The following is a 144,179-nucleotide window of genomic DNA, read 5'->3' as shown; positions in this document are numbered from 1 at the left end:
CACAAACATGAATTGTTATTATTGTTATCCTATCTCCCGTCTCTCAAATCAGGCCACGAATATTCAGCCACCTTCCCCCCGTGGGCTGTCAATAAAGGAGCCAAGAGCCTGCAAATCTGTCTGTTTATATACATCACATCAAGAGCAAATATTAATGCTCAATTTCCTAGCAGTGGGCCATCCTATAATGCATTTATCCTCTGCAAATAGCAATGTCACGCTAACTCTGGGGAAAGGCGTCAGCTGAAATGTTATGAATAACTTTATCAAATTACACAGTCAGAGCAAGAGGGGAATAATAAGGCTGGTGCTGTGGTGCTTGGCAGCCCTAAAGGCCCCAGCCAGGTTAAGGCACCCAGCCAGACACCATGCCTGGAACTAAATGAAGCTGTTAGGAAATGCTACAGGTCGTTCAGAGGCGCACACTACGCTCCCTAAGGGCCCACCATCTGCTGACACATGAAATACCAAGACAAAAGAAAAACAAAACAAGTTCTTTAACACGTTTTAAGAGAAGTTAGACTTTTTGGTCCATTTCACCTTTTTCCCATAGAATTAATTTTTAACAATTGGGTAAAAGTATTTATATACATTTTTTTGTTCTTCAGTAAGCCAATTCTATCTTGCTTTTAAATAGTTTTTATGGAGTTTTTCTTAAAAAAGGAATAATAATGCTTGTAACGTTTCAGTCCTCCTCTAATCCACCTCTGCTTGACGTCAATTCCCTCCTCTGCCACTGTATGGCCTAAAACTATGGAAGAAAGTTAAAGTTAAGTTAAACTTTTAAATTAAGGTAAGGGATAAGGTTTGAGTGTCCCCATACTTTTGACCATGTTGTACAGCTAAAGATATTCATTTAAATAGTAAATGAGTAACAAGAAATAAATGCTTTCACTGAAAAAGACAACTAAAAACTAATAATAATAATAATAAAATACTGATAATAATTATAATAATAATAAAAATAGAATGATATGTTACAAATACATTATACATTTTTATAACCGATTACATTTGTTAACTAGTGTATTACACTAATAGCTCAGATGCAAAGTAAAGGGGCAAAAAAGTCAAGAAGTAATAACAATAAGTGTTAATAAGTTATATTTCTCACAGGTGGTTCTGACCTTTTCTTTTGATAACCCCACATTTCATGTTATGTGAAACCATAAAGATGTCCACAGACCAGACTTAATAAAGTACTGTACTGATTTTTTTTCTCTCTCAAATGGAAAAACTGCACTAAGTCATTATGTCTCAGCAAAATAGTTCCCTCATTTTTTTCTTCACACTAATTCAATTATAAATCCAATATCTTTTCTCCCTATGCCAAATGTCAAGCTGTGCCTGAGTTATTCCTGACTACGTGCAGAATCAGTTGGTTTTGGCCAGAAAGATGTGAACTGAGGCATGCTGGGATACGGCTGGCCCAGCTGTGTTTCTGCATGCCGATTGATAAAGAGATTAGCCGCCCACTACGTCTGACCTAAAACAAGGTCATCCAGGGCAGATACTGTACATAAACCATCTATCTATCATGTTCATCTGCGGTTCTTCTTGCCGGCAGCAGACATGCTATAACATCCTTCACTATGAGGAGAGAACATGCAACTTATTCCACGCCAGTAGCTAACTGTTTGGGATTACTCTCCTGGAATGAGTGTTGACAAAGATAATATTTAGAGTGGAAAATCAAAAGAAGTTTTTAGAAAGTGTTTCCGAGCATGCTGGCCGTGTATGAAAGGAAGGCTTTGTTTTGAAGCAGGTCCAAAAGGCAGTTAAATAGGCTTGAAAGGGGAGTGGTCAGTCAGCTCAGTTGTCAAAGACCACTTTAATTTCCTCTGAGGCATCGCCAGACAATTGAGCAGCACTGCTCATCATACCATCTCATTTATCATCACAGATATTTGCAGCACATTAGTGGATTTCAGTCATTGTCTGGGTTATTTCACACTAATCTCTATAATAACATTTATGTCACAAAGGAAGTGATGTGATGCTGAGAATTTGACTTAAGTGACTTTGGGCCTTTGCAACTTGGTTTTTTCTTTATTTGACATTACAAAGAGAATGAATGAACAGATCACATGTGCACGTTTTTTATTTTATTCATATAAATCTAAGACTAAATCAACATTTAAAATGTTCATATAGATTTTACAAATATATGTTTAAAGCAAATGTAGGTGGAAGCTTCTCTGTTTGAACCAACTGTCTTCAGTAAACCAAACGTCACCTTAGATTTTATATCTCTGTCTTCTCTGTTGACCAGCAGACTGAAACTCAAGAGTTTTGTGCAGCTACTTGGATAAAATAGTTTTACTGATGAAGCCACAGCAATGCTCAGACATGAACCTATATCCTTAAACCATCTCAAAAGCCACTGTGTGTCTCTGTGCTGGTCAAGCTGCTGCTACCAGGCTTTTCCTGATATAAATGCTGTGTAGCATTCACTAACAAACAAATCAGTGGACATGTTGTGGCTAATTTACCTTATTAATAATGTTCATGTTATGATGACCCATACAATAATCACTCAGCTCATAGGAAGAGAGGGGCGGGGGGGGGGGGTGGTAACAGTTTAATAAATGTTAACACTACATTACTGGTTTCAAAGATGTTCATTATTTTCTTGGATTACATGACATTTTTATTAGCTAAGCTCTTACTGACACTTTGGGACTTCTTTTCACTTTTTGGAGCATTTTCATCACAATAATAAAGGTGGATGATGTCTGAGCAATGATTACAAATTAGCAACACATGACCCCTGAAATTTAAATATATCGATCGACTGATGTTACTTATGTCGTATTTATGTATGAATACATTCATTTCAGTTCTTTGATGTTTGAATAATTTAAACCAAACACTAACTGCTTCAAACTCACTGCCGTTCATTCATCTCCACTGCCAATGCTGCAGCTAGCCGACAGTGCGGAATAGCATGAGGATTGCCAGATCATCCTGTGAGGTGTTCCCCATATCTTGCTCTCTCACTTATCATTAAAGTAGACCACTTTTTGCAGAAAACACACAAACCTGGCAACTTTTATTTGTTTTTGGAAGGTGAAAATCAGCAACCTGAAACACACCCCTTGCAATATGGCAGTATATTTAAGCCGTCAGCGCTCTGTTCAGTCTTTTGCTCTGAGGCTGCTGCACTGCACAACTTAAAACCAGTAGTAATAATCTGCTGTAACTGCTACTACTCCTGCTACCTCTGTTGTTTTCATTGCATTTCATAAGCCCCACCTCCACCCCTGCATCCACCTGTAGGCTCTGATTCTAAGTTCCCATGGGAGGAAAGTTGATATTGGTACTCCCCACTCCCTGAGCTTGGTGTGTTCTTGCAAGGAGTGACAAGGTCAGAACCCACACACAAAATATAAACTCTTTACATATTCTGCATTTAAAATTATAATCAGTTCCACATCAGTTAGCTAATTAAACATCAAATATCTGCAAAAAGCAGTTCATCGCTGTAGGTCAGGGCAATGTTTTCTTTCTCCAAGTAACATTCATTTCATTAAAGTGTCTGATAAACTACTGACCTTGTGCCTGTTTCACCAAAATTGCAACATACAAGCAGCAATTTGCAACAGTAAAGATCATTTCCTCTCATTCAGAGTTATTCAGAGTCTTTTCACCCTCAGGTCTTTTTACGTCATAATGGAAATTCACTCTTATTTCTGTCACTTAGGAGCAAATTGCATTGACTTACATTAGTCCTTCCACTAACCAAAAGTCAAGTTTTAACCCTCAAATTTAATGGTTTAACTTGTTTTTTGTCCCCAAATGGGAGGCAAGTTCCCATAATATGACCATATGAACAGATTTTTACCCCCACAGTGTTTAAAACCAATCATCAGGATACGCTCCAAAGGAAGACAACAGTTCCAGTTTGAGCTGTGTCATATGGGATAAATCCATGCCCACAACTTGAATTATGAATTATAAAAAAAATGACTATGAATTGACCAGATCAGTGTCATGAAATAATAAAATACTGTTTCATTTCTTATGTTATGTATGATTTACAATTTTGTATTATGTTTGGTAGATCTGCTACATTAAATTTTTATGTCTCCGTAGCTCTTTTGTTAATTTGTGTCTCTCTATCCTATTTAATTATGCAGTTTTATTATTTTTGAAATTTATAGGAAAATAATATCCTTATCCACTCTCAAATGTCACAACTGTAATGTGGCCAATAACATCTGATCAATTCTAAGATCTTTTAATGCCACAAAATAAGTGCAACACTGATCCTGACCTCTTGACCTTTACGCTCAGCCAATAGGGTGCTGACTCTGTTAATTATTTGTGTACATATGTGAGGAACAGAAAAGATAAATGAAGGAGTCATATAAAGACTTCCTTCCCTTCCCCATTGTTTAAGACTCTGTCACCCTGATTGTGTCCTGCTCCTCATTGTTATTCATGAGCTGTCTTGCCGTGTGTGAGGATGCTTTATTGCTACTCTGCCATTCTGGCTGCAATGACTCTGTGATGAGGCTGTGTAGCCTGTAGTCAAGTTCAAAGTGTAATTTGCCTGAGTGTTATTTCAATGGACTGAAATGGCTTCTCATCACAGGCCTTTTCCCTCCCAATAATGCCAGGCCGGCGAGCTGGGCGCTGCTAGGCATGTGCATATACCTCGCAGAATCATGATGAGACGGCTGTTTAACACACATGATTAAACACACACACACACAAAAGGTTCATACAGTGTGGCACAAGCACAAATGAGGTCCCAGTGTCGTGTTGATGTGTCATATTTGTGCTGGCAGCCCGCAGTCGATGTACACAGCGATAACACTGCTCACATGAAACTCCATTCATACAAATTTTACTGGAGACATTTATCAATCAAGTGTGGATTTTTGTTGTGGTTCGTCCACTTTGACCTCTCCTGTTCACCTCTACAACTTGTACAGATTTCAGCCAGAATAAAGACCACTGCGAACCTTTTGGACCAGCTGATGAGCTTTAAGGGTTCAGTATTCTTGAAGCAAACCTGCCTTAACAAAGTTTTTCACCAACTTAGGATTGCACTGCTATAACATTGTCAGATTCGCAATGGACAAATACAAAAGATCAAATTTGATGCAGCAGTGATCTCTTTTTTTATTCCATGCATTCTTCTTCCTTGTCAAAACCCTTACCCACAATGCAACTCGACCCCCAACAGTTCGGTCAGAGATCTGGGTGTGTTATGCTGTTAAAAGCTAATGTAGCTTGGAGCTGTTAGCCTCAAGCAGAGATGAGGAGTGGGCTACAGAAGTCTGGTAACCTCACTTCCTTCTATCTCCACACCCCCGGATCTTTTTCCTTTTCAAAGTTGTAGTCTTCAGTTCCCTCTGGAGCCACGAAAGGCAGACTTTGATGCATGAAATCAGTGGGGTTTCCCTTTAAGACAGAAGTGTTTCTACCTGTTCACAGTGTCCTCACTCGAAGGCGGAGCAAAAAGCCAGATGTCACAGCCTCCGCCTGGCTGCATCCCCCTGCCTGGAAGTTTTTGAAATTTTTTGTGAACATTTTCAGACACTCTCTCCTCAAAAGCCTTCATGGTGTTGCACTTGGTTGTATATATGTAAAATAACAGAAGTAAGTGAAGAATGAAAAAAGGGAGGGTTAGACAATCCAACAAGAAAGTTATTTGAAACATACTAAGGCCATTAGTGCACACCTTCACTAGTTGCAATGAAGCAATTTTGGAGGCATGTCCCTCTCAAAATTTGAAACACAGTGGTCCAAGATCACTTTGATGGTGCCTGGCTCACTGTTGATGACACTGACTCAGAGTTATGAAGCAGGATGAGCTGCTGGTTCTGGAAATATCTTTAAATTACCATTTGAAATGTTCCTTTTAATGATATCCTAAATTGTTCAACTGCATCTCTGAGAAATCATGTATTTTTCAGTTTGATATGGCAGATGGCTCTAAATACTATACCCATCAGTGTTTAGCGGCCGTTGCTATGGAGAAGAAACTAGTGGGAAATCAATCAGAGCTCAAATTCTGAACTATTAATCGCTGCAGTTCAGAACATTGTGAAAATAACATGAAAGTATTTTTTACCTTGAACTTTTTGGGCAATTCATTCCTTTAATAATAGTTGATACATGAGTGAAATGGTTTAGGGAGGTCACTGTTAGCTGCAGGTCCACACACACGCAAACAGAGCAGACCAACAGATGACCTTTCACCTTTGTTATGTTGCTAAAGCAGCAGCACCATGACCAGTAGAGGAGTAACAGTATTTCTTCCATGACCATCCAATCTGTCTTAGTCTAAATAATAGTGAAATCAGACAGAGAGATGTCAGGAAAAAAGAAAATGCAGCGAGGCTGAAAGTCAAAAGAAAGAAAAGGGAAAGCATGTCTATGAAATCGCATAATTGCGCCGCAGGGAATTTTAATCAATTAGAACTGCAGAGCTAATTAAAGGCGGCATTGTGTTTACTGACTCAGAGCGGCGAGCTCAGAGGGAACAAACGCACACACACACACACACACACACACACACACACACACTTCCCATTGATTCAAATGACCCAGCCACATACTGAACCATGTACTTGTATGTCATGGGTTCAACTCTGACAGCATTTTATCATTTCATCTTTCTGCCCCTATCTTTCCATTAAAAATTACACCCAACACATAACGTTTTAAAATGCTTGAAAGTACACATCAGGCAGGCAAGAGCATGTAAGCACACACACACACACACACACACATACACACACATGCATGGCCATGAGCTCCCGGATTCATTGATGAGCACAAAGCCCAGTCACGCTTTATCTGTCAGTGTTGAGCTAAGAGAGTTGACCCTCTCGAGCAGCCGGGCGCTGAATGTCTAATGGTGTCTGACAGTGTCCAAATGGACTCCCATACAGTTCAGAGAAGGTCATTTACATCATTTAGTGCTACTGATGAGATGAATAATAAATGAATTACTGCCCTGATGGAAGGAAAAAAAAAAAAAAAGAACGCGTTGATTGAGACAGGAAGCTCTGCCGTTGGCCGTGAATTAAGGTGATGCAAACAGGTGCTGTGTTTACTGCACACACTCACTGAGGGGCCTCTCTCCAGCTGTAACATTTTCCTGACATCCTCCAGAGTGAAGGTAATTTCATTACCAAGCATCCAAACTCTACATGCTTGACTAGCTGAGGGGAGAAAGGAAATCAATAGACACCATTACCATGGTTCTCAGTTGAGGCGTAATGGATATGCACACGGCCAGTTGATGTGCATGTGTGTGTGTGTGTGTGTTGCAGTGTAAAACAAACCTCATTTACTGTTGACTAATGAAGATTTAAGAACATACTGTTTGTCTTTTTCTGAGCAGCTGTCAGGGGTTGATTACATCCTCACATCAAAGTCCTCGCAGTAGTATAACACCGGCGTCTTACGTTTCGCACTTGTCTCCTCTTCCCGGGCCCCCGGCTGAAAGATGGGGCCCGACCGTGACCCTGTAACCCTGCAGGTTGACGGGACAGAGAAGGAGGAGGAGGTGTTGAAGGAGGAAGCGGAGGAGTCAGATGGGTCACTGGAGTGGATCGCGCCACGTCAGGCCACCAGACTCCTCCATCTGCTATCAGAACTGTGCCTGTCTGCTCGGTAATTAAAATTAATTACCAAAAATTAACTGCAGGCCTGCTTTCACTCTGTCACAGCCTCCTCACACACATGCAAAGATATAACAGCAAATCAGCACACACAAAACATCCAAACACTGTGTTTTTCGCAGATCTCAGAAAGTTCTCCAGTTCTGACAACGCGCTTGATAGACATCATGTCTGCTCTCTCAGTTGTTATCCACATAGCTCATCATCACAAGCGTATGGTACCCGTCGCTGTTTTGTTTAACAGGCTTATCTGGCTCCTGCTAAGGCGCCGACAATTTGTCTTTTTAAATTTGAGACAACATCACTTTGCATCTCTCATTTCAGAGACAGTGGGAGGCTGTCTTTGCCTCTCCTGGTGCTAGCAACCATCATTGTGTCCCACTGTGATGTATGGATTAAAAAAAATCATTCTGACAGTCAGCAGCACAACCGAGACAGCAAATATTCTCATATATCCATTCATCACATGCTGGCCTTTGTGTAAAAATAAAAAACAATCCTCATAAATAGATGAGTAAGTTAGCTGTGTTCATAGAGGCTTTGGTGAAATTATTTTACCTCAGTAGCAACATAATAAAAAGAAAATACTTTTTTACAACCCTGAATCAGAGGACATACTGACGGACACTCAAACAAATCTCAAACAAATTAACATTGGTAGTGACATTGGTAGTGGCTCCAGCTTAAAAGATAGGTTCACAATTTTTCAAGTCTGTCTTAAAGCAACAGTCAAGAGTCCAAATGAACACTGAAACAGGTTTTTTCTTGCCATAATCATTCCTCCTGTTCATACTGACCATTAGAAGATCCCTTCATAATGCATTTACAGTGTAAGTGATGGGGGACAAAATCCACAGTCCTCCTTCTGTGCAAAAGTGTATTAAAAAGTTTATCCGAAACTAATATGAAGCTTCAGCGTCCAAATGAGTCAAATCAAGTGGATATCTTTCAACGTTACAGTCTTTTTAGTGCCAAAGTCCCTCTTTATGTTACTATACTTCCACCGCAGCTCAACAGGGAAACACTGTCTGAGGAAACACAAAGAGGGAATTTGATGCTAAAAAGACTGTAAATGTGTCAGATAGCTACTTGATATGACTAACTCAAACTGCTGAAGCCTCATATAAACTTCACATCAACTTTTAAATGCATTTTTTTACACACATTTTTTACACAATGAGTATGTGGACACACTGTGGATTTTGGCTCCCATAAAAGCCAATATGAACTAGATGAATGATTAAAGTGAGGAAAACCTCTTTCACTGTTCATATGGACACTTGACTGTTGTTTTAAGACAGACTTGAAATTGTGAACCTATCCTTTAATATTTATTGCACAAATATTAGAGTGGTATTTATCTTATCTAAATAAGCGTTTCCCAATATGTCAAGCTATTTCTTCAGTAAACTACAGTGGGAAACACAATTTCACAATAAAGGAGACTTTCAGGCTTTTAGCAGAGCTCAGCTCATGCTGTGTTGTGAGAATACAGTTCGAGGTTACACACCTGCAACTCGGGAAAACGATGACTTCTGGGACAAAAGTAAACATATAGATTCAAACTTTACACATCAGGATGTAAGTTACATGTGTACCTTCACATTTACAGTTCACTGTTCAACTTACATAACAGTATCCAGTGCACATAATCAGTATGTGGCACATTATGCAATAAATTAATTTAACTGCTAATTAGTTCATACTGCTACATGCTGCTATTAACTGGATGACTTGTAGCAAACTAATTCAAGCAATAAAACCACAGTGAGAAAACAATTTGCATTTATTAACCACAAGCTCATACTGTATATCATCACTTTATCACTTACAGTGACAATCACTAATCATTCTGATCACTGGCAAAAATTATTACAGTTATTTATTATAGGTATCTATAGTGCAGATCATTGACAGTGTTACAAAGTGTTTTACATTAAAGAAAATTAAAGTTGGAGGGGGGAATATAAAAGTATTACAAAAATGTAATATTGTTTAAGTGTGTGAGGGACAAAGCCTGTGGTGAAAGATGAATTTATAAAAGTTAAAATGTACTGCAGAGCCATTTTCCAGACTTCTTTATGAAATTTATTGGGAGAAATAGAATAGCTCTAGTCGAGTTTCATCTTGGCAAATGCTTTTCAGTATGAATCAACAGAGATGACATCAAATAAATCCACTTTGACAGCAATCTGTGCGGTGACCTCTGTGTCTTGTGTTGCCGCAGTGATTCAGATGTTGGCAGAGCTGTCTAAGAAAAGGTGAAACATTCGTCACATTCCTTAGAAGTAGGAACTAAGCGGAGCATGTGTTGGAGAGACAGTGCCACTGACCTGCCGCATGTCAAAAAATATTCGGCTGTCTGGTTAATTGAAGTGTAGCTATTTTGTAATTCAAGAGCATGATTTATTAATTCATGCCCACAATTTATTTATTTTTTCTTCCTGACAAGTGGGCTTCATTTATTATTTGCATTATTCTTTGTATTATTGTTGTCGTTGTTGTTTTTCCCACATGCCTTATTGAACAGAATGTGCTGCCTGTATTGATGTGGCCGTTCCTTGGGAAGACACCTGGCTAAATACAATGTAAATTCAGAAATCTATCTCCTTTTAGCTGCATGTCCCTGAGCTGTTCACCAGGACTCAAGGCTGCTGACAGCTTCGCCCTGCAGTCTAAATCAATACAACAGGTTCTTTGAGCATCACACACACATACATGCACCTGCAGTTAAGGGATAACCTTGAGACAGATCCCACAATGGTGCAGCGGGTGCGTAACTCAACCAATCAGAGCCTTTTGCTGGATCATCCAGTGAATAGCAGTTAATGAATACTGTTTCAATTATCTGACTACGTGACCAATAAAAAATAAAAGTATTTTTCTTTCTTTGTTTACCATATGATGGTGAAAGATCAGATTTTTTGAGTGGCAGTGCAAATGCCAGATTGCGAGCAGCCCCTTCTCTTTAAATCAGCGTACAGCCTGTGCATTGCACAGAGGGAACAGAAGCCTAGCTAGCAAGCTGCTTTTAATGTAGGTTAAGATAAAAAAAAAAAGTAGTAACATGTATGTGACTGCTAATTCAGCCCTTTCCCCAACAACAGCAGCATGTGACTTAACACTTGATTCTCCAACGACGACATCCACCCCTCCACGCCAAAGCACAGGTACAGTACCTGCAGCCATGCACTCAGAAAAGCAAATTTAAATATTTTAAATGCCCTAGAATAAATATGAACCATACTTTACCATAGTGAGTCATTTGTTCCAGGCTCTGCTCGGTCCAGCACTGAGGCATACAAGCCCCATCAGACTTGCCCACTATGGATAAACCTGCAACCCAGCCCAAATGTGGTTCATTCCCATTCACCACTATAGCAGGCAAAGCTAGTGGTGATTGTTTTTCTGCCCAGTGGTATGAAAGATTCCCATGGCTAGAGTACAGCACTTCAAGGGACACTGTGTTTTATAAGGCATGTCGCCATTTCCCCGAAGCAACCACAGAGGGCCAATTCATAAAAACTGGCTTCAAAGACTGGAAACATCTTTTCCAATTTTGTGTCAAACACAAGTTTGCAGTGCAAACGCTACAGCGCTGGGCCGAACCGAAGGATACAAGCAAAGCCATCAGCCGCTCTGGAAGATTCAGGACATGAAGTGTTTACTTCATGTTCTGCATCTTCCACAGTGATGGAAAAGTGTGTGCTGGAAGGCTGTGTTAATGCCAGCACCTGAAAAGAAAAAGATCACAGCAGACAGGAGCCTTTCCATCATTAGCTGAGGTGCTCGATGCATGCCCCAGTGACATAGTGACAAAATGAATCATCGCCTACAGGCCGTCGTCACCCTACCCATAACAAGCTGTACAGTTGAAAGACTCTTTTCAACTGTCATTTGGATAAAAACTAGCATCAGGGCATTAATGATGATATACAGACTGAGCTCTTTGTCCCCGTTCTCCTTTGAAAGAAAACTGACTGAATCGTTGGATTATAATGAAATCATTTCAGTGTTCAACACCAAACCCTGTCATCTCCTGCTGTAATCATCAGAAGTAAACTTACTTACAGTTTCAGACTGTAGTAGCCTATTGCCTATTTCATTACTGTTTATTTCATTATTGCTTATTGGGTATAGCTTTTGTTGGGTGCACAAGTGGAATTTATGGTGATGTTGCTGTGTGTGTGTGTGTCTGTGTGTGTGTGTGTGTGTGTGTGTGTGTGTGTGTGCGTGTGTGTGTGGTTTATGTGACAGGCTATGTTAAAGTGTCATTTTTAATGTTAGTGAGCATGTTGGTGCCGATGTACCTCTATCCATACGTTTGATTAATGAAGCTGTTGCGTCTGTTAGCTGTGTGTGTGTGCGCCCACGTGTGTGTGTGAATATGTGGCTGCCGTGCCAGGCTATGTGATGCTGTTAATGTTCATCTTGGTGCTTGTAACATTACCTCTGATGGTGTATAAGGCTTGTATGATTAAACTGTGGTGCATTCAGGCAAATATAGTTGTAATGTAATATTTTGGTTAACATATGCATTTCAGAACCTATTAAAGGTGCAGTGTGTAGAAATTGGTGGCATCTAGTGGAACGGACTTGGCAGAAATGGAATATAATATTCATAAGTATGTTTTAATTAGTGTATAATCACCTGAAAATAAGAATCATTGTGTTTTTGTTACCTTAGAATGAGCCCTTTATATCCACATAGGGATCAGGTCCTCTTCCATGGAGGCCGCCATGTTGCACAGCCATGTTTTTGCAGTAGCCCAGAACGGACAAACCAAACACTGGGTCTACAGAGGGCCTTTCACGTTTTTCACGAGTTTCGCGGCCACAGTAGGTTCTCCTACACGCTTGGAAGGAGAGGGTGAGGGGACGGATATTCAGTTGGTTGCAATCTGCAAACTCACTGCTAGATTCCACTAAATCCTACACACTGTTCCTTTAAGTATGATTGGTCTTGGACAGACTAGGCACACCTGATTTTCTCTGTGCCCACCCACACTGTGATTTCTGCCTACGCTACTGTGGTGCAGAAGAATGGATGGAAAGTCTGAGGAAAAGAGTGTGTGTGCGCGTGTGTGTGTGTGTGTGTGTGTGGGTGGGTGGGTGTGCGATCGACAGAGAGTTTAGGAAAGACAAGAGGGAGACAGAGAAAGAATTGGCTTTCCCTCCTGTCTGACTGCTCTCCAGACTACAGAGTTCTTTATAGAACAGCTGGTCGATTCTGGCTATGGAGAATGCTGCAGATACTAATGAAGTAAAGATCTGACTCCACAGTCCTCCTGCTAGTTCTTGAGACATTTCACAAAAAAGCAAAAATGTCAACCTCATGGTGGCACTAGAGGAAAAGTCAGGGGATCACCAAAGTCAGTAGGATTCATCCTCTGGGGACCATAAACATCTGTACCAAATTTCACAGTAATTCCTTAAATAGTTGTTGAGATATTTCAGTCTTGACCAAAGTGGTGGACTTCTCTTGGACAGAAAGAATGACGTTACCATCATTAGAGCTGAAAAAGCAGAACACAGATAACATAGAAACATATGAGTTTTGTGGATAATTTAATGATAATATAGATTCCTGTTATGTACGTCAGCTTTAATTGCTTCAATTTCGATTCTGAGGAATCATGTTCTGATATTTTTTTGTCATTTCGATATGGAAGATGGCTCTAAATAATGGTGAATCAGAGTCGCAAATCAGATGTAGCAAACTCAAATTCAGACCTTCATTGCTGCAGTTAAGAACAAAACACTGCACCATTACTGAATTCATCTTACACTGACCCAGAAAGTAAACTGATTTAAACTCTTGAATGTTTTCTTCTTTTCTTAAAGATCCCTCATGTTTTGACATATACTATAAAAATCCTCTTCTTTGAATAATAATTTGTGTCTGATATGGTTTTCCCACAAAAAATGTTCAATTACCATGTTCCAATCCTTAAAATGACATCTACTCTCCTCCCCTCCACCCTCAACAAAAATCCAGAATCTATGAATATGCAAATATTGTTCATTTAAAACGTTTCATCACTGGACAAGATGTCCCTTTACTAAAAAGTCCATTTTCAGTGTATGTGCACTAGAGGCTTCGAGTTTCCACATCATACTTTTATATGTTTCATACTGAACCATGAGTAAACTAGTCATGCTTACAGGACCACATCTTTAACTCAGATTTTCAGTGAGCCCAGAGAAACTTGCCCTCTTCAACAGATGAATATGAAAACAGTCTTCTAGTGTCAGACTGCACATACATCATTCTGCACAGTGAAGCTCAAACATCCAAATGAGGGAACAAGAAGAAAAACATATTTTTGACTGGAGAGGGACTTTCTTATTGATATTTTCTGGTACATTTGCTCCTCTTTTGCACAGATGATTCAACAAGGATGGTTTAATGTCCATTCAAGCATTGAAGTGCTCTAACTGTCAGTCAACTAACATTTCCAATGTATGAAATGAACAGGACTTCCAGAACACTACATGTAGTTGGCAGAAATACAGTAACTCCTCCCATCCTGCTTCAGCTTATGAATACAGTCCATATCCCAGATTTCAGAGCTTCCTGCCCACATACAGACAGTATAATTGACACTTTTCAACTGTGTTATCATGGCAACAAGAAATGGAGAATAAGAAAACAAAAAAAACTGGGTATATTCATGGTAATAGATTGCGCTCAAGCAAGTTTAAGTGTCTGCAATTTGATTTCATAAGATACTGAAATGAATGGAAACCAAGAAATGCCTGGAAAGAAAGAGAAACACATTCAGCACTCTGAAACTTACTTATATGCCTTGGAAAATACAGTATGTACAGCAGTAATGTAAAGAATATGTGCAAAAACACACTGGTTTTGTCTTCAGAAAAGCCAGAAGTGATTTTCAGTGAAATGTTTTCCTAATGGGATTAAAAATCTGAATAAAAATGAACAAACTGTAAATGAGCAAAAACTTGTTTTGAACTTATTAACTGTGCTTTGCAAAAGAATATGATATCTCTGATTCTCAGAAACACCCCTAATAGATGAGAGAGGAGAAACAGAAGAGAGATTTTCTTCATGCTGAAAATGAGGGTCATGGTTGCCCATGAAGAGAGAGAGTCTTAATTGTTTCCTTGGAGACGGCCAGAAACTGCCCATGAGTTCTGGCTCTGACATCCACGCTTTTCTCATTAACAGAGTACCTGACATTCTGAGCAGGAAAAAGAGAAAACAACACTCTCCAGTGACTCTCTCTCACCTCTAAAACTGCTCCACAGTCAGACTGACAGACAGCTTTGTCATTATCCGTTTGTAATTCTTTGTTGGTCGATCGAGTCAACAGTATTAATCTCTTCACAGTAACATGGTCCTGTTTATGTCTGAGAGCTGTGTGGATGCCCAATTCTTCTCAGAAATCAGCCAACCCTTGTGTGTCTGTGGGCACTGTATGTAACCTCTGACAAAAGGATACAGGCATCACTCTCGGCTTCAGTACCAATAGATTTCACCTGTTAGGTAAGACAAACAGCAGTGCTGCTACCCAATTGGTTGCAATGTGAAGAAAAGCATCTATGCTTACAGTTAGCTGATGTTTCTATATTCAGATAATCAATCTGCAAGTGTAATATGACTCAGGTTGTTGTAGGAAGGCCTCAGTTTGCGTCATATGAAGTGCTAGTCAGATTGTCTAAGAACATCTGAACCCCCCTTTATGAAAACAGAATCAGAGGTGGTTGTGTTCACATTTTTTTTTTAACTTTCCAAAACAGGCAATCCAACATTCACACCCACTTTAGGCAGTGATTGACCAGGTGAGCATAGGTGTGATAGTGTGAGTCGATGGTTAACTGTGATAATGCTAATGCTAATTTTTGCTAGCGAAAAACAGGCTTAAACTATTAAAACAAAATGTACTTACTCAAAAAACTGAACATCAGATTCCAAACTGAAAACACACTGAAATAGCGACGGCTACAGCTATGCCTTTACTCTGTGAATCACCACGGTTATGTTATCTAACCAACATTGCCATGGTAGCAACTTGTCAAACACAAGGTAGCCACGCCCTACAGCATTCCTTCCTTTATCATCTATTTTACTCTAAATGAGGCCATAATTTACAAAACGAACATCATGCTGTATTGAAGAACACTTGAAATTAGCGATTGAGATCAGAAACACATTAGGAAACTGTTTACTGAGGTAATAAATCAAGTGAGAAGTAGGGTCATTTTCTCATAGACTTCCATACAATCGGATTTCTTTTTGGAGCCGGTGGAGTCACCACCTGCTGGCCATTAGAGAAAATGCAGGTTTAAGTCACTTACACATTTGCTTCACTTTTCAGACCCGGAGCTACTCACTTGGAAATGAACCAACTATGGAGGTCTGTAGAGCACCACCAGATGCATGCATACTGCCGTGATGCACCCTTGAGAAATTTAGCATGCATCACAACCGAATACCAACCTCAAGTGGAACACTGAAAACTGTCCAGCTAAATCCCAGCAAACACCATTAAATGTTTAAAGTACACCATTAATGAAATACAGAGCAACTGCAGTGAAGAAATAATTGTCCATTTCTGTTGTATGTTGTATCAGCAACACAAGCCTAAGTTTAATATTGACATCTCAAACACATATTACAGGATTGGGTAATATGAATGATAGGTTATTCACTGTATCTTCAAAGACTCATACCAAATAATGCAAATAATGCACCTAAATCCACTCTTAGAACTTATTACTCAGTCCTCGAGAAAGTCCACTTCATGATTAAAGAACATAACTACTCTGGAGGGTTCTTGTGCTCCGCAAGATACCATTGGTCTGTTTATAATGTTGGAGTACTCCTCAGTCAGTAAAGAACTAGAGGTAATAATACAATAAATTAAGGAGATGATAGCCTGAAATCTGTACCCTGAACATTCTTTTGTACAACTGCCGTCATTTTTCATGCAACACCATGAATGCCTTTGTAGAAAGACTGTCTGAAAGTTTGCACCCTATTTGTAAGATTCATCACATAGACACTACAAAGACATGAAAAAGACACAGAATTCTTGTAGTGTTTGGGGACACAGTGAGATGTAGCCAGGACGAGGCTCTAACATGTTGTACAAACTAGTTTGCTTCAAGCATACTGAAGCCTTGAATGTATTATGTCCATATAATAGCAGAAAACATTTAAAATGTTCATGTTGCTGAATCACCATCTTCAGGTGAAATGCCATAAAATTAGAATTACATCAAATCCAAAATGCAGTTGACCTGAACAGACCCAAACAAAAAGAGAGCGCTGACACGGGCAGCTGCTTCACCAATTAACAAGCAGCCATGGTGTCAAAAGAGCAGCAGTATCAATCATTTTTCTCCCATCATGATTGTGACAGTGTCTCAGATACACTTGGGTTTTATATATATTGACACACCAAGTGGAAAACAGGACTCTACCTTGACCACATTTGGACCAGCATGACTTGTGTTTCGGCTCTTGGTTACTAGGAATTGTGAGGACCCATGATTAGCTCTGTGTGCCAAGCTAATGTGGGTAATTGTTCAAACCAATTCAAAGAAAAAATTAAATTAAATTAAAAATTAGGATTGCGTACCAAATATGGTGCACATGAGATGAACTCCTTGGGAGGAGTAGTGAAGAATAAGCAAAATCCAAACCACTGGATTGGAGTTTTGACTGTAGATGCTACCTCGCTAATTATTATTGTTGGGAGTAGTACTGCTATTTATCCCTGTGGGGTGACCACACCCACCAGTGCAGTAGAAAATCTGATCATAGGATAATAGGCGTGGCCTCTAATGAACACAGGCAACTCATGTTTCAGGAGTTTTGAGTCAAAACACGAAGTGCTTGTAAAAAAAAAGGCCACATGGTGGCACTATTGAATCCAGAACTTAACACTTTTTCATTTGCCAAATTTCATTAAAATTTGTTTTTGTAATATAGTTATAACTAGCAATCACTCAAACAAATAAATAAATTAACCAAAAACATAACTTCACTGATGAAGGTAACTTTAGTCTGTACATGAACATTTGTAACAGCACAATGCATGTTACTGCGTGTTGTTTTGTACTTTTTCTTCCGATGAGAACATATATTTATAAGTGCTCTCTGCACTTTCAGGTCAACAATTTTTCTTCTTCCATCATTGAAGATAAAACCATGCAACACTCAACCTCAATATTCCAACACGAGATCACCTGCGCCTCTCCACTTTCCTCCGCCAGTTTCCACGTGTCCATGGCAACATTTCAGTTTAGTATTGATTTTACCATTAGAACACTTTGCAGATCTTGTTATGCCTTATTATTGCCGGAGCGAAATGTCCTTCTCCAGCCAGTGGACTGTGCTTTCGGTTTAGAGACTCTCTGGCTCCATTAAGAGCAGGCCTCAGCCTAATTGGGCCCCAATGAAACACTCTAATGGTGCCATTAGGGCAGGTAGATTAGTCACACATGCAGGCACACTCACATGCACATGCACTGAGTTACACATTCATTCTGTGAGTGCAGTCAAAAAGAGAACGAAAAGGAAAATGTGAAATTAGAGGAAGTCCTCATGTGTTGTTCCCTCAAGTTATTACTTTGTTCACTAAAATTACAGACTCTCCCACAAAAATCTTAATCTTAATCATGCCCTCAAATTACTAAATTGTGCTAAAATTACTGAATTCATTCTCTCAAATTAATATAGTATCTTATATAGTATTTCTCCTTGTCCCCATGACACTCAGATTTAGTGCAATTTCATTTAGATTTTGAACTACAAGAAGAGGATAAACCATGTTTTGTTGTAAAAGGCAATATTGTGTATCTTTAATATCCCTTAAACATATGTACTCAAACAAGTATTTTGAGAGTAAAAATTACAAGATAGAGGTAGTAGAAAAAGTATACTGAGCAGACAAATTAGTTATTTGAGGTCACATATACATAAGTAAATTTTTGCATTACATTTCCCTTTAGTAGTCTGTAGTATTTCATGACACTGTTTTTAGCCACGCCGGCACTATGGCTCTATGTGTGGCAATGTCAGTCTGTTTGTCTGCAACTTTGATCCAGATTGAAATATCTCAACAGGATCCACAGGATGACTGTAATAACTTTGGTGGCATGTTGATATTAGCATGTAGCTCAAAGCACCACTATTGCATTATATAGTTACTTTACCAAAGCTCACTGCTCAGCAGCACAACACAAGACGAAAGAGCAATAATCAGTGCAGGCATGAAATGAACGAACAAATCTGGTACGTACAACCTCCAGTAAGTAGCCATATACTCACACTCTAAAGTTTGACACTTTGGTTGATACAGTAGTTAGACTACTTTAGTGCCTGTTAACAACTGTTTTGCATGTTGGTTGAAATGTCTTTATTGTCTCCAGCTCATTTCTTATTTTGTCATGATAAAACATACAAATTGGTAGATTTTTCTTTATTTCTGGTAAAAACAATACCCATGTAGAATCAACACAATTATCACAGTAAGTAAATGAAAAAACAATTGATTTCATAAGTTATCAAGTTCATGTAGCATACAGCCTGGTATTTTGCAAAGAAAATGCATAATTGTACTTACTACCACTTGATACGCACACATCTGGTTAGCATTGTAGTGTTCTGAGAGTTACAAAACACCTAGAACTGGAAAACTCAAAATGCTTGAAATACTCGATACATTTAGAGGTCCAGACTTGAGTATACTGAGACAAATCAAACACTGGGACTTCTCAGCACTAGCAACAATGAAACAATCTGCTATTTTTCACACAAGTCTACCTTTCTGTTTCCCTCAGAGGCCTTCTGCTTATCTTGCTGACTTTTAATGGCTCACAGCTGCTACAGTCCAGTGTGATGTGAAAGAAACAGCCATTAGTATTAAATAGGCTGTTAAATTATTTGTTATCTGTTTACACAAATTATCTAGTCAAAGGAGTTTTATCAAAGCATTATCAAAACATTTTATCAAAGTTTTTGGGGCCGACATCATCAGACTATTTAATAATTCCCATCATACACAAAGCCGCCTTTTTGCGGGATGAATGAAAACTTACAGTCCCAAAAGTGTCTTCTCCTCAACCAATAAACCAAGTTCAGCAGCTGAAAGCTTTGGTTTTGCTTTCCAGACATGTGTAACACACGTCAAAACAGCCCGGCAACAGATCTTATTTAGTGGCACTTAATGCAAATCAGATGAATTGCAGCTGAGCTCATTTACATCTGAGTATGTGGTGACTACCCTGTAAAATTGAAACACTTAGGTGACGCAATTTTCATTGTGTGTCAGGACATCGTGAGGAAGGCATGTGTGACACACAGTGCTGCTTTGTATCTATTATGCCTATATTTATTGAAGAATTGTTTTAATTTTTTTTAAGAATTGTTATTGTTCTTGGAATTGGGTTTCCAATCATCCAACTCACTACATATTCATTTGTCCATGTTTGGACAAATCCAACCACAGAATTCTTATCTGTAATGAGAACTTCCCTCAGTCATTGATAATGTTCTCGTATTTGTTTGGATAACATGAAATGTGTTCCACAGGTAGGAGGAAACGTAAGTCGAGTGGGAAATCAACTAAATGACAGTAAGAATGTCAGACTTGATCCCTCTCCAGCTCTCGTCTCTGACACAGCTCCTTCGTTTTTTTTCCCTCCCCTGTCAATAATGCAGCTGGGTCTCTGTTCCCCATAGGCTCCATTTAGAGGCCTTATTTTGATTTCTTCCCATGAAATATCACTCCATCTTTAAAGGCCCAGGGGTGGCGTTCCCGCTCTGACCTTTCCCTGTCAGTCAATAAAATGAACCCTTCTTTCATCAGGAGAACCCACAGGAAAAATTAAGGCATCATTCACTGCAGCACATTTGCTCTAAGACCACTGATTCTGAATGGCTCTATCCCTGGCATGTTGTTGTTATTGGTTTACTGCAGTACATAAAAATGCATTTTATACTTAAGATACAAAGACATTCAGTTTGACTTCTGCATGTTTGTCTGTTTGTCAAACATGCAGAACTCAGCTTTTCTCAGGGTTCTCATGGCAGATTTTGAATTGAATTTATGCATTGAAAATACACAAACAGGTGTAATGTGATGAAGTGTAGGTGGGAAATACAGTTTTGGGGTGCTGGTACTCCTGAAATATTTCCATTTTAAGATACTCTTCTTGTCCTCCATTACATTTCAGAGGGAAATACACATCTCTTGCTGGTAGCTAAGAGGTTGACATGTCTGTGCCCAGGGGCCTTTTGTCTCATAAACCATCCATGGTTAAATAACATTGTGAATGCCGGACTTTGACTGTAATGGAGTGCTGTCCATTGTGGTGTACCTGAATTCAGACCTTATGTTCTGCATAATCTGAAAGCCACATTTGAAAAAACATCCAGGTTTCCAGGCTACAAACTGTAACACTTTATTGTGCAGCCCCACATTTGATTGATTTTTCTCACTTCCTGCAGACTCAGCATTGATTTTATGTGTGTGAGCTGTGAGTCCACATCATCACTGACAACAGCTCAACTCTGAGCTGGAACTGCTGTTTACAATTCCACCCACATATGTTTGATAATGTTGCATAATGCAGTGATGTAAGCACGCTGAACGCACACATTATCCTGCTCTCAGCTGACAGCCAGCTGCTGCTGCTGACTGATGGACCGTCCACATGAGGGGGAGCAGTGAGTGATAAAGAGCTTGACAGAGTTTAATTAATGGTGTCTATCCAAGGTCAGAGTCATCATGTCACTGAGCTGTGGCCTCAGAATTGATTGATATCAGTCTTCTCTCACACAGTCACATGTCCAGTCAGGTGACACACATTGATCTGCTGCCTGCTCCAATACTCCAGCTACAACATCCATCCATTCATCCATCCACTTTATTGCACATTCTACCATTCATCCATCCATCCATCTATTCTTTTATCCATCTGTTGATCCATCCATCCATTCACTCTTTTACCCATCCTACCATTCATTCTTTTACCCACTTATCCATCCATTCTTTTCCCATTCTATCATCCATCCATCTATTCTTTTACCCATTTGTCCACCCATCCATCCATTCATTCTTTTACCCATTTGTCCACCCATCCATCCATTCATTCTTTTACCCATTCTACCAATCATCCATTCATTCTTTTACCCAATCATTCATCCATCCATGTTTACCCATTCTATCATTCATTCATCCATCTATTATTTTACCCAATCCATTATTCATCCATCCAGTTTTACGCATTCTGCCATTCATCCCTTCATCCCTTCATCCCTTCATCCATCCATTGTTTTATCCATTCTATCATTCATCCAGTCATTGTTTTATCCATTCTTTCATTCGTCCATCCATTGTTTTACCCATTCTGTCATTCACCCATCCATCCTTCCATACATATATATACATAAGCTAAAATATTAAAAAAATAAAAAATAATAAATAAGATTAAAAAAACAAAAATAATAAATCAATCAATAAATAATAATAAATAAAATGTGTATCTTAAAATCTTCATTAAACTGTGAAAGTGAGCTTTTAAAAGACCAGCATATAGGATTTAGTGGCATCTAGTGATGAGGTTGCAAATTGCAACACACTGAATACCCCTCCCCTACCCGTCCCCTTCCAAGTGTGTAGGAGAACCTATGGTGGCCACAAAACTTACAAAAAAATGCAGAAGGCCCTCTCTAGAGCCAGTGTTTGGTTTGTCCATTCTGGGCCACTGTAGAAACATGGCGGTGCAACATGGCGACCCCCATTGAAGGGGACCTGCTCCCCATGTAGCTATAAAGGGCTTATTCTAAGGTAATAAAAACCTGATTCTTATTTTTGTTATACACTAATTAAAACATACTTATGAATATTTTATTCCATTTCTGCCAAGTCCGTTCCACTAAGTGCCACTAAATTCTACAAATTGGACCTTTAAAGGAGACTTCAGTATATTTGCTGTCCTGATTTTTACAGACAGGTCCGTGCAGAGTCCAGAGGCTCTGACAGCAAAGGTATGATTACCTTTGCTACTAAATCTGGACCTTGGATCGAACGATCAGGAGAAAAGAACCTCTGCATGCTGATTGCCTGTTTCATGTCACTACACTTCATCACTCTGCAGTGACACTCTGACACCACATGGCTCCAGCTTACCGTCAGGGTAGTGACCCCTGAAACTGTCTTCCATTAATCACAATTAGACACCATATAAGAAGCCATAGTGGATGAGAAATGAATGTCACTGGGGGTCAGTCTGGCGAGCAGGAACATGCATCGAAGCTGCTGCCGTTTCTATCTAAACTGAAGCAATAACTTCTATCTGTATGCAAACAGATCAATGGTGCAATATGGTTGACCACTAGGGCTCAGACCTACAGGAACAGCTCTGAATTATGGGGCAATTTTGGGCTAGTGGCCACAGTCTGTATTCCAGGATCATGTGACGCACACGCTGTCTCAAAAAGACTTCTTCCTACACACAATAATCCCAAAAGGAACAGCTTTAAAACTGTGAATATATTTTTCTCAGACACCCAAAATGGCTCTTTTTATCAGAATTTGAGACACAAGTTCAATAGAGATACACAACTTTTTTGATAATTTACTTTGAGGAATATAATCACGTTTTTGTACGAAACCTTTTTTTCCTTTAACAAAAGAAGTTGTCAAATGTTCAACATTGTCTAAACATCAGCAAACATAACTTTACTTAAGAAGAATAAAAACAATAAAATTGGCAAAATGACTCATTACATATATGATGAAATAAAACGTAAACAAGACTACAAATCAGACCAGACATTTGATGTCAGCATTTGGTACCAGATCAAACAATTGAGATAGCATTTGATTATGTGAGGGGCTGCTGCATCTGTTGCATCATGATACTTATGCAAAATTCACAACATTTTTTTGATGCACAAAAAAATGTCTGATATGACTATTAGTTATTCATATCAGCAATAAGTCGTACCATGAAGCAAGAAGTAGCACACTGAATTAAAAATAAAACAAGCACAGTTTAAGAAGATTCTCTTAAGGAGTATCTGCCTTCTCTCCAATCTTCCAATACTCCCTGACCACTCCAATTTTTTTGACAGCTTGACAACTTTCACAAGCCCATCTGAGATTCCTTAGCCTTTCCCTGTATACATACATCACTTTGTCTTTACATGATTCTTTTTAACAGCTAATAATAAACGAATAATCTTTTGCATGTTTTGCAGATTGTACGTTATTTTAAACAAACTAACTGCAGAAACCTCGGCCTCAGTGGGAGTTTAATCTCCATAAAAACACTGAATTCTTAGCTGCATTAAGCACAGCTGGCCTAAAGGTTATACTAAATGCAATAAACTGGTATTAGGAGTGTGTGACCTGCTTAGTGCAGCATGAGATGGAGTCACACAGAGAAACAGTCAGTACTGCAGCAGTCACAAGCAAGACTCAGTTCTTCACAGAGCAAGTCGTATGAGGACAAAAGTTTCATTTCAGCACACTGTCACACATCATGCTCAGACTGCCTTTATGTCTTCAAGCAGCAATTTTTAACGAGAGAGGGAGCAAAGTATTGATCACATCCAATCAAGTTTCAAAGCTTCTTATTAAATTTGTTTTTCAAGTGATGATACTTTATTGATTTTGGTAATTTCTTGAATTGTTGTCTCTGTGTTCTGGTGCATCTTATTTGTTATTGTCTTTGTCTTCTTTTGCTCTTTCTGTGATTTTTGTTTTTTTAATCTTTTTTTTTACTTTCAACTCGAAAAGCTTGAAAAAGAGGGATGTTGTGGCTAAACAAGTCTTTCTGAGTGTAGGAGTTGACTGGATGAATGAATAAATAAAACAAACATGAAATAGCCAAAAAAAAAGTTGTGAGAAGTCCAAACCTTCTCCCTTTCAAATCTCCCATAACCTGCTGATCAGAACGTGCCTCTCAGCAAGGTCACATCCTCCCGAAAAATGAATTTTACAACAGTGTAAGTCATAAATTTCTCAAGATGATATTTTATGGGTGAGTATATAAAAGAAGGATGATTGTCAACATTTATACTTGTTGAGCTGAATGTTAAAGATGCAGTTTCATGTATATGGTCCTTTACCACCACCTAGTGGACAACTTAGGTGAGTGCAGTTGTAACATTCTTACTGTAGAAGATCAAAACAGTGGTAATCCATAATCGTGAAGATATAAAACATGAAAAGAAGGTGAAGATTATTCAGCCTAATCTAAAAATAAAGAAAGAACGAAAAAAATTCAATTGAAATTTGTCCACTTCCTCCTTTATAACAAAGTGTGGATGTCCTGGCTGTAACGGAGTATAATCTGTTGTCATAAACAATCAGGGCAGTTTCGGTGCTTCTTCACATCACTACAGATTTCTGAGACTCAGATCAGAGGGAGTACACACCATCTGTCCACAAGAACATTATTTTTTGTGTTTTAATAATGACTCTGGGTATATGTCCCATGGTGAGCTCCTCCTGAACATTTTGAAGTGTTCATTTGGATTTTTCAGGAAGAGAAGGCCAACCAAACGTATGTCTTATGTAATTTTTATGTTCTCAATATTTCCCTTTGTGGTCACTTTAGTGATGTTCTGTGGAACAAAGTGTTCTCCTGGAGGATTTGGTTCCAATTATTAGAGAGTACACAGTTGGGACAGATGTGATTACTCTGAGTTTGTATTTGAGTTACAGTGTTAATAAAAGGGTTCAAGGGACCTAAGTCAAGATTTTTTAATCAAGCCTGTAAGTATTTACCAAGGATTATGAACTGTATTTCTTTAAAACAAGAATTTTGTTGTTTGTTTGGTTTTTTTTTCTCATGATTCAGTTTTTATTTCTATCTAGGGCAATAGTTAGAGTATGATAATATTCCGTCTTTATCTTTTGCTCTAATTTCACTAATATTCTTTCAAATATTAGATTTTATGTTCAGATCATTTAGGTTTTGACTGTAATTTTGTTATTGGGGCACATGATCTTAACATTTCTTCCCAGCTCAATGTTGATCTAATCAGACATCATTATGTAAATCTGTTGTAGTGAACTGACATTTGAAGTGACTCAGAATTACGTGACTGTTTTTGCTCATATGTCAATCCTGCACAGTGACAGTGTCAGAGGCAGTGTACTGTATGTGCTTCCATCTTAATTAGTTTATTTCGGTCATGAGATATTCATACAGTGTTAATTAGCTACTGTTCCTCATGAAAATTCAACAAAATCTCAATGTTTCTGAGTCAATTGGTCTGCTCAGACTGACTCACAAACATGATGAAGTCTTAATCATTTTCCATTATCTGCTTTCTTTATTGACCTTATTTACCGCCTCCTTCCCTTCCTTTGTTTAATGACGATGGAATTACCAAAATGTAAGTAACTTTTGTGATTCCAGTAAAACCAAAGTGAAAAAAAAGCATTTAACTGAGAATGAGCAATGAAGTCAACAGCTGCTAATGAAGACAACACAGAGAACAGGGAACAAACTTTTAAGACATGTGCAACTTTCCAATGATCTGTATCTATATTATAACATTTTATCCTCTAACAGAATTTGTTAATAAATAGTTTTCAAGTTTCGGCTAAATCAAAAACCCTTGCAGTAACGTAAGTCTCCAGTTTGTGATGGGCAATAAAAGCGTTCTATCATGGTATACACTGGGGCTGGGCGATATGACCAAAATCTCACATCCCGATATAGGTCATTTCATATCCCGATAACGATACCTATCCCGATATAGCGCATTTTAATTCAATGAATAAACACTTGGTCCATTCCCTTCCATCTCCCCGTGCCGACATAAAGCCACCTCCGTCTGTGATTTTACATAGCATGCAGGTGTTCAATTTACAGGGAACTATGTGTGAAAGAGAAACTAACTAAATGTACCCGAGAAACTATTTTGCAGTGGTGGAAAGTAACTATCATTTTTTGAATGTTGTTTGTGGCGCTGTGCTTTTGTTTGCATTTGAATTCCCGATTGCGCCTTTGTGCCTTTAAACGTTCCTCGTTTCTGTTACCATGGAAACGAGAAGGAGGGCCGCTGGAGACGAAGACGGATACACAGTTTGAAAACTAAGTTGACAGAAGAAAGAGTGAAACTTTGAGATTGTGAGACTTTATGGCCTGAAAAAACTTCAAACACAACAACACACCATGGCTTTTAGGCCTCTCCGTGAGAAGCCGACTCGTCAAAGGTGAGTTTAACCCTCCGGTCTTGTTCAAAATCACTATTCTCTCAGCTGAGTCTGTAATTTTTTTAAATTTTGAGGTTGCTTGCTACTTTTACTGCATAAAGTTTTTAGCCAATATCAGTTCTTGTCATAAGTATAAAATATCCATTCCTTTTTAGGATTTTAACCCTTCAAATGCCAGTTAATTTGCGCAACGCGCTTGTTGAAAAACAACCTCAAAATCAGCTATTATCCATATTCTCAGTGCTAGTGTTTTCTCTTGTATAATGAATAACACAGTCTCGGATATGTAACTAATTAACAACAACACTGATTTATGATAATATGATACAACACTGATATTATGCATTGTTATTTTTGTGCAGGGAAAGCAAAATAGACAAAACTCCCACTCAGCCAAAAATGGCCACCTCTTGTTTACATTCCGAAAATGCTATAGAAACACTATATATTAATATTATTTTCTACTTTCACTGGTTATTTTTTTAAAATTGGCATCAGTCCTGATCATGGAATCCAAAATTGTATCAATGACGGAATTTGAACCCTTTAAATACCTGTTTAGATTGCCTATTGCCACTTACCTTTCCAGTAAAAAAAAAAACAGAAAATTGTCATTTTTTACCATATAATTGATGCAACTGGATATTTCTTTTAATCATCAGAGCAGGTTAATACCTATCAATAAGTAGCAGTAACAATTTTTTTTAGTATAATTACTTCTTTTGAGCCAGGTCAAAAAACATTAAAATTCCCTCTCAGCTACCAGGTTTCAACTGGCCAAAAGTAGCCACGATAGAGCCAAGTGGTAGTATTGGATGCATACAGCATATTATAGACATATTTAAAGAGATGAAGTTAAAAATAAAAAAATCAGAAAAAAATCCACATCCTTGGGAAATTTTATGTCATATACATTAACACAGCTAAAATGGCCACAAATGGCCAGCATAGAGACCAGAGGCTCTCTCTGTCTGTGTGAGATCCAAGATCAATCTTAGCAGTCAACGTTAATAACTTTCTACTATGTTCGTGTGTGAACTGAAGGTTTGCTGAGATTCAGTTGGTGGCGCCAAGACCCCCCCCAATGGAACTGGACGATCTTTTATTTGACGTACTGAAGAAACACCGGGAGTATGAAGATCTTACCAAAGTGTACAACGAACAACTGCAGGTGCTAACACAGCGTTACTTCTACCTGTCCATTATAAATACTACATTATAAAGAAATGTAACCTCTGCCTGCTGTGTGTGTTTTTATGTAGACATTGAAGAGTTTGGAGCAGCGCGAAAAGGAGATGAGAGAGGAGTTAAAACAAAAACGGATTACAACGAAGGAGTTACTCTCCAGCGTTGATATGTTTCTTAAGGTAAGACCATTACACACTCCTGTATTAGACTGTTCACAAGGCTGATTATCAGTAAAGCCAATGTGGGCAAATTCTCTATGGCCCCAGGAGTGGAGGGGCCCTAGGGTCAATGTTGTCAATGTTTTGTGTGCTATTGATGGACAGTATACACAAAGGAAGTGAAGAATTTTACCTAGCAGCTAATTCTTGCCCCAGGGTCCCCCAGCGACTTAATCCAGCCATGACTGTACACCTTGATTCTCAAACTAACTAACTAACTCCATCTCATTCTGTGAAGGATAAGGACATTGATCAAGCTGTTGAGAGGGAGAGGAAGGGGATGATTGAAAAGGAGGCAGAGATAGAGAGGCTGAAGAAGGAGCATGTTGAAATGAAGGAGAGGAAACAGGAGGCACTGCACCAGGTGCAGAGACTCTCTGTGTGTCGGGACTTCATGGAGCGAGTGGTCAAAATGACCAAGGTACTGCACGGATTTTTACAAGTTTTAATTTATTTTCCATACAGGAATAGTCTACCATAAAATTATATTTATCCATTTAATAAACCATCTGTCAGAGTAAAGTCTTTTTGAAATGCATGAGACCACCTAACTACCCCTGCAGCACATTGCAAGTGTTGTGTTACTGAAAAAAATTGATCGACAGAAAATTAAATGACAACTGTTTTGATAATCGAATAATTGATTCGGTCATTTTTCAAGCAGAAATGCCAGACATTCACAGGTTCTAGTTGCTGAAATGTCAGGATCTGCTGCTCTTGCCTTCTTAGATAAAACAAGGAATTTGAAGACGCCACCTCAGGCTCTGGGAAATTATAATTATAATGAGCATTTTCTGTCATTTTATAGACAAACTTATTAATCAATTTATTGAGAAAATCATTAGAATAGGCTTTCTTAAAATGACTTTTATGCTGTTAGCGGAGGTGCGAGGCAGGACACTGACATGTTCTCATTATGAACATCATGAAGTTTAATTTTAATGCGTGTATGTGCATTACAGTTTCAAGATGTAAATGCGCTCGCAGATCATCTAGAGAATCTTCTACACGTCCGAGACAAGCTCTCTCAGAAGGAGCGTGAGGCAGAGGAGAAGGCCGACCAGCTGAGCAAAGAGCTGCTGACGCTGGAGGACCAGCATCGCTTGATGCTCCTACACAAGAACAATGAGCTGTCAAAGCTCCAGACCGAACTAGAGAAGAGGCGCTCTGAAGCTGACATCTGGGTATGAGACGAGATCACGTGTCAAAACCGGCCTCAGAGCCGAGACAAGATCGAGTGTTGCTTAAGAACTCAACTACCATCTTCTGTGTGAAATTCAGTTGTCCCCTGTCTTCATACAGGAGAGGAAGTGGAACCACATCCAGGAAACCGCAGCAAAGAAAACACTCTTGCTGGGACAAATTAAGATGGTGACCCTCAACCTCTATGAATCGACAGGTGGGGCTGTAGGAGGAGAGGATGGTGTGGATATAAATGACACAGAGATGCAGCTGGAAAAGGTATGTACCCTGACAGAGCAGCGAGGGTGTCAACAGAGGACGATCAGCTGAACATACTGTCTCCTACTGTCTCCTTCCTAGATCAAGATTTTCATCCAGGACCACGACGCCATCGTGAAACAATATCAAAGTGCCTCGCAGAGACAGAGCAACGAACAGAAAAGAGACAAGTCCAAAAAGCGCATCGCACCTCGCAATAAAAAAAGTTGATTTTTCAGTTTAACCTTAAACACGAGTTTCCATTCTGCTTTAAAACCGAATTCACTAAAAGTTGGTTCATGAGTTGTTCTAATGTAAACTCTGTGAGTTTGAAACTTGAAGACAATGAACTTCAATAAACTGAACACACTGAGTACAGTCAACAAAGTAGTTTCTAGTTGGATTCACTTTGCACTTTCGGTGTGTATTTATTCATGTATTTGTTTTCATTTTAATTAGGAAGACCTACATTGTATATGACAAACACTGTCCAATAAAACAATACATCAGAAAGCAAAATTATACAGATAGGCCTTAGATCACAAAGGGGATAGAAAATGCCTGTAAAAAATACCCTATATAGAGAATTCATAAAATATAGAACTACAGAGACAGAAAATAAATATAATAAATATACAATATATAAACATAAATATATTCTATTCTGTTCACTCTCAAATTATCTGGACTTTAAACAGAATGTGACGTGGAATGAGAATGATATTGATTTGTGTCATTGTGTGTAGGTTGTCATTCGTAGTAAACTGTGTCTTGTAAAACATAAGCATTTCGTCCCTTTTGACATAAACTCACTTTAAAATGAATAAAAGGTCTGTGGGTGTTATCTACACGTTTGGTTGTCGTTTGAGGCGACTGTCTTCAAATGTGCATTCCCGCGACGAGGTGTGCTTTTCACAGCAGGGATGCTTAATAACGCACAACACCTGATTCAGAGGCGTGACTGAGATCAGACTGATCAGAGCTGAACTCTGCCATGAGGGAGAAGAAAGACATTAGTAGGACGAGGGGAGGACATTACTCCTCGTTTGATAACATTAAAAGTTAAGGTAGACTTTTCTGTCGACTCATTTAAAAAAGACGAGAGAGAGAGAGAGCAGCTGTGGTCGAGTGAGCTTGAGAGTGAATGAAGAGAGGGAGTGCTGGTAGTGAGAAAGCCGATGAATCAGATCAATAAAACCTTATTTTCTGATTGTTTCACAACGGTTACGTTCTAAAAAGCACAAAGATGCCCACACATCTCCGCTCAATCCTGCGGCTGCACCACCTGATTTGGTCTGAATACGGGCTAAAGGCCTATAGAGAGCAGAGGAGAATTTAGTGCAACCATAAATTACAGCAAAACACAACAGAGACTCTCACACACTTAGCTGAAATTCAAAGAGTGGACATAAATGTGGTTAAATAACACAAATAAAGACAGTCTCTACCACGTTTTGCTTTCACTTATGGTCGCCGTCTCGCCGCTTCTCTGCTCTTTCTCAGCCCGCCGTGAGTGTGCAGCGCAGCAGAGGAGAGACATACAGCGGTGGAGAGTTGACGACAACTAAACTCATTATGTTACTGTTAGTGCAATAGTAAAAAGCCAAGAAGAGTAATTTATCAATGTGATCCACGCAAAAGATGGACAGACTCCAAATGACGAAAAATATTGCCGTAAAGAGTGTAATTTGCGTCACAACAATATAAACGATAGACATTTTTCTCTCGTCACACGCTATATATATCATCACATCGCACAGCCCTATATTGCCCAAAGTATGTGGACACCCCTGCCCACAAATTATTGCATACTTTTAGTCTTGGTTTGGACTTCATTTAGTTCCACTTAAGGAAATCTTAAATAACATTTCAGACAACAATGTGATTCCAGCTTTGTATTAACAGTTTAAAGAAGGCTGTTGTAGCTGCACATGACCACCCATGGTTTTGGATTGACAGGGTCAACAATCACATAGGGGTGTAATGTTCAAGTCTCCATTTAATTTTGCCCATGTAGTGTATGTAATTTTGCACTGTGATACAGAAAGTTTTACTCCTGTAAATGACAGTATATTGCCATAAAACAGTCCTGTTGATATGCAATGACGCCTGCAATAGTCTAATACAACCAGAGATATTAAAGGGGAGACACCTCAATACCAACAAGACTGAAAAAATATCTGATGGTTGGCAAATTTCTATTGTCTCACAGTATTTATCCTCACACTGCCAAGCCGATCTCCAGTGTATGTAAATGTATACACAACAATCTCTATCAGTGCTCAGTACAGGAAGTGACTGAAACGTTTTAGATTTTCACTGCAGTTTTTTCAGACTGTCCATCCCCTGCCTCCTGTGGCTGGTGACCCCTTTGATGCTTCTTGAACTCGCCGCTGTTTAGGAAGCCTTTCCTGCAGACCACGCAGCTATACGGCTTTTCGCCTGTGTGAATGCCTCTGTGTAGCTTGAGGCTGCTGGAGTGAGAGAACCTTTTGCCGCAGATGTTGCAGCCGTACATCTTCTCCCCTGAGTGAATCAACACATGCACCTTGAGATTGCTGGGGTTGCTGAACTTTTTACTGCACTGGTCGCAGGCGTAAGGCTTCTCCCCTGTGTGGATGTACATGTGGTATTTGAGATTGACCGTGCAGCGGAATTTTTTGCCGCATATGTCGCAGACCGGCTGCTCCCCCGGTTTCTTCCCGGTGTGGATCCTCATGTGGTTCTGGAGTGCGCTCGCGTGGCCGCAGCGTTTGCCGCAGGTCTCGCAGACGTACGGCCTTTCCCCCGTGTGGGTCAGCATGTGGTGCTTCAGGGCGCTCCGGTGACTGCAACCTTTACCGCAAACCTCGCAGGTGAAAAGTTTTTCTCCGGTGTGTTTGCTCAGGTGTTTTTTGAGGACGCTCATGTCGCTGCATCCGAGGCCGAGCACATCGCAGCAGTTTTCCTTCTGCATGTGGGTCACCCGGTGGGTGGTCAAGGACGAGGACGAGAGGAAACTCTCGCCGCACATTTCGCAGACAAAATCTCTGTCTCCTGAATGCAGATTCTCATGATCAGCCAAACTCTGTCTGCAGTTGAAGGTCTCCGGGCAGAGCGAGCAGACAAACGTCTTTTCCAGGGCGAAACATCTGTGCCTCTGGAGCGCCAACACCCCGGCGAACTGATTCTCGCATAGCGTGCATGTATGGGTGCTAGGTCTCTTCAGGCTGTGCTGGCGCATGTGTCTGTTGAAGGTGGACTTGTAAGCAAACTCTGTACCGCACTCTGAGCATTTGTAAAGCTTCTCTCCTGTGTGACGCCTTGAATGTGCGATGAGCCCCCGGAGTCCAGCGAAACGTTTGCCGCACTCAGAGCAGAGGTGAGGTTTGGTGTGAGTCAGGGAGTGCCTTTCCATCAAACACTTCAGAGCAAATGTTTTGTCACAAGAGGGACATTTGATTGGCCCTGTAGTCTCCTTATGTTTGATCTTTGATGTGGTAGTTGGAGTGGAGTCTGTATCCTCTTGGATGACATCCTCCTGGCTGGCATCGGAGGCCTGCTCTGTTGTCGTGGCCTGAGAGTCTCGTATGTCAGGTTCAGACAGGGAGTTACTCTCCTCATGTGTGGCTACATCAGCTGCAACAAGAAAAAGCTTTATAAGAGGACTCGAAACAAAGTAGGAAGCACACAGCTAACACAAGACAAAGCCACACAACAAGTTAAACTTCAACACATTTAACAGATATCTGTCATGAACCTCGGTCATTTGTCATTTGTTTTGGTACAGAACAGATCTTTCTCTGTCTTGCTCTTGTTTCAGTTCTGGTTTTTTTGTTAGGGAAGTTTAGGGTTTGGGCTTAGTGAACTTGTTGTTTTGGGCATTTCCCATCTCTGAAGTTTTGTTCAGAAATAGCCTGCTACTGTTTAAACATTAGTTGCTGTGCAGCTGGCCATTCTTGGTAGTGGGAGGAGTGTTATGTGTTATGTTATGTCAAGGTTTCCCCTAGACCGGGGACATAACACATTTTAATAACAAGAAGAAATCAATTTGCTCAAGAAGACCAAGCAGTATGTAAGACGGGGAAAAATGTTTTATCACTTTAGAAGAGCAAGGAACCTTTTAACAGACTGAAATTAATGTTTCTGACACACTGCAAAGTGGTCAAAGTGGTGAGTGTGGAGCACAACAATGATTTAAAAAAACAAAAAGGCAAAACAATTTCAGTCTACTAATTAAGATTGATAACATTACTCTTCAGAAAATAAATGGAATTGAATTAGAAAACGTCCATATTTTTGAATGGCTGTATGTACTTTGTATTCACATTGATAACCCTGTAAATGCTTGAAAAAATATTCAGTCTGAAATTTTACCAGTTTCAGAAAATTGCAACACCTGCTACTTTGTAGACTTGATCCTGAAAACCTCTGTAAGATACTTCCTCCTTTTTCTAACAGCATCTTTGCACCACACACCCTAGACTTAGAATCATTTTTAAATAGTCTGGCTGCTTCCTTTTAACGCCTCTCAGCTCCTATTTTATTGTGTTCAGTGTGAATGTTGTAGATGAATAGTTTGTCCCTGGTTAATTAAAAATATGAACTTGTTTTCTCTCTCGCTCTCTCTCACACACACACACACACAGACACACACACACAGAGGACGTATCTGCGTGTCTGCTCTGATGGTTTGTAAAATCAAGAAGCAGTAGTTACCAGGTTCAGTCACTGACTCTGAGTCAGCTGCTGCTTCTGTTGCTTCTTCAGTCTGTTGCTCTACTGAAAACACAAAAACATGACATCAACATCAGTGAAGCTCACATTAAGATATAACAGCCTAATGAGGGATTCAAAACATGTTTTAATGACTGCTTTCTCTGTGATCATGTTGTATGTGTTTCATTTGATAGAGGAGACCAGTCATTTTTCTCAACTTCTAATATCACAACAATGCCCAGAAACTCCTGCAAACACACTCAGGCTGTACAAACAAAGCTAATGACTAATTATCTTGCTTTTGGCTGCCATTTGACGCTTTTATAAAACTGCTATGCTGTGTAGTTCTCATCATGAAGCAAGATGAAAGGATAAATCATGACATACGATACATCCTTGTATTCAAAATCATTTTATGCAACGTCTGACTAAAACTGAAACTGAGTGGGCAACGTACCTTGGCTATATATATGGTCATCCCACACTTTTCCTATTTTCTTTATCTTCCGACGAGAGCTTCTCACAGCCACTTCTGTAATTACAACCACAAGAATATGCAACACTGTTAAATATACAAAAAAAGTTGTCAATAGTCTCAATGAAGTGTCACTGCCACTGGAGTAATTCGCTGACTTACGATTTTTGTGCCCTGCATTCTGTTTCACACTCCTCTGTTTCTTTTTGTCATCCAGCCGTGACCTCTGCTCTGCAGCACGACTACCTTCAGCTTCACATATGGACACTTTCACAATCATTGATATTTTTTCAACCGCACATTTGGTCCATGTGTCCATGAGGGCTGCAAAGTGGCTCTGGAAAGACATGAGGAAGAGCAAATGAAGAGCAGCCAAGAGAGGTTGATTATGATTAGTGCTTTAACAATTAGGCAACTGAGTCATTAACTGATTAACTGAGCAACAGAATATAAATCCACAACAATTCTGATGAACGATTAAGGAATTTATTACACAGAAATGCTTTCAAGCTTCTCAAATGCTGCTTTTCTCAGTTTTATATCATCGTTGATTGAGTATTTTTGGGTTTTGGACTGTTGGCTGTACAAAAAGAACAAATTATCTACAGATTTATTGATGATATATTGTTAGTTGCAGTAATGTTAGCACAGGTTATGTTAGGGCTATATTATTGATTGGTTATGACACTGTTGTGAACCAATAGTTGCTGTTACTTGTGCCAAAAACAAATTTCACTGATCATATTTAACACTGTCAGAATTGTAAAAAATTAATTTTGTAACATGAATACTTCAACCAGAATAAAAATTTTGCAAATAAAAATAGATGAATGGATGGATGGAACAGAAAGAATGAAACAGAAGGATAAATTCACTTTTGGATTTTTTAAAAACAGCTTAATTGAAACAAGTATACAACAAGTTAACAGCACCTTGTGTATACAACTTGAGTCTACAATCACAAACACAGCAGAGGGACTAAAGGTTATAATAAAAAAAAAAAGAAATAGTTAAATAAATGTTTTGTAAGGCTTACAGTGGTTATATGTTTTAACAATTTTTTTTGTTTGTACATTTAGATAAAGAAGAAATGTATCGTTTGATATGGACAGTCAGCTTTGAAGAGTTTGGCTTTTTGCTTAAGAATTTGGATGTGTGAATATATAATTTACAATACAAAAAATACAAGATACAAAAAAACAGTTTGAGCACAGTGTTAAAGGAAGAACGAGAAGAGAGGAGGCAGTGCTATCCAGATTTAAATAAGACACTATTTCTGTTAGGAAAAGTAAATTCACAAGCATGTGCACATTGTAATATAACTGAAAATGCTGAGCACATATTAATGCACTGTGTCAAATATAATGAAGAGTTAGGTTACAACAAGGGGTGAGAGAGGCCAAACAGGGGTGGGATTTGGAGGGAGTACTAGGAACTGGTGGTGATGAGGTGAGAGAAATTCAGAGAGGGGTAGTAGAATTCTTAGTAAACACCGGAATGTTTAAGAGAATATAGTGTTTGTTGTTGTTTTGTTTTTGTTTTTTTAAGTAGGAGTACTACATACGTACGCTAGGTGGCGGTATGCACCTATAAGTTGGTATTGCAATACGCCAATAAACACAAAGATGAAGAAGGAAAACGCAGTTTTTTTCAAACTTTGGCTGACATATCAATAACCCGGATCCATGATTCATAACCACAGCCCATAATAGAACTCTGACGTCACATGCACGTTCTCACTAAAACAGTACACGTGTGTGTTACCGTAACAGTTCCGTTAAACTGCTGTCTCTCCTCCGGCAGAGTCGCAGTCACTTCGCTCTCCTCGGTCTTCACAGCCGGCGCCGAGCAGCTCTGAGCGGACACAACGTTGGCCGAGTACTCGTCCAGAAGTCTGCGGAGCTCCGACACCGCGGAGGCCACCAGAGTCTCCATCACCGCAGATATCTGACTCTCAAAAGTGTCCAGGCTGAACATGTTTGTTAGAAACGTCACGGTCTGATTTATATTAGAGTTTTTTGTAGTCGGTGCGTTTCCTCATTCTTCTTCGAGTTATTTACGGGGGACTACTTGCACTGTATGAAGACAGTTTGCCCTCCAGAGGACATGAAGCAGTACAGCAATTTTTGTTGTAATATTTTGGATGTTTCTCCTAAAATGTGTCTCCTCTACTGAACTGACATTTTTCTTTCTGCTCCCATGTTCTTGTGCAGCTACAGGGACAGCATCATTAAAACCATTTTAACCAAACAATTCAAAACCACTTGTATGGAAGCACATTCATTCACATTTATTTATTTATTTATTTGTGCATTTAAAACAAATCAAGCAGTTTTTGTTTGTTAATGTTTCTGAGTGCTTTATTTTAGTGGCTTATGTCTATTTTGAAAGTTTTCACATTTTTCTGACTTATTGAAACTACAACTATTAGCATTACAGATGTTAATGTTAATATACTGCTGTACTTCATCATTGTAAACACTAGAGGGCAGTGAACACACCTGATTCTAAATATACTCAGCACAGTTTAACTCCACCAGTGTCAACACACCTCCACACTATCACTTCTAGTAAAAAAAAAACAAATAAAACAGTTTTTTGGATATGAAGAGTGTCATTTATGGGCAGCTTCTTGCATAATATTACATGTGTATTAACTATCCTTAAATCATACCAAACACAGAGAGAACTTTTTGGGGAAAAGTATTCCTCTGGTGCATAATGTCAGTCCTTCCTTAGCTGATACAATGGCTGTATCATACTCAGTCATAAATCCAGATCTTCGGTCATCTCTGGTTATGCCGTTCTACTCAACCTAATAGGCTCTGATCTCTGTTGAAAGTCTTGCATGCTGCATGTTCACTGTACTTTTCATCCTTGAGATTTCTGCACAGATCCTTTGCTTGATATTCACGACAAAATGTTGAGTGCTGACGGGACTCCTGTTCCTGCTGAACTGAGCCAGTGTGTTTGATTCAACTGCTGTCAGCTCAGAAGGCACAAGAGGGAGGCCAGATGTTTCTGTCAAGACATTGGCCAAAGACTCCACATGTGTCGCTCTGGTGGTGCCATTCAAAGCTTGCTGAGAGAGGCGTGAAATTCTGCACATTAAATAAAACATGGTAGGAATTAAATGTTTATAGGAAACACATTTCCTTTACTGTAATTACTTGCACACAGCTAAACTTCAGAATATTTATATTTCTAATTATCTCTTTTTTTTTTTTTACATGATGATATTATCTGTTAGTGTCAGCCCTAAGGAGAAGTAAACACAGTATTGCCAATGAAAATATAATCCTCTAATTGTTTAAGGGAAAATTAATTGGAAATTTCTGAGGGATGAGATTACTTGGCAACATCACAAATTGTCACTCAATCTGACCGCAAAGGGAGAGAAGTTACAAAAGCTCAGATAAATGTCAGATAAAGTCATGGGCGCCGATAAAGGCAGAAAGGACTGATCAGAGCCTTTAATGAGTCAAATGTGGATCTTGTTAGATGAAAGTGACAATCTCAAAGTTTATCCAACATGCTACAGATACAGTACATTATTTGTCTTGTTTTGTTGCTGTTGATCAGAGATACTTTATTGTAGCTATACCCAATCGTTTAGTCCCCTGCAGCCCAATCAGATGAGCTCAAGTACTACCGTTTGGAGTGGTTGAACCTGTTTCAACCTATCCAACCTTTTATACTTGTTTCACCCACTCAAAACATAACTCAGGTTGGTGGGAAACTGAGAGGCATGCTAGTAGTCAACCGTTGGGGGTTCCTTTGTGATAAGTCTCACACCAATTTCTAATCATGAGTGTTTATTGTGTTTAATTTATTAAACACAGCTGTGTGGGTATTTTTTTAGTACCCCAGTTGGGAATCATACACAATCATAAAGCTGGATATTGCTACCTGGAATCCTCCAATAGAAATCAGGCTGCTGTGGCAGCATGTAAACACCTTATCCTGGTCTCTGAACATTCTCTGTTGGTTGAGAAATGAGAGGCTGAGATGTTGAGGAATCAAGACACAACTTGACACAGCTAATCAGAAACCTGGATACTGTTAGAATCACAGGGAGCTGAATATCAAGGTCTCTCATGCTCCATGTAATATTATTAATATCCCGAATATGATCAAAACCAGGATAAGACCCAAAATCAAGATACTAATGTGAATGTAAATGCACTGGACAAATGACAATCTGTCGTCATATTTTTTTTATAGTAACAAGCATCAATAATTTCTAAAATAAATATAAAATCATGAACTCAGAGAACTAATAAACAGTTATGAGGTTCATATCAGTATATTATAGACCTTTGGCTGGTTGCTACTTTCTGCAAAAGTTTTATTTCCAACATACTTTCTCCACATGGGACCTCTATATAGGTCTATATATAGGTATATAGTTTTGATGAAATATTATAAATACAAGATCTAAAGGCTCTTTGATTTTCTATTAAGAAAAATGTAGTTTTAGACTGTACTGTCACTTTTAATTTGGGTCCCCTTCCACCAACAGATCTTAAAATAACTCAAGAATTTTCCTACAGTACATACTCTGCATCAAATTCACAAAAAGATTAGATTTATTCCAGGACCAGGTGGAGGCTTATATCAAACCTGAGATCATGGTTGTTAGTTAATGGAAAGTGTTGTGTGAGGACAGTGAGGACTACTTAAAGAAAAAGGCTGCTGTTACTCTACATTTTTCTTACTGTCAACAAATCCTATTAAAAGACCAAAACCAACAATGTATTAGTGCCTCTCGATACTTTCCGACTTCCCTACCATGACTTTGGCAGTTAGCCCACAGCTTATCTGTTCCTAATCATGACATAAATCTTTAAAAACAGTTCACAAATATACAATTTCATTTTTTGTAAACTCAGTAATGTTCTAAAACAGCCGGACACTGTAGTTTTTAGCAAATGTTACTCCAACTTGGGGAAATGGTGCATTTGCAGTTGCGGAGTAATACACATTCTGTGCTCTAAAGAGTATTTCCAGCAGCAAGACAGAGTATGTGGGACTGATTGACAATAACCTACACTGTGTTCACAATGATGATGTCAGTCAGTGCAACAGTGTGGCTAACTGATGTGTTTTAATGGTTTTTGGACAACAATGAAGCTCTATGGCAGAGGAATAAGATATATCTGGCTTCTTCTTTTGCTACACAGACACTACTTAGTAGGATGAATTAATTGTTGGTTTTGGTCTTTTTCAATTGTTGACAATAAAAAAAGAGAAAATATCACCAGCCTTATACTTTAATGACAACAAGAGTGCAACACAAATTGGTTTAGGATTTTTAAGATAAAGTGACATTAAAAACAAATCCCCAGATTCTCACTTTTTACAATTTGAGCACAAAATCTTCTGATTTGGTTTTAATTGTTTAAGTGAAAAGCTTTTTAAAAAATTAATTTTTTGACAAGATTATATACAGTTTCAGTGAGTAAGTAATTGCAGATATTTGTATCCAAGTTCATAACAAGTGAAGAACTTAGCCACTGTGAACAAATTGTTGAGTATCCCTGTTCAGCAGTTGACTAAGCTCTGCACCTGATCAGAAACAGCAGACACAACACAAACTCTAATCCATTGATCTTGCCTCAGAAGACTTCTTCCTTCAGAGTCATCCACAGACTGACAGCTTGAAGAATTCCCCTCTTAGAAACGTTTAAAAAGGCAGAAAAAAGTGTGACACTCTCCTTATTTTAAAAAACACTTATCCTCCTCCAGCTCCAGAAGCAGCAGCGGACACCGTAGCAGTGTAGTAATCCCTGGCAATGTGATTTTTCTATTCTGTCCCAAATCATCATGCCAGAGACCCACACAGCCACAGCAAAGACATGACTCTCCTCTCCGTCCTCCAGGAAAACCCACAGCTCTCCTTCCCTCTCTGTAAAGTCATCTCTCTCTCTTTTCTCCTGCTACCTTTTCTCTCACGTTCCAGTCTCTCCGGTCCTCCCTCCCCCCACCCTCCCCACTCAGGCTCTCAGGCTCTCAGGCTCCCATGCTCGGTTTAACTTTGGGTATTTCCCTCATTAACTGCTACGCCTATATCAGGAACTCCAGAGAGGCCCGAGGAAGTCTGGCTCTAAAATAAAATGACAGTGTGCTCCTCTGATAGTCACTAATGGTAATCACCTCCTCGCTCTGCTGGTTGGGCAAGTCTAATGGCAGGTGTGCGGGCATTCAGGGACACACGCTTCAAAAGTCATTCATTCGCATGCTTCTGTTTTCTTTTGGTTGTCTTGACTGTTGCCTACCTTCCATTTTAATGCAGGAGGGATATAAATATACATTTCATTTAAATCAGTAGTCAGATAAGTCACTACTAGCCCTTCTCCACTGCAGGAACTTAAAGGATGAATCTGGTGAATTTCTATATTTTTCTAATTGTCACCACATCCCATGAAAAGACCAAAACCAGCAGTGAACTGAATAACCTGATATTTATGTGACATGTTCATTGTCCTGCTACTGTAAATATTTATTAAAGCTCAAAAAGCATTAATCTGCTGCTGAAAGTAGTCTCCAAAAAATGTATGTTTTACTCATGTTTGAGTAGCGTTTCATAAAAACTACAACTTCCTGGCCCATTTTGAACCACTTCTTAGTTTTTCGGCTTGCTCCAAAGTGTGCCTTTCTTTTTTTTATAATCATCATGTCAAAAGTCTGTTTTAAAGGTATATTATGCAGTATTTCCCTAAAATGTTTACAAACACCAACCGACAAATCCTGCATAGTCTACCTTTAAAGTGTAGCTAGGATGGTCTCAATGCAGCCCCTTGTGATAAATGGAGGATTAGCTCCAACTGCAATGTTCTTACTAACATCAGTTGCAGTGGGTGTTTTTGCCCTCATCAGGCTTGCTTGGAAAATGCACACAAAAGTTAGATTTACACTTTATTGAAGTCTTTTCAAGCTGTATGTTTCTATTTTACTAGAGAAAAGGCTTCTAGGATGAGGACTAAGTGGCTAAGCCTTTCAATGGGAAACAGTCCCAAATGGGGCCAGGAATTGAGGCTGAAAGGGTTTGGGTTACAGTTAGTGTTCTTCTTACAATGAGGAAACATACTGTACAATTAAGGGAACTTAGGGTTGTTATTTTTTCAATTAAAAAAAAATTGAGCAAGATGCATTGTTACGCCAAACAATACTGTTGCCACATACCAGCCATACTTACAAGTCAAATCCATCTGTGCCTGGCTGTCTTCCTCCTCCTGCACTCCCCTGAGAGAAGAGAGGCAGGGTGACCTGTCAGTGAGTCTCTGTCTCCCATCACTGCCTTTTATTGGTCCTGACGGGGGACTTGTGGTGCAATGGAGCGCCACCTACACATCTAATGACAAGCAAAAGTTCCCAAGTGGCAACACGTGTCCCTGGCAGGAGGTTACTGGGCTGTACTCTGAGGGAAAGAGAAGAAGAAACTGATGAAGAAAAGTAGTAAATAACTTTCCCACCAGGCCAATTCAATGCAAATCCAGGTTGCATATTTGAGTTTTTGCCTCAAAATTTTGTATATTCTAGACATTTATGAGAAGTGATGATGCATATGATGATGGATGCATTCACCTAACAACTTTTAAATTAGCTCACATTAAATACATAGTGAGACTGATGGTGTTTGCAGGTACAGTGCGGGTTGCAAGTGAAGACATGATCCTGCAGGGCTGATAGTGATCTTTCAGGTTGTAATAATATTATCAGTCTGAGCCTGAAGCTAAATGCCATATTGCTGCTGGGCTTGTTTTGTCTTTATGTAAAGAGACAATCAATCAATCAAAATTTAATTGTATAGCACCTTTCATAATGGTTCACAGATGACTGACAAGTCAATTATAAGACAGAGCAAATGTAGACAGTAAACCATAAAACAATTTGAGACTAATGCACACGAGAAATAAAAATTATGAAAATGTAATAAAATAGACTTAAAAACTATAATAATAAAATGGAGTGAAATAAAAATTTGATTAAAAAACTAGATAAAAACAAAGACAAATAAACCAATAAAAAGGGGGGAGATAAAATGAATAATAATATAATAAAGATAAAATAATATTTTACAACATGAATATGATGAAATAAGTAAATACAATACGCTAAAGAGTTAGGTGCCAGAGGACCTGAGGGGCTGTACTGTTTCACACATTTTAAGCATGTGAGACATGTAGACTGAAGACTATAAAGTGCTTTAAAACAAGTAAAAGAATTTTAAAATGAATACAGAAAGCAGCGTAAGGGCTTAACAACAGGTGCAATGTGCTCTCTCCTTCTGGTCCTGCTGGGCAGCACTCAGCTGTAGCTGATTAATAACTTTTTGGGTATTACAATAGTCCAGCCTGCTTGATATAAAAGCGTGCATTAGTCTCTCTGTGTCACTCAGGGAGAGTAATGGTTACACCTTAGTAATGTTTTTGAGATGATAAAAGCAGATTTTGTGACAATATGAATGCATGTGCATGACTGTTTGTAATGAGCACGGAATCGCTGTCAGTTGCTGGAAGATTATTGAGATACAGTGCCAGCAGTGAATAAATTATCTCTTCAACCATAAATCATCAGTGTTGATTTGTGGTTCATGGCCGCACTCCACAGTTGCCTCTTAAATTGTCACTCATCCTGGTTTCTCATATCACATAAATGATTTTCATAATACATTCTCAGCTCTTACTCAATCCCTGTGAGACACTGCGTTCAGAGTTTGAGCGAGTTCAAGCTAAAAGTGAACACAAGATGCTCAGGCTCATGCTAAACCACAACACGACCCTGCTGTATGCCGAGGGGTTAGCAGTGCGTGTGACTGCTGGAGCTTATTTAATGGGAATCATGCTACAATAACACGCTCAATCCTGCTAGCTGAGGTTTCAGTTTGTACGTTTGATCTATAGAGGCAGGGCATGCCGAGCGTAATCTTGGCATGTGACCCTCGCCAGCTGTTCAGCCACCCAACCTCTGACCTCCAAACCCCTGCGAGTCCAAGTCAAATCATGCTTGACTTGGTGGGGCCTTTATGAAAGGTGGAGACCCAGTGACCGGAGGATTGTAGTAGAAGCATTAGAGCAACTTGGTGGAAGAAAAGCTCTGAATTCCTGGATTGCCACAGCACATGCCACCAGTATTAATGAGGTAATGGGTAAAAGCCACTGTTACAATAGGTACTGTATAACAGATATTCCTGCATCACTAAAGTAGTAACATATGAGAATATAAAGTAGCATATTATCACAATTACTTTAAAAATGTATTCTAGCGCTTGTATTACTGTCCTACAGTAAATTATATTATGTGTGTGTATGTTATAGTTTAATATATTCCTTTAAAATATCTTGCGAAATGGTTTTATAATTGCTCTATAAATAATTTATCATATTTAATATTTTGCTTATGACAATATATAAATGTTCAAATTTATTTGGTTAGATTTATTTGTCAGGGACCATGTACGAAAGAACATTAAGGGAATAGTTCCACATTTATTTAGCAAGGTTAGCTGTTTCCCCTGCCTTTAGTCTTTATGTTAAGCTAAGCTAATCACCTGCTGGCTTTAGCTTCATGGTTAATATGCAGACATGAGTGTGGTGTCAATCTTTACATTTAACTCACAGCAAGAGAGCGAAAATGTGTATTTCCAGGAATGTCAAACTATTCCTTTCATTTCAGACAATGAAAACAGTTTATTTGCACTGGATCTGGCCACTAACTATACACAGGCCAGAAAGACCAAAACACAGCTAAACACAGTAGATACGAAATGAATTTTTTTTGTTTTTGTCTTACCCTCTTTCTTTTCAAGTTTTGTTGGCTCTCTTAGGAGCTGCTGTTCCCGTATTCACATTCCAATCCCATTACCAACCCCACACAATGCAGGCACACTTCCAATCCTAACCATAACCCCATGTTCAGTCTGACAATCACTTCTATCATTTCAGAACCTGCCATAGGTCTCTTTCACAGAGGACATTTTGACATGTAACGGTAGGAAAAGCATGTGTAAATAATAATATTTAAGCCTCTGGAAATTTGGTTTGAAATAGTAAAAATACATGTGATATCAAAGTTAAGTGTGTCATTCAGCATCCACAAAAATCTGAGTAAAAATAAAAGTTCATAAAACCTAGTTCAAAAAAACAGCCCATTTTGCTGTTAAGTACGTTTAAATGTACATAATTAGCCGCAGTAATGAAACATAGCAAAATTAACTGGGTTGAGATGCAGAAACGCTACCAGTAACACAGAAACTCCAGCAACCGGAAATGAGACAATGCACTTACACAGCAAGTCAGCAAATCACATTGTTTATGATTGGTTCGTTTAATTAGTTGTGTAATTTTCATAATAAAAGCATTTGTCCAAGCATAACTATGCCCAATTCAAACCCAATATCAAGAAAGTTTACAAAAACAATATTTCATATTTGGATTGAAACTAATTTCTAATACTTTTTAGAATCTTACTATTATGTACATAGGACCCTGAGTTACAGTTAGAAGGCTTTTGTTGATTTGGGTTTCCAGTGGCTTTAATGATGGCTGAATTCCATTTAGCTGCTGCAGTTTCAGGGTCCAGGTATTGTGCATGCTGGCTCACTGTCATGGATCAATAAAACAGAACTGAGCCATCGTTAATGTCATTAGTAACACCTGTGCTTTTCCTGCTATGACAAGTCAAACATATGTAGTATTTAAAGATTAAAGAATCTGTCTCCATCAACCCTGAAGGCTCCAACCTGAATGCAGGACACCAGCAGCCCTGCACCCGTCAGTGGTCCCTGTGGGCCCACAAGATCATGTGACACCACTTTGATCAGCACATACATCCCTGTGTGCTGGGACCTCACTGCTCTGTGCTCCATCTCACCCTGCCAGTGCTCAACACACAGCTAAGACACACACATACTCAAACACATACACACACAAATTAATGTAACCAGACAGGATGTACACATGCATGCAGGCCTTTATGCATGAACACACAAGATGTTTGTGTGCTATAGTTTTGGCCCAGCTGCAGCAGCATTTAGGTCTTTGTGTGCTTCGTTCTTCTAAAATCACCAAATGAGGCATCACTTCCTGTGTGGCTGACCTACTGAATTAACCCACTGCCTGTGCTCCAATTTCTAAAGCTCATTGACTCTGAAAGATCACTACCAGGAACAAAGCATCATCACAAGGTGTTTTCATGGAATAACATGCAAATCAAATCTTGGATATTTGTAACCAAATGTCATATCACTACATGCATCATTTCTGAGCAGCAGGAATGATGGGAGAAATGGTGCTACATTATTAACATTTTCTCCACTTTTGGGCAGCAGAATAAGCTGAACACACAACATTTATCTGGATAACTTAAAGCCAGATGGCTGACATGACAATTTTCATTCATCATCCAAACTACTTCAAATGAAGTAGTTTGTCCTGTCTTTATGCTAACCCAGACTAAGCTACTCACCTCCCAGCTCCAGAACAATACTTAACGTACAGACAGGAAAGCTATTGAGTTAAGTAACATTTGTAATATTTTGCCTCAATGAGGTCAAAGTTGGGTTGGGTTTTTGTTGTTTTTTTGTTTTCTTTTTCTTTCTTTTCTTTTTTTCTTTTGTCTTATAAACAAGTTATGTAACTGATAAAAGTTTTTTACAATATCTTAACTTCCACATCTTTCCTGCTCATAAGAACAGGAAAAATGTTTGCTGTTTTTGAAGTTTGCATTTGTTTTTTTGCATGTTTTTCTCAAAAATACCAGCATTTGTTTCCAGAGTGCCTTCTAAAATTGACAGCTTGAGCACAACACCTTGATCTCCGTGTCACTTTTCTCCTTTTTATTTCTCACCAGTGAGTAGTCATAGGTTTAGTCCTATATTTTAATTCAAGATGAAAGATTACCAGCTGCTCTAATGCTCACATAAAAAGATTAAGACATTTCTATGATACTTCGGCATTCTAAAACAACTGGAACATGAACTGGATACACAGAAAACAAAGTATTTTTAAGCTTCAAAGAAAGTTGTTATGTTTAGTTTTAGAACATGTAGCATTTTGGAGACAAGAAGAAATTAATCTGACAACAGTGACTGGATTATCTTGAAAGAACTGTTATTACATTTTACTCAATTACTCCTTTAAACTTTTAATCAAAATTATCAGAAATTATTCAAATGTGTCTTAAAATGGTAAAACCATGTTGACTTACTGTAAACCCTAACGTGGTTCCTCTGACTCATGCAGTGACACTGCCTTCCTGCAGCTTTCTTCTGTGTCCAGAATGCCTCATGCAGGAGGAAACAGTGGGCTGAGACTGCCTTTCTCTCATTTATAAATCAGTCTTTATGAGTTGACATAGTGTCGTTTGTGCATTAGGCCTGCCCCAACTTCAAAACAATTCAAAGAACGGTTTGTTAGTCTGCCCCTCGCTGGTACAAAGCAGCTCTTTCAGCCTGAGTCTGTGTGTAGGAAGTCATGTTTTGTACCCCCAATTCTCTCAATTAAATTCAATGGAGCTTTATTGGCATGACATTTTGACCAAACATGATGGTAAATAATAAATACAATGAATACATTTCTACACAGTACAGGAATTATAGCTACTGATTACTAGTATAGCTGAGAAAATATTACCAAAATCTATTTTTTAAAGCTCCCCTAATATTTCAGTAAAATATCTCCTTTGTATATTCACAATTAATCAGATGAATCCTGTGTAATGTGAAAGTCATTCTTTCACCAAAGTTAGACTAGCTGGTAAAGAAAGTACAACATGTAACAGATGGTTCAAGAAACAGAATAAATGACAGGAATAAATGATGACAAAGCTATGAAAATAAGACCTAAAGTATTTAAAAAAATGTATCCGGTATGGTTTAGGATCTTATCATTTCCTGTACCGAACAACAGATTAGATTACATGGTGTGATAAATGCAAACTCTTCTGAGGCACTGTAAAAAATACAGGTGGCAGGGAAGTGGATTTGTGTAAATTTCCTCAGCTATTTTTAGATTTCCTTACTGAGATCAAAAGTCCTCCTGCTCATTTTTGCTTAAGTTTCAGTTGAAAAAAACACTAGTCTAGTCAAAGTCTTGTCTTAATAAATAAAACATGGAGTTTTAGTCAAGGCAAAGAATGAGCATTTTAGTCAAACCAAAGTACAATATCCAGATTAGAGTCTGCCTGATAGATTTCAGTCTAAAGACTAGGTGAAATTTTTTTGCCTTGGATCATTCACACGTATTTGACCACTGCACCATATCTTAGTTTATTTGCCCCATACAACCAATACAGATATAACTATAAGCTAGCTAGACGCTGACACAACAACCACGTGTACGGTAGTGTGTGTGTGTGTTCAAACAGCTAGCAATGTGAATTTTCACTAATTTCACAGCAGAACCATTCCAGTCTCTCCCCTTTTCCCTGTCATCTCTGTACATTTAAGGAGCAGATTCAAAGTCCCGACATGCACGCAAATTTTTTGCTAAAGTTGAAACATTTTCAACGCACCACAAAGTGTCTTCACATCAATTTGCGCCAAATTCATGACTAATCGTGTTTTTTCCATTGACTCATGCAATCATGTAACTTCTAAAATTTGTTTCATGCCCTGTCTGAACCAAGCAGCAGCTACCATGGCAACTTCTCTCTAGAAATACTAAGTCAATAATTTTTTTAGTCAAAGTAGCTAACGTTAATACCATGTGCACCACTCAATGTTCCCAGTAAGCTAGCATTCGCTTCAGTCCAAGGTCATGATCCATTAATCTTTACATACACTCTATGGTCTGAACTCACAGTAGTGTGTACAACCACTACTACTACCGCTACTTGTTAAGACATTTCACTCAAAACCAAAAATGTCAATCTCATGGACACGCTAAATAAAAGTCAGGAGACCATCTAAATCATGAAGATAATGGATCTGTGCAAAATTTTGTGCAAGATATTTTACTGGATAAATGAAAATATTGACCTGCTGGTAGCACTAGAAGAAAAGGCGGGATCACCAAAGTCATTAGGGTTCATCCTCTGGGGACCATGAATTTCTTTACAAAATGTCATGGCAGTTCATTCAATGTGTTAATTTGAAGAGAGACAAACCCTTCATAAGTAAATAAAGGTTTAATGTAGTTTTCTCAGTGGTTCTGTATTGCAGGGGAGGGCGGACACCTGCATACTCAATTCACTTCCTAGAACAATAAAAGAAACTGATTGCAGCTCCTCAGATGGCCAGCAGATGTCTCTCTTGCTTTACCTTCATGTATAAATGCAATACAGGCTCATTTAAGGGGAAAGTGCTCAAAGTTCAGCAAGGTGTTGATCACTGTAAACCTGCACCTTTCATTTCCAATTATAAACTTAATTAGGATTTAAGCTACACAGAATTTTGTTAATCCTTTTCACAGAAATCCTTCAATAATGTTCCATGTGCATATGTGATGGGAGACCTAATCACAAATAAACAAATTAGTTTTTGGTGTCTATTTTAAATAAAATCCACACAATTATAATGTTAAATAGATTACTCAGTAGTCTGTTATTTTAAATATAATATTCAGAACTCTGAACTATTTTTCAGTTCAGGCGTCAGTCTGGGAACTCCCTCCTTGTCTCCCAGTCTGGTTCTCCTCCCTCTCCTCATCCCTCTTTCCTTCAGCACTCTGAGCTTCAGACCTCCTCAGGGAACATCTGAGGCACATCAGGATTCTAGAGACCTGGCAGATGTGGATTCATCTCTACATGAGCTTTCAAGCAGCCACAGTGTGATTCCACAGACCTGTTATGTTGATCAGATCTGGGTCTGGGCTCTCAAGATTTAAGATCAAGATCTTCAGTCCAGTCTATCTGCCCAAAGTGAACTGATGAAATCTTGGAGTATGAGGGTGAGCCAAGTGCTGCAGCTGTCCTTTATGCTGGTGGGACTCTGCCAGGCCCGCCGTGACCATCCACCAGGCAATCCCTCCAGATCACAGGAGGCAGGTGAGGTCCCTGTGTCCCAGCTGAAAGTGCTCTCCCTGGGACTGGCTCACCTGCTGCAGGGGGTGGAGGAGAACGCGGGGCAGCTGGAACGGCAGGGAGAGCATGTGGCGGCAGAGCTGGACGGGGCCACCAGGAGTTTGGAGAGCCTCCGTAAGCAGAGTTTGAAGACAGGACGGACTCACAAGCAGGTGAGGAGGAACCACATTTCTGAAAAATCATACTTTATAAGGGAAATACACTTTTCAGACAGCTATAAAAATACAAACTTTGACCTGTTTTGAGACATCTTTTTTTGTTTAACTTTTGCACATTTTTGGCAGATGGAAACTTTTGGAAACAATAATTTTATCATAAATCTCAACCTCTTTGAAGCCCAATATTCCTTTTTAACCTCCAATGAATAGCTTCAAAGTTATAAAAATAAACTTTTCCACATGACAGTGTAGCATACTCTATTCTGTCTCCACTTGTTAAGGTACTTCATTTAAGCTCTGTCCACTTTATTCTGAGTGAAATAGTCCATATTCACTTTTTCAACTTATTATCTGTGGAAAGAGCAGCCCTAGCTCTACAAGAAAATGATGCAGCACTGGAGGGACCATGGAGCTTGTTAAGATCTATTTTAAATGTCAGCCTGTCTGATCCTATTTGCTTTTTTGTTTGTTTGGTTGATTTAGTTTGTTTTATGTTGTTTGTGTGGTGTATATTGTGAATAATGCATGTAAAATTATTATTTTTAAAAAACCCTCAAATACTATAACCTTTGGTGGGGCAGCTATAAGCTTTTAAAGCTGTTGGAGCAGCCTGCTTAAGGCTCACTTGTATGGCTATTATTTGATTTTCATCTTTTATTGATTTCTTTGTTTTTATTGTTTAATTTTCACTTTAATCATTTTAATTTACTTTTTAGGCTCACATTTTTATCAAGTCTGTCTTAAAACAATGCCCACATGCCCCTATGTACACTGAAATACTCAGTGGTCACTGTAGTCACTCCTCCTGTCCATACTGGCTGTGAAGAGATCTCTCTCTAACTGTGATAAGAGATTAGGGGGAAAAGCCCACAGCCCTAAAGTTCACCTGAAGCTAATATGAGGCCTCAGCAATGTTTTGATCCTAACGGTCCAGCCAGGGACCAGTGTCATTTTCTATCTCTTGTTCCCCTATTTTCTGTCATCTCTCTGTTGACATCTGTCTGACAAAGGCATGAAAATGTCCCCAAAATAAGTTAACAATTATTTTCATTATCAATTAATCTGACAAATTTTTTCTTGATTAATGGTTTTGTCTATAAAATGTCAGAAAGTAGTAGAAAATGCCTGTTGTAATTTCCCAAAGTCAAAGTTGACATCTTCATATGTCCAACCAAAAGTCCAAAACCCAAAAATAATTAGTTGTATGGCAAAGAAAATCATTGAATCTTCACATTTGAGAAGCTGAAACCAGCTAATCTTTAAATTTTTCTTTGTGTTCACTGAAAATCTGATTTTAAGGGGTAGAACTGTAAGCACAATTTGTGGCATCACAACTTGTTTGGAAGCCAATCATAGTCCAGTTTACAACTAACATGCAAGTGTAATGTGGAAACTTGAAGGCTCCAATACACAAACACTGAGAATGGACTTTACAGTGAAGTAGGAGACATCTTGTGTCCAGCTGTTAAACTTCTGATATGTAATATAATTGCATATTCATAGATTGTGGCATTGTTAATGAGGGAGAAGGAGAAGATGCCATTTTAAGGATACATTTTTGTGGAAAAAACCCATGTCAGACACACATTACTGTTCCAAGCTGGCAAAACAAAATAAATGAACATGCACTCCTAAATCATGTACCCACTCATGGGAACAAAAGGCACTCCTTATGTCTCATATTCCACTGATTTCCACTGAAATCTGCTCAGGGCAAAAGCATCATCTCGAAAATGTAATTGTTTTATTTGTATGTACAATGGAGACATTGTGTTAAAACACATAAAAATACAAAAAAAAAAACTAAATGATATGTGTTGGCAAAAAATATTGTGTGCATACAGTCTCCCATTGGTTTAAATAAAAGGTGAGTAAAAGACTTTTGAAAAAGAGTCAAAGACAATTACAGACTAAAAGGAAAAAAATAAAATAATGGTATTTGGCACAGACAGTGAGATGTTTTTTCAAAGACAGGGACCTTTATATTGGATGGTGTATTGGCAACAAGAAGTACAAGAGTAAGGTCAATGAGACCTTTAAAGACCAAGTAGAATGTGACTCAAGGTCTGAAAATTAATTGAATAAAGGTTTGTAAACCATCAGAAGAAGACTATCAGGTACATACAGATGCCATGAAACGTTTTATTACTGTGAATAATGTGATGTAATATACTGTTCTTCAGGTGAGGAAGGACCTGCAGATGCTGAGTGCCAGGGGTGACAGGCTGTGGAAGGCAGTCAGAGATCTGCAGAAGGGGCTGGAGGATCTGGAGACGGAGCAGGGGGCCATGCAGCACCGGATAAGCCGGATCCTCCAGGGCATTAAGAGCATGACTGAGCCGAAGTCAGGGGGTCAAAAGCAGCTCGACATCAGCTCCATGAAGGTGAGGGGGGAAAAAAATCAGAACTGACTGTAAATAAGCAGGAATTTGTCTGAAACTTCAAATATTAAATATAATGATCGAATATAAAGTAACAATTTTTTGTTATTTGTTCTAGTTGCTGTGCTGTAGTAGCTACATATTTGTCAGTGGAAGTAACAGATTTGACCATCTCTTCCCTTTTATATCTTTGATGTGTTACAGCTGATCATCGATAAACAGGCGGTACAGCTCGCCAGGCTGACCTCTGAGGTTTCAGCCCGAGACAGAATGATTGACAGGCGCCTGCAGCAGATTGAAAACCTGGAGAAACAGGTATGTTCAGCATTAATGTTTTCAAGCTTACTTCTTTGTTTTAACTTGATACACTGTGTGCGCTTAATTTTGGATGTTGCCTTATGTGTCTCTTTTTTCTCTCTCCTTCTCTTTTGTTCCTTCTGTAAAGCAAAAATTCTATATGAATAAAGTTTAAATGTTTAATCCAAAATGAATGTAAAATGTCCTACACACCTTAGAATGTTTCACATCATCCATGTTAATAGTGGCAGTATTACTGTTATTATTAGTGGCAGAAGTTGACATATTTGTATTATGTTATATTACAGTTATCACTTAGATCATTAGATGTGCAGCTAATTATAGAAATAATTTGAAGTTAAATACAGAGCTTTAATAGAGGTGGTGGGTTGTGTTCACACTATGGTATGTTGTAGTTGTCTATGGCTTTACAATAACACATCTTTACAGTATTTCTGACCTGTCCCTGTGTGTTTACTTCAGGTGTCTAAGAGCCTCCCAGCAGTACTGAGGGCAGATTCTGACTCCGACTGTCCAATGAGCACAGCTGCATCAACACAGCGGCTATGAGCGAATCCACTCATGAGCTGCAATGAAGAAGATTTTTTTTTTTTTTTTTTTAAAGCTGACAAAACAAACTGCTCTGACTCTCACAAATGGATGTGCCGCAATCAAGTCGTCATGTGTGTCTAGTTATTTTGTGTGTTGTTCTCAGCGAGCTGTGCCTCTGCTCAGAAATAAAATGTTCCTGTTTCTGAGTCATCATGTTGTGGCTCTGACTTCCACAATATTGTGGTTGACAATGGCGTAAAACGCCATGTGAAGATATTTTACTCATACACACCCAAATAAACAGGCACTCGCTGGAGTCAGAGGAACCTTCAGACTAACAGCAGTGTGGAGGTCTATCACCTAAAAACAAATACTCTAAAGTTATAGTTAGAGTATAAGTTATAAGCACATTTTACACTTTTGGAGCATTTAGGTTCTTTATGGGATTACTGGGTATCATCTAATAATCATTGTCAAAATTAGAACTAATTTATGTTTTTATGTGTAATTAATTCAAATTGATTGTTTGATGATTGGGATGTACTGTACACTCAAGTCATATCTACCATGAAAAAAATACAGTAATATCAATTATGAAAGTGTTTTGTAAAAATGTTGAGTACTGTCCAGTAAAGACAGTGGAGTATTCTGTTGGTAGGTTACAACAATATATATTCTGTGTTTATACAAGTAATTCATGTTGTTCTTCCAGTCTACATACTGTGTGGCATAACCATTGACATGTTTATCTAAATGTACTTTTAGGTCAAATGTCAAGTTAAAGACACTCTGTGGAGTTATTAGATAATGTTGGGTACTGCAAAAATACACAAATTTTGCAAGTCATTTAGTCTTACAAGCACCTTTGAAATCATATTTCTCAGAAAACGATAGAAAAAAGAGCAAAGTACCCAATAAAGTAATAGTAATCCATCTGTTCTCAAAGCAGTTTACATTTTTTTTTAGATAAAAAAAATTACCTTACCTAATTTTTTTAAAAATTTTTAAATTACACCTAAATCCATGCATCTCTTAAAGCTGCAGTAATGTAACCTGCTGGAAATGAAAATGTGGACACATTTTTGTAAGTTGTCCAAGGACATGACTCCTCTGATTCTTGATTGAGGTAGCAGACTTTGTTATTGATTTGACATGACTGTAGGTGACTGTAGCTTTACTGTAGCCTGAGCGTTCACTATGCAGCTGCATCGTTTACTGTTGGAAAAATTAACAAAATATTCTAAAAATGAATATCTGACTCAGTATCGGCACATACTCAATATTAAAGGATCAAGAGAAGAAAAAAAACATGACCGAGACATCACTACATTTAACTGGCCTTTTGGCTCTCTGAGGAAAAATCACTTTACTGCCCATGGTCAGTAGGCTTGTAATCCATTCATTGTAAGAGAATTGTTAAGATAGAGATATATCACAGAAAAAAGGTCAAAAAAAGACTTATGGAATAGAGGTGAAAATGTCTAAACCATACATCATAAATCATATGTTTTTGCATTTTTTTTACATTTCTGTTTTGTATTTTTTTTGTCAAATAAATTTAAAAGATAAAAAAGAAAAAAAAAATCACTTTTTGATCCCTCTGTTCTGGCACAACAGTAAAAGCAAAATGATTCAGAGACATGACCTTACATAATGACAAGTGTTTATATATCTGAATAACTCGGGAATCCTCAGTGGGAATTGAACCCCAAACCAAGACATTGTGAAAAATCCAACATTTAGGCAAACATTAAAACTTACAAAACTGTGAAAAATTGTGAAAGGGTAAAAAAGAGCATCAAATCAGCATAAAATAAAATCAGGACCACAACTATACAAGATGAGGGCCAAGCTAACCTTAAATATCTACACTTCACTCGGATCTAACTATTGCAGGTACAGAAATAGCCAATTGTTGAGTCATTTAAAAATGTAAAATCTAACATAGAAATCAGATGATCCTGCTTTTATTCCTGTTGAGGTTTATTCCACCTGAGTGGAGCACTGAGCTCTGTTCTGCAGCCTCCAGAATGACACTCATCTAGATCTAATGAAAGAGTGGGTTTGTTTATACCGTAGAAGAGGTGCAAGTTAGACTGTTTTCCCTTTTATGGTCATATAAACAGGACATCTTACAATATCAAGCCCAAGCCAGCAGCTCTGCCCCCTCACAGCTGTCTTGCAGCCAAATGCGACAAAGGTTATGTGTTGAATCTTGGAGGGCTGAGATGATATCTGATGGCCTCAAGTCACCGTCGACGAGCAGGCAGTCTGTCCCCTCTGGTGTTCCCAAACAAACCTCCGACAACACGAACTCTGGCCCACTTAGAGGACAAGAGAGAGAAAGACAAAGAGCTGGGGAGGGGGGAAAGAGGAAGAGAGCTAGTTAGAAATACAGAATTGTTTTCAGGAGTAAATAATAACGATACAAAAGCGAGCGCAAAAAATGAGGAAGGACCAATAAAGGAAACAAAGAGAGGGAAGGAGAATGGAAAATGTGAATTCATAGAGGAAAATACAAACAAATAAAGGGGGTTGGTGCAGGGAGTGTATGTCAGGACTAGCGATATACTGGTATATTGAAACACTGGGTTGAAACAACTAATATAACCAGCTATTATCAGGAGGTTTGTCTTTGCAAAGAGAAAGTTAGCAGACATGAGATTCAGATCAGACTACACAGTCTCTTTATAGATGAAATCATCCCTTTGGTTGAAAAGATGTCATGCAATATTCAAACCCAAACCCCTGCATGCTGAAATCTGCATTTCAAATACAAGGACTGAACAAAATCAAAAGACCCAAACATGATTTATAGAGGAAAAATGTTGAATATGTCTTCTGATAATACCTGTAGAGCAAAGAGCAGTCAGATTTTCAGCAACAGGTGATACACAGCAGCTCAGATTATACAGAGTATCACCACACAGTGCTGTTATACAGTATAGGAGAAGACGGTTTGGTAAGTGTGAGAGCTGCAATAGCACCCCTCAGAGGTCAGAAAGGAACAGTGACATCTCTGAAAATGATCTGAAATGTTTATAGGCTTTGGCCTATTATGCACGTCTGTATTCAAAGTACTCTTATGACTACACAAACCCCACATTTTCCTATCATATTCTGTTATGTAATTGTTGTCCTTTCTGCTCTGGTTTCATTTTGTTTAGAACTCAGAGGAAACATTCACTGGTGGAAAATAACCAAGTAAATGTGCAACTTTTAGGTAGTTGTACTTTACATGAGTATTTCTATTTGATGCTACTTTATAATTCTACTCCACTGCTTTTCAGAGCGAAAGATTGTACTTTTTACTCCTTTTTACTTTTCAGTGTAAGATTTAAAAAAACAAACATATGATAAACTTACAAGATACAATATATATTAAATATATATTATTTTGACCTGTATATTTAGGGCCCCTTGTCACATGTCAGCAGCACCACCAAAGAGTGATTTCTCCTCTAAACTTCTTCTAAAGTATACAATATTTCATTTAAAAGACAAAGATGAGGGAAAAGTCCAAAATATTACACTAATTTGGACTGAAACAGGCAAATGTTTCGGTCCAAATGGTCCAGCCAGAGACCTGTGTTGTCATTTCACATCTCTTGTTCTCTTATTTCCAGTCATCCCTCTGTTGACATCTACCTAACAAAGGTATGAGAATGTCCCCCATATGAGTTAACAATTAAATTCATTCTCAATTAATCTGATAAATATTTTCTTGATTAATGGTTTTGTCTATAAAATGTCAGAAAGTAGTAAAAAACGCCTGTTGTAATTTCCCAAAGTCAGAGTTGACGTCTTCATTGGTCTCAACTTGTCCAAAAGTCCAAAACCCAAAAATAATTAGTTGTACGGCAAAGAAAATCATTGAATCATCACATTTGAGAAGCTGAAACCAGCTAATTATCAAAATAGTTGCTAGATAATTTTCTGTCAATTTACTAACTGGGTAATCAATTAATCGACGGATTGATGCAGCTCTAATAACAAGTTCTGCTCAACATCTAGTAACTAATGATAATATTAATCATCATCATCATAAACTTATTTGTATGAGTGATTTAAAAGGATGCTCAAATTGATCCCCCTCCACTCAAAAATATGTTTTTCACCTTGTTGCTATGGTTAGATGTTTGAGCTTCACACTCGAAGGTTGTTTCCACGTTCGTCTGCTGAAGGGGGAATTTTGTCTTTGCTCACTGCAAATCAGATTTTAAGGTCTGGACCTGTAAGCACAATTTGTGGCATCACAACTTGTTTGGAAGCCAATCCTGGTCCAGTATACAACTCACATGCAAGTGTGATGTGGAAACTTGAATCCTCTAATACACAAACACTGAGAATGGACTTTACAGTGAAGTAGGAGACATCTTGTGTCCAGCTGTTAAACTTCTGATATGTAATATAATTGCATATTCATAGATTGTGGCATTGTTAATGAGGGAGAAGGAGAAGATGCCATTTTAAGGATACATTTTTGTGGAAAAAACCCATGTCAGACACACATTACTGTTCCAAGCTGGTCATTTTTATGTGGTAATACAGAGGGGATCATTAATAGTAATTAGTAAAATAGTAAAATCGTATAATAGTAAAATCCTATCAAACAAAAAATACAAAACAAACCTGAATGAAAACTAAAAAATGGTAGAAGGGGAAAATGTTACACGTGTTGACAGCTCTGGCCTTTCTAACATTTTTTTCTCCAGACTCCCATACGCAATAGTAACAACTACAAGTCATGTAGGTACAGGGAAACACAACAGGTAGGCGGAGAGAGAGACAGAGAGAGAGCGAGAGAGAGAGACAGAGAGAGAGAGAGAGAGAGAGAGAGAGACAAAAAGAGAGAGACAGAGAGAGGGAGAGTCACAGACAGGCAGACACAGAGAGAGAGAGGAAGTGGTGAGGATGCAACAGCCGCTGCAGCACTTTGCACCTCATCTCACCATCGTCAGGCTGCCACAGAGTTCATATCACAAACACCGGTGTGTACTGTTCAGGTAAGACGGCAGACAGCTGCTACTCTTCCTGTGAACTTCATTATGAAGGAGAGATGGAGCCACTAACTTGTCTAACTTTTAGATCAGTCTCTGCGTGAATGACACGCTGTTGTAAGTATAGGCTATATTGTTTTATCTGCTGTTGTGAGTAATAATAATAATAGTACCAGGCAGCCCGTGGGCCGTCAGTGTGTCGCTCAGGAGGAAGATGGAGCTGGTGATGGTATCACAAGAGGAAACCAGCTCCACTTCCCTTCAGTCAGAGACAGAAAGCAAAATGTCGGAAATTATAAACTGGAGGAGGTCGCCGTCGTTTACATGTATGCAAACAGAGCCGCGGTGTGCATGTCGTGCGAGAGTGTAGCTGCGGGTTTAAACATCAACCTGAGATCATCTGAGCTTGACAGGTCACACACACACACACACACACACACACACACACACACACACACACACACACACGCACGCACACACACACACACACACACACACACACACACATACACACACACACGCACACACACACACATACACACACACACTAAGCTAAAACTAACAATGTGTATAAATACAACACACCTGTGATAAATTTTACCTTTATGAAGCCTGTCATATTCAGTTTGAACTGTTTTAAAGTGATGTTGATTCAGGTATTATGGTCATTATGTGCTGTTTGGTGCTGTTGAAATGTGTTGCATTATAGATTACTGAGAAGTTTCTCCAGTTCACCCTCATAGGTTGTAGATTACTTAACCAGAGGGCTGCAACTAGTCTACTAATTGATTAATCGATTGGTTGTTTGGATTAGTTTGTTTCGATTAGTTGTTTGGTCTGTAAAATGTCAGAAAATGGTGAAAAATGTCAATCACTGTTTTCCAAAGCCGAGGGTGAAGTCATCAAATGTCTTGTTTTGTCCACAACAAAAAGATATTCAGTTTACTGTCATAGAGAACTAAAGAAACCAGAAAATATTCAAATATGAGAACCTAGAATCAGAGAATTTGGACACTCTCTTCTTAAAAAAATGACTCCAAACTATTAATCAATTATCAAAATAGTTGGCGATAAATTTAATATATGACAACTGGTTTATTAATCGACTAATCATACCTTTATGTTTTACCTTTTATTATTAATTATGGTAATGATTGTGGTATAATTGCTAAGTATAGCCTACCTGATCTGTATTTAATGTCATAAATCACATGACACATGCTGGTTACCATAAAATCTTCTGAAAATGTTTAAAGTAAATTCAGACTAAATGTAAAATGAACTGACTGACAAGAAAGCTAAACCCGAAAAACAAAAACCTTCACATAGGTGTCTTCATCTGAGTAATACATGTAAAAATAGACGTCATTTTAAAGGGGAAGTCCGTCGACATACAACAAAGTATGTTTACAGGTCTTTGGCAATACTAACCTGTGGTAAGTGAGAGAAAAACAGTTGTGTAAGGCATTTGTGGTTTCAGAGGAAGCTTGGCAATGGCTGATCAATTTACTTCAAAGTGATGTCACTTGAGTCACTGTAGTTGGGGCTGAAGACTACAAGTTTGAAAATGAATAAAATCTGGGGGTGTGGTGTCTGAAAGAAGTGAGGTTACCAGACCTCTGTAGCCCGCTCCTCATCCCTGCTTCCGAGTAGCATCTGGAGGCTACATTAGCCGCTGCTAGCATCACGCACTTGATTCATAAATTTTGATACTTTTTTTAAGAGCAGCCCATCATGTTGGACAGTATTACAAGTGTACAATGCTAAATCAGTGGAGCACTCTTGTAAGTGCAGAAAGTGCAAAAGTTCATTTTATGTCTGCAGGAATGCTTTGACAATATTAAATAAGGTTGACACTTTGGATAAGATCTGTGAAAACAAGTGGTAGAATGTGTCTGAGCTCAGGTTAATGGCTGTGATATGAAGACATGTGTATGTGTTTGAGTCCAGGTTAAATCAACGTCCTCAGATACACCTAAAAATACATGAATAGTTGTCAGTGATTGGATGACTTCTTACAAACTACCTTGCAGGTCCATATTTGTTCCCTCAGTCTACAAAACAGGTAGAGTACCTGTTTGCATTCACAGACGAATGATTTTGACTGTTTTTGCCTAATTAATTATTTGGCAATCTGGTGCATTGTTAGTGTTATTAAGCAGCAAACGGGCAGACTAAGAATTTAGTTTTTGTCGTCATTGTTTTGAGTAGAAAGCCGTGCATCTAATCTCTCTAACTATGCAGAAGTTACACTAATGCACTTATTAATTCTTAATCCGACATGTTTTCACCCACGTTGTGTTGTTACATCACTCGATGTGTTTTCAGTGGAGGAAAATGAACCACCAAAGACTGTGTGTACATACTGTATAATTAACCTCATGCTCTACTGTAGTTGCTAATCACAAAGTCTTTTTATGAGAAGGAATAATCTTCAGCCCCTTGATTTAAATACTGCATGCCGACAAACTGGAGAACTGCCAGGCAGATCCTTGAGAAACGAGCTCATGAATGCCCCTCATGAGTTTCATTCTCTTCGAGTCAGACCACAATACCACATCCTGAAGCAGTTCTTAAAATAAACACGGGTTTGTCTGTCAAGATCTGTGCTGGATTTTGCTGCTTCATTCAAGACACTAAAAGTTTTTGGTAAGAATGTAACTTTTCAGGTTTCATACACTGATATTTGCATCCATGGAACAAATACAGGGCCTAAAAAGTAACAAACTATTCAGTGCTTAAGTAAGTCAGACCCCTCTATACGTATATTACCAAGATTGTGTGTCAGTGTATTCAGTTGTTTTATATAGCTGCTGCCAGGTTTTGCTGGGTTTCAAGACTGTTGATTGTTGCTGTTGTATTGATTGTTGACACAAGTTTTGGCAGATTTAGTCCACTGTTGAGCCAGAACATTTTTACTGTGTATGTTCGTCATATTGGAAACATCAATATAATAACAGTTTTTATGACCGATCCACCTAAAGTTTGGGCACTGATCTGGCCTCTTAGTTGTCTTACATTATCAAAGTGCTAATTACCAGACCTTTTATAGCTGACAAGTGCTGCTAATAACAACTCACTGTTGCAGCAGCATTTGTTTTGTGATCGAGGTTACATACAGGAAGACTGCAGATGATTCAACCATGATACAGTTAAGCCTTTTAGATTTTATCCATATTTGTTAGACATTAATTGGTCAATTCTACATCGTTCACAGTCCAATGTGACATAGTGTACTTTTAGAACTTCAGTATACTGCATATACTGGTATATCTTTGATACATTTTAATAAATAAAACTATTAGGTTTTAAATCTATGCAATAGTTCCTCTAACCTTTCTGGATCTGCTTTCATGTTCCGCAAAGTTAGAAAACAAAAGATCTAAAAAATGTGGCCATTAGCAAAGACATTGAGAAACACCAATTAAAGCTCATTTCCATGTTTTCATTTTGATGAACAAGTGGATTCATCAGCAGTATTTCAGTAGCAAACACCACAGTTCTTTCCTTAAGTAGCCAACAGTTTATTTTTTGTTTCCACTTATTTTTTCTGTTTTGGTCATCACTCTCTCCTTTTTAGGTAGTTGGTGGTTGCATATTTAAGCAGAAATGTACTGAGTTTCCCCTACGGACTTATAAAACAGGGGGATTTGGCATGTAATGGTTTTCCAATCCTTCTTAATTGGGATCAAGGGTTATTGTGAAGGAGTCTGGAGTTTAAGACTCAGACAAACACTGAAGGTCCCTCAGAGCATAGAAGTGCCCCAGACAGAAAGGTCTGCACATTTTAAGGCTCTGTAAGTTTTTCACCAACTGGTGTGCTTTGCATCGACATTCATTCAAATGCTGAACACTTTGTAACTCCTCTTCTCTCTTCCTCATCTACAGGAGCGGTGTACCTGGAAAATGCAGTTTCGGTAAAGTCCATTCAAGGTAAATTACTGCGTCCGTCCGTTCATCATTGAGAGGAAAAAAGGAACTCAGTCCGCCTCACAGTTGGAGGAACGACATCCGAGCTTCCCTCTAATCAAGTTCTCTCTGTCCAAAAGATGTCAAACGCCACCGCTGACAGTATAGGAAGTGGAACCAAAACCTCTAAAGTGTCAAAGGACCATAAAAAGGTAAGGGGACGTTCATTATTAATGATGAGATTCATTCCAAGGAAGGAAGAACGTTACACTTACTTTAACAAAATCCTTGTTGATATCAAAACAGAAAATTATTTTGTAAAATCATTGAAACATTCAAATACATGATATTATGGAGACTTTTAAGATTCCAAAGCATAATTATTTTGAATAAAACCTTTCAAATGTCAATGTGGAGCTTTCATATGTATTTTTTTCCCTCCCTTTAGTATTAATTTCACTAGTTCTATACTTCTATACTCTAGGAAACTTTGATTTCCTTGTATGTTGTTCATAAATTTGAATTAAGGCTTTTAAGGACACATGGGACATACAAGTCCATCAATATATGATAAAAATAATGATCAAATGGTCAAACGGTCAAATCATTAAACAATGACCAACACATCTGTGTTATGTAAGACAGCTGTGTGATGATGGTGGTGGTGAATAACACGGTGATTAGGTTGATTAGCTTCAGTTTCTGGCTTACAGAGAGATTTCAACACAGTTCAGTTTGTTGTAGGAACATTTTTTTAAAAAAGCCCAGTGAAAGTGTTCAGTTTTGCATTTTACTTTACTAGATTTGTACGTTTTATTTATTGATGTTGGCTTTTAGCTCCAAGCATCGCTGTACCAATGTACAACCTCAGAGCTGCTTTATGGGCAGAATAACACTCTGCAGGTTGGAAATAGCCTGTCAATGTGAAATTTGAGACAAAGTTTATCCCATCCCAGAGTTTAATACAATTTGGTGAAAATTTCAGGCTATGGGCCTGGTAAAACAGAGAAATGTTTCCTTTCTTACAAATATGTCTTTTTCATCCCTGTTATGGTTTGTTAGCCCACATCTGATGCCCTGAAAGGAGCCATTCAGCTGGGCATCGGTTACGCTGTGGGAAACCTCAGCTCCAAACCAGACAGAGATGTTCTTATGCAGGACTTCTCTGTGGTGGAGAGCGTCTTCCTGCCCAGGTACACACTCACTTATACACATATTTTAACATTTGGCTAATGCACATATTCAAAGTGAATTATAGATCAATAAGCTTAAAAGATCAGTTTAGCCATATTACTTAAAGACATTTTTCTTTTCGTGTCCACCTCAATACAATGCAGCTTGATGGAATTTTTATTTTGTGCTGCTCACGTTTGAAAAAACTCAACAACAACAACATGTCTCTACAGGAAAAGATTTCCTTTGGATAATCAACCAACCTCAGCAAACATTTTTTGCAATTTGAGTGAGCTGACCCAGACTGGCCTCATTAACACATCCAGTTCCATGATCCAAGTACTTGTTCTATACTGTAAAACCATAAAATGAAAATACTACATATTAGTGAGCCAACTTGTTTTCCTAAGTCTGAAGGAACTACTCAGTCTTCTATGAAAATTGATTTTCAACACTTTTCCAGCCTCTCAAATTGCAATTCATACATTTTTAACTGAAACAAAATACATTTTTATCTGATATTTGCAAAAAGAAGAATAGATAAAGTGGACTTATTGCTATGGTTAACTACTGTTAACCATAGCAATAGTTATTTTGTGAGGCTTATTTGACAGGTCCTGTAAATCCTTAATAACTGGCATTACTGTATCTGTGCAAATGATTTAAGACCATTATTTGAGTTTAGTTAGTGCTCTCTAGGTTAGACTTTATATGACACTAGTAATAAATTGAAATTAATTCATTGGAAGTGTACCAACTGAACACTGTGCCTTTCCAGGAAGTCTCCTAAGAATTTACAGTAACATATGAGTTCATATGAACTCATAAAACAGAGCGTTATCAAATATTTTAACCTACCTTTATCTCTAAAAAAACAGCAGCATACAGATTTTTAGTGTATGTTAAGAAAAAAGGGAAGTCACTTTCAGAAATGTACATGAATTTTAGTGGTTTTAGCAGAAAGCCATAGATTTCAACAGTAATATGTTGCAAACAGCTGCTGTGGTGTTGATAAACACTGATATTTTTCTCACACTGACTTCAATACATTTTCTTTGTTCTCCAGTGAGGGCAGCAACATGACTCCAGCACATCACTTCCCAGACTTCCGTCTGAAAACGTACGCACCGCTGGCCTTTCGCTACTTCAGAGAGCTGTTTGGCATCAAACCAGACGACTATCTGGTGAGTGTGGACACAGTCAAATTCACATCATCATTGTGATTCAGCAGCATTTGGCGGAAGTTTCAGTTGATTTGATTGCAACACTTTGTCATGGTAAGACTGTTGCGTCGTTCTGAATTTCAGTACTCCATCTGTAAAGAGCCTCTGATCGAGCTGTCCAACCCTGGCGCCAGCAGTTCCTGGTTCTACCTCACCAGTGATGACGAGTTCATCATTAAGACTGTGCAGCATAAAGAGGCCGAGTTCCTGCAGAAGCTGCTTCCTGGTTACTACATGGTAAGCTGCTCCCTCAAACAAAAACTCTCACTAGCGTATATTTTCATCAAACTGTCACATGTAAAAGTGACAGTTTGGACTAAAAGCTGCCCTGTGGAGTTTTATTTGAAACAAAGTTATGTTTAATGTTTCTCACCAAACACACTGTGCATATTCTTGAAGCCTAACGAACATGTTGAATGCATTTCCTTCCTCATAAAACATTCTCTAAATTCATATTTTAAATCCTGCATTGTTTACATTCATGTGTGCGTGCTAGCAGTCTTCCTCTTTGTTGATGCATCATTTAATTTCTTTGCCTGTTACTGCCACCAATTGTTGATCAGCAGAATAGTGTGAAACCAGCTGCAAGAATATGTGCCAGATGTGTTGGTTAAAAATGGCTGCAATACAAAAACAGATACAGGGCTCTTCTCATTTCTCTATTTTGTGCCTCCTCATCTCCTCTTTCCTCCGTCCTCCTGCCTGTGACCCAGGAATGGATCTCAGTGCACCATGTTTAAGGATGTCTCAATTCCAAAAAAACATCTGCAGTAAATATATAAGTTGTTATGAACACTGCTCATCTGACAGAGATCATAAAATACAATTGTAGGCTTTAACAAAACAGTGGACAGATGATGCAGCTTTGCCACACGCCGTATTTAACTGACATTACTTTAAAATGACGACTCTGAAGCAAGGATGTCGCATTTTGTTAAATGCTTGTTGCCTCGACTCTCGTATCTCTTCCTCGCCTCCTCTGCTCGCATCTCAGGTGGGAGGGAATAAGACACGAGGAGAGGAGGCGAGGAGAGGAATGGAGGATGTACAAACTGAGAAACGAGAAGAGAGGGTTGAGTCACATTGACTGATACTGTGTGAAGCGATATGTATCATGCAGAGAAGGGCAGTTTTAGTGTACCAGATGCAGCTGCTGCAGTCTTGTCAGCTGTTTTCTCAAGATGCGCTTTTGATAGGATGTTACATCACTTTTTTGTGCCTTCCTCAGTGGTGCAAACAACAAGATACATACTTGCATCTGGCTTTGATGTTGCAATCTCTCTTCATGCATCTTTTTTGTCTGCAGCTGCTTCTTTTGCAGTAAATTCCTCTTATTAGATATTTTCTACTATACAGTATAACTCCCCTTGCAGCAGCAGACTTTCCTCCATGTTCTAGTTTGGTTTTTTAAGCTTCCTATTATTATTATTATTATCATTACACCTTTTTCACATGCTGATTGCTACTAGAGGTATCACAGATCTCCCATAGACAAAATTAACTACAAAAACAAAGTCATATACAATGGGCTTTTGAAGAATAATATATCATTGTAAATATTTTTTAACTAAATTTCACTGTAAGTAGGAGTGAGTGTCTTGATAAGAACTTTTTTACTCCTAAATTGGTTTCTTTAGATCATTTATTACCTAAATCCGGCCCAGATTACCGAGAAACATGAGGCTGTGGCAGTATATCCGAGAACACATGTATACATGCTGCAATAACCCTGAAGCTTGCGTTTACATGCAGCTGGGTAATCATCATTTCTCCTATTTTTGGGCTCTGTGGTGAGATAACGTACAGTTTTTCCTGTGTGGGCTGTCTTTGAATGTCTTTGAATTTTGCCGATGAGTTACTGTTCAGCTGTGGTAACTGTCTTATTTGTGGTTATTTTTTAAGTGGCAGTTTCTATATTTGTCAGGCTTATGATTTAATGATTTAATCATTTTGGACACAAGTACGTACTGCTGCGAATACTGATCTTTATTTCCATTCCTTTGCACTCTTTTCAGTGTCTGAAGTCTTTTGTTATGCACATCTAAAAACAGAAGGATTCCAGGTTTCTCTTTTAACACTTGTTTCATGGTTTAACTTGATAATCAAAAGGAATAGCATGTGAGACTTTGGGATGTTCCCAGTTTTATTCTCAAGACAGTCTGTTCTATTTAGCCGTCATTTCTCTCTACTCAACATTTTATCCTGAAAAAAAACCTGCTTTGTCTTTGTTACTGTAGAACCTGAATCAGAACCCGAGGACGTTGCTGCCCAAGTTCTACGGCCTTTACTGCATCCATTGCGGCGGCGTCACCATCCGCGTGGTGGTGATGAACAATGTGCTGCCGCGTGCCATTAAGATGCACTACAAGTACGACCTCAAGGGTTCCTCATACAAACGCCGTGCATCACGCAAAGAGCGCACCAAGTCCTCGCCCACTTTCAAAGACCTGGACTTCCAGGAGATGTACGAGGGTCTGCACTTCGACCCAGACACCTACAACGCCCTGATGAAGACTCTGCAGAGAGACTGTCGGGTGTGTTCACGTTAAGATCTTATATGTACTAGCACAGTAGGATATTATGTTGGTTTTAAGGGTGATATAAAGCTCAGAATCATTATTCTGGTCAAAATATTTCAGTGAAAGTGCAGGATATTTCAAAATTCAACAGAATTACAGACGTTTGTCACTGCTGGAGAAATCATCTTTTTTACTTGTTTATCTTTCTGTGAATCTTATGTGTTTCAGGAGCAACATCCTGTTAGATATTTCAGTTGTTTAAACACTTCCACAACTGAATTTCTCATGTTTCTAAAATATTTGTTTAATGAGACTAAAAGTCTAGAGACTACAGTGTTCATGATACTCCAAAATCTACTGGACAAAACAAACAACACAGCATACTGATGATTTACATGTCTTCTTAGAGCGTTCCCAGTAATTATACATGTAAAGTTAGCTCTGAGGTAGTGATGGTGGTGCTAGAAGTAAGGACATATGACTGTTAAATTAAAAGAATTTGTCGTCTGAGGAGCAGGAATGTGATACAAAACTTTAATGGAAATCTGCTTGTTTGATTGTAAGATATCTTGTGCTGAATTTGACATTTTGAGCTGAGAATGGCGCTAAAGGAAAAGTCACAGTTTACAAACTGGAAATGGTTCATCCTTTGGGAACCATGAATATCAAAAGAAAATTTAACTTCTATGTCTGGGTTTTCAAGTTATTCGGGATAAGTCTAGAGCTACACAGATTATTTTCATAACTGATCCATCTGTGGACATATAGACTGTATTAATCGTTTAATCTATATGTTAAAAAATAATTGAAAAAATGCACAAGATGACATCTTCACATTGTTAAGTTTGTCTGACCAACAGTCCAAAATACATGTATAATTATATTAAACAGATAAGCAGCAATGTTAAGTGATAAATATATTATCAGAATGATTTCTCTCCAATCAAGTAATCAACACATCATTTCAGCACTCACATGGAGCTTAAATCTTTCCTCAGCGCAGCCTGAGCTGAATTCAGCAGGAGATCGGCTCACCCTTCCGATAACATTATGCAACCATGACAGCCCAGTTCTATGATCCACGCCCCCGCAGCTCAGTCTCGAGCTGTTATCATGACCTCATTAGCGCCTGCCTGTTATTTGATTAGTGTGAAACAACAGTGGCCACTTGATGGGGGATTATTGCCCAGCAGAGAGAAGCACCTGACTCATATGATCAGGCTGAGCAGCTGTACTCTGGAGCACAAACTGGCCTGTCTGGGTGTGATGTGTTCTTATTGGGCAGTTAGTGTATTAGGTAACACAGTCCATATTAAATGCCTCTTTGTTTGTAAGTTATTTCATGACATCAGTGTTTGGTCAGAGGGATTGAGGCTTATGTTGTACTGTACTTTTGGTTTGCAGATCCAGGTTTAGCCCCTTTAAGTGGGACCTGCTTGGGTGTTAGAGGTCAACACATGGCTTGTTTGAAGTCCTCCTTCAGTAAAAAATGCGTTTTTCTTCTTGTTACTTCAGTTAGATGTTTGACCTTCACTGTACAGAATGATGTATGTCCAGAGTTTGACACTAGAAGGCTGTTTTCATATTCATCTGCTGAAAGTGGAAAGTTTCTCGGTGCTCATCTAAAATCTGAGTTAAAAGCATGTACTTACAAGCATGATTTGTGACAGCACAATTAGTTTGGAGCCTGTATACAATTTGCACAACTGTGGTGTGGAAACTTAATGCCTCCAGTTCACATACACTGAGAATGGACTTTACAGTGAAGTACATCTTATGTCTAGCAGTTAAACTTTTGAAATGAAACATATTTGTATATTCATAGATTCTGGATTTTTAATGAGGGAGAAGGAGATGATGCAATTTTAAGGATTTTAACAGGGTAACTAAACATTTTCTTGCAGGAAAACATGTTAAACACAATTTATTATTTCAAGCAGAGGATATGTATATGTATATATGTATATGTCCTACAACATGTCTGGAGAGGATCTTTAAAAACAGTTAACTGTGGATGGTTAAAAAAAATTACATTTATACGTAATTTTACCAGTCAAAGTCTTGTTTTATTACATTAATCATTAATCAATACACTTCACTAAATGGACCATATCTTTGGATATAAGAGTTAGACATAATACCCAATAATAATTGTTTAAGACTGTTTACTGCCATATTGAAATTATTCCTAATTCCATACTACATACTAAATCTGACCAGGTTCTCAGAATAAAGTGTTTGTTGGGGTTAATTGGGACAGACAAACCAAACTCAGAGTTTCTGTCAGTGCATGCCTGGTGTCATTTCCTATTAGTGCAAAACAGAATGAGTGTAAACTATGATTTTATAATTATAACTTAATATACCAACTCCAAAAACAGAATACTACAAATGTTAGTAATGTTATTGTCTTCTTTTGTATTACAATGCCTTTGTTTTAAAAAAAATGTTTTAGTTTAATTGCTTCCTGAATTGGTTGCTTACTTGGGTTTTCATCTCTCATTAGGTCCTAGAGAGCTTTAAGATCATGGACTACAGTCTCCTGTTGGGGATCCATGTTTTGGACCAGAAGCCGCTGGCCAGAGGAAACCGATGTGACAGCAGGAAAGGACAGAAAGTCCTTTACTCCACTGCCCTTGAGTCCATCCAGGGTAACGTGAAGGACCCTGAACCAGTGGCAGATGACGACACGTGAGAAAACTTTTTGTAAAAGTTTCTTGTAAAATGGAAAAATATTTTCTGGCCTCACATTAGACATCTTTCTATAAATATTTTAGGAGTGCTTTTTAACACTACCTATGGACAGATAATTGCCATATAGATGATTTAATAGTGTGCAAAAGCATATATATGGAGTGATGGCTTAAATATACTAAAAAAATTCTTAAAACATTTTATTGTTAAAGTTTGTATGAGGTATGTCTGTGTTTCTCTTATCTCTCTCTTATCTAGTTTAAAAGTCTCTTCTGCTTTTTCTTCTGTCCTCTTGCACAAACTGCTTTTTTTTGCACAATAGTCTGATACGGTCAAAATAACACATCCTCACATGTGGGGATGATTTTTCTTGATAGTGTCGCCATAGCAACTAAGTTTGACCAATTATTAACAAATCAGTCATACGTGCTACATATTTCACACACTACACTCCAGAGGAAATGATCTTTTTCTCACAGATTTTATCTAAAAAATAAAAAAAATCATTAAAATCTTTTTATTTCAGATTGGGTGGAATTCCTGCCAAACATAAAGATGAGAACCTGCTCATCTTTTTAGGAATCATTGACATCCTTCAGTCCTACAGGTGAGCTCACAGTATGACGCGCGCACACACACACACACACACACACACACACACACACTGAAAACAGGAATTTGTTGTTTTGCAATTCACTTTTAGTCTTTAGTTACACTCTAATGTCCACATTCACATTTCACCAGAAGATGTTAGTAGTGCAGCGGCAGCCATTCTTTTAGGCTGTATTTAATTATAATCAATTAATAAATTGAAATGTTGTAAAAAAGCAGCTATTAATTAATTAATGACATTAGTATTTGAATTCTGCAATAAAAAGTTTTCAGATAAAACTTAAAATTATTGTTTTGCTTGCTTCCATATTCTGTATTTAAATTAGTAAGATAGAAGTTTAAAATTGAATCACAAAATAGATTTTAAAAATACATTTTTATTCTTCCATTTACGAATGTGTCTGTTTTAATATTTACAGTTCATGGTCACTTTAGTTTTGTTTTTTTAAATGCATAAAATTGTTAATTTATTTAAATTAAACATTGAAGAAATGTGGGATTATTTGGTTGGTTCACTCCAGACTCTATACACAGACATACAGAATATGTGCGAAGACTATAATTAAACAGGTGATTTTTTTAATTGCTAATTGTTATTCTCAGGTTGATTAAGAAGATGGAACATTCCTGGAAAGCTCTTGTACATGATGGGGTACGTAACTTCACATTTTCCCCTGCTCCTCACAGGTTTTTATATCCACCTACATGCATGCAGTATGTACAGTGTGTCTGTGTCTATATGTGTGTGTGCATCTGACAGCTGCGTTTCCTTTTCAGGACACAGTGTCAGTTCACAGGCCCAGTTTTTATGCAGACAGATTTCTGAAGTTCATGGGCTCAACCGTATTCAAAAAGATTCATCGTAAGTCATTCTGCTAACATAACTCCTGTATTCTGTAGCCTGCATAAACAGTCAGCTTTATTTTTAATACACTCCGTCTTTGTGTGTTTCAGCTCTGAGAGGAGCGTCTTCAAAGAGGAAGAAGAATTCCCTCTACGCAGCAAAGTCAGCCTCGCAGGAGTTTCTGTGCCTACCGAAGGAGGAGAAGAAGGAGAAGAAAGCTCAAAGCATGGACAATCTGGATGGAAGCTGTAAGCTGAAAGGAATACATTTTATCAAACATTTTTGTTATTTTTAGGGCAAACTTTGATTCTTTGTTTTTGTATTTGATTCACTAATTTGTCATCTGCTTGTTCCAACAGTTTACAGTTCCTCCAAGCAACCGGATCTTCTGCCAAGATCTGCTGTTTCTTTCGAGTCCACCCCTAATGATGAAGAGGACACTGACAACAGGTAGCATACATGTGTGGCTCGTTAACAAGTCAGCTTTCCAGGAATGTAGAGAAGTTAAAATAGTTTCATCACTTCACATCAAAAAAAGGATAGTGCAAGATACGGAACTGAATATAAACAGAAAGAGATGTGCAAAAGAACAAAAAGTCTTAGTAGTTTTGTAGTAGTAGTAGTAGGCTTTGTAGTTATATATATATTACATTGTATATACTGCAAGGTTCTTGTATTTTTCTGAGGTAACAAATCAAGTGAGAGGTAGAGTTATTTTCTCATAGACTTCTATACAAACGGCCTTCTTTTTGGAGTCAGTGGCGTCGCCCCCTGCTGGCCATTAGAAAGAATGCAGTTTAAGTCAACTTCCTCATTGGCTTCATTTTTCAGACTCGGAACTACCTGCTTGATTCAAACACTTAAAAATGATCTTTTTTCGTTTTCCTGACAAGTGACCCCCTGTGGTCATGTGAATAATGACTGATATCTCCCAGAATCATTGTTTGCATCCAAACTCCAACAGTCAACTTTGTTTTCTTTTAAATATGACCGGGGTGTTTCTCTAACCTCAACCAAACAGTTAACTTGACCACCCCTTAACGACAGAAGTGGCAGATCAGAAAACTGTCAAGTGAATGAAATTTTTTTAACGGTCGTATGGGTCATTTTGTAAAGCAATAGCAGATAAACTACCTTCTTTACCATTAAATTTGGAGGAAGTAAGTGGAGCAACAAGCAGAAAACTGATATTTAGCGTGCTCACATACGTCTTTACACTATATGTATTTGTATTTATGTTGCAGTGAAGACAGACGAGCCTCCAGTTCAACCATCGCTCTGGATGATCCTCTGCCGTCCCTCAACAGAAGCCAGTCAGAATCTGAACTGGACATCTACCTGGTATGAAATATTTTATTTTGTACAATCTGCATGCAAAACATTTTCAATTACAAGGTCTTAAAAGGCTGCCGTTAGTCTGTATTTTTCTTATTGTCAACAAATCCCTTGAAAGAGACCAAAACCAACAATGTGTTAGTCTGTCTCTCAATACTTTCTGATTTCCCTACAGTGTCTGTGGCACTCAGCACCAAGAAAAATATAAATATCACCAACCTTATTCTCTCTAATCCAACTAATATGAACTTTTACCCATTACTGTAAGATTTTTATGTATTTTTAATATTATTATCATAGATGACAAAATGAAATGGAATTATTTATTTAATAGGCTAGTATTTGCAGATTAATCTCAATTTACACTGTAATCCAATCAAGTATTTTCATTACTATGAAACTGACAAACTGATCATCATGGAGATTTTAACATCTGTTGTATCGAAACACAGACATTAAGTTTGTGGTATCACCCACAGGTTTCTGAAGTAAGGCTTTGAAGCTTGAATGAAGGATTTATGTAAATTTGGTCAAAATAGAGCTAAGGAGGGAGCTAAATACAGATCCCTCATCTTGACACAGAACATAACAGACTGCTGTCATCCATTTACTTTCTCTACAATTCTGAAGTGTTTGGTTTTTTTTTTGCAGTATATTAAGATTTTTTCCCCCCAAATTGTTACAACATTTTTTTAAAAAATATGTTACCACTATATTCTTTAAGTATTATGGCTTTCTTAGATGTTTTTCCCCAACAGTGGCCCTTATACTGTGTTGTACTGGTGTATCTGGGAACACCATTCACAATGAACTTAGGGGTCACTGGGTGTCTCTGCATTTTCAGCATCACACAGTCTCACCCAGGCGACCCAGCTGGAGTTGATCAGTCGTTTGTGTCCCAGCATCCATAAACTGTAAGCAGCAACATGTAAGCAGCATGATATAAACTATTCTATTGATTATTAATTGATCTTTTCTTGTGGACAAAGACACTGTTTCTGCAGGTGATGTCAGTTTCTTCAGCAGAGGCTGCAGCTGCTGCATGACCTAAGTAGAAATATGCAGACTAAGAGTGAATCATAACAAACTGACCTTTATCTAAAAGCCCTTACTATCTTTTACATGCTTATCACTTGTCACTCTCCCAGCATGCAATCTCTCCCGTCTTCTTGGAACTTTCTTCTTTGGTTTTGTGGTTGCGCTCGGGTCCTAGAGGCCCCGCTGATACCCTGTGACGTTTAGAGTGTATGACTCAGCTGAGTCCTGTAGCCTCCACTCCCTCGCAGTTCTCACGTCCATGTGAGCCTGCGAAAGCCTAAGGTCCCTAAATTCCCTTTTTCTACAGCACTTCTCTTACATAACCACAAAATCCTCATTCAGGCTTATATGAAGCTGATCGTCAGCCCACATTAAGCAGTTCTACTCAGGCTCTTTGGGAAGCCTGCAGACGTCGGGGTTAATCTAATCTCAAAGCCTCTTGACAGAAGACAGTGGGATTCAAAAGCTATAGTGAGAGTGAAAAGGAAAGGCTTCAATTTATCTGCTGGCCTCCATTTGCCCCCCTGACTATTTTTTATTTTTTAACTTTTTAACTAATTATTCGAATAGAAGATCTGCATGATGTCAGCTGTTTTTAACCCATGGAATAAGGTGTCAAGGAATGAAAAAGAAATGCAGATATTATGTTCACTTTAACAGACAATGCAATTGTCTGTTGAAAAGATTTTTTGCCAGTAGGGAAGGAAAATACACCAGGAAATATAAAATACTAGGTTAGAGTGGTCAGCAAAAAATATTTTCAAGCTCCCAAAATTAATGAGGCAACATTTCAACTAGCAAGGTCTCAAACATCCATGTAAAGGAAAAATATCATATGCATAAAAAAACTGACAGCTACACCCACAATTAAGAGATCACACGATACAAAAATATTCCCATTATCCCAAAAGTGATCCACATATAAATAAATGTAAATTGGGAAAAATATGTATGATGTTTGGCACCAGGGGGAGACATCTCATCAAAAAGGGTAAAGGAGATGCCATGTATCTTGTTTATTGATCTGATCATTTTTATAATTTTGTATATAGCCTGTTTTTCTTCATGGGTGTTTGCCAGGCGGTGGAAATGTTGCCTCATTAAATTTAAGGGAGCTCGTAATATTTAGTGTTCATTGAGTCTTGCATGGGCCTAAAACTGAGACCCAAACCCAGCCTCATCTTTAAGACCCAATTCGACTAAACCAGACTGTTACAGCCAAATTGGACGCCTGAACCCAATCTGAGACCCAAAGCTATAAGATATTTGCTTTTTTTCTGCCATTACTGACCACTAGCTCACCAGGCTAACACAACACATTGGCTACAGTCTTTCACCTATGTGTTCCTTACTGGGCATTGCCTATTTACTTGCAACACATGACATGCATGGACACAGACAATGGGAACAGTCAACATAAATTTCTTGATAGATTACATTTAAAATACCTTAGCTTGGTACTTTGTCAGGTTCAGGTTGGTTGGCAGAGATCTAGTGTGGACTGCATATCTTGTTCCCTTGTATGCTACACATGTTCTGCACCTGTACCCAACTGGGATTAGATGTGCTCACTGTCTGCCTTCTTTGCTTTAAACAAGTGGGCTAAATCATGCAAAAACAGTTTTTTTTGGTTGGTTTTTTTTTTTTTTTTTTGGTTAACCATAAATGTAAAGTGCCACACTGACACTTCACTCCACAACTATTATAAAAAAGCACTATGTGACGCTACACAAAATACTATAGGAAGTCTATAGTGTAGTTATATTAGGTTACATATAGCTTTTCTGCTATTGGAGATGGTTAAATTGCATTACTAATTTTAATGTAGGCTTAATACATACAATACAACAGCAACTTTAAACACAGTCTCTGGCTTAGTGACCCCCTCAGCATTGGGTCCATGAGCCTGTGTCAGTAATCTATCCATTTATAGAACTGTCTAGATTTAAATGCTCATGTCTTAATTCATTCCTATATAGGCTCTTAAAATCAGCTGTTGTCCTCTGTTACCTTAACGACAGAGAAAAAATAACACTCCTTTTTGTTTTCTAGTGAGGAGAAATGAGTGATGTCTCCTCTCCCGCCAGCTGTACCTCTACAAGAGAAAGACCTCAGAGACATCAGGACCTCACAGCAGTGTAAATGTGACACAAACTACAGGCAGTAAAATGTTCATGTCAGTTTCTCCGCTGTGACGCTGTGTCACTCTGTGCCTTTGACTTTCCTTTCTGGGTCAAAGTAAATGTGCCAAATCACTGGTTCTTTTGTAGAAATCCTGTCAGTAACAGATGTGGATACAGTATGTGTTTATGTGTGTTAAAATCACTGAACACTGTGTTAATATAAAACACTATGAAGCTGCTTCTTCTGCTCCTGTTATTGTGCACTTTGCTGCTAATTTAACAACAGTGCTTGAGAAAAAAAATGAGTTTCAGTTTGTCCTCTCCTCTTTGCTTTTATTTTCGGATTTTCTGTACAAATTTCTCAGCGGCTGGATCCCTGAGGAAAGAGACTGTCTCCATACTTAATCATCAACAGAAAAATATGTTTTCCTAATGTTATTTTCAAATCATATATTTATACGGAAACATGTTCAAAGATGATTCTGATTTGGAGTATCTGAATGAAATATGCCAATTCATCTGTTGATACATCTCACATATGCATGAGTGAAACATTGTGTATCGTAATATGTGTAGCCTGCTTTAAAATCACAAATTACATAAGGCAATATATAATATTGTGTAATTTTTGACTCTATAAGAAGAAAGAAGAAAACTTTATCTTTATAACATGATAATATTTTGTTAAAACAAGAAAACTAGGTCGGACCTGATGCTTGGTATTAGTCCTGCACCCTTCACTGGATGTGTCATCTCTCTAATGAATGTACATTAGACTCAGCTTTTGACTTTAATAAAAACTAATGCCTGTTACTGTTCTGTATCCTGGAGGTAAATAATGAGCATATCGTGTGTTATTTCAGTTCTTATTCTTTGTCCACATGCCTTAACAAGTTTTGAAATCAGTGCTTTTATGTAATTTATAGGCCTACAACTGTGTTATAGCAATACTTTGAACTTGTATCTGTGAAATAAATTAATATTTAATGTCCTTATATTTCTCTTTTTCTTCTTCTTTGTGATTTATTGAAGAAAAATGACAAAATGACAAACAAAAACAAACTCACAAAAACATATACACATAAATGCAGTGTGCAGTTCCATCATTAAATAGATAAGTTAAGTGAATTAACAAATAGAAAATATGTTGAATGTATTCTTGTATATTTAAAGTCCTCCTCTACTCAAAAATATGTTTTTCTTCTTGTTCCTACAGTTGAATGTTTGAGCCTCAATATGCAGAATCATACAAGTGTGTCCAAAATATATGTGTAAGCATGTATTAGTTAAAATGTTTTATCAAACCACATTTCTGCTCACATCAACTGTCATATTCTATTTAAACACAAGGGGGCGCAGCAACGATTCACTCATAGTATATTAAGAAGCTACAGTGGATGATAAAGCTTAGGTTTGTCTTTACTTCTTATCTCTGCATCATGTGTCCTGTTCTCTATATTGTAGTATAACAGGATAAATAAATTCATATTTTTAGTTTACAGGCTGACTCTACCAGGTTTCTGTATAACATGAAAGTCAGAGTAAAGAAAATGATAGTATGTTTATGTTTATGTGTATGTATGTTTATTAAATGTGAATCTGACTGACTGTTAAATTCAACTTAATTTATAATGTGCAATAAAGTGCTGTGTGTGTCTTCACCCACTGATGGTTTTACTGAGCAGAGTGTGAAGCTAACACTGCAGGTTTAGAGGATTTAGGTTAATCTCACTCAGATGAAAACATCCGCCAGAGGTGGAAATTAACAAAGTACGTTTAGTCAGTGTGATGTTGAAGTAAGTGGCACCTGACTTGAAAATTTACATTTTGTGAAACTTCACAATTTCTGATGACTTATTGATGAAGAATAAAATGCACACAAAACACTGTGCATTCAAATAACAAAATGTATAACACTGATACTAAACTATTTTTCAAAATGATTTCCTTTTACTGCTAACACTTCTACACTCTGCCACTTTCTTATGGAGTATTTTATCCATTGTGAGTTTCAAATACTAATGTACAAATTTTAATAGGTGTTTTTTTTTTCTGAAATCAGACATGTCAAAGGGTCAGTCAGCTGTTGCTGTATGTATCCTGCATGATTAGTAACACATTAACATGATGACAAATGTGTGCAGAGGTGGGATCATTTGTTCACTCACCATCAGTGAGTAATTGTATTGGTTTTCAGGGTAATTTGTAGGTAAAAGTCAACTAATTTGAGAAACTGAAGTTTATGTATTGCAGGGCAAAGCTTCATATTAGTATAAATGTAAGAAATCAAATGTGAAAACAACAATTGTATGTGTTAAATCACATTCATTACAGTAACACGTGGTATGTAAGCACTTTGTAAGAGCAGTTAATACCTGGACACTAAGGATACCAGAGAAATTTAATTTCGTTTTTGACCGTTTTATTTGTTCTTTTATTGGAAGATTTATTTATTTTAGACATGACATTGTAGCTGCTATTTTCACTCTGGCTGTCATTCACTGTAGTTTAACCCAAGTGGTAATTTAGCACCCCAACAATTACTTTTCATTATGTTCTGTGACGGTGCAGTAAAAGACAAATGTCTACTTTGGGGAATAATAATGTTACTCTGTCTTGGTTATTTGTTCATTACTGAGGGTTAACAACCGATCTGGAACATTACCGCACTATTTCCCAATAGTCTTAATGAAAAGTAGGCTTGTGTGATGACTTTAGACTCACATCCATTTCCGTTTGCCTTTTTTGGTCAGGTCATGATTTCAGTTTTTGTATCTACGGATAAAAAAACGAGTCATCGTGACACAGAGGTTCACAGGATGGGTGACTCAGGAATATGACACCATCTTCCGCACCCACGCTGTGAAACTGCAGCGACCTGTGCGGCCTGCACAAAACACACCTGCAGTCTCTAAGCCACGCCCACATACCTGCGAGAACCAGGAAGTTGCATTTCTTAAACCTTGCGAAATCAAAATACGAACCAAAATTTCGTCTCGTCGAAGCCCACATCCACCTCTGCATTTCTTACATTCCTCTCTACTTTGGGTATTAGTCTGTTCTGGTGACATAAAAACAGAGACTAGACGCAGTTTCACCTGGTAAGTAGACCTGTCGTTGTTTGCTCTGAATGTCGACGTTTTCTCTGTTTCCTTGGGCTCACAGCCATATTAGGGCATTGTACTGCTGCTCACTTAATGTCTAGCTTCATTTTGCCAGTTCACAATACTAACATTTAGCCAACTTTTTGCGCCAAAGAGTGACCAAAGCTTATTATTTCCTTTTTTACCCGACAGTTTTTCGTTATCCAAACGTCAAATGTGAGCTATACTGTATCCAGGCCTTCTGCTGTCTGCTTTGAGTTCATGCTTGCGTTGTACTCGCTGTTGTGACTGTGTTGTTTGTTTCTGTAAGTGAGACAAACCGCCTCTCTATCGAGCAGCCACAATTGTTTCAAGCTATACTCAGTTAACACCGGGCGACCAGGAATGTACAATTACTACTTTCACTGAAGTGAATAATCTGTCAATCTCGAGGTGAACTTTCAGTGCTAACTTTTTGTAAGACTTTCATTATATTTCAGAGGGCAATGTTGTAATTTATTCCACTATGACATTTTATGACAGCACTCACTGGTTATACATTCAGTCTCTCAGCAATAAAACCGACCATCATAAAGGTGAATTAGGGTTGGGCAAATTTCACAATATTTTTGACCACCTTGATATCGATATTGTGACAATATTGCAGGGATGACTATTGGTACTTTCACAAAATTTTTATACAATGAGATTTTGATAAATAATCATCAGTAATATGGATATAATAACTAAGTGAGTAAAGGCACATAATAAAACAGCTAGAACAGTCTGGTAAGTTCAGAAAATGGCATTCCTTAATGCAGCCTTTAAAACCAGGAAAAGACAACAATTATGCCATATCACGATATTACAACATCCAAAATCTAAGGCGATATCTAGTCTCATGTCACAATATCGATTTAATAACAATATATGGCCCAGCCCTAAGGTGAGTGTTCAGTTTCTGTTGAAACCGTTTTAGAGTTGATTCAACTTTATGGTCAGTATGGAGGCTGAAGTTAATGGTTCCCATGAATAGAACCTTTTCACAGCTGACATCTTGACTTGTCAAAACAGGAAAAACACAGTTGTATCAATACCAGCACAATACCAGAACCCTGAAACTAGCTCACCTTAATCGAATCTGCTGTGAAAAGGGTCGACTGCATTGCATTATACTGAGAGATATAATGCTCTTAATATTTAGTCTACCCTTATTGGTTAAATGTGGTGGAAAAAATATTTGTAACAAGTCTTTTTTCTGAAGCAACCTTTTTTTTTAAAAAAGAAAAAAGGTTGGTTTTGGCAGGATTCATCAGGGAGGGAGACACTGGCGTTCAGTATAGGAGCTGCACTGTTCTCTCAGTCCTCAACTGCAGCGTTTGAGTTTTGCATCTCTAACAAGAAAAACGTGCAACAGGAAGAACACACTTTTGTTCCCTGCAAAACTGCTCTCTCTCTATATATATATAACAATTTTGATAGTGCTTTATGAGTTTGCCTCTGCAGGTCAGGTCATGTTCCCAAGTGATCCAGATTATACCTGTGGACGGCACGTGCATCCCCTGATTCTTTCCTCTATCTGTCAATCTCTCTCTCTCTCTCTCTCTCTCTACACACACATCACAGATTTGTGAGTGGCATGTGGCCCTCCATCTGGCTCGCACATGCATTGCATATGCACATTGCATAATGACCTCGGGCCTTAGTAACGCAGCACTACAGCACTACTACAACACGTGGGAACATGACAAGGGGCAGAGAAACAAACTGCTTATGTAAAAGCATTAAGACGACCAAACAACTCCGGCTTCATTTGCTCACCCTGTGGAAAAAGAGGAGAAAATAGAAAGCATTTACAGTCGAGTTCATTAAATAGTGAAAACATCCAGTGAGAGAGGAATTAGCTTCAAGAATGAATCACTCTCCGTCTTCTTTCATAATTTAAATCTGAGCCTTTTTAAAAAGTAAAAGCCCCCACCTGCAGGTTTGATGCAATTCACATGCTGCCTGTGATATGTTAATGATTCACAATATATAGAAAACACACCTCAACACTTTGGAATGTATCCATATGTAATCAGTGTTTCTAGCTGCTTTTTTTTTTGACAGAATTTTGCTGCTGAAACTAAAATAAAGTACCCTTTTTAAAAAGAATAAAGTTCTGTATATTAGGGCTGCAGTTTACAATTGTTTTCATTGTTGATCATTTTGTTTATAAAATGTCAGAAAATAGAGAAAAATGCCATTAGAATTTCAAGGTGACAGTCCAAATCCAAAGATATTCAGTTTACTATCATCAAAAGCTTCAAATTCTCATATTTGAGAAGCTGAAACCACTGAATATTTGGAGTTTTTGCTTAAAAAAAAAAGGTACTAAAATAATTATTCGATCATGAAAATAGTTGCCACTTAATTTTCTGGTGAACGACTAATAGATTAATCAACTAATCGATTAATTGCCTAATCGTTGCAGGTCTACTGTGTATATATATATATATATATATATATATCTGCATAATAAAAAAATCCCCCAAACTGCAATATGCTTTGGCTGATCAAAGTTTTAAAAGATTAAAACTGTTCATGTTGTTATGAAAATGCAACAGAGCCAAAAACAAACAAGCTTAAGATTGTTATGCCAAAAATCATATCTTGACAAGGAAATGAGCACAAGCCACTGTCGTGCAACCAAATCCAACCCAAATCACTGGCACTGCAGTAGAAGATGCGAGTGTTTGTGTTTGTACATGAATTCATGCAGTGGAAGATTAGAAAGAAGAGAATATAAATGTGCAGCGGAATGATAGCCACCGTCAATCAGGAGTTTCTTGACACGGTTTGCTCTTTAAAAGCTCAGGTGTATAAAAGCCTTGATTTAGAGGTTCTCAGACATCTGTGATAAATGATGTATTTAGTCATTTGATGCTCTTGAGAGTGCAGACTGAAGCATTTTGGTATTCCTGGCTGTGTTGAAATACTTGTTAAAGCCTATTATCACCTTTTATAAAGTTGTTATGACAAATGAGTTAGCAACCAATCATCTCCTCCTACATCCAGCAGACACAACAGAGCAACATTATCATCATTTCAAGTCATGTTTGCGGCCACCTGATGAATATTCACTCTCCCCTTAGCACTTCTGATTACTCCTGAAAGAAATATCTGACTCTTGAACTAATAAATGTGCTCACCATATAATTGCTAACTAAGTCTATCTGCCATTTGTTTCTGGCTAGGCACATTGTATAGCTTATTGGGGCTTTTTCCCTGAAACAAGCTGCCTGCCATGGCTAAAAACAACACTGTGAGACTGAATCAACAGTAAAGTTACGACTGAAAACCCAAAACAATGAGCTGAAAGATGCTGCAAGGCTTCATACAGCTGAGGGTAACTGTAGAGTCAGGGGTGCGGGTTTGCCACCACACGCGACTTCTCTCACATACAAATAGGGATGTGATGCATTCTTGGTCTTCCGTGTAGTCATTGTATCCCTCTACATACACAAATATACACTCCCCTCTGTCAGGATGGGGTTTGGGCTTTGTGATAACTGTAAGGTGTTGGATTGTGATAAAACAGCCTATGAATGTCATGCTGTTGTGTGAATTATGCACAGCTTAGAGGTTTGGTCTTCTCAATGCTTTCAGACCACACGGAGCTCCTAATCTGGGCTCCTCCGACAAAGACGACAGACAGGGTGAACTTAAAAGCCCCCTCTCCTTCCTTTTTCTTCTTCTTCCTTTGTGCTGTTGTTACCCAACTTTTTTTTAAAAATAGCCGCTTGTTATTTTTGTGTCTCCCCTGCTGTGCTCCTGGTATTTTTTTCCCCCCTATGGAGTTCAGAGGGATTTCTGCTGCTCAGTGAAATCTGCAGCAGCTCTCATGGCACAACCATCCAGAGCCGTAATCCAGACATCCAAGCTGCTGGGATATAAATCCCGTCCGGAGTTTGCATTGGCTGGCAGCTGATCAAGAGGCCACAGAGATTATTTATTTATTTATTTCAAACCTCTCAGGACATGGCGGCCTGCTGTCAGCTGGTGACTCTGGGACGACAAGTTACAGACATTTAATCTGTGCTGCAGGGTGGCGCGCACGCTGGGGGATCGCACGAGTGTTCGAGTGGAGGAGTGTGCTCCTTATTAGCAGGAAGGAGTTGGAGATGCATTATGGAAGACCATTAATGACAAAAATACTGAGCGAGTGCAAAACACAATTAAACCGGGTTATTGCGCTGTAAAGAATTGTATGTTATTGAGGGTAAAAAATTTTAAAAAGCATTCACAGTTTTGTCGTGTGAAGTTCAGCTGATTTGACTTGTGGCAGCTTGTTGATGTGGTAAGCCAATCACAGCCCACCGTGAAACAAAATGGCGTGCTGTTTTTGAAATTCAAGTGGAATTTAGTCACAGTTTAACACTTGATGATTGTTGCGCATTGCATCTAGAAATGTGATGAGTACAATACATTCAAGGGAAACTCTTTAGATTTAGAAGTGTCTTAACTAGTAGGCTACCGGGATGCCCCAGAATATGCCACAATTTTTGTTTTAGTTTGTGGTAAATTGCAGTAATATTTAAAATTGCTTGTCCGCTGGAAAAATTGTCACTTTTTAAAGAACTTACTAATGAATAAGGTAAATAAGAACTAAGTGAAATAAATGGTTCGGTTTTGCTCTCTTCAGAAATGTTTCATTAGGTAATTTGGCTTGGTTGAGGTAATACACAACCCAACAACCCAGGCACAAGTTCTGTCTGACAGGACATGTTAAGAGAAACCAGAGGAAGTCTGTGCCGCTATAGTTCTAAGGAAGTTTGCTTGTGGAGAATGATGTTCATTAGACTTTGGGGGTTCTGAATTTGATTTTATGTATGTGGTGATTAGTAAAATTTTCAGTCATCCTTCCAGCTGAACCTTCTTTTTTTTTTCAGAAAAGTTGCAGGCATCTGAAAATGAGAGCTAACAGATATTCTGTTGATTGGTTGAATAAGTCTGGTGATATTCTATTTTTTTCTTAGATCAACAAATCCCATGAAAAGACCCAAACCGGCAATGAATTACTACTAACAATAATAGCGTGATATATCTTATATCTGATTATCTTCCTCCAGAGCTCTATTGTTGTTCATAAATTATTAAAAATGCATGAAAAAGCCACATTTACACCCTGTCCTTCGTTACCATGTGCATGGCCACTGCAGTTTATTTGGAGTCAAGCCCACACACATGAATATTCACTAGAGAACAAATGTGTATTAATCCGCAGCTGAAAATAGTCCATAGCAAATGCACAGTTTACTCCTGTTTAAGTAGCGTTTGCTAAAAACTGCAATGCCCAGCTGTTTTAGAAAATGACTGATCCTCTAAAAAATGAAACTACATACATGTGACCCGTTTTTTGAGATTATGTGTTCAGTAAGAAATGATGGGCTTGGGGCTGAATGCTACATGCAGGGTATAGAAGTCACACAGTATTGAGAGATAGACTAGCACATAGTTTGTTTTTATTCAGTAATGTGATGTGATTATTAAAGGATATCAAAGACCAAAATTGTTTACGACAATAAGTCTAGAATAATGTGAGCGTTTGCTTCTAATTCTTGCAATTGTAAGATCAAATTCCTCGGAATATGCCAAAGCAGCTTGAGAAAGTAGTGAGAGCAGACTTCAAATGAAGCACGCACAACATCAGGACATTGCTCTCAAAACGTGATTTGCATTCACAAATCTGTCCCTGTGCACAATCAAATCTTGAAGTGCAGATTAATTACAGCTCGGATTTGTTTAGTAGTAGTCTTGTCATTAATAAACCTCCCTAAGGGGTTATCCCTGGTGGAAGGGTGTGTGTGGATGTGAGGGTGAAGTGGATGAGTCTGTCCGGGTGTAAATGGTGAGAAAACTAAGCCTGGATGAGGGGATTATAGGAGAAGGGGGCGGGGAGCATACATGATCTGTCAGGGCTTAGTACCACAATTATCCCAGCGGCTGCAGCTGCAGCAGCAGCGGTGGTGGTGGTGGTGGTGGTGGCAGAGGCTGCGTTTTCATTAGTGTAATGTCCAAAGAAGCTCCAGAATTATGTAAGAGTGACGTGCTGTCATCGTCTCTCGGCCGGCCCACTGCCTGGCAGGAACGTGGCCATTTGTTTTCCTTTTATCCTCCCTCGCTCAGAAAAGCCAAACGGACATCTGTCAGAGTCGGCGGTAGGGGACAGGAGTCGTAGTAGCCACACCACGGGGATCTCACTGCTTCAGGTGCTGAAGCTGTTGCTCGTTGTCATGGAGAGACTGATGCATTGAAGCAGCAAGAAAGGACAAGTTTGTAGTCTTGATGATGCAGAAGGAGATGGGCGAGCATACGGAGATGTTGAATCTATTTCTGGTCTTGCACTTTGTTGGAAGATGGGCCTCTGTTTAGAGGAGTATTAGAAGATGAAGTTTAAGAAGTTCATCACGATCATGCAGGCAGCTATGGGGATTGTACCCCTGAACAAACGAGAGCTTCTGCCACCCGGCAGAAAACTGTGGCGACCCCCAGGGTGAGTTCAATTACTGTGTGTGTGTGTTGTTATCTTAAACATGCACAGGTTTTGTGCATAGTAGTAGTGCACTACATGTTATAACAACTGTTGCAGCTGTTAATTTCTAAATCCTGGCAATGTTTCAGGAATATGGTTCCCTTTAAGTGTCTTTTTCAGGAAAGCAACAGATGGATTTTGATAAATATGTTTTTAAAGGGCCTTTTCACCCACATAGACAAAAAACATATTTTCTTGATTATTTTAAGTGGTATCTAGTTGTGCAGACAGTTTCGGTTTTATTTGTCCAGATTTTGAGATGTCTTTCTTCACCTCAATACAACAGAGGTGAAAGGAATTTTGTTTGTGGTCTTCAGCTTTAAGAAATAACATCAATATTATTGTGTCTTTCCAGAAACAATTATCCATTTACTCTGGATAATCCACAGGTGGAATAGTAGAGAAATCTCAGACAGGTATCTCAAAATCTGCACAAATAAAGCCAAGAGGATACCACTAGAAGCAAATGAAAAAATGTTTTTTTAATACCTTCATTTGGGAACAGTCAACTGTAATCAAAACAAACTTTAAGTTACTTGCATAACCCCGGTTCTCAGAGTAGCATGAGTGAGATGTCTCACTATGGGAAACGCCCCTCTGCATATTCCTCAGAAGCATTTATCTCATTACACCAATCCTGATTGGTTGGTGATTGCGACGTCCATGTCGGGTGGTTCCACCTACCTTTTAAATAGCTTACTCTACAACATAGACATCATTCAAAATAATCACTTCTTCTTGTTTTGGCCCAGCAAGAAGGGTTGTCTAGTGAGACTTCTCATTCATAGTATTCGTTTTGATGTCTCACTATGGGATATGGAGACTCCTGTATTGCAAGACAAGCTTATCTCAGCAACCAGTAGCACTCAGCGAGGGCCCTGAGCCCAGTACTGCGTGAGCCACACACAGACGGATAAAAGCAGACAAAAGTGATGGGTGAAGACCAGCCCGCCGCTGCACAAATGTCCTGAAAGGAAACCCCTTTAAATGAGGCCCAGGATGTAGCCAGGCGATGAGTGGAATGAGCTTACAGGCTCGTGATGCCTGCCGTCCCTGGAATATATAAGCTAGAGCAGTCGCCCTCACAACCCAGTGAGAGAGCCATTACTTTGTAATACGTTTTCAATATAGGGATTAGCCCAGGATACAAAGAGTTGGTCACTTTTCCGAAATCTCTTAGTTCTGTCCATATAGGTGCACAAGACACAAACTGGACACAGCATGTGCAACCGCTGAGAATGTCATAAGTCAATGGGGGAGCATGAGTCAACCACCTTGGGCATACAGGCGGGGTTAGGTTTTTATGACACTCTGACATGCCCTGGGGCAAACTGAGTGCATGACGGGTGCACCGAAAGCCTGTGAATATTACTGACCCGTTAAACAGATGCCAAAGCCAGCAACAACACTGTCCTCAGAGACAGATGTTTCAAGTCAGCCTCCTCCAATGGTTCCAAAGGAGGACCAAAGAGCCCATCCAAGACCACTGCCAAGTCCCACGGGAGGGTAACCAGTGGCCTGGAAACAGGAAGGAGCCTACACGCCCCTGTCATAAAATAGCAGACCAACGGATGTTGGCCAACTGACATCCATGTGATGACATCCACCCATCAATCAGTCTTCAACTTTTAGCAGCACAGAGCTATGATTCATTATGACACACGCACTTTTCAAAGTTCAAATCAAATTCCTCCCAATGTTATGTCCCGTCTGCCTATCCTGCTTCACACGGAAATACGTCACGATATGGGAGTTAGACATTGTTAGTTATGGGAGTCTGGACATTAAATTGCCCTGACCTTCACATCACTATGGGGAAGACAGAGATGGAGAGCCTCGTTCTCCTTCTTCTTGGCCTCACATCACTGCTGCATGAAGGTCAGAGTGGTGCTGAAAATGCTGTCGGGTACAATCAGGATGTCCAAGATGTCCTCCTTCTTAGATAACTTCTGTTGTGATTTGGCGATTATATAAAAAAAATTAACTTGACTTGACTTGACTTGACTCCTCCTCGTCCTCATATTTTGGCTCCAGCACGTCTTTGAAAGCTGCACCGCAGCTATGTCCAGCTGTGAGCCCCAGCTAGCGCCACCGCATGGTCCAGCGTCCGTGTTCTTCTCCACCTTATCCTTGTTGTCGAAGACTCTTGGCAGTGAAGCAGGCACAGTGCCTGTATGGACCGATGGCCAGCCAGGCACATTCCAGCCTGAGGAACAATAACAGCAATACACCCATCAAGTGTGAAGTAGATCGGATGAACGGTTCTCACCCGCCTGCCCAGGCAGGCAGGTGTTGCTTTATAGTTGGATAACACCATCCTGTCTTCGTCATGATGTGATTCCACTGAAAGTCAATAAACATTATTAAATTATTTCTGAATTCCAGTCAAACTGGCACTTACAGTCCAACTGAAGTTAACCTGCCTTTTTTTGGTCTACTACAGCATATCTGCTCTGTAAATCACTTGTCCTGTGTTCTACTCTACTGTGTTCTGAGGAAAAAACTCAGAAACTAAAAGGGAGAAATTTACATTTTAAATTCTTTGGTTTCATGATGGTTCCCTCTAGTTTTACATTATTTTGATTAAATACCATTTCATCATCCGCTTACGTAGCTGGAGTCCTTTTTTTAATACAGCAAGTCAAATCATAAATAAAGCGATAACGTGGTGTTCTGTCACGAGCAGAGCAGATGTTCACACTGCGCCTGATAGCATCCTGCTACACAACACAAGACAACATGTCACAAGTAGCCTGCATATTTTTCCAAAAGCCTGTTTTCTCCATTTAGTAATACAAAACTATTAACAATACATTTAACAACATGTTGAAATTATTTTTGACTGCAAAAAGGGATGATTAAATGTGATTTCAGTTGGACATCAAGTGATGTTAGTTTAGTGAACTGCATCACCTGTAAGGCAGGTAAAATGTAATCTGTTGAACCTCAGTGTTCGAGTACTTACAACTAATTGAACAGAGGCTTGGTCTAAATAGTGTTGGGTGTTGTTTGAGATTTTTTGACACTAGTGCCAATACGGTACCTGAGTTTTGGTGCCAATGTAAATTGTTTCACAGAAATCCTGTGTCACAAACTGAGGCAATGGAGTTTAAAAGATGCAGGCATTTACCAGGCAGGGATGATCCACCGTTTTTGACCTGTACTATGGACTAAGAGTCAGGATATCTTGGCTTCTGCTGCATGGATTTCGAACATTCCTTTTGAAATATCTCTTGTGAGTCCCCCAAATTTATGGAAGTGCAATAGGGCTGGGTGATAAATCAAATATTATTTTCAATTACTCATTCCCTCTCGTAATGATGCTCTTGTTTTGTCTTGTGTCAGACAGGCAGAACGGAGCTCTTCCTCACAGTGCGAATGTGTCTGAATTTAACAGTCAAATGTTCAGTGGTTGAAACTGACATCTACAGGCACAGGCTACTGTTTGTTTTACTTTCAGTCAGACTTTGGATTCTATTATTTTAGAGACGAGGACACCTCGCTCCATGTAATGATCTCTCCTTTCATCCAGCTGCTCAGCACTATGCTTTCTCTGTCTGCAGCCTGTTATTGTGCACAAGCTTACTTGTAAAAAGCTGATTAGAAACCTGGTTACACATATACATGGCAGAGAGATTGGTGTTCTCCAGGGAGTAAAATCTACCTGTGGAAGCCAGGTTTCTTTAATCCCATATTCTGATTACAGAAAGCAAGTTTCTTGTTCACATGACGGTTAAGAAATCAACTGTCTGGAGAAAACATGATTTCTGTCAAAGGCCCATGATCTGTTTCTCCAAGTACCATGATGAATGATCATTTTAGTATTGATCACTCTCTACTCAACATGCATCTTAACAATTAGTACAGTAACATGATCTCAGTTATTTTTATCTAATTTATTTTTATTTATTATTTTTATATTTATTAAAAAAAATACATGTATAAAATTATTTAGTTGTCATTTTTTTTTACATACATTTTACATTTTTTAAATTTGTTTTTAAGTTGAATTATACTTAAAGTTCAAGGAAATCCACTGTTAAAAAGACAATTAAAAAAAAAAAAGTTCAATAAATGCATAATCTTTCCAAAGTCAATGAGCAATTGTGTTAAATAATCGTGATCTCAATTTTGACCAAAGTAATCATGATTATGATTTTTGCCATAATCGAGCAGCCCTTAAGTGCAATACTGAATAGTTTGAATGCCCCCTTAATGGGAACTTGGAGGTGATAGGGTACATAAACATTCAGTTAATCCGGCCATGCCCAACCCTATATCTGAAAACAAAATATTTCTTTTTTGTCTTGGAAAGAAGTGAGTTAAGTCTTAGATTACCTTAGGTGTAACCGAAGATACCAAGCCCTTCCTCGTGCTTTCACTGAATCTACAAGTCTGTGCTTAATGTGTAAAGGGCAGCAGGTTTAGTCATGCAGAGGCAATCTGCTTTCCTCACTCACAGCACAGTACTGCAGTATCTGACTGTATCCAGTCAGTCCATCTGAATGCATTAGGTACTCATTTCTGACTCACTGCCATGAAGTTGAGAAAAAAAGTTGTGTCAGCTCAGCAGAGAACACCACATGTTGGAACATGTTGTTAGTGTTCAGGTCAGAGATGCTGCTTTTGAAGGTAGACTGCAGATTATAGTATTACCTATAGTCAGTTGTATCTGTGTGAGTGTGCATGGTCTCCTCAGGTGAATCTGGCTTTACTCAGAACCGTGAACAGATGGCTTAGTTCTGTGAAACATCTAGCATCTCTGATCTAGCATTACCTTTTAAATAAAAAATGTCTGTCACAATAACCCAGAGGCCAAGGTGACGTCCTCATTGGTTTCCAAAACCCATAGTCAATTAACAATAATATAAAACTGAGAAAAGCAGCAAATCCGCACATTTTCACAGTTTCCTACCCCTGACAAATAACTAATATTAAAAGGGTTGACCCTCTGACTTATGAGTTAAGATGACAAGAACAGTAATGTCCCTGGTTTGACCCTTCCTGCCTGGTGAATGCCCATATCTTCTGTAATGCAGACTTTCCATTGAAAACTGAGATAACCCCGATGACATCGCTTTGACATCATTAGGGTTATTTCCTCAGCCTTGACAAACATCTCTGGAAGGCATTATATGACTGTGTTCACTAGCTAAGCAGTACAAAATATTAAATGTCAACCTTCCTTTATGTGTTAAGGCAATGAGGTGCCTCTTTAACATTTCAGAACTACTCTTAAAATTAAAAATTTAAAGCTCACACATGCATTGTAAAAATACCCTAATATTATGGGTAATAATGCGGTACTCATGTCACTACATGTCACACAGCTCTCTCTCAGCAAAGATCTACAGAGTATATGTGATAGGATTTAAAGGATTATTTTATGCATTATTTTTTATTAGTATGTGTAACACACTAGTAGTCAAGAGTTTGTGTTTCTCTCTGTCTACACAGGGACCAGCCTGGCTTTGACCAGACCAGCACTGACCTACTCAAATCCAACCGCAAGTTGTGTTGGTCAAGAGAAGCCAAGTACCTGTATCTGCGCCGCCTCTCTTCACGCAGCTACTCGGCTATTATGATGGTACGTTGTTTTCATGATGCTGAATGTTGATGCTGAGTTTTCAGGGTGATGTGGTGTCTCTCTACACTGTATGTGTGGTGGTGGTGTTTCAGTGTTTGGAGCCAACATACATGCACTTGTATTTCATTGGTTTTAAATATGCTAATCTATTAAAACTTAAGCATTAGCATTTATTATACTGTATTCTTTTTAATTTTGAATACAGTGACATGGAAACGTGTCATCTGTCGCAGATGTAATTTGAAGACCCCACAAGTCCATCTCATTTTGGTGATATTGTATTTTTCTCTCCTGATGAAAATTTCATGATATTTTATCTTCTGCTTGTCTCTTGACACGTTGACTATTTGGAGATATGAGGTTTAGTGACTCACTATTTCCCAGACTTCTGTCCTCTTCCCTGATTTGAATAAAAGTACGCTCTAGTGACCCCTCCTGCATCCAGGATGATGATTAACCAGAGAGACATGTCACATCCCGGAAGCTTCATTGTTTTAACGATGACACAAATTATTCAGTCTAGTGAGGCTGTTTGCATCAGAATGGCCTATTTTAAGGCCTATTTCAGTCAATGGGAACTGTTGTGATTTTACTTAGCTGATCTCATGGGATTGAATACTTCTGAAACGTTATTGTCTTTATTTCATTTGTATGGCATTGCTGCTCTAGTATTAAAAAATGTGGATAAAGTGTTGTCCCTTTTACCAGCAGAAAAGAGTCTATCATTTGTTTAAAGGGTAGATATTGAAAAGAAATAATTCAATGGTACATGGTATTAAGGATTTTGGACATTTTCAGGGTCAGCTGGTGTTCTTATCTGTGATTTGTCTCGTGCTGATAAAATACCAGATAAAGGCAGGCTTGAATGGATAGTATTACACACACACACACACACACACACACACACACACACACACACACACACACACACACACACATACAAACAAAACAACAATAGGTTATTGTGGGACAGCTGCACAGGGTTGTCTAGTTGTTCCAGACCTTTGCTTCGGCCGCTCATACATAAGAGCCTTACATTTTTCACATAGCTCTATAGCGTGTCCACATACTTTTGTGTCCTTTTGGTCTGGGGCTTTTTCATTGTCTGGGCTCCTTAGTTGCAATGAAAGGAAATCTTTATGCTACAGGATACAATTATAATTTAGACAATAGTGTGCTTCCAACTTTGTGGCAAGTTTGGGGACCCTTTCCACTGTCAACATGACAATACCCTCATGAACAAAACAGGCCATAAGGAGATGTTTTCCCAGTTTTGTGTGGAAATAACATGACTGGCCCATGACTGGCCTGCACAAAGCCCTTGACCTCAACCCCATCCAACATGTTTGGGATGAACTGGAGCACCAACTGTGAGCCAGACCTTAGCGCCAAAACATCAGTGGCCAACCTCACTAATGCCCTTGTGGCTGAATGGGAGCAAATCCCTGCAGCAAGGTCCCAACATCTTGTGGAAAGCCTTCTCAGAAGAGGGGATGCTGTTATAGCAGCATATTTATGTGCATGACATGTTTAACAATCACACTGGCGGTAATATTTGGGTGTCCAAATACTTTGAGCCATGTTGTGTATTTGCCACGGTCTGAGTAAAAGGAGGCAGGAGATTAAGAGATAGATAAATCAGAAACTGTATTTTGTCCTGTCAAAAGTGCTGGTGGTACAGCTTAGGAGTATTATGTGTATCGGTTTCATCTGTTTTGTGTTGTTGACTTTGTTTGTCAGTGCTTTCAATATTTTAAACACGCTAAACTAAATTTGTTTTTCTCTGAATATGGCCAAATATGTTTTATTCAACCTAAAATGCATTTGAAATGAATTTCTTTTATGTACTCAGATTCTTTTTATATATCTGTTATTTTCTCCGGTGTGTTGTATACAATCTGTTATTGTGCAGTGTGTCTGGGAGCCTCACAGCAGGCTCCCTAAAAATCAATGCGAATTTTGGACGGATCCATCTCAGCGGTATTAGGTTCAATTCATCTCTATACATGTATCTATAATGTTATCAACGTTTCGTTTTTGCTGATAAACAAATAAATCGTTCTGCGAAGCCAGCGAGGTTGATGTCGTAAAAACTTGTTTTAGTTTGCTGTCATTTATCACAGTTGATGTTCATCTTAAATCCCCCCTCTGCTCCCATGTTGGTATAATCTGACCCGAGCCAGGAGTACTCGGCGCTAATTTTTGCCCTGGATGTCTAAACTTAATGTTTTTAGTTAGTAAACTACGATATTTAAAGTGAAGTACACGAGACTTTTACATTTTTTACACTTTGAAAGTATCAGTTTCTTCTAAATTTTGGCCTATACGCGACCGGAAACATCAAACTAGACATATTTTAGTTATAATCTTCAACAGCAGACAGTTCAAAGTGCGTGATGCCAGTGAACGGAGGGGGGCTGCTCTCCCTGAGCAGATATGCAACTCAGTATTTCACCGTAAGTAACGTTACTTACACAGCTAAATTCAAAGTTTTGATAAATAAAAAAAGTCGACAGATAATAGCATTGGTATTCTCGTGTTACAGTGATTTTGTGTTTATGCTTTGGACTAAAAGTAGGTTGAAGCCTGTTGCCTCCTGCTGCACCTGCTGTGAAAGCTACATCAACGTTAACGGATAGTTTACTAAGTAGAAACACGGTAAAAGTTAATTTATCCAGATTTAAAGGCTGTTTTGACCCGATAAGTCCTTTAAATTTATCGGGTTTTTTTGTTTATTTGGTCAAATGGGCTTATTTGTAGTGCGCGCTGTTGTTCTTTGGTGGTCAAAACAACATTGTTGTTTCCTTTTTTAAATGTTATCCTCTGAATTTCTCAACCAGCAACAGTTTATCGTGATGGGGTCCGTAGTAGATTATAAACTCACAGCAACAAATATCCAAATTTATTAAAACGACGTAACTTTTTCAGTTAGTTTTACGTGTATTGATGTGTTGTTGTACTGGTGCCTGACGGTGTCAGTTAACGCAGCTCTGTCGCCAGTAGGCGGCAGACAAGCACAACTTTTGTGTTCAGCAGCAGCCAGCAGTATATTCAGACTGTTTATTGCTGGATTATTGGGTAGTTATGAGTTTAATCTTAATCCTACCGACTGGGTACCCGCAGACCCCAGAGGTTTACTCTTTGTCATATCTCACAGGTGATTTATTCTTTCATTCCAATTTTTCATGTCTTTGTCAATCAGTTTGTTCTTCATGGCTTCATATCATTGTTTTAATTAGTGCTTTTTAAAAATACCAGTGTACTGGCGTCCTGGGTTCATATTCGCCATGGGTCCTAATTTAAAGTATCACACACTATCAGGGGGGTTGGTGCACTCAGACAATTTGAAGGCTTTGTGGAAAGATTGTACCGGGGATAAAAGCTGCAATTTGTATTAAAGAAAAGTATGTGTTTTTGTGTTATACAATATGCAGATTTAACTAACTTTCCTAAAATATTAATAATCTGTTTTTTCAGATGCCATTAATTACATAACTAATAATGTTTTGAGAGGAAATAAGCTAACAAACAAACATTTTGCTATGATGGTTGTTTCTTACTGTAGTTTATTCGTGGGGTCCCCAGGAACCCCAGTGTGTTGTCCTTTATATGTTAAATATATTGAGATGAGGGTTAAAAGACATTTGAATTCCAGCAGGAGGGCAGACAGGGATCCTCATGTGTAAACACTGGCTGTGACACACACACTTTTCCCTCCAAGACATTCACAAACTGCTCTCAGGCAAACACATATTAAACAAAAGTATGGCTTTGACTCTATGTTACGTCTGTCTTATCTAGAAGCCAAAGATCTGTAGCTGCACAGTTAAGAACCAGCATTCTTCTTCTGCGTGTTGAAGTAGGGAAAAATATAACAGTTAGTCAGTCATATCTTCTGATTTACTGTATATAAATTAAATGGCATTTTTTTATTTGGGACTTATGTTAATGATGGCATCCTGACACATTTTGTCTACAGTTTCATAAAACATAGCAGTTTTTCTGCCTGAGTATCAGCACTGAAACCAGTATCAAAACATTTCAACCAATACTCAGTCATACTTGCAAAAGAAAGAAACTGAGAACTACAGCTGAAATTTTAATTTTAATTTTTGGTTAACAGAAAATTAATAAACAATAATATTCCTTTTTCAAGGAAAAATGTCAAACATTTTCTGGTTGCAGCTTCTTCAGTGTGAGGATATGCTGCATTTGTATTATTATAAACTGTTTTGTTGGTTGGACAAAACAAGATATTCAACATCACCTTAAGGCTCTGAGGAGCTCTGATTGGCTTTAAAACATAGTGAAAATATTTTATTATATTACCAAGACTCTAACATCCTATATGGTATAAATTCTGTTTTGGCTTGTAATAGATATTTCACCATCAAATGACATGACTATAATTATTATTATTTGATTTTTTGTCATCAAAGAAAAACCTAACAATGGGTAGGAAAGAAAAGCAATAGATGAAATGGACATGAAATTAATTTGTATAGTGGAAACATTTTTTCCTATTCAGTAATTAATTTGAATCCTATTACACAATCAGAGAATAAGAAAACAACAGAGATTTTATATAATGTTTGATTTGAATGCAGTGTTCTGAGTCGGACTAAGATCTCCAGACGCATTCCGTGTTTCTGTTTTTAAAAAGACTCGACTCCTTCTCTAAATAATTTGTTTTCTAAGTCACGTCCTGCGAGGATGACCCAGTATTTCAACTTCTCTCCTCATTAGTGGAAATGTGTTTGTGTTTTGTTATGTAATGGCCCACACTCAGGAGACTACGACTTATCCAGCAGGCCTGCCTGCAAACAACCATCACAATCATATCACATTGTACAAGAAGACAGTCTGATTAAACCGGTCTGGTCTACCCAAAGCACTTTTTCATTAGCTGCTTCTTCTTCTTCCTGCAACTGTAACTCTTAGTGCATCAAAGTCTCTTGTTGCTGCTTCCCACCGGCTAAGTAATTATCTTAGTTTCACTGGATAATGTGTCTCCTCTACTCACACAGTGTTCTCTTCTGTTACAGTTTGTTTTTGCCTTTCAGGTGTAAAGACAAATGAATAAGAAGGGAAGCAGCAGTGTCTTTATGCTTCTTATCTTTATTGATACAACAAACTCTCCACCTCAGTTGAGCATAACAACTAAATATACAAAAATACTAAATATGCATACAAACAAAATATACTAATTCTGTTGCAATCCTCAGACACGACCCTGTCAAGCTGGTGAGCAGTCGTGTGTTTTGTTGATTGTTTGGAGATTTCAAGAAAATTCTTCAGCTTTTTGTCGCACTTGATCTGAGAATAATAGTTTAATGGCAGTGCCAAAACAAAACGTTTCTATTCTTTTCTCTATGATGTTCATTCACACAGTCGTGTCAGCTCTCTGCTGTTTCCCTGCTGCTGCTGCTGGTCATCTGCTTTCTGCCAGAAGATCTTAAAAGTGGGTTATGCTAGGTGTGCTGCCAACCCAAGTTGTGCCGGCATTTCACTAAGCCTGAGCCTGAGATGTCAGAGGCACATAGATTTCACTGTGTACTTTAGTTACCAAAAAACCCCCCCAACAATTTAAAATCCCAAACACAACTCAGATTTGCACTCTGGGCATGTTTGGTGTCGGTTTGTCTTTGCAGATGTGTGAAACATCTGTAAAACTTTGAGGAGTGTCTGATATACGTTCTGGTCTGAGCGGGCATCAAGCCCAAAATGTGTTGTGTTATTTGTTTTGTTTGTGGATGAACACTCAGGAGTTTAATCACCGCGTGCCTGTGCAGGAGTTGGTGTGTTTGTATGTTTACACTGTGTGCAGACGGTGGGATTTGTGCTGAATGTAGGCCAGCAGAATCCCTCTTACGTCAAAGGCAGGCAGGCGGGCAGATGCAGGGAGAGAGCTGCTGGTGGTTGTGCAGCTGTGGCCATGGAAGAGGCAGTAGTGCACATCAGTCTGCCAGACCACCGTTGGCGGTGAACAGGGAGAGACGCGGATAGGAAGAGACGGGGAGAGCCAACGATGAAGACCATCCTCAGCCTGCACAGGAAATGGGCCCACGCGGTCAAGACCATACGCATCCTGCAGGGACTCGTGAGTGCGACTCTGCTATGATGGCTCAGATTTGATCAGATCAGTGGACGGGCAAGTGGCTCGGCCAGGCAGCTGCACCTGACTGGTTCTGTTATGGACACGAGTGTCTTTTTGTCAGTGTTGTTGTGTTTGTGTAATGGTTTGAGTTGAGTTGATCCAAACTTACAGAAAAGTAACTAGTTGTTACAAAAATGATCACTTGGGGTCAAAATTGATTTTGGTGTTTGGTAAAGGTAAAGGGTGTTGTAAATAGTTTGTCAAATCCACACCTTTTCATGGACTCAGTGGTAGATGTTTATACAGAAAATGAGGTATGATCTGTGTGTTTTCACTTTGTCTTGCATGATGGAATATTTTTGACAAAGGTAACTTTGTACTTCAATAGGACTGATACACAGATTTGAGTCATTTGTTAGTTGCTTAACAGGAAACTAATTTAAAAATAAAATTTTACTGGTTTCAGCTTCTCATTTGCAAAGATTTGGTTGTTTCTGTGTGTTTCATGCAATTGTAAATACTTTATGGGGGTTTTGACAGTCAGATTAACTGATTTAAAGACATCAGTTTGAGCTCTGGCATTTCTCATTAGTCTTGACAATAGCAAAATTGATTATTTTTTATCAAAGATGAAATGATAATAAAACTGTTAGTTGCTGCTAGAGATTGTTCTGTGTTGTCACTGTGTTGGTTGTTAACTGAAGTGAAGCAGGTATTACAGTTGAATGTTGATTTATGTAACCTGTTGGCAGGCGCTTTCATCCTTAATTATTTTGAAGTGCATTTTAAAGAAAGTTAATGGATGTTTATTTAATTTTTAATCAACACGAGTTTCTAAGTCAAACCTGTAAACAGCCCAGCAGAGGAATGTCATTGTTCTTTTGGGAGCTCCTGGTTGTGTAACAAAAGCACAGGCTAATGAACTGCCTTTGTTGTTACATCACGTAATACATTATTAATCTGTTCAGTGGAATGAAACCACCCATGGTAATCTTTCCTTTCTCTTCACAGAACCCGGTCATGGAGGAGACAGTGTGGGAGCAGTACACCGTGACCCTGCAGAGGGTGAGTCCATCTGCACCACATCTCATCTATATTATTTACATTATAGGCATAAAGCCGGGCTCTTAACCCCAGTGGTTCACACACACTGCTTTTAAATTATTAGTTTGACACATTTCAGTCAGCCAACAGTTAAAAGAGCAAAGAACGCCCAGAATACAGATGATACAGACATTCCCCTGTCCGCTTAATGACAGCCAGAGTAAACTTATGCAATCATGAAACAATTCTTAATTTTCGTTTTCAGAATTATGATGAATTAGTTTTGTCAGATGATCTCCCAATAATGAAAAACTAACACAGAAAGTTCACCTACATCAAGTTTTTTATGTCCAAATCTGAATTAATTGAAATAAAGGGGAATGAATATTTGATAAAGCTCTTAAAACCCACTGTAAGCTATTTACCCAGCACTAAACACAAAGTTAGCAACTAGACAGTGAAGACAGTTGAGCATTTAACAGCTAAAGAGAAAAGTATTTCCCTCAAGAGTTGGTGCAGACCAAAAAAGAAGTGAGGGACAGTGAATGTGAGACTTAGATTCCTCAGGTGGACACAAACATGACACCAAATGAAGGCTAGTGTTGCTCCGGGTTTGCTCAGTGTGGGGTCAGTGTTGTGTTCACAACTTGTTGCAATGCTCCCAATTGGCCAAAAACGATCAATTAATGCAGGTTTACATTCATAGAGTAAAGAAAATATATATGAGATTGATTGGTTCAATTTAAAAAAATGTGTTGAGTGAGGTTGTGCTGTATATCTGAAATACTGACTACAGCCCTGCATTTCCTGTGGTTGAGATGGCTTGAAATGATTAATCAATCAATCAGTTGACAGAAACTTTTATACAATTAGTGGCAGTTGATTGTCAGTTATCAAGCAAAAACACCAAATCTCTCAAAATATTATGATTTCTGGTGCTATTAAATTTAATGTTGTTACAAAATGAATATACTAAGAGAGAAAGGAAAAGAAAAAGGATTTTGTCATTAACCAATATTTTTCTATATCTTACCTTGGGAGATGTTTCATGTTATTCTATTTAATTAAAAAAGACAAACTTCTCAAGTGTCAAGAACTTTGCCTAAATAAACATTGGCAAAGTTCTGATTTAAATCATGAACTGTTTGATTGAATTAGTAAACAGGATTAGATCTGACCAGACATTCAATGCCAGCTGTAGGTACGTACATGTTTTCAACACTCTGAGCCACTGATACTACAAGTAATAATACTTTGTTACATTTGGATTTGTCACATTTGTTCCACATTTTGCCAGCAGCCAAGTGAATCAGGTCCCACATTGTTGTTAATATTAAACACGTGTACGACTGTGTGAGCAGAGCAAACCAGTTGAGCTTAGTTAATCACCATGATGAGCTCATTGTCTCGTGCTGCACTTCTCTGAAGCCAGAAAAGCAGATTTAGTGCAAAAAGGTCCTCTGCTTCAGGCATGTGACCCCTGACTCCCAACCCCACCACAGCTGTCACTCGCTTTTTACATCTACTTTTTGTTCTCTTATTTGTTCAGAGTCTCTTTAAAGGAGACGCTACTGCTGCTGCCCCTTTCCCTTGTTGTGTCCTCCAGAACACCTCTCACCTTGTTTAAGAAAAACACAGTCTGCAAGAGTCTGTGAGGCTTCTCTGAACTTGAAACACACGATTTATAAAAATATTCATTACATAATATAATAGTCCTCTGGTTTTTAGTTAGAAATGCTTTATTTATCAGGGACAATTCACATTAATTGACTTCATTATCATGTAAATGTACCACATTTAGCCAGATGGCTCATTTTCATCTGCATGTTGATACAAAACAAAATTGAAAAAGACAAAGGGCAGACAAACACTGAAGCACATAGAACAGGAGCATTAAAAACAAAAATTCATCTTTTATCATTTTTTGGAGCAAACATAAAAATAGACCTGCAACAATCAGTTGATTAATCAATTAGTCAACTGACAGAAAATTTATTGGCAACGATTTTGATAATCGATTAATTGTTTTTTTTGTGTCGATCAGTCTTTCTTTTAATTGCCTGGTTCCAGCCTCTTATATGTGAATATTTTCTGGTTCCTTCAGGCCTGTGTGATTGTAAACTGAACATCTGTGGGTTGCATCTTGGGCTTTGACATTTTGTAGACCGAACAACTAATCAATAAATGAGACTGATTTATTAATAACTTATACAGACAAGACTTAACGTTACAAAATATAGTGTTATATTACAGAATATAGTGTTGTAAGCAAATACACAGGCACATAACACACACAAAACATGTAAAGCAAACAATGTTAAACAGCACATACAGCATGCATGTTGAAAACAGACGATGGACAGAAGGTGAACAGGGATTTTAATGCATTTTCTCTTTAAATTAAAATCAATTTTAACTCTGTACAAATAGGCAACAAACTCAAAATGTTTGGTTAAATCAACAGATAAACTTCCTTTGTGTTATGTGTACCTTAAATTGTTCAGATTACTGGAATCAAAGCTAAAACAAACATGGAGGATATCAAGACAGAGGCAGAGATTTAAGAAGTGGCACTGTTCTGGATTTTACAGTTTAAATGGCAAAGCAAAGCTTGATATGATAAAAATGTTTATTAACTCTGACTTTGGCAAAGTCAAGTAGGTATTTTGTAATAAAGTGCTTTTATGAAGTGGGCACCACAGATATCCCAGCAACACACACACAGACACACACACATTTACAACCTGTTTCACACCATTAATCCCATCAGCAATGCCTTGACTGCACACTGGCAGGCTTCCTTGGCTTGACGGTCTCTTCTGTCATTTTTAAACCCCTTTATACCAGTGTGACATGTCTGCTTTTTCTTGGTTAGAGGAAATTCTCCAGCCTGTCGGGCTCATGAAACCTTTTCAAAAATCAGATAACGTCAAACATACTTTGTTGTCGAGCTTTAAAAAAGAAAAGCCCACAACCTGACATGACATTTTGGAGACATCTTACTGCAGCAGTCTGTTTCTCCTTACATTATTTGATTCTACGCCTAAGATTTTTATAACAGGAAGTAGGATCTTTCAAACATCTTTTTAATATTTAAGACTGTTCATGTCTTCCTCCATGTTCCTTGATTTTTGCCTCCATTCCTTTCTGTGCTCGCACTTTCACTCTCCCTCTGCCTCCAACGGCCATCTGCTGCTGACAGAAGGAAGTGGTGAATTGTGTGTTTTTTTAAGTACAGATGGAAGGGCGGGGATAAAGAGAGAGGGTCATCAAATCTCTGACCTAATCTCATCTGGGCAAACTGGAGCAGTGGCAGGTACATGTAGAACCACTCAGAGCCAAAACACATTTCCAAAGAAGCAAGAAGCCTCTGCAACTTGTGTCTGTAAATTAAGAGCACATCTTTAGTGTGTGCAGTGTACACTAACACGCACACACACTCGTACACACTTGACACTTTAGAACATTACGAAGCCAAGGATTAGCATGGATGTTAATCACACACACACACACACACACACACGATACACAGAGCTACAGACGATGAACTCAGAGACACTGAGCTGCTGCACAGTCATACATGACATGTAATCACAATTAGAGTCAAAACCCTTTTAATCACCATGTACAATGCACATACTGTTCAGCCATGATAATACAGTGTGAGCTGATACACACCACGGGGATTACAGGCCCACACACACACACACACACACACACACACACACACACACAGAGACACACAGTGACATAGAATAGATGGAGACTCCACGTGATTTACATGTTTTTTTTTTTGTTCTCAGGATTCAAAGATGGGCTTTGGCATCGCGGTGTCAGGCGGGCGGGACAACCCAAATGAGGAAAGTGGCGAGACGTCCATTGTGGTGTCCGATGTCCTGCAGGGAGGACCCGCTGATGGCTTGTTGTTGTGCGTACTTTTTTTTTGCTTTTTGTTTGTTTTGGTCTTCATTTACTATAAATGCCTAAACTCAGCACGCTCACAAAACATTTCTAAACTTTCATGCAGTTTAGTTGAATTATTTAAAAGCTACATTACTGACAAACAAAATAGCTTTGTATCAAGTGGTGGAATTCATTCTTATTCAGTTAAGACAACAATTCATGTCCCATTCAGTAGCGATATTACTTAAACGATCCCTCGTAGACATTTGGATCAGTAAAGTCCTTAAAATGACAAAATAATTCTCAGTATATTTGAAAATCTGTTTTATTATTTTAATAGTCCAAAAAACAAAAAGCTAGCCAGAATATATTTAGGATTTCATCTTCCTTTCTGTTTTGAAACATTTGATACTGACCTGTTACAAGAGTCTAACGTTCAAAACACCAAAACAATCTCTAAGAATACTGTATCAAAGGATTTATTTCTCCACTTTATGGACCTCATCAGAAAGGCTCCAAGCAGTTTTTTAAACTGACACAAAGCCATTAATGTTCCACCTGTTACTGAAGGTTTATATTCAAATGTAAATGGATTGAACATTCACATCTGCTACACTGATCACATCTAAAATAACTAACTGAGTTTAGCATGTTTAGCTCATATCCATGTCTCTGTGTTTAGCGAGAATGACCGAGTTGTGCAGGTGAACGCCATCCCCATGGACGGAGCCCTTCACGCCTTCGCTGTCCAGACCCTCAGGAAGTGCGGCAAAGTAGCAAAAATAGTAAGTTAAGCATTTGGTTTGTTGTTTGAACCATGTTGTTGTTTTGTTATTTAGTAAATAATAAAGAAGTGTTTATTTAAGTGACATAATTTATAATCTTTATAACCTAAATCTTTTGTTTTTATTGAAACATTCTTTGTCTCTATTAACAGACAGTGAAGAGGCCCAGGAAGGTTCCGGTAAATCTCATGAACTGCCCCCCGTCACCCGATGACAGAGTCTTCAACAACGACTACACTGACGACTACAACTACGATCAGGACCGCCGCAGTGTGTACAGCGGCCGGAGTGGCGGCGGGCGGGACCATAGCCCAGAGAGGGAGCGAGGTGGTGGAGGCTACATGGATTCCGGCTATCAAACACGTGAGCGTGACTACGACAGAGACTATGACCGGCGGGAGCGGGGCAGGAGCATGGAGAGAGACCTCAGCCCGGACCGGCAGTACAGGAGGGACGGCAGCAGAGGTCGCATGTTGGACAAAGAGCGCAGCCCAGATCGCCGCTACAGGAGCGACCACATGCTCGACCGCGACTACAGCCCGGACAGAAGGTACCGCAGCGAGCGAGCATTAGACCGAGACCACAGTCCCGACCGGCGCTACCGCAGCGAGCGAGCCCTCGACCGTGAGTACAGCCCTGACCGACGCTACCGCAGCGAGCGTACGCTGGACCGCCACAACAGCCCGGGACGCGGCCACGGGCGCGACCACAGCTTCGAACGGGGACGCGAACGCGTCCCTAGTGACCCGAGGAAGTATGATGAGCCACTGAAGCGGAGTGGAAGCAGGGACCGCCTGGAACGCTCGCCATCACCCGCTGCCATGCCCATCCCTATGCCACGCCCCATCCGGGACCTGGACGCACTGGAGAAACCACTGAATGTGCTGCTGCTCAAGAACCGGCCCAACGAAGGTGAGAACAAACCTTGTTTTGAGTTATTGTACATTCTCGGTGACAAAATGTAGTTGGTACTTCTCAAAACCTCCAAGACAGTCCAGCCCAAATTTTCTTTCCTCTACACCTGGAAACTGTTTCCATGTTTAACACTTTGCAACAATATCTCTTATCAAGAGAATCAAGAGCACATAACAAGTAATGATAGTTATGAAGTGATGGTGATTGATGTTTTTCTCCAAAATACAAGGATATATTGTTGAAAACCACCGATAGAGGAAAGTGTTGTTCACTGAATTCTGTGACCATAAGATTTTCAGTTTGTGTCAAAGTATGTTTATGCTGTTTCCCCTTTACTTAACCTAAACCCAGACTTATCCCTAACCCCAAGGGAAAGCGGACTTTGACACAACACATCTTGTCAACGCTAAAATAATTCATTTTCAGATCACAGAATCTGTGCGAGTAAGTCCACACACAGTCTAATCAGACCGTAATATACTGCACAGAGATTATATCATCATTATATCATATTTTTTCTTGTTTTCCAGAGTATGGCCTTCGTCTGGGCAGTCAGCTCTTCATCAAAGAGATGACCAGCACAGGACTTGCCAGCAGAGATGGAAACCTGCAGGAAGGGGACATAATACTGAAGGTAATGTCAACGTGTTTCCTCAAAGTACTAATCATGGACGAGCTTCATGACAGAATAGGATTGCAACAAATCTTTATTTATCTTATCTTTATTATCTTTATCATGATCGGTCTCTTTCCATAACAACTATTTGGATGTATAATTTCACAGGCTCCTACACTGCAGTATTGTGTCTCGGATACTTTATGCAGTGATAAGCATCTGAACGTCTCCTAATCTCCTCCTCTCTGTCAGATTAACGGTACGGTGACAGAAAACCTGTCTCTCACCGACGCGGGGAAACTGATCGAGAAGTCTCGCGGGAAGCTGCAGCTGGTGGTGCAGAGAGACAAACAGCAGGTGTTGATCCGAGTCCCCCCGATGGTTGACAGCGACTCTGAGCTCGATGGTGAGAGACAATCGAAACTGAAAAGCAGCAGGTCCTATCCAGTGTAAACGCAAACGTGGCGTGTGGCCATCATCATCATGTATTAACCCACTACATATGAACTTCATATGACTCAAATGTGGAAATGTTGTTGCTGTTGTTGTTGTTGATGTTTTGTATTTACCCATCAAACCTGTTTTCCCTTCATAAAATAAAGGTTTTACTCACACGTCAGTTTTTAGTTATTATTTAAATATTACATAGTTTGTGCAAATATTTCACAAAGCAGGCAAGTAGCACTGTGAGCTAACCAGACATCCACCAAACAATCATGATTAATCCTCCACCTTCATGATAACTCACTCTTTTATACCTATTTTTAATGTCACATGACCAACTGGAGTGCTGTGATTGGTTGGGACCAATCTAGATAAGTGGTATGAGTGGATTGTTCGCTCACCAAACATCTGCAGGGAGGGGGGAATAGCCGGAAGACTTGTGACCCACTTTGTCCGATTTTGGGACTGTGAGTATGTGTGTGTGTGTGTGTGTGTATGTGTGTGTGAAAGTGCTCACCCGCCTTTGGCAGGGTGATCTAATCCACCACCATAATCCTGCTATTGGATATGACAGAATTTCATTATGTTAAGGTTCGCACCACAGCAGCTGTCTGGTTTCTGCCATCCAGGATCCCTCTCTGTGAAGATCTCTGACAACAGTAGGGACTGACTGTGTGTGTGTATGTGTGTGTGTGAGTGAGAGGATTTTCAGCTCTGCATGGTTCAAATCACCTGAAGTACATTTACTTAAATTTGCTCTCTGTAACGCTAGTGCCGCACTTTATTACTGCTGTCATGTTAAAATTCATGGAAATATAATCAAACATTTTTCTCTGTTGCATTTCAGTGTTCTTTGTCATGATCAAGATCCTTGCTAATGCATATATTAGTGGGTGTTCTCCATTTAGTGTAGTGATCTGACCTTCATTCGTCTGGCACTGGTGTATTTTTCTACTTCATGACCTGTGGGCCATTTGAATTGTGTAAAAGCCACATTATGTAATTTAAAAATTACTGGAGCATCAAGGAGAAATGAATGATTATTTTTTTACTTTTCTAGACTTGTTTTAATCATCTGAACATGAAGACGATACGGAATCAGAGACAATTAAGTCAAAATTTGGTTTTGGTCGTTGTTCGGAATGTTATGATATTTTTTTCAATCTGTTTTTTTTGTTTGTTTGCATTGTTTTTGTTTTTTTTTCCCCCCAGATATCTCCGAGATCGAGTCTTACCGCTCCTACTCTCCGCAGGATGACAGGCGGGGCCACCACTCTGACCTCTCCTCCCACTCCTCCAATGAGAGACTCAGAGAGAAGCCCAGGTAAGCTGTTGTCAAACCTTCAGTCACACCTAAAAGATTTAACTGCTTGAACTTAATTGTGCTCAGGAGATACAGACATGTACACAAGGCCAAACCACTCCTGAGTAGTCTTTGGTGAATTAGATTTTTAAGACATTTTTTCTTAGAAAGCTCATCAATAAAGGCATGTATTGATTGTGTTTTTCTTAACTTTTGACATAATTTATTTTGTGGCTTCATCATCTAAATATGAGTCCATATTCACTGAGATATCTTCAGAGATTTTATCATCCGAGTGTTGTTAAATACAGCAGAAAAAATCAGGATAATGCAGGATTATGTCGATTCATGCTTCATGAAGCTTAGCCAATCCATCACATCCAATATCAGAATTGCCACAGTAACAATTTATAAACTAAATGTTTCTTGAAGCTCTATTAAAGATGAGACATAATATAATAATTGAATTTCTGATCATTCTAGAGAGGATCCACCTAACAGGTTGGCAAAAATGGGCGCCATGCCAACACCATTCAAAGGTCCTGACAGAACCGTAGAAGACATGCCCCCATTGCAGTCGGAGAGGGAGGAGCCAAGAGCAGAAACACCACCAGGTAAACTGGTTTCTCCTTCTGAATGTCCTAAACTTAAATAATACACCTGTTAATGTGAAACATTTTCATGTGTTTTTTTTTTCCGTTTGTGCAGTACCAGCAGTCACTGTGGCCCCAAAGTTTCACGCTCCTCCTAAGGTGCCTCTAAAGCCAAGCATGGACGACCAGGAAGTATATGGGTCAGTTTATCACAAATAATAATTCATATTTGAGCACACATCTGTTTGTTCATCTCTCCCTGTCCAAAGACCCATAGTTTGGAGAATTGACTTTGACTTTCTTTCCTCTTTCATTCCCTTTCATTTGCGACTGCATGATGAAATCTTGCTCACATCATCCAGGCCGAACACAGTGATGGTCCGTTTCCGGAAAGGTGATAGTGTGGGTCTGAGGCTGGCAGGAGGAAATGATGTTGGTATCTTCATCGCTGGTGTTCAGGAGGACAGCGCAGCTGAGCAGGAGGGTCTCCGCACAGGAGATCAGATCATGAAGGTGAGGCGTCTTTTGTCCCAACATTCAAAATCTGCAAAAAACATTCAGATGAATCAATAGCACAAGACACTAAATGTGTTAATTAGGCTCTCTATTAGGCTCTGACTAGGCTGTAGGTACTAATTAAAAAGTACTATAAACATATCATGATAACAAAAAGCATGAAATGTAAAGGCAAAATTAAAATTATGAAAAACAAAATCATTAAAGGCATAATTCATGTTGTAAATATATTCCAGAGGCAAGATTAGAAGTTGCTATCACTCCAAATGTATTAATAGTAATGTAAGTTATTAATGATTTAAACATTGGACCTTTAACTGATAACTGTATGTTGTGTCTCAGGTTGTATTGACATCTATTCTATACCATTTCACTGTTTCTAATGGCATTTCTTATTCTTGTCTGTTTTGTCCGTCTCAGGTGAACAACATGGACTTCAGAGGTATGGTGCGTGAGGATGCGGTCCTCTACCTCCTGGAGATTCCCAAAGGAGAAGATGTAACCATTCTTGCTCAGAGCAAACCTGAAGGTACTATGTGCAGCATGAATAATTATAAAAAATTCTTCTGTAGAGCACCTTTCATGTAAAGATGTAGCCCAAAGTGCCTTATAATACAAGATCAAAAACAAAGTTAGGCCAGAAACTAAAATGAAAATAAACAATAAGTAAAAAGTTTAATGACAATACATTAAAACATTAAACATGATACCAATTAAGTAAAAAAATGTATATGAATACCACAGATTAAAATTTAACAAGGTTGAATAAATGGCTGCTAATAAAACAAATACAGACTTTGTTTGCTATGAATAATAAAATTGTTAAAAACAAAAAGATAAAGTGCGCCCTGGTAGCCTACTGGTTCAGACGCGTCCCACATAACCACAATGCCTGTGGACTATTGTCCAAATTAATGTCTAACCAGTATACTGCTGATTCACTTCATGGTTTCACATAATTGATGTGCACATCAATAGAAATGTATTCTAGATTTATGAATAATTTCACATGGATACAGCTTGTGGATAGAGAAAAGCAGTGGGCCCAGAATCAAACCCTGTGGTACACCAAATCCACTGCAGTACGTAGAGGTCATGTTTAATTTTTAGTTATGTTTTGTGGTCCTATGGCTCAGAATGACATAATGTTTTTTGCGTTTTCCTTTCTGTTTCAGTGTACAAAGACATTTTAGCATCTGGCAGAGGCGACTCTTTCTTCATCAGGACCCACTTTGAGTATGAGAAGGAGGCTCCCCAGAGCCTTCCTTTCATCAGAGGAGAGATCTTCAAAGTGACAGACACTCTTTATGATGGAAAGCTGGGCAACTGGCTGGCAATTCGTACTGACAAAGACAACCAAATGCTGGAGAAAGGAATCATCCCTAACAAGAGCAGGTGATGGTTGTGGGGTTTGGTACATGTGCATCTGTAATGTTAGTGTTGGCCATGCTGACATAAATTCCCTGGCTATGGAGCAGCTGCCAACAAATAAAGTCAAAAATCATTAAGAACCATGTGGAAATTTGAAACTTTTAGAACTAAACAGAATTGGTTATTAGACATGATGCTGACTAAAGCTCATTTTTGTTTTATATCACAGAGCCGAGCAAATGTCCAATGTCCAGAATGCTGCTCGGGCCGCATCAGGCAACGACAGAGGAGACTTCTGGAGGCTGAGAGGTCAAAGGGCAGCAAAGAAGAAAGATCTCCGCAAGAGCCGAGAGGACCTGACTGCTGCTCCAGTCACCACACGATTCCCAGCCTATGAGAGAGTGGTCTTACGTGAAGGTACTCTAAAAAGTTATCCACCAGACTGTGCAGTTTCACAAGAGGTGTATCATTGCTGTCCTGTGTTTTTCCAGGATGTCTGTGGCTGAACTTGTATTCTGTCTATTGTTTTGTTCAGCTGGTTTCAAGAGACCTGTGGTGATTTTCGGGCCCATTTCTGACATAGTGAATGAGAAACTGGCCAATGACATGCCACACGAGTTTGTCATCGCCAGTAAGTGCTTACATCATTACTACTTTGTTGAGCTTGTTTAACAGCTGTAACACATTTGTTTTTTGTATAACACATATACTTACTGAATATTGAAAGTATTTCAGGATGACAGGGCGGAGTTGTGAGCCAACTCTGAATCAGTGCCAACAAAAACAGATTGTTGCACATATACTTCATTCTGCTTTGTGAATAATTTATTTCCTCTTTCAGAAACGGAGCCTAAGGATGCAGGAAGTGAGAAATCCTCCGGAGTGGTGAGGCTAAACACCATTCGACAAATCATTGAACAGGTTTGTATTCTCTTGGTGGAAAAAAAGCATCTTAACAGGATGAAAATGCTGTTACACCATCTAACAGTTGACCACATCTTCCTGTTTCCTCAGGACCGTCATGCTTTATTGGACGTGACTCCCAAAGCTGTGGACACCCTGAACTACACCCAGTGGTACCCTATTGTCATCTTCCTGAACCCAGACAACAAGCAAGGTGTCAAGACCATGAGGAACCGCCTCATGCCTGGATCCACCCGCAGCACACGCAAACTGTACGAGCAGTCCGTCAAGCTGAGGAAGACCTGCTCACACCTTTTCACTTGTAGGTTATTCATTTTTAAAAGTCACAAGATGCTTTTCAGAATTCAAAACTGCAAATAGTAACAACGATCAAGTAAAACCTAAAGTACAAAAATGAAACTTCTGTTGTTTTTGTGCACACTTAGCAATCATCGACCTGAACTCAGCCAATGACGCATGGTATGGGAGTGTGAAAGATATGATCCGGGAACAGCAGGACAGAGCTGTGTGGGTGTGTGAGGGCAAGGTGAGTCTTGTTATCTGTGTGACTGACATACTGCTGCATAACAGGCATAGTAATATGAACTTTTCTATCATGCGTAGGTGAGTTTGACTGAGTAATAATACATCCAGTAGTGGATTGATGTAGTCATCTTTCTCTCTCTCACTTCCTCTCCTCAGCTGGACGGTTCAGAGGAGGACCTGGATCTCCATGACGACCGCATGTCCTACCTGTCAGCGATGAGTGCAGACTACCTGAGCATGGACAGCCGGCTGACCAGCGACTACGAAGATACAGCGGATGAAGGCGGGGCTTATACTGACAACGAGCTGGACGAGCCATTGGACGAACCCCAGCCTGTGTCGGCCATCAGTCGATCTTCAGAGCCCGTACTGCCAGAAGAGGTGGGAAGAAGATGCGCCCTTTAACAGCCGCCCTTCTAATTCTCACCATCAATTACTTGTTGTTTTGAAAATGTGTGTGTTTGCATAGCCTGACCCTGTCAACCCTCCTGTGTCTGTGTCTGTGTGTGTGTCTGTGTGTGTGTCTGTGTCTGTGTCTGTGTCTGTGTCTGTGTCTGTGTCTGTGTGTCTGTGTGTGTGTGTCTGTGTGTGTAGAAGGCTCACCCTGAACCCCGGGCTCGTATGAGGAAGTCAGGCAGCAGAGAGGTGCTGAACAGAGAGCCCAGTCCTCCCCCTGCATTTGTCCCTGAACCCCCGAAGGTGAGACCCCCCTCCTCCTCCTCCCTCCCAAAAACTCCTCATCAGACATAAAGTAGAATCAGACTACATCCACAGTAAGGCGTCTACATTTTTAAACGTGGTTTACATGTGAAAACATTGTGCGTCCACACATTTTCAGGTTGTTTTGGTAAAGCTCTCCACTCACACTGAACAAAACCAAAAAAAAAACTGCATCACAGCCAACATCTGGTCAGGAGCAGGACGGGCAGACCGCAGGACAGTCTCAACTCATTAAACCTCCGTTGTCCCCTTCTTCTCCGTCATCACCTACACCTTGTTTTAATACAACTCACAATGTTGTTCTCATTCACATATTTTTCTGTTTCTGTTGTCAGACAATGAAAGCAGTAGAATATTGCTTTGATCTGTAACCAAACAATCAATCCCAAGCTGATGATCACAATATCACCTGGCAAATTAGAACAGAAATCGGAAATGTGGCCTGGTTTTGTAGGTGTAATGTAGAAACCGCTTCTGGAGCACGGACGCGTTTTAATTTGAAGGAGCAGGATGCTGAAGCAGACTGTCCCAAAGGTTTCAAATGGACCAAAATATCCTGAACAGTCCTTTCCTGTGACAGGTGCGGGCTCAGACTCGGACTGACTCATCACGCAGCTATGACTCACACTCCAGCAGCACCATCAGCAGCGATGCAGCGGGCGGAAGCAAGCCGCCTCCCCCTCCTGTGGCCCTGAAGCCCGTCGTCCGTCTGAACCAGGCGTCAGAGGAGCAGAGCCCGAGGAAGGGGGAGGAGGAGGATCCCGCCAACAAATCCTTCCTGGGCAAGGTTAGTATTATTATTATTATTGTTATTCCTTTGTTTATGACTGTTTTAGATCAACAAAGTAACTCATGTGTACAACAGATTCCTGCTAATATTCTACAGATTTTTCTGACTCATCCAGCATTTCAAATGATTTTTCCTCTTTTTCTTTGCCTTTGATATGTTAATATATTTTTATTCAATTTTCTTCTTCTGTCACTTTCCTTGCTTCTAATATGAAATAGCAAATGGGTGACCAGGTAACTGAATATGTCTGCATTTTACCTTGAATGTTTGTTGTCCTCCCTTTTAAATCTGTAAGCACTCATCATTTGTGTCCATTGTGATGGTGCTCAACTGTTTTCATTCCTCTATGTCACTATCACTCAACTGTTTCATTTGACAGCCAGTCTGTGAGTTTATATGAATCATACCATGGAGATGCATCTATCATGTATCAATAAAAGAAGAATATTAATGTTAACATTTATTTATTTCCTCTAAGATTAAAGCTTTTGAGAAGATGGACCACCTGGCCCGAGCTCAGAGGATGCTGGAGCTGCAGGAGGCAGAAAACGCTCGAGTATGTGTTATTGTCACTTTTTAGCAATTCTCTACTAATCTAATAATATCTTAATATTCAAAATATCTCAATTTCCTGTAATTCCTTGAGTATTTAAAAACAAGAAACAAGCGTTGGAGACAGCTGCAAAACCTCTTCTAGGCTCCTGGGGTCTATCAAGATGTCTCGTGGTATGTTTTTTTGTATTAGTTCTGACATATCTGGGTCTCGTTCCACTCTCCATGCAGCTGGAAATTGCCCAGAAGCATCCAGACATCTACGCCATCCCAGTAAAACTGCCAAAACCCAACCTCAACCGTCCTCAGCCAATAGGGTGAGAGCATCAGTCTTCTTCATCAGTTGTTTTTATAAGATATTGTAAGTTATTATCCATTTGTCTAATAAAAAATAACATCAAACTGCTGGATGACTGCTGTCTGTGTTTGTGTGATCAGTTCAAGCTCCAATCCCGAGCCGCAGACTCCATCCAGGCCACCGTACTCCGAGACGAGAGGACACGAAGATGATGAGGCGGAGTACCGCAGACAGCTGGCTGACCAGACCAAGAGAGGATACTACAATCCCCAGAAATACAAAGACACCGAGCTGTAGGTCAAACCAGGAAGTGACGACATGACTACACACTGCTGGAGTCCTTCCATGTAGTTGCTACATAACAGCTTATGCAGCTTCACCTTGATATGAACTCTCAGAACTTTGTGTGTGCAGTCAGGTTCCTGGAAAGACGTTGATGTCAACACATTTTGTACAGCAAGTGTTCAATCAGCCTGGAGAAACATAATGATATTGTGTTTTTTTTTTTGTTTTTTTTACCTTCTCACCCGTCCTGGCAGGTTTGTGTCATGTGCTTCTTCAGACCTGATATTTCAGTGTATATAATGTTTTAATGTGTCTGAAGAGGTTTTTGTTATGAGTGAGTCCCCCCCCCCCACTCGCCCCCTCATAACACTAATGTGTAGTTCCTCTTATATCAGCATTATTTAGTCACAAACCTAAGCATCTGTTTTTCTGAGAGATAAATGCCTTGTGATTTTTGAAAACCCACACAGTTGTTTAATAACTCCAGAATCCTCAAAAACTCTTCCATCTAGCTGGAAGTCCTTCTATCTACCTCCTCTATCTATCCTGGAAGCTGGTGTTGCCGTGTCTCCTTGATCATTTTTTAGAAAGAAGAAAGATGCAATTTTGGTATTTTGTATGGAAAACAAATATAACTTACATTTTGTTTCACATTGTACAAAGTGAGCAAGGATATACTGTATGTCGTGTCTTGCTACCATCTTTGTTTTTGGAAGTCACAACTTGGAAAATGGGTAAAAAAGTGTTTTTTAATTTTGCAGCAGACAGAACATTTGTTCATCCAGATAGTTAGAAGAGTCTTTGAGGATTCTGGAAATCCAGAACTGTGATAAGTGTTGAACAACCTGCATTTTTTAAAGATTGCTGGGTATTTATGCTTTAGAAAAACAGATGCTAATACATGAGACGCGCACCAAGCTGCACCCAAACCACTGCAGACAGTATCTGGACTGTTTGGTTTTACATTCTATTAGTGAGTGGTTTGCAGGGCCACCAACACTTTTCCCCAATGTTAAATAGCATGTTTAAGACATGTTCATACAAGAATAATGTTAAAATCAATGTGTCAGTTTGGTTTCCATCCAAACTCTTCCTCTTAATCACTCTCTTGTCAAGTATTCTGAGTTATTGTTCACCTCTACATTGCCAGTCGAACATTTGTATATACATAGCGCTGTGTAAAATGCGTGCATTCTGGGAAGCAGCACATTTTCAAGTGCCTTGTAGCTCTTAATGGACAAAGTCATCAGACGCAGAGTGCATCAAATAGAAACACGTTCCATAATGTGGACCAAACAATAGAGGGTGACTTTTTTTTTATCAAGTCTAATAAAATAGTTATAGATTTAATCAACTGGAAACTCTTCCATTTTATTTTCCTGACTGACTTCCTTAGTAGGGTAGCACATCCCCTTCACCAAAGAAAAATTACAAGTCACAATAACAGAAACAACATAATGTAAACAATAAAGTACTGAAGGATCTGATAATTACCAGGAAAAAAAACAAATTCACGAGATCTGTCTTAAATAATAAGAATATGAGATTCTTATTCATAATTATGACATGAGGATCTTTTAAACATAAGATTCATATCTGTTAATTATGAGACATGATCTTATTATTACAAGTTTTGTGTCTCATGTATACGAGACGAGAAAAGTCTTTTCTTTTTCTGGAACAGACGAACCAGGTAAATGATGTCACAGAGTTCACCTGTTCAAATGTTGCATTAATGAGTTTGCAGTTTGATGAGTTTGTCAGGTTTGAGGTGGATGTAAGCTGTGCAGCGCAGCATTGAGCTGACGCTCTGTATATTTGTCTTTATTTGCCGCTTGCAACAAGAGACAATAACATTTTTATTGCATGTTTTTATATTGAATATACGCTCAAATCAGTCTGACAGTCAGATCAGTCTTTGTACACGGGCACATGAGGAATGTGGTGACGACAATCAAGTTGGTTGATCAGTTTCTTTTAAATGTATGTTAGTTTGTGATTTTTTTTAGTTTGTTGTCTTCTGAGTATTACAGAACAGACTCTTGGGAAATTCTAATTAATAAATTGTTTTTTTTTTTACATTATGTCTGTTTGAAAGTGTCACGTTCCACTTTTGTTCTTGGAGCAGTTTGGAGAGATTAAATGTTTTAACATTTCACACCTAAAGGGCAGTCCACATCAGTTTGAAGTATTTCTTGAGCATTCTTGATGTCACTCAGATTTGCTTCAGTTTTAACAAATATACCAATCCACACGACTCCAAGAGAAACCTGTCAACACGGAACATTTAAAAATGTAAACTGGTTATGAGACAGTCAAATTAATAGAAACAATAATCCAATTGATTTGGAAAATATTTTGGAAAGATGATGGCCGTGTTTGACATGTTTCTTGGTACCTCGATGCAGTGACTTCTTGCCGCTCTTGAACTGGAGCTTCATTCATTTTCTGAATTAACAGCAAACTAATCAGTTCAAATCCTGTCGAGTCAAACAAACCAGAATTTACTGCTCGCTGTCTTTTTTTCCATTTATTCAGCAGAATTGTACATGCATTCCCCTTGAACTTGTTCAGTTTAAAGTTGTTCATCATATGGGTTGCCCTGACAACTTATAGGTCCAACATCATTAAAGTACATTCAAATATTACAGCTATTTAACCAAAGGTAATATTTACTCTGTTTGTCACCTAAATATGCACAATAAAATCCACAATTTCTCTTTGGTCAAACATAACACGTCACATTAACACTCGGCCTAGTGAAATAATCTGCCTCCTGCTGTCATACTGTAGATGTACATGTTTACATGACAGTGTACTGTACAGATTAAGGCAAGTCAAGTGATAACAAACAAGAGAGGGATACAGAGAGGAGAAAGGTATTCAAACAACTGAAAGATGGATGGACGGTAGTAAAGATAGACTTTAGTGATGTGGTGCAAAAAGTGAGAGCTGTGTTCAGATGTAGACAGGTTGCTCCTGTGCTGTCAGCAGACGGTACATGGCTGCAGGCATCGTCTTCATGTGGATCTGGAGCACAGACGAACCAAATGATGGGAATTAAAAGGCAGCAACGTGAAATGAGACACTGAATTTTTTAAGAAAAAGATTCTTTAAAAGCATATTTAACTCAACCATTTCATGCATGAACATTTTTCTAATTTCATTTGTTCTGGTACAATAATAACTATTTAAAAGGAAACTACAGCTAACTGCAAAATAATGACTAGAACGAACAATATACTGATAATTCTGCCGCATCCTTTGTGCACTGAAAGGCTTTTAAAGTAAAACATCTGTGCACCAAGTGGTGTGTTGTTGTCTTGACAAAAAACACCAACTTTAAGCCACACTTTCATGCAGGCAAACTTTTTGTAAGAACAAATGTCATATTTTTGTATATTCCAGAAATGTGTTATCTTGATTTCAAAAAGGAGACATTGAGAGCTGCTCCTACCTCTCCCATGGCGTTGGACAGGATCTGAACGATCTTCTCGTGAGGCGTCGCCACAACGCTCTGGCTGTTGATCTCGATGATGCGGTGACCGACACGCACGCCTCCTCTCTCGGCGATGCCTCCTCTCATCAGGCTGCAGATCTGCACACACACACACACACACGAACATTAAAAACACAGCAGGGAGGTGAATCAATCCAGCAGCAGAAAAATGTGGTAATTAAATAATTAATGACAGCTTATAAATGTGTAAATGTGTCCTTGAACATCATCAAAAACAACAAATAAATATAAATGTATGCTGCTGGTAAAAACCATCTTTTATTAGAACATGGCAGCAGAAAAAGTGCCTTCTTCTGGGTCACTAAGAGTGCTTCAGTTCCCTTATTTTTTAAATCTATATTTCTATAAATGTGTGGTTGATTTTCCATGTTTAGGTCAAAGAAGCCAGTAGTGTAAAACTATTTACTGGTTCATTTTACATTGACGGTAGAAGGATGAAGGGATACTGTGTGTGTGAGCTGTAGTAGCAGTGATCAGTCCTGATACTCACGATGCCGTTCTGGACGCTGAAGCCCAGCTGGTATCTGAGGTCCGGCCTGCGGATGAGCACCATGGTGACAGGCGGGCACCTGACGATGTTCATCTTGATCCTGGACTGAGACTTGAGACCCTGAGGGAGGACAGAGACCGGTTAGCTACAGACACATTAACATACAGTAGAACAAGAGGAGATGATTCTGAGTCTACAGCCAAGAGAAACTAATTGTAATTGTAACAGAACTAATTCTGGGGTTCTTTTGAGCAAATCATTCAAGCAGGTTTAAATTCAGAAATTACGGAAATTCAGGAAAATTAAAAAGACTAAAGAATTTAAATTTAACTCATTTCAACAGAGGAAGCAGCAGCGTACCTTGATGATGCTCTGGCAGGTGCTGAGCGGTAAACCCACCAGGCTCGTCCCGTTTATGGTCATGATCTGGTCTCCGATGTTGAGCCGACCAGACTTCTCAGCCGGACCAGCATGCATCATGCTGGCGATGATGACGGTGGGGAGGATGGAGCCCCAGCCCGACTCCACTATCACCACACCCAAGATCTCCCCCTTCTGCTTCTCAATGTAAACCTGCCAGGAAACAAGTCCAACTTTATTTGTTTTCAAAGACAGTTGAGCTCCGGTAGGTGTGTCACAAAAGAGAAAACAGAGTTAAGTCATCACACTGAGCCATTTTTCTTTAGTCTTTCCTCTTGATGGATAAACTATGGAAATGTATCAACATTCACTGTTAAAATTTTAATTGTTTAAAACCTCTCCTAGTGAGGGAACACAATCCAAACCACACGCTAGATTAAGGCTGCACACAGTTGGAGCTCCAACAGAGATTGTGAAGAATGTGAGACTACAGCGTGTGCTCAGAGCAGCGAGAGGATGGAGGCAGATCTGAGGCTGGACCAGGTTGAGCACTGTACTGGGGTTAGGAACACTTTTTTAAAACCATATGGCTTTTTTCAGGACCGTCACACAGCTGTGACTACAAAACAAGCTGCTCGTTTGAACCACTGGAAGGCAAACTAACGGAGAAAGCTGAGCAGAAAAAATCCAGTACTTTGTCCTTTGTGTTACCAGCTTCAAACTTAGAAACAGAAAGTGTTTTACTGAGATTTTTCCCTTCAAATTATTTGCCTAAATTATGGCAAATTAGGGAAACAAATATCCATGACTTGACCTGTACTGAAGGGCAGGTGTGATCTTACCATGTGCAAAATCACACATTAAGACTCATCAATATATGATGTGAAATAGAAAGTATAAAGTAAAAATGACTCCAGTGATAAACTGATCTCAGTTTCAGCACCACAAGTAAATGAAAAACTCCTGTGACTCTGCTGCCACCTGCTGGTTGACTCACGTCTCTGCAGTTCTCTGACTTGGAGAAGTGGATGAGGTCATCGTTGTACATGTCCTGAGTGTTGAGCAGGTCGCTGTACTCCCTCTGGCTCAGGTCCTCGGGGTCGATGCCATTGGCCCTGAGGAACTCCTGGTAGGCGACGCTGAAAGACTGACCGATGGACTGAGCTATCAGCTGGGCCTGAGAGGTACAGACAAGAGGACTTTAGAGTGTCTGTGGGAGTTTTCTCAACAGACAAACTGAGCACAGACCTCATGTTTAAAAGGCTTAGTCACATCCCATTAAAGAACCCTAACCCTAACCTAAACCTTATTCTATCCTCAGCCTTAAAACCAAGTCTTAAAGGATCATTCCTGTTTATTAGAACTTGTGTTTTTGTCTGACCATCATCAGTGCAACAAGTACAATGTTTGTATTACTGATAAGAATGATGGACAGACACAGGTCATCATACACAAGATTTAAAAGTCTCAACACCTCTCTCAAACTACAAAGTGAATATTTTTTCATCAGTAATAAGTTTTGCTTACTTTGCAGGAGTTAGATGTGAATGTGTATCAGTTTCTTTGTGCTTTTAAAACAAACAGAGATAGCTCTCTTGTGTTTAGCCTAGCTTAGCACAAACACTGGAAGCAGGTGGAAACAGCTAGCGTAGTGTCAGCTGCCTTCTAACAACTCCAAAGTTGTCATATTTACACTTGAAAATAGGACAATGTGACCTTACAAGCATTTTTTGGTGCTTTTTACCAACCAAAACCTGCTGATCTTACTGTCCTGATCATAGACTGTATATAAATATGGACGACACATCTCCACTTCCTACCGCTATGCAAAACTGAAGCCAGAATATCTCCTTTCCAGGAGCTGCCATCTTGCTTGTGTGATGTTATTTGGAGCCAGAGTCTGTGCAGTAGAATCAGGCAGCAGGATGACGGCCTGACGGAGGTTTGAGAGCATCACACCCCCTTTTTATATCATCTAATGTCTAATTGAAAACAAACTTATCAGAAAAATGAGCACTTGAACGTACATCAGTGTGATAAGAACTACCTAAAATGACAGAAACCATCTTTGGGAGAAATTTATTGAACGTGTACTTTGATATTTTAGTTTGGCGCATGTCCCATCCACTAACATGGAGGCGGCAGGACTTATGAGCTATACTGCAGCCAGACACAAAGGGCCAATTGAGATATTATGAGGAGCTGCCATGACATCCATATTTATGCACAATGGTCCTATCATAAATTTCACTCACTTTCTGATTTTAAACAAACCCAGGTGATTCATGGACGTGTGGGTGATTACTTCTCTCGTCAACAAGATACAACATGTAAACAGAAGGTGTATTTTTATACTTGCGCTGAAGGCCAGCCTCAGTTCCCCCTTGCTTCCAGTGTTTGAGCTAAGCTAGACTCAGCATGTCCTGGACCTGTCTCTGTACTCCCACTCTGTCCAACTAGCTAACTCCCAGCAAGACAACAAACTAACATATTTCCCAGAAATGTCGGAGTATTACAGCACTGGCCTGAATATAAGACAGCATTTATTTGAGGATTATGCAATTACATGTTCACATGATCACAAATTCTTTTTGAATGGAGAGAGTATCAGTGTAACACCGGCTCCTACATTATGGGCTGTTTGTAGCATTAATGTTGTTGTCTGTTTATAGAGTCTTTTAGAAACACTATTCTGATGTTTTTATTGCAGGAACCGATCGCGGACTGAAACATCTGTCAAACAGCAAAGAGTAACAGCTGTCACAGATGATGAGGAGCTCAAAATAATCAGTCTGAAAAAAGCTGTCAGAGAAAATGATTCTGAACAATTTCAAGAGTCTGACAGGAGACAGTGTGAATGTGTGACTAATAGACAAGATACAAGGCTTCAAGGATGAGGATTCTCTGGTGTGAAGTGAGTTGTATCTTTTTTTCAAAAACATTTGTTGGAAAAGTGGCTGGTTGTCTTATGTTCAGGCCAATAGAGAGAAGTATGTCACAGTCAGCCATGCTGGTTTCTTTTTGCTCATCTCACCTCAACTTCACTTTGATCAAATTTTGATTTTTTGGTTTCACTGACTGCCAAGACAGTGACGAGCAGCAAACCCAAGTACGAGCTTCAATATCATTCATGATTTATATGCTAATAGTTGACGACCAAATTTTGAATCAGTAACTCACATCCTCGGACTCGAAGACGTGACAGATCATCCTGTACAGCCGTCTGTCGTCGTGGGTCATGGTGGTCTGCTCAGCAGTGTGGTCCAGGTTGTCCTGTGCGCTGCGGGATCGGACCATCTTCCCCCGGGCCATCAGCACCACCATGTTACCGATGTCGGCTATGTAGGAGATCGTCCTCAGTGGCAGGTCCATTATAGACTCCTGGTGGCCGAAAACAGACATGAGGTACTCTAAACTAATCCAAGAGGAAACTGATAAGAGGACAGTAAACTTTTCTCCAAAGTTTTTACCAAATGTTCAGTTTTCTTTGAGTAGCAGGTAATAACTCACTACTGTGACATCACACCTAAAGAGCCACATTTTTTTAAAGAGGTTTGGAACATGCAACATGTTTTTGGGTCTTTCTTTGCATGATCACATTTTTCACAGTATCGAAGGCTGTAATGTATTGACTGACAAGGTAAGGAATGCATATTTATTTCTATACCTGAGTGTCTGCATTGAGGACTTTGATCCTCTGCGTGGACATGAACAGATCCACCTCAGCGGTAGACGGACCCTCACCGTCGGGGCTCTGCACAGCCGGAGAGAAACGACAATAAAGGAAGTGAAGAGAAGAAGCAACAGGTTGATGAGCAGCAGCGAAGGAGGAGAGGTAACAACTCGTGCAACACACAAAAATTATACTGGAGGTAAAAAATAAAGAGAAGAGGACAACAAAAACGTAAACAAACGTTATAAAAATACATCTGCGTAAAAGGCCTTCTATATAAAGACAACTGCGCTGACGTCCTTGTCAACATGAGTATTCATGCTTTACATGAAACTTACAAAGTCACAGAGAGAGTGAACAAACACAGAGAACGTACCTTTTTCCTGTTCTTCGCCTGCTTCTGAGCAGCCTGCAGTGATCAGAAAGCAGAATACAGACTCAGAGAGAGACTAATCAAGAAATCAAAATCGAAAAAATAGCTTTTTGAGGTGGATGGACGAAAAAAACCCGGATCGCTTCATTCTCTGTGGACCGTCTTTATTCCAAATGCCAAATTAAGGGACAAAAAGACCTTAAAGGTGTATGTTTTGTATGTGTGCATGTGTGTGCGTGTGTGTGTGGGAGGACAGTGATGTTACTGTCTATCACATCTGACAACAGCAGGCTGCCAGAGGTCTTTGCAGTAAACATTTTCAAAAGTTCCCTCTTCATCTATGTGACACAAACGACCCCGGAGGAAGAGAAGCGACCTCGTGTTTCTGGCAGACGTCTCATCACAGCTTTGTGTTTCCAAATCTTAGCTTGTGCCACAATTTCTCTAACTACATCTGTGCTGTCTCAAGGTTTAAAAATCCACCTATGTCTGCTCATCTTCATCAGCAGAGATGCAATTACAGTGGAAATTTAATTCAGTTCAAACTAAGGTTTATTTCACTTCAGTAGAAGAGGCCCTGATATGTTGTATACTTTGTGAAAGTTATATTCAGGATTGAATGATTTAAAGTTATTATAATGAAGTTGTTGTTGCTAAGCAGCAGTTGATATCGTTGTATACTGACTTGCAGATTTTGTTCAGTGTAAGTAATTACTGTTAGTGTTAATAGGTGTTTTCCACCACGGATGTTTTTCCATGTCACGGTAGGAAAAGCACAAGTGTTACTAATAACATTAACAGTGGCTCTGTGCTACTTAGGTGTCCCAGTGAGTCATGACAGGCTGACAGTGAGCCAGCATGTACATTACCAAGACCCTGAAACTGAAGCAGCTAAATGGAATTCAGCCATCATTGATTTAATCACTTGCACCTTTCCTACTCTGACATGTCAGCATGTCTTCTGTGAAAAAGACTTAATATACAAAATCTCATTCTTGGCAGTTTGCCTGGTAAATACACTCTCTGCATGCGTGTTTGTACTATTTACACTCAACAACTCATCATCATGTTTGAAAAGACAGACTGTGTCTTTCTGCTAAAAAGAGTGGTGAGTCTTTTTTTTAAATAAATGACCTAGTTAATTGCATCGAGTTATTTCCAGACAGGTAGTTAGCAGTTAGATCAGTAGTTGTTAAATGTTAATGATTGACAGCAGGTACTGTAGATAGACAACTCTGGTCAGAATCTACTGGTTAAACTGGGATGAGTTTGTGATTATGACTGGTACAAACTTATCTTGTTTAATACTATGTAGACCTCAAACAGACGTTTATAGAAAATAATCACAATTTCAGTTGCAATTGTAATATTGGTAAATAAATAAAATAAAAAAATGAAAATTAAAAATATATTTATTTCACAAATTTCACAAAGCAGTCAGTTGTGTTCAAATAACCCAAATTTCATTCATCTCACAATTTTTGTCTCATTGTATTACAACTGTTTTCTTTTCATGATTAGAGATTGTACTGTAACACTTACAACTGTAAAAAAAAAAAAAAAAAAAAAAAAAAGATGAATTGGAGGTACTGACACCAACACTGATTAAACAGTATTGCTGACACTGATGACAATGAAGTATTTAAAAAAAAAAACAAACCCTGATAAAGACTCTGTGCCTGAACACGTTGGTTGAATTAAGAACAGACTTCCCAGTAAATCAGCAAGCGCTGCCAAGTTATCGTTTACATTTAGAAAGCAAATAACTAAATGCAGTTTTGACTCGTCAGAATTTGACATTTTGGCTTTTCCCCTTTACTATGACACATCATTTTGTGCCAGCGGCTCCTGTCTGGCCTCATGTTGCTTTGAAATCTCACTTCTATAGAAAGATTTTACTGTAATCAGATCAGTGTTTCCCTTGTAATTGTACAACGAGAACCCCCACCGGGCCAAAAACCAATTTCTTTTTAATGCCAAAGATACCGCCAAATTATTCGGAAAATAATTTGGGATTCTGTGGGACACTAGGGACACTCCATGTTATTGCCTGGGAAAATCTTGGTAGCGTAGCTCCTTTTAAGGAGTAGAGCAGCGTGTAATGTGTGTGCGTAGCGAGTACAAAGACAAAGCCGTCAACCTGAGGGAAAACACTGCAGATCTCTATTAAAGCTGACACATATTTCTCCTAAGTGTTTATTTACTGTAGTCAGGAAAATGTCTTTGTGTAAGCGCTGTTGCAGAGACATCAGTCTGTTTCACACACGCAGCTGGACGGCTCCGCAGGCTGTGTGCGTCACATCATCACGAGCTGGAGTCTGACTACTGACTTGTGCCGGATGTCACCGTATATCACTCTGTTCACAGCAGTCACGTCAACTTCAGTATTTCAGTTTTCATAGGTAGCAAACAACTTGTATAATAATCTGTCTTTCTACACCGTCCGGCACTTCCCTGTCTGTTGAGTTAAATCAGTATCATGTTTCATAAAAGATATTTTTACAGACAGACTTTTATGTCATTTGTTTTCACCTATTTAAATGTCGGTGTAATTTACCATGATACTAGTGTTTTATGTCTGCATTTTTGTCAGTTTGTGAACTTGCAACTATCATCTTCCATCTGGACTATTTGGACAAAATATTTTTGTTTATATGTTTTTATATACTGACAAATTCTTATTAACACATACATGAATTTTTCTGAATTGATGAATCTGTAGAACATTTACAATCATGCTGCTGTTATTATTTATTACAAGATCATAAATGTGAGAGAATATAAATTCACTACATATATTTTCACTCTTCAAAAATAACTGTTTTGTGATTAAGGGGAGTTTAAATCAAAGGGAAGTTTTACAATTCTTTACGTATTGAAAATGCTGACATGCAAGGAACGCAATACAACAAAATATGCTCCACAGTACAAGCCACTGGATCGGTATTGATCCTGATACTGACCTTATTAAGCTGATCGGGTATCAGACAGACGTGACTGATCCACAATAAATACAGTTTAATGGTCTGTTTATTTGCTTGTTGTTGTATAAAGTCACTGCCGATACTGACTCATCACTTCCTGCATGAGCTTCACAATAAAGGCATTTTAATGTGAAGTATGTAAAGGCCTTTACTGTCAACCCAATAGCAATGACATCTGCTGTTAGCTAACGTTACAAAAGATCTCCTAAGCCTCGTTAATTTAAACATTTTCTTGATTTTTTTTTTTTTTTTGTTGGGAGGTTGTTTTGAAACATTGTAATAATGCAATTTCATAAACCTAACATTATAATTAAAATGCACACGAGCCTAAAAAACGATGTTTGTGCAGTTTAGTTACAGCCTCACGTTACCTCACACATACAAGAAACAGGAGCTTAAATTCGTGAAGAAAAGAGCGCTAATATCAGACTAGTAAGTGAGACGTCAGCTCACCCAGACTGTTATACAACGAGCCTCCTCTCTGCAATTTACATTCTAAAAAAGTAAGATGACTTATTCATCCCCCCTCATCATTATACAGTTTCTAACCTTCTCCTTCTCTGTAGGTTTATCTCCTCTCAGACCTTAACGAAGGCGATGTCCTGGAACTGTCAGTCAACCGGCCAGAAAGCAGAGTTCAGCTTAGCTCGTCCTCTTCCTGCCTCTGACTTTCTTCGCACATCTCTCCAAAATGGCAACGTCTAACTGCTTATCTCTCATACTCCAGTGGTTCTACACCGCCAGCCCTCAACTGACTCCAACTGACAACTATGTTCACACAGGCTGTACAAATCCATTTTTTTTGGTGTATCCGATATCCTCTCTGGATAGTTCATGTCATGTCAACAGCAAATGAAACAAGCCACATTTATAAGCACTGTTATAGTTAGTTTGATGGCTGCGATCGAAGTCAAAAGTATTCCCCCCCTTGTATGATGAGTGTTTGACATCATGCACTGTGACGGGAGCAGAAAGCGGGGTCTACAGTCTCCGGGGCCTCGCAGCCTTGAAATACAGTTTATATAACATCCAGTGGAGCTGAGGAGAGGAGCCTGTATGACTGTGGATCAGGAGCAGTGATCTGTGGATGATGCGCTGCCCACAAAACTGGGGACTTTTTTGCCCGCCGGCTGTGTTGCCTGGGCGAGGATTTCTGATGTTAAAAGACCCAAATATGAAGCGAACCACTGTTACATCACTGATGATGTGTCCTACTGTGTAAGAAAAAAGCAGTGGCTTTCAACTCTGAGCTCTTTGATGTCTGTTGTAAGTAATATTTATTTTTATAAGAGTCATATTATATTTATTTAAGAGTGTAAACCCTTAATATATAGTTCAACAAGCTGTAATGCACTTAAAATCATCTTTTACCAGACTGTCTGAAGAGATATGAAATCATACATTTTATTTCTATGCCAAGGTGATAAAATCATATATGTATGTTTGTTCTCTAGAATTGCATAAATTTGTCCACAGAGGCAGAAAAATGATGTATATTTAGAGTTCAAACTCTGCTCTTCCTCTTTCTCTATGATGAGCACACAGAATGAAAACAAATTACAAAAGTACATGTGCGTAATTGTAGTTTCGCTCTCACCCGGACTCTGCTCATAGCCTCCTGTGCCTGCTGCATGCGGGCGCTCTTTGTGGGCGTCCTCTCTGACAGCAGGTGGGTGCAGCCCAGGTAGGTCGCTGCAAAGATGATCCCGTCAATAAGGTCTTCAGGGTCACATGGTCCTGGGACTGCGTGAACCAAACACATCCATTAGGAACATGTATACAATACATATGCATATACATACATGTACAGATTAGAAAGTGAAGCTACAGCATTCATCTTGCAAAACTACAGCCACCATTGATAAATGAAAAATAAACACAGGCAAACCTATACAGATTGTAAAATGTTTTTATCTTCCGACAGTATGATTTTCATGCGGGAGTTCACTTACCGTCCACAAATGTGGGAAACGAGGGAAGAGATCTGCGAATCTATGAAGGCAGAAAAAAGAAAAAAGCTACATCACCATCCTTATTACTTCTACTCACATACTGCAGCTTTCTCCTAACTCATTTAAATTCTGCAGGACTACTACTGCTGTCAGCCATTTAGCTGCTGGCAGATAACACATTGTAAAAGATCTTTGCAGGACTTATCACCATACTCGTGTCTCTACCCAAACCATACTTCTTTTTTATTTTTTATTTCTCCAGATTTGAGATGGGTTTCATGGGGCTGAGGGTCAAAAAAATATTGTTACTCAAGAATTCAAAGCCATGAGTTCAGCGATGACTGAAGAGTTGGTTCAATATTTTCAATTGTGGAGCTTGAGTGGAATTGTTTTACCAAATTCTGTGGTCTAAATTTTTTTTTAATAGAAAACTAGCAAAATGAGTTGATAACAACATCAAAACATATTTAGCTGCGAAACATCAATTTGATTATCTTACATGTGATTTTGTACACTAAATATATTCATTTCATCATTGTCAAATGAATTTCAACCATATAAACCATCCACACTGGATGGGGAATTGCTGCTGTGATACTGGGCTATACAGAACATGACTTATGGACACTGGGAGGTTCAACTCTCACCTCCTGGATAGACGGCTGCTGCGGAGGCGACTGTGGCTGAACATGTAGCCGCGGCTGTTGAGGTGGAAGCTGTTGATGCTGTGGTTGATGCTGATGTTGACGTTGTTGATGCTGATTGGGCGGCATGTGTGCGTACGGTTGTGGCTGTGTGTATGTCTGTGGCTGCCTTGCGGTGTCCCTCTGTTGTGACTGGTGGCCTTTATGGTGATGATGGTTGTGTTGGGGTTGCTGTTGGTGATAATGTTGGGGATGAAGAGCTCTGGATGATTCGGCTCTCAGCGGACTAACCGGCTCACGAACCGGAACTGAGGCGTATCGGGATGGAGACTCGGACAATGACTGAGAGGGGGACTGAGGAGAGGACTGAGAGAAGGAAACGGAGAGAAAAGAGAAAAGGAACATATCACTCTAACTGCAACGCATCTAAAACCACTCATGCTGACACCTTATTCAGACAATACATGATTCAGGACTTGGGCATGAATCCAAGTAACAGAAAATGAAATTAAAGCCAGGGATGTAAATCTTGTAGTAAAACTTCCAGGAAGCAATCAAATCAAATTGAATTATTGCAGCACTGCGGACCAAACTCCTTGGGCAATGTCACTCATCAGCACAACCTCAAAGGGATAGTTCAACAAGAAACGTTAAGAAATAACTTTAAAAAAGCCCACAAATTCTCACTTTTACATGTTATCTGCTAAGATACATGTGTAAATAAGGCTGTTTTGGAGACAGTAGACAGACTGTGGACAGAACAAGGCTCATAGTTTCCCCCTGCCTCTAGCCTTTATGCTAAGCTAAGCTAAGCTAACCACATCCTAAAAGCAGGATGACAATTGATATTGAAGGTTACAAAAGCTCAGTTTTTTAAATAAATCATAAGTGTAGGGCTATTCATTTTTAAAATTAAGAAGCAAGTGAAAAATATTATAATAATATGCAGTTTCACTATTTTTTTACTATGAGGGACTGATACTTTAAGTTAAAATTATTCTGAGCTGCCATCAACATGAGAGGACTCTGTTAACTGTAAACCATACAAAACAGAAAAACAGGAGCATAAACAACCAGGTCAAAAAATGTTTTTAACCCATCTACTCCTTTTAAAAAATCTGAGTGTAAAAACAAACCCACATCTATCCTGTCCAGGTGCTGAGTTCAAAAAACTGCAACTCTGTCTTGTATCTCCCCAAGGACTTTCCACACTGCAAGTATGTGTATTTATTACTTGATGAAGAAAAGTGCAATATCAGGTGCACAGGAATCAAACCAGTTAAAGAGCCAATTTAGGCTTGAAATATTGATTTTCTTTGTGTAATAAATAAAAAAATGTCTACAGGAGTTGATGACAGCATGGAAAGTCCTTTGGAAAGGAACATTTCTCACTAAAAGACAAAATAATAAGCATTAATGATGAAAGAAGTCATACTAACATGGCCCGCCGCTGTCTGCAGTGGGTATACATCCTCCGTGGGGCTGACCTCCTGCCTCATCACCCAAATCGGCTCCACAGGCTGGTCGGGTGTGTAGGGGGAACGTACTGTCTTAGTCTTAACCTCCTCAATCGCCTCCTTGATGTCTTTAATCGCCAAACTGATGGCGTCTCCTGAGCCTCTCGTACCTTCCTCTCCTGCTGTGACACCCAACACGTTCCGCTCATCCTGGATCTCACTGGAGCTGCTCTGCCCAGACGAGGGGCTCTTAGCCTGGGTTTCTGCTTGTCTGGGTGCACGCCTTCGACTTTTGGGAATGGGGCTTTGATTGGCGCTGTTCCCCTCTCCATCAGACTGACCGTCATAGTGGTGCAGTCGGCAGCCAACAGAACGGTCTAGCGGAGAGTGATGTGAACCGCGGTCTCTGCCCTGCCTTGGGGCATGATGGGAGCCCTTGGTGGGGGGAGGTGGAGCCCCTTTTTGTACATTCTCCTGTCTATGGCTGGTAAAGGGCTCTTGGCGGGACTCCTGCTGGGCCTCGTTGGGCTCAGTCCTCCAACCGCCCTGCCTACGAGGTTCTCTGTGTAACTCAGGGTAGGAGGTCTTAAGGGGCTCAGGAAAAGAGTTAGGATGGGATTTTGGCTCCGAGTATGACTCGTAGACCGGCTCTGAGTAAGACTTTTGGTGGGACTCTGTATAAAAGTCTGCATAGGTTTTTGGATAAGATTCAGAGCAGGAAGTGGAGTGGGACAGTGAGCACGATTCAGAGCAATCTTCATCTTCTTCATCTTCTTCCTCTTCTTCAGGTATCAGGTCGTGGTCGGGCAGTGGGCTCATACTGTTGTCCTCACTGAAGTGGTCCAGCTGGGGGAAAGGTGGAGCATCGGGGGAGGAAGGAGGAGTTGGTGAGTGGAGTGGCGGCGGGCTGTGGAGAGGTCCATCCATACTGAGCGAAGCGGCGCTCTCCGTGTCAGAGCAGAGATCAGTGATTTCACTTCCCTGAGCTGCGATGTCCTCCACTACATCATCTATCACTTCTTCCTGATCCTCCTCCACCCTCTCAGCATGTTCCTCTGCTCCGTCTTCGACTGTCTGCATGTCGTCATGGCTGCAGCTGGAGTGACCTGTGGTTGAGCCCTGGTCTCCATCATCCTCTGCCTGTTCTTGTTCTTCGTCCTTCTCCTGAACTTCCTGCGATTCCTCCTCACACTCTGCATTACACTCCTGGAGGTCCTCCTCTGCCTCAGCAGGAGGAGTGTCTTGCACGTTATGAGTTGCTGGACCAGGTGAGAGGTGGGTGGGGGTGACAACAGCAACGGGAGTCTGGTGAGGAGATCCCCTGTCTTGCAACTGGTCCTTTAGAGGATCTTCTGGTGGGCTTTGCTGCACCTGCTCCTCTGCTGGTTCTTCTCTCTTGTCTGCACCAGGTGAAGAGTCCCGTTTCTCTCTGATTGGTTGCCTCTGTCTGTGACCTCTGTACCTGGGGTTTGGGTCACCATGGCGGCGGTAACGGGTGACAGCAGGGCGGTGTTGCTGGACAGGACGAGGTTCAGTATCTCGACTTTCAGGGGAAAGAGCCACCTCCGAGATAAAACCAGGACTCTGAGCCTGGCTTTGGCCCTGCCCTTGCCCTGATGTAGGCCGTCGGCGATGCCGTGGGGGTCCACGACCTGTGGGTGGTTGGTGGTGGTGGTGGTGGTGAGGAGGGTGATGATGGTGATGATGGTGATGATGATGGGGATTCGGTTCCCCATCCTGGTTGAGCATCTGACATGGCCTCCAGGACCGACGTACGGGAGGTTCCCCGGGTGTCGTCCCGTTGGGTTGCCTGCTCCTCTGAGGCACCGAGGTCACCTTGTGCTCCTCGCCTGCTTCCCCCGTTGCCTCTCCCTGATACTTATGGCTCATGGCTGTGGTTTGATCTGACTTCAATTTTCAGAACATGCTCTTCTCGTCTCCAAGGAAACCCCGCTCATACAATGACACAGTCTGGAAGAAACAGAGACAGGATGTAACAGGAGTCAAATCACACACAAGTGGTCCAAGGAAAGGTTAAACATGCTGATGCTAAAGACTGCTTCATTTTTTCTCACATTTTTTAAAATAAACTATAAAAGCCTCAGTATGCTTCAAACAAAGTATTTGACAAATTGTCATTGACTAGGTGTGTGGAGGTCTGAAAGTGGGAAGGGTTTGAACTTCTCTTTCCAGCTCTTTTTATTCAATATTCACACAGCTACTTCCTTTCATGTGTGCAACCGAGCAAAAGACCATGAACACCTTCGACTACAGTCTGTCCGGACAGTGTGCCACTGTCTCCATTTGAACAATTAATTATATAAATTGGGTTCTTGGAAAGAGATCAGGAAGACACTGGGATGCAGCAGAGAGGAGCAGTTGACGGCAGGCTTTCTTTCCTGCTTTTGGGTGTGGCCACTCAGGACAGGTATAAATACTTCTACTTTTAGACAATTGGACGACACAACACACAAGCTAATTAGTTAGATGCATACTGCGGCCTTTAATTGATTAACTGGAAAGAAAAAAGTTGGGCTGTTATTTGCAGTCAAAGCAACTAGAGGTTACCCCCAGTCCATCTTCAACCTGCCTACTTCTAGTTTGACCAGTCAAAATCACATCAACATTTCTTTTCTCACAAATCTAAATTAAGTTACATCAAACTGTGGTCCTTGACTTGTCATATGAACTTCTAAGGTGAACAACAGGAGACCAAAATGATCCTGCTTTCTGGCAGTGTTATAATACATACAGTCAGACAGTCACCGTGTTTAAAGCTGGAGTGCGGGACTTTGACATATAAATGAAAGTCTGTTACATTCAAGCCCTTGCCGAACAAGTTCACACAATGCTGATTAAGCCTATTGCCGCCAGATAAATATCTCTGTATTTCACAGTATACCAGGGTTTTTTTAAAATCTGGTGTCTGTGTCAACATTCCCACGCTGGCACACTGGTAGTGATGCGTTTTATGTCGACCATCAATGATTGGTTTTCAACAGTTGACCAGGGTGGACGGTCCTCAGTGTGGCCCGACTGCGTTGCGTCACCAGAGTAGGGACCGACTTACGTAAAAAGTGATGACACGTGTTTGCGTAATTACTCTCACTGCCAGAAGGGGGAGACAAGAGTTCCGCACTGCAAGTTTGAACTTATATTGCTTTCAAGTTTGCATTTCCTTCATTTTGAAAATTTACATGCCACTATGGTTAATTGGTAAAAGACCCTGATGAAGGATCAGTGCTGAAACCCATTGCCAAGTTGTTTTTCACACTATGGCTAATTAATCCACCACCCCAACATCTCTCTGATTTCAGATTACACACTCACACAAAGGAAATATTGAGAATCAGACCGGGGACTCCCTGTCTCTATACTGCTAATACCAAAAACCTAAATCCTCTGGTATTCATCTGGGTGAACAGTGCACTTTAATCTGCACCACACTCATCCATCCACCAGCAGCTGGCAGATGGCACACGACGGGAGAAGAGAAAAGTACGAGGAGGAGGAGGCAGGGCAGGAGGACAAGGAGGGACATTTCTCTGGTATCAGATAAGACCTGACAGAGAGAGATGGATAGGGCAGCGATCTGAATAATAAATGCCCTCTGTGAATGAGAAGGCCAGTTTTGATATTTATTTAATATGACCAGGCTATCAGGGTATCCATCAGTTATCTCCTATCGCAGGCTTAACTGTGTCTGGGGTCAACAAGCTGAGAAAGGACACTAAATGTTTCAGGAATAAAAAATGGTTCCACAAAAGGTCACTGATGTAGAAAACTACAGTCTGATTTAAAAAAAGATCCAGGCTAAAGCTTGTTTACGAAGCCTACATAACCGCTTTAAAGCATTCCTCATTATTGCTACTCCATATGTTTCACTAAAGCTGCTTTCATAAGTTATTTATATGACCTTAATGATCAGAAGAATCCATAAATGTATGACTGTATGAGATGTTGAAGTTTTCTCCTTAACCAAGCTCTGTATGTAATGGTTGCCATAACAACTGATATTGTTGTCTATACTAAAATCAGAACACATTTTTGGCAAAATCTGAGAAAGACTGAAGTAAAACCGCTCTCAGGAGGCGGTTATCTTTAGTGTTTTCTCTTACTTTTGTTACAAAGGACAGCCGAGCAACAGAAAATTCAAGCTTTAATTGTCACTAGAATCCATAAATATGTGACTGTATGCATAAAACTAAGAATCTTTTTTTAAAGATTTCTTGCACTAGCAAAGTACTTAATAGGGTTTTAAGAATTTCTTACCTACAGTACATCACTCAGGTAATCTTGAGTAGAGTACAGAATAAAATTGTTATTTGTGTTTTATATTATGATTACTTCAAATGTCTCATGAAAATCTGTGAAAAATGGGACCGATAAAGATGTGACTTAAGTTTAATTTGTGCAATATTTTTCGGTAAGGACATCTCAAAAGAAAAATAGATTCTAAGCTTGCTTATAAGTGAACGCTGGATTGACTCTTAGTTCTTGTTTATCTTTGTAATAAGTTAATTTGCAGTGTGTTGGATCTACTGCATTAGTGTGAGTGGATTTCTAGTAACCTACAATAGCATAATGATAAGCTCACTCCTATCTGCTCTCAAATCAACACATTTCATATTGTGGACTGAGAGGCAGCAGAAGGTTTACTGACGTAGTTGTCACCTTACATGCACAGATAAATACATTTTAGACTTTGAAAAATCGAATACAGTGGAGAGAGAGAGAAGACACAGAGGGCAAAGGTTAATGTTGATCCCGTAATCTGAGCACAAACCACAACTGCCAGGGAGGGAACATGAAGGGACGCAGCAGGAGTGAGGGCGGACTCCCGGGGTGGCTAATGTCCCTCTCTGCCTGGAGCTCAGGACTGGATGGCAGAGGTTGGGTGCCTCAGAGGGAGGGTCAGGGAGAAGGGCTTGCCCGGGTCGCAGATGGCCCTGGCAGCGCGGCGGTGTCTGCAGAGCTGTGAGCCGAGCACTGCACTTCCATCTGTCAGGCTGCAGTGAAAGCTGCAGGGAGGAGGATTTACTAGCCCATTAGCTCTCTGATCTTATACTGATAAACACACACTGACAACAACACGTGCAACACGAACTTATAAGGACCTTCACTGATTATATCGATGCAGCCTTAGACCTTTTACAGCGTATGCCTAAAACTAGGACTGGATAACACTGACAAAAAACAATATCACAATATTTTTGACTGAATTAGTGTTGTCTCTAACAAGTGTTATCATTACTGGTTAATCTGTCAATTGTTTTAATTAACTGATAAATCATTTAGTCTATAAAATGCCAGAAAATGTGAAAAATGACCATCACAATTTCCCAGAACTTAAGATAATGTTAATACTGTGAGGATATTGTGAAAAAAATCAGCTGTCATTTGAATATGATGAAACATTCACTGTTCATTTTACTCACCCTCAACAATCAAATGAGCTGAGAAAACTATCATGTAACCAAAATATAAATCTGTTCAGTTTATTGCTTGTTTATCGAGGACCTTTAAACTGGTTTACACATGCAGTCCCTGTGCAGGATTTACAACCAGTACAGTAACCACAAGAGCAAGATACCATTTCTCAAATATCCAAGAGCAGTAAGAATAAAAAATAAAAAATAAAAAAAATCCTTGTGAATCTTTTAGATTAAAAGCTGATTTAGAAACACAGGTTTCAAAAATGATCCTAGACATTGTGTGATCTTAAACCATGATTTTACAATCTGAAATTTGAAGTGATTAGTTTAACTCTAATAGACTGATAGTAATGCAATGATCAGGAAAAGGTGAGATTTAAAGAAATTAATAACCAGAATTATACATACAGCATATCACACCGTTATATTGTATTGAAACATTTAATCCTGAGTATCAATTTCACCCTAAACCCAGACCCTAATACTGCACTAACCTTTAAACTGTTTCTATGCCTGTACACACTACCTGCCTAAATCCTAGCTGAACTGATCAACTAGTCAATCAAAAAAAAAAAAAACGATAATTACTTTTGATAATCAATTAAATATTTATGTTTCTCTAGCAAAAATGAGAAACCTTAACTAGTTCCATCCTCTTATTTATGATGACTTGCTGCTTTTCTTTGTCTTATGTGATGTTTAACAGAATATCTTTGGGTTTTGACTGCTGGTTAGACAAAACTAGGGATCTGAAGAGGTCACCTTAAGTTCTAGGAAACTCTGATGGACATTTATCACTCTGTTTTCTGACATTTTAAGGACAAAACAATACAATGACGAAAATAATTGGCAGATTAATGCATAATGACAGTAGTCATGAGATGCAACTGTCCTCACTTTGGAGCATTCTCTTCACCTTTCTATTCTTGAGCGCATGATTCATCTCTCTCTGTCTCTCTCTCTCTCTATCACACACACACACACACACACACACTCCCACAAACACACAACGACAGAAACACCCACTCAGAAAGCATATGGTCCATGTTGCGATGCATCAATAGTCCTATTACTGACATGGTGTTTACATGTAAACTACGCCATTGCTCCAGAGGGAGAAAATTAATCCACGCACAACAAGTACCAAACTGTCAAGTGTATTTGAAGGTTTAAATTCCCCCAAATGGCCTTGAACGATTTTATTATATTAAAAAGGGTCAAACTAAGCCCTTCCTTTTGGCATTGGTGCTCATTATCAATTAACGATCAGTCCTGTAGGCCCACTACTACTACTGTCTGAATTATGCTTTTAGTCAATGGTGCAATTCCCAGAGGATCAGGATGTTCTGGTTGTAATGCACTCATGTAGGCTACTGGGAATTACATACAGTATCTTTCACTGTATCCCAGCGCCTCTAACGCCTACTTAAAAAGCTGCATTTTCTGAAGATACAAATGTAAAGCAAACTGTCACCTGTCTAAATGCCTCCCTCTCTCCATCCTGACGGACCAGGTTCAATCTCCGCAGGTGTCGGATCCGCCATCAGCGAAAACAACCTGACTGTTCTCACGCGGTATTGACCCACAAACCCGGTCTCCCCGTCACCGGACATGACATTTCGTCATTTACCTGCATGTCAGTGGATGAGAGGCCCGGGTCCGGCCGCTGCAGCACACATCCTCGTCCCTCTCTCTCACCCTCCAGTGCCTGCTCGCTTGGCTCGGCTTGGTTTGGCTCGGCTTGTCCCTTCAGACAACTTGCTCGGATTAAGCGGAGCCCCTCCTCCTGCACCGTGACATCAGAGCGGATTAGCGATGCACAAAGCGCCTTTACAAACGCTGCTGATGCTGGCTGAGCAGGCACAAACAGTTCTTTACGGCCATGAGTGTGGCCTCATCCACCTACTCCATCAGCAGCAGCCTGCAGCCTGCAGAGTGCTGCTGCTCAGACACCCTGCTGCACTCTCACGGCCTGACGGTGGTGTCGCTGTTTCTTACCTGCCTGTGGATCCCTCCGGTCTACAGTGAAGTCAGGAAACTGGGGCACTTTTTGGTAGATTACCAAGAAAATTGAAGACTACCTCAAGTGTTACCTTTAGAACTTGTTATGGATCTCTGGTATATTTCTATAATGAAAATAGGTTGCCAAGTAAAATGCTTTGGAAACACATCAAGAACTCCTACCTCACTCCATGACATGTTCAAGTAAAATGCGACAGCTGGTAAGGTAAAATGGGACAGTCACAGATGGTTGTTTTCAAATAGGGTGATGTCAAAATTGGCCGATCGAAATTTACAGGTCTAATTAGCTTACAATTTTCAATCTTTTTTAATGAAAAGTTAGGTTACATTCATGATTTAATTAATTAATGCCTGAAATGATGAATGGATTTAATCATTAAAAAAAACTCGAGCTCGAATAACAATACACACAGCGGGAGTGTGATCTCATTCACTGTTCAGGTTGCCATTACTTCACTGTATCTTTACATAGCAAATAGTTGTTTGCTGACATCCAGTGAGGCTCTATGTCATTTATTGGACCTTTAATATTTTGTCCCATTTTGCCTAATGCATTCAGGTAAAATGGGACAGTCCCTCAAAACCCTTTCCCATAAAAGGTAAAGTGTATTGTGAAAATATTTCGATTATAAGCCAAACAGTTAATAAAATGCAACACACTACTGTTTTTGGTGTTATACCCTTATTGTTTTAGCTGCAGAGATCTTATTACCAAAAAGAGAAAATCAGCATGCCACATAGTGTACCAAGCAAGTTCTGAGACCAGTGATTTTAAAAATCTGCCCATCTTAGTTATCTCAGACCCATTAAAATTACTGTTTCATGTAAGGGACATTTGTAGCAACAATGCAATAACATGTTTGGTGATTGGCTCCTAATATTTAAAGAGCCCAAGACGTAAAAACCTTATTTGTCCCATTTTACCTGATGTCCTCCATTACCTGACTTCACCCTACACATGATGCTCATGGACCACCTGTACTACTAAAACACCTGTGAGAGCTGAGCAAGTGGAGACAGTGGTATTCCACCAACTTATTTGTATCTGGTTATCATTTTTATGTGTTGTTGTCTAAGGATGATTTTTTTCTTAAAGACAAATGTAAGTGATACTTGAAAAAAATAGAATTAAAATTCTTTAGAAAACACTACTTACTTTTTTATAAATTGTTGCCAGTGTCCACAAAGACTGTCTTACTGAAGCAAAAAATATTCCACCAGCTGTGTAATTAAATGGTGGTTAATCCATCCAGCTAATCAAAGATGACATATCCTTGTTTTTTCCAGCCTATGATTTTTAAATTATTCACCACTGAGTCTCTTAAACTTAATAATAAGAGATGTTAACAGGGATAATTTAAAGTGATTTAGGTAAGATAGCTTTAACTTTTGCTTTTTTATTATATGCTCCTATTAATTTATGTTTTATTGACATTATATAATTTATTTAATATGTAATACTAATACTAAGTGCTTTTTATATATTGTGACAATGATGATAATTATGGCATGGCACCTTAGGAAAAGCACAGGTGTAAATAATAAAAGGAATCATAGCTGAATTTCATTTAGCTGCTTCGAATTCGAGGCCCTGCTACACATACATGTTGGCTCACTGTCACACTGTCATGGTTTACTGGGACACTTGAATAGGATGGAGCCATCTTTGATGTCATTAGTAACACCTGTGCTTTTCTGATACATGTTCCAAAATTAGCCCCTGAACAAAGTATCATCCACAATTGAAATAATAAAACTATTGAATATAAGATTAATATAGATAAGTAAAAAAACAGTGTGGACCAGTAGGGAGTCACTTCTGGAGACCAACTTTGTTTGGCAGAGCTAAAGAGTTGCAGCTTGGGAAGTAAAAATATTTCTTGTGTAGTAGCTGGAGTATTTTTGTCATAACCACTAGCCTATCAGGCTGCCCCACATCTTATCATTTTAACCTTTAAATAACAGCACACAGCCATGAAGTGACATTCAGATCATAAGGACAACTTCATTTTGATGAGACACTCTTGAGCTTCATGTCCCATTATAATCTCCAGTTAGTGGAGGGAAATAGCACACTAGTTACTAAATATTTCTATATTAACATGCCTGTTAATTTATTAGGTAGTATTAATATGAACTTTGCATTTAAAAAAATAAGGGTTTATAACAGTTTCAAGAAAATCATGTATTTCTTATTAAAATGTAAATGTATGCAGAAAGGTTCTCCATAGTCGAATGTCTAATGTATGGCGCTGATGTAAGGATAATATTTTCATTATGTATATATCTTTTTTTGTTCATAAAATAATGGATATCCATAGTCTACACACCTGGAAATAAATAGGTTATGTTCAATTAAGGCCTTTTAATTCCAAGATATTAAATATTTTTACTATTTTTAGCCTGATATTTATAATAAGAAATAATGAATCATGGTTGATAAACAACGTACAGAGACGAGTGTGAAGCAGGGCAGCGGTGTTCGCTCCTGGCACGATAATACGTGCACATTTCAGTGTCAGTCATAGTCTGGCAGAGCAGATCAATAGGGCCTGTGACTACACATTGTTGAGACCCTTTAATGCATTCTCACCTAGGTCACGTACGCCCTTCTGCCGGAGCAGCCGTTACCGTGACAACAACATGTGATGGAGGACAGTGATGGTGTGGAGTTGTAACCATGGTACCCAATCTGTTATTGCCATCTCTGCAGCTATACATCTTTGATCCCACACAAACAAATATTTACAAAAGCTATGAACTTTTGGGTGAATGTGGAGGCATGTGTGATACATTTCTCCTGAGCCAATCAAAAAGCTTCAAAATATAGTGTGCAACATTGGAGAATCAGGTCTTCGGAGTGTATCTAACTTATGTTATCATTCTGCTTATGTTGCCTATATTTCATCCGGCTCACTACGGTTCTATTTTGAGAGAGGACATCAATAATTTGTTTCCCTCTCTCTCTCTGCATACATGGATGAAGGTATACTGTACATGTTCTTTCGTTAGTTATGTGGCACGCAGTGAGCACAGACTGAGCCCATTACTGGCATTAACTCACATTAATGTTTCATCATGGCCCATTACAGTGTATCTCTTATCATGCAGGAAACCATGGCCTGAATTTAAAACGCACAGTCTGTCATGAGACAGTCTGGTTCCACGTTTACCTGCAGGGCCTGTGTTTTCAGCCCCTCTGCAAGTGGTGCTCCTCAGCTGGATGGGAAGGGATTGGCAGCAGAATGGAGTTAATATTCAGGGAACACTTTTCTATCATTAATTAGCCTTTATTTATCCATAGACATTTAACTGAGAGTGGTGCTCTGTTTTTAAGAACACTTGTTCACACACTCACAGTTACACACATTCACACCTGGAAGCTGCCAATATTACAACCATATTATGGTTTGACCACTGAGAGGCTCCACTGAAGCAGTTTGGGGGATAAGGGCCTTGCCCAAGGGCACCTCTGTGGAAGTAATGAGAGACGGGCATTATATATAACCTTTAGGCCACCACAGATTTTTACAATTAATCAATTAATTAACTTTTTTAATCATCAATTAATTATAGGCTATCATTCACAAATCATCCATGTATATTGATTAAAGGTTAATAAGTATAATTTTAGATAACTCTTGTAATAATAGGGCTAATCATTAAAAAATCATTTGTAAATGACCAATAAATAATTACAGTAGCGACATTAAACCGTTGAAAACAAATAACCAAATTCTAGTGTTTGTAAATAATTAACCAACAGACATTAATGTATGGTAAAATATCTGTAATTTTTTGGCTGTGTTAGCAGCATGGCTCTATGGATATCAATGACAGTCTATTTGTCTATTTTAATTGATCCAATATTCCAGACTGCAATATCTCAACAACTATCAGAAAGATTTCCATTAAATTTTGTACATTCATGATCCCCAGAGGATAAAGCCTACTGACTAGTTTCATCTAGCGCCACCAGCAGGTCAAAATTTCAATTTGTCAATTTTGATTTATGACTAAATACATAGATAAAATAATACAAAATTAATGATATTCCCATCAGCCTCAGCTGTACTTTGTGTTTAGTGCCAATTAGAAAATGCTAGCATGCTAGCACGCTAATCTAAGATGGAAAACATGGTGAACATTATACCATTACTCCTTGTAATGAGTATGGTTGTAGACTCTTAGTCTTGTTTAAAAATACATGAAAGGTTGTAATTATATTGTGATGCTTGATAAAGCAAATATAATATCTAAAATAATTGATAAATTATTGATATATTGATTACCGCACTAGTTAAAAATTCACAAATGGCCTAGACAATTGATGACTGTATTAGCATCTTGTACAAATGTCTTGTGTAAGTGTATGATTTTTCTTTCGTCTGCCTTTTTTCCTCATCCAAATATAATATATATATTATTATATATTATATACAGTACACATGAACATAATAAATAATAAATGGGAAAGGATCAAAGTGTTTCTAAAACCTTTCATGTAATCCAAAAATGTACAGATTTAGTCATTTACAAAATGTTTTTCTGTGTATTAACTTGATAATACTAACTTGATTGAACAAAATAGTATTACTAGGCAGAGCCTGTTATGTGATTGGCTGCGGCTTTTGTCTGAATGAGAGAACAGCCAATCACATAAGTCTGCCATGTTTATCTTGATTGATATACAAAGACTTAGAAAGAGGCATTATTAAATAAAAGTATTATATAAAGCATTGTGAAATAAAAACTCCTGTAATTCAATAAAAAATGATCTGCAATCAACTTTATTATAATGAAAAGAAGCAGGATGAAAATTGAGCTGAGTTTTTAAATCTTATTATATTATTCCACAATTTCATAGTTATATTACATTTGTATTGGATTTTCATATGATTTATTATATAGACTCTTATTCATTTATTGAATACTTGAGTCCACATGACTTGTAAGTGATCATTGTTATAAATTGCAACTAATACTCCCAGCAGATGGAGTAAAACCACAATATCTGAGACAAGTTTGCTCTGCAAAAAAAGATTTCTGTCCATTTTTCCCTTCACATAGAAATCTCTGTTGAAAATATGATGATGAATTAAACCACTTAAAGGCCACTCTGACCCCTGAGAGCAGAGCAGATCCAGTAACAATTAAGATCAGGATTTATGTAAAGATCAGATGTTTTTAATATAGAAAAATCCTATAATAATAGCTATTCTGTGTTGCTTGTTTTGAGATTTTGGGCTTAGGTGGTGGTCTGGGATGTTCCCATAAGGAAGGGTGGAGAGCCTGAGGGGATATAACCTATTGAGCCCTCTGGCAATGAGTCACATACTAATGAGAACATGCCATTACTGTATCATCATGCAAATAGTAAGTCAATGATACGTTCTGGCAGCCTTCAGTTATTTATTGAAGTTCTGTCTTGTTGCTAACGTAGACACAGACAACCAGGAAATCAAGCAGATGAGTGATGGTTTGCGAATGCAATCCCTTACAGGCAAGAAGCCAAGTTCCAGTCTTTTATCTCTTCACTGTACTTGACCCAACAATGTGTATTGCTGGCATTTACACTTGAAATGATTATTTAATGATTTAATGAATTTTCTCTCTATATTTAGCTGAAGATGACTCAGATCTCTAGTGTTTAGTAGAGAAAGAACACTGATGGCTGCCATCAGGCCTTCTGGACATAATCAGGGGAGAACTCATCTCCTCATCTGGTCTGAGGGTGCTCATAGCACCTCCTTAAAATGATGATAACCAAAGGAGAGGCGATAGAGACTGTGTACAAAACAACTGCAGAGAGAGACAGAGAGAGAGAAAGAGACAGAGAGAGTAGGTCTGACAGATGGATCACAAATGTGGATGAGAGTGCTCTTTCAAAAAGAAATTACAGCAAAGTCTATTGTCCCATATCCAGCATGCTACATTCTTTTCTCCTGAAGTGACACTGAAGTGAAGGTGTCTAGAAGTCCATTTTTGTTTTCTCAATGGCTCATCAGAATGTTTTTCACTCAAGATGGAGACAGTGAGTGAAACAGTCCTCTTATACCACACATGTAATAGTTTATTCTGAATATGGAGTCACATTTTTGGAAATATGTGTTATTTAAGGATCTTGTCTCTGTCGTGATAACATTCAAATTCTCACATGGTTTATTTGCATTTAAATTAAAAAAAAAAAAAACTGGTGGAAACAGCATGAGAATATCTATCTTTTGCTATGTGCACATGTAGGATTAAGGCAGAATTGCTGAAAGATCCCCTCCAGACTTTAGGACATGCAAACATCCTCTGCTTGGAATAGTAAATTGCATTTGACATGTTTTTTCCACAAAAAAGTTAAATTAATTTGTTAAAAATTCTTAAAATGACATCTGCTACCCCCGCCCCCCCTGAACTCCCCACTGAAAAATACAGAATCTATGAATATGCAATATGTTTCATTTCAAAAGTCCTGCAGACATAAAGAAGAGGCTTTAAGATTCCACATCACACTTGTATAAGTTTTTTACTGACTCTATCGGATCCAAACTAGTTGTGATGTCACAAATTCTTGTAGGTACGCCCCTTAAACTCAGATTTAAGGTGAGCACAGAGAAACTTTCCTTATTCAGCAGATAAATGTGAAAACAAACACTGAACATACATCATTCTGCACAGTGAAGCTCAAACATCTAACTGAGGGAACAAGAAGAAAAACACATTTTTGTGAGGGGGACTTTAATGTTCATATTAACAAATACACAATACCTGCATGCTGCTCAAGGCTGAAGCCAGGACCAATATTTTACACGGTTTCAAAATGTTTTTACTCTCTGCAGGTTTGAGCACAGTTTAAATCATTTGTTTTTTCAGGCCTCTCCTTAAACAAAGCACCATCATACCACCTCCAGACTTGATCTTAAAGGTCCATTTTCATGAAAGGTTTACCTAACACAAAATATGTTGATGATTTACACCATATGGCCAAATGTATGTGCGCACCCAGACATTAAATGTGATTGTTAAACATGTCATTCCAAAACCATGTGCATTAATCTCCTGCTATCCTCCACTCTTCTGGGAAGAGGTTCCCTTGGTACACCTACACAGGTGTTTCCACTTATGTTGGCTGATTAGACCTCTTCTCTGGACTGTGTGAGTGTGTATAGTCTGTGTTTGATTGACAGCTCCAGCACTGCAGCTGTTAAGGTGGGACAATTTATGGTGCAGTTAGACCGAAATTCGCTTCACATTCATGTCTACGTGGAACGGGGCCAGACACATTCGCTTTGCGCAGAGTTCAATCTGGTTGAACTTTTGACTCAGAAAATCGCTGGGCTCTCCAGGGCAGTGTCTCCAGCCAGTTTGAGAGAGGGATTGACCTCTCGTTCAGGAAATATTGTTTATTTGTTTTGTAACTGCAGGTGAAGTAAGACCAGAAGAAGAGAAGGAGAGATGCTGGTTGACTGTAGTGAGTATAAGGACAGTACCAGGGGATTGGGTGTGTTTGATTAAATGCTGTAAAATCCACTAATTTACTGCACTGTTGTTAGCACGCTAGCCATGCTAGCTCCTGCAGTTTATTTTTACAACTCCACCCACACTATATTCTGACCTCCCTCCTCTTGGCCACACCACACAAGTACATTTCATCAGGCAGATTTTGGTCTGACTACAGCTTTACACCCTTAGCAATGTATTGGTACGTTGAGTTAGGCAATATCATGTAATTTCCAGTATGTCTCCACCCACCTTTAACCTGGACAGAGGTCAAATCAGATAAACGATTGGGTCCAGTTTAGCTGCAGACAGATATACACACAGACACGCACACACACGACCAAACGCATGATCCCCTCCAGGGTTATGCCTGGCGGAGATAATAACATTTAAGATAACACATTTGAGATAACTCAAAACACCTGTGTAGGTGTGCAGGGCCTTTAAAGGATAGGTTCACAATTTTTAAGTCCTCTGCAAGGTTCTTCAAGTTTGCTGAGCAAAAATTTATTTAAACATTTATCTGGAAATAAAACGAGGCTTCAGCCATCTGAGTTATTCATATAAAGTGGATATCTTCCACAGTTAGTCTTTTTAGTTAAAAATTCCATCTTTGTGTCTCAACAGACAGCGTTTTCCTGTTCAGCTGCAGTGGAAAGATTGAAACAAAAAGAGGCAATTTGGCATTTAAAAGACTAACCTTGAAATATATCTGCTTGATCTGAATAATATGGATGGCTGAAGCTTCATATTAGCTTCAAATAAACTTTTAAATACTTTTTTTGCACAAAACAAGGGATGTGGATTTTGCCCCCCATCACTTACATTTAATGTGCATTATGAAGGGATCTTCAAATAGCCAGTATGGAAAAGACTGTGATGATGGCTAAAAGAAACCAACGTTTACTATTGGCAGGAGACAGGAAACAAACAGTGTTAAAGTCAGACCCCTCCATCAACCCCGACCTCTTCCCTAAGAGGCTGTGGGACCATATAACATCATACTTTTGTCTTTGTGAGAAGGCAGTTACCCGTCCACAAGAGGTCACACCATGTATTGTAGGTCATTGTGAGTGTTTGAACAAACCACTAATG

The 144,179-nt window shown here is 39.1% G+C and overlaps 6 protein-coding genes across 18 annotated transcripts; 4 read left to right on the top strand and 2 right to left on the bottom strand.

The window, feature by feature from the left end:
* The first annotated feature begins 26,657 nt into the window (after positions 1-26,657).
* On the top strand, positions 26,658-29,954 carry LOC137170924 (coiled-coil domain-containing protein 42 like-2-like). Its single transcript, XM_067574571.1, has 7 exons — positions 26,658-26,857; positions 27,902-28,028; positions 28,120-28,224; positions 28,502-28,684; positions 29,226-29,447; positions 29,566-29,724; positions 29,806-29,954. The coding sequence occupies exons 1-7, from the start codon at positions 26,817-26,819 to the stop codon at positions 29,932-29,934; spliced, it is 966 nt and encodes a 321-aa protein (XP_067430672.1). The 5' UTR covers positions 26,658-26,816; the 3' UTR covers positions 29,935-29,954.
* A 121-nt stretch (positions 29,955-30,075) lies between these two features.
* LOC137170923 (oocyte zinc finger protein XlCOF6-like) lies at positions 30,076-36,995 on the bottom strand. 2 transcript variants are annotated; one of them, XM_067574569.1, is made up of 5 exons: positions 36,641-36,995; positions 35,039-35,213; positions 34,859-34,933; positions 34,402-34,464; positions 30,076-33,321 (listed from the first exon to the last, which is right to left on the bottom strand). In XM_067574569.1, the coding sequence occupies exons 1-5, from the start codon at positions 36,851-36,853 to the stop codon at positions 32,012-32,014; spliced, it is 1,836 nt and encodes a 611-aa protein (XP_067430670.1). In that variant the 5' UTR covers positions 36,854-36,995; the 3' UTR covers positions 30,076-32,011. The 2 variants fall into 2 exon arrangements, with proteins under 2 accessions (XP_067430670.1, XP_067430671.1); XM_067574570.1 differs by having other exon boundaries at positions 34,402-34,461.
* A 12,499-nt stretch (positions 36,996-49,494) lies between these two features.
* LOC137171176 (angiopoietin-related protein 3-like) lies at positions 49,495-54,289 on the top strand. Its single transcript, XM_067574963.1, has 4 exons — positions 49,495-50,052; positions 52,242-52,442; positions 52,644-52,754; positions 53,220-54,289. The coding sequence occupies exons 1-4, from the start codon at positions 49,747-49,749 to the stop codon at positions 53,304-53,306; spliced, it is 705 nt and encodes a 234-aa protein (XP_067431064.1). The 5' UTR covers positions 49,495-49,746; the 3' UTR covers positions 53,307-54,289.
* A 3,861-nt stretch (positions 54,290-58,150) lies between these two features.
* Positions 58,151-76,753, top strand: pip5k1ba (phosphatidylinositol-4-phosphate 5-kinase, type I, beta a). 7 transcript variants are annotated; one of them, XM_067574601.1, is made up of 16 exons: positions 58,151-58,294; positions 62,177-62,221; positions 62,338-62,409; positions 63,260-63,390; positions 64,437-64,554; positions 64,678-64,830; positions 66,831-67,127; positions 69,619-69,803; positions 70,333-70,413; positions 71,022-71,070; positions 71,196-71,280; positions 71,373-71,510; positions 71,622-71,712; positions 72,507-72,603; positions 73,442-73,525; positions 75,688-76,753. In XM_067574601.1, exons 3-15 carry the CDS (start codon positions 62,338-62,340, stop codon positions 73,478-73,480), a joined length of 1,536 nt encoding a protein of 511 aa, XP_067430702.1. In that variant the 5' UTR covers positions 58,151-58,294; positions 62,177-62,221; the 3' UTR covers positions 73,481-73,525; positions 75,688-76,753. The 7 variants fall into 7 exon arrangements, with proteins under 7 accessions (XP_067430702.1, XP_067430699.1, XP_067430705.1 ...); XM_067574602.1 differs by having other exon boundaries at positions 58,155-58,279; XM_067574603.1 differs by lacking the exon at positions 58,151-58,294 and adding an exon at positions 58,331-58,405.
* A 1,920-nt stretch (positions 76,754-78,673) lies between these two features.
* Positions 78,674-114,859, top strand: tjp2a (tight junction protein 2a (zona occludens 2)). Of its 3 annotated transcripts, XM_067573552.1 has the most exons (25): positions 78,674-78,859; positions 90,873-91,002; positions 98,111-98,164; positions 101,947-102,071; positions 102,729-102,831; positions 102,984-103,743; positions 104,277-104,380; positions 104,615-104,768; positions 106,019-106,130; positions 106,593-106,723; positions 106,818-106,902; positions 107,065-107,215; positions 107,639-107,747; positions 108,394-108,613; positions 108,819-109,006; positions 109,125-109,220; positions 109,431-109,510; positions 109,604-109,814; positions 109,939-110,039; positions 110,195-110,419; positions 110,633-110,737; positions 111,339-111,545; positions 112,027-112,104; positions 112,332-112,417; positions 112,539-114,859. In XM_067573552.1, the coding sequence occupies exons 2-25, from the start codon at positions 90,997-90,999 to the stop codon at positions 112,693-112,695; spliced, it is 3,648 nt and encodes a 1,215-aa protein (XP_067429653.1). In that variant the 5' UTR covers positions 78,674-78,859; positions 90,873-90,996; the 3' UTR covers positions 112,696-114,859. The 3 variants fall into 3 exon arrangements, with proteins under 3 accessions (XP_067429653.1, XP_067429652.1, XP_067429651.1); XM_067573551.1 differs by lacking the exons at positions 78,674-78,859; positions 90,873-91,002 and adding an exon at positions 93,182-93,458; XM_067573550.1 differs by lacking the exons at positions 78,674-78,859; positions 90,873-91,002 and adding an exon at positions 96,615-97,102.
* A 339-nt stretch (positions 114,860-115,198) lies between these two features.
* Positions 115,199-135,546, bottom strand: LOC137170303 (amyloid-beta A4 precursor protein-binding family A member 1-like). Of its 4 annotated transcripts, none has more exons than XM_067573555.1 (14): positions 135,202-135,546; positions 132,923-133,157; positions 128,119-130,107; positions 126,683-127,045; positions 126,036-126,075; positions 125,681-125,826; positions 121,103-121,135; positions 120,721-120,807; positions 120,234-120,434; positions 118,051-118,230; positions 117,054-117,266; positions 116,694-116,813; positions 116,141-116,281; positions 115,199-115,713 (listed from the first exon to the last, which is right to left on the bottom strand). In XM_067573555.1, the coding sequence occupies exons 3-14, from the start codon at positions 130,024-130,026 to the stop codon at positions 115,642-115,644; spliced, it is 3,504 nt and encodes a 1,167-aa protein (XP_067429656.1). In that variant the 5' UTR covers positions 130,027-130,107; positions 132,923-133,157; positions 135,202-135,546; the 3' UTR covers positions 115,199-115,641. The 4 variants fall into 4 exon arrangements, with proteins under 4 accessions (XP_067429656.1, XP_067429657.1, XP_067429655.1 ...); XM_067573556.1 differs by lacking the exon at positions 135,202-135,546 and adding an exon at positions 135,046-135,192; XM_067573554.1 differs by lacking the exon at positions 132,923-133,157.
* Between the last annotated feature and the right edge of the window lie 8,633 nt (positions 135,547-144,179).

Source organism: Thunnus thynnus, chromosome 19 (genome assembly GCF_963924715.1).
Source record: "Thunnus thynnus chromosome 19, fThuThy2.1, whole genome shotgun sequence".
Lineage (NCBI taxonomy): Eukaryota > Metazoa > Chordata > Actinopteri > Scombriformes > Scombridae > Thunnus > Thunnus thynnus.
This window is presented reverse-complemented; position numbering and strand designations above follow the sequence as displayed.

What these genes read in the sequence shown, in the direction of transcription:
- LOC137170924 (XM_067574571.1), top strand. Translation starts at nt 26,817, where the DNA reads ATGGCTTTTAGGCCTCTCCGTGAGAAGCCGACTCGTCAAAG. An exon ending in GCGTTGATATGTTTCTTAAG is followed by an intron (nt 28,225 to 28,501) that starts GTAAGACCATTA and finishes CATTCTGTGAAG; the next exon opens with GATAAGGACATTGATCAAGC. An exon ending in GCTCTGAAGCTGACATCTGG is followed by an intron (nt 29,448 to 29,565) that starts GTATGAGACGAG and finishes GTCTTCATACAG; the next exon opens with GAGAGGAAGTGGAACCACAT.
- pip5k1ba (XM_067574601.1), top strand. Translation starts at nt 62,338, where the DNA reads ATGTCAAACGCCACCGCTGACAGTATAGGAAGTGGAACCAAAACCTCT. An exon ending in CGTATTCAAAAAGATTCATC is followed by an intron (nt 71,281 to 71,372) that starts GTAAGTCATTCT and finishes TGTGTGTTTCAG; the next exon opens with CTCTGAGAGGAGCGTCTTCA. An exon ending in GGACAATCTGGATGGAAGCT is followed by an intron (nt 71,511 to 71,621) that starts GTAAGCTGAAAG and finishes TTGTTCCAACAG; the next exon opens with TTTACAGTTCCTCCAAGCAA.
- LOC137171176 (XM_067574963.1), top strand. Translation starts at nt 49,747, where the DNA reads ATGAAATCTTGGAGTATGAGGGTGAGCCAAGTGCTGCAGCTGTCCTTT. An exon ending in CAGGACGGACTCACAAGCAG is followed by an intron (nt 50,053 to 52,241) that starts GTGAGGAGGAAC and finishes ACTGTTCTTCAG; the next exon opens with GTGAGGAAGGACCTGCAGAT. An exon ending in TCGACATCAGCTCCATGAAG is followed by an intron (nt 52,443 to 52,643) that starts GTGAGGGGGGAA and finishes GATGTGTTACAG; the next exon opens with CTGATCATCGATAAACAGGC.
- tjp2a (XM_067573550.1), top strand. Translation starts at nt 97,031, where the DNA reads ATGAAGACCATCCTCAGCCTGCACAGGAAATGGGCCCACGCGGTCAAG. An exon ending in AAGGGGACATAATACTGAAG is followed by an intron (nt 104,381 to 104,614) that starts GTAATGTCAACG and finishes CCTCTCTGTCAG; the next exon opens with ATTAACGGTACGGTGACAGA. An exon ending in ATCATCCCTAACAAGAGCAG is followed by an intron (nt 108,614 to 108,818) that starts GTGATGGTTGTG and finishes TTTATATCACAG; the next exon opens with AGCCGAGCAAATGTCCAATG.
- LOC137170303 (XM_067573555.1), bottom strand. Translation starts at nt 130,026, where the DNA reads ATGAGCCATAAGTATCAGGGAGAGGCAACGGGGGAAGCAGGCGAGGAG. An exon ending in AGGCGAAGAACAGGAAAAAG is followed by an intron (nt 120,808 to 121,102) that starts GTACGTTCTCTG and finishes CCGGCTGTGCAG; the next exon opens with AGCCCCGACGGTGAGGGTCC. An exon ending in TGTCCAACGCCATGGGAGAG is followed by an intron (nt 115,714 to 116,140) that starts GTAGGAGCAGCT and finishes TCTGTGCTCCAG; the next exon opens with ATCCACATGAAGACGATGCC.
- LOC137170923 (XM_067574569.1), bottom strand. Translation starts at nt 36,853, where the DNA reads ATGTTCAGCCTGGACACTTTTGAGAGTCAGATATCTGCGGTGATGGAG. An exon ending in AGTTTAACGGAACTGTTACG is followed by an intron (nt 35,214 to 36,640) that starts GTAACACACACG and finishes ATGTCTTTCCAG; the next exon opens with AGCCACTTTGCAGCCCTCAT. An exon ending in GAATGCAGGGCACAAAAATC is followed by an intron (nt 34,934 to 35,038) that starts GTAAGTCAGCGA and finishes TTGTAATTACAG; the next exon opens with AAGTGGCTGTGAGAAGCTCT.